This window comes from Canis lupus, chromosome 27, assembly GCF_011100685.1.
Source record: "Canis lupus familiaris isolate Mischka breed German Shepherd chromosome 27, alternate assembly UU_Cfam_GSD_1.0, whole genome shotgun sequence".
Classification (NCBI taxonomy): Eukaryota; Metazoa; Chordata; class Mammalia; order Carnivora; family Canidae; genus Canis; species Canis lupus.
This window is the reverse complement of record NC_049248.1, coordinates 9,202,636-9,309,094: the sequence shown is the minus strand read 5'-3', so window position 1 is coordinate 9,309,094 and position 106,459 is coordinate 9,202,636. Positions and strand designations below refer to the sequence as shown.

Below are 106,459 nucleotides of genomic sequence, written 5' to 3'. Positions count from 1 at the left end.
TTAGTATAACTAACCCACATACTTAAAGTGTACAATTTTTTAGAATTATATTTAAGTAATCTATACACTAAATGTGGGGCTTGAACTCACAACCCTGAAATCAAGAGTCACACGCTTCATCGACTCAGCCAGCCAAGTGCCCTTAAAGTGTACAATCTGATGAATTTTGACATATGTATCCAACCCTGAAATTATCACCACAATAGAGATAATGAACATATCCATTACTCCCAAAAGTTTTTTCATGCTAATTTGTAATTCATCTCTCCGTCCCTCTGGATAAGTATGTAAGTACTTCATATGAATATATTATTTTATCCTCATCACCACTTTTTGAATAAGGGACATATCCTGAGGGGATCATGTGCCATCTTGCAAGGTGGAAGCCTCTGCCTCATCTTTAAGCAAGAAATTCTAGCATTTAATAGGGAGGAGTGGGCCATTTTCCATTTTGAATTCATTTTGAATTTTGAAAATTCAGAAACATGAGTATATCTGGGACACCTGGGTGGCTCAGCGGTTGAGCATCTTAGAGTGACATCCCAGGTCGAGTTCCACATGGGGCTCCTGCAGGGAGCCTGCCTGCTTGTCCCTGTCTGTGTCTCTGCCTCTCTCTCTCTCTGTGTGTGTCTCATGAATAAATAAATAAAATATTTTTAAAAGTAATATTTTCTTTTTTTTTAAGATTTATTTATTTATTTATTCATAGAGACAGAGAGAGAGGCAGAGACACAGGCAGAGGGAGAAGCAGGCTCCATGCAGGGAGCCCAACACAGGACTCTATCCAGGGTCCCCAGGATCATGCCCCGGGCTGCAGGTGGCGCTAAACCGCTGCGCCACTGGGGCTGCCCAAGATTTTATTTTTCATGAGAGACAGAGAGAGAGGCAGAGACACAGGCAGAGGGAGGAGCAGGCTCCCTGCAAGAGCCCCATATGGGACTTGATCCAGGGACTCCAGGATAATGCTCTGGGCCAAAGGCAGACGCTTAACCGCTGAGCCACCCAGGCGTCCCTAAATAAAATCTTAAAAAACAAAACAAACAAACAAAAAAAACCCACGAGTGAATCAATTGTGACATCCCCATCCCAATATCTAGGGTCCAAGTCCTTCCCAAAGAGTGCTTTGACCTTGGCATAGCAGTCTGGCAATGTCTGAGAATTCAACTTTCTCTGGAGCTGTTCCTCTTATAGCAAAATGTTTTGCCTTGACTTCAGATTTTCCTGCACTGTGGCTGCAGAAGTTGACAATTTTTATATTTTGCCAAGAGGCCCTCTGCTTTCATATTTAGCATTTAATTGCTTGTTTTATTTATTTATTTTTTTTAGAGAGAGAGTGCATGAATTGGGGGGAGGGGCAGAGGAAGACAGAGAGAATCTTAAGCACAGTCCACAGTCAGCAAGAAGCCCAACTCCAGGAGCTGATCTCATAACCCTAAGATCATGACCTGAGCTGAAATCAAGAGTCAGATGCTCCCCCCACTGAGCCACCTAGGTGCCCCACATTTAATTGCTTATTAATTAAACCCTCAAGATGTAATTCTCTCCAAAGTATCTATGATCCTTGTCAAAAGTCATCCAATTCCATTGTCCTAATAAATACTATTATTTTAATACAGAACACTATTATAGTATTATATGTGGCACATATAGAATATATCAATTAATATATTAATTACTATTAATGATGATTGATATATTGATGTATGATTATATATTAATACATGATATAATGTGATATTATATAATATACAATTCTATGTTAATATGTTGTTATATTATACCACTATATTAAACTATACTGTTATAAATACTATTTTCCTTGTACTTCTCAAACACCTAACACAATGCCCAGTCTCCTGAATTTCCTTCTATAGATATGCCATTTCACTCCAATGCAGATGAAAATTTTAACAATTGTGCTGCCAGAGATGCCAGGGGCCGTGAATGCTCCACCTGCCTGCAGTGATGAGGTCCTCTTCAGCAGATGGTCCATTGATGATTCAGCAACAAAAGCACAATTTAGTCTTTTTTCCTGGACCAATTCTGGTAACACAGTTTCAAATCAGATTCTCTAGAAAGCAGACTTTGAGATGTAGGTTTGCATGTAGGAAATTTATTAGGAATGATCTCAAGACCAATGCCTGTTGTTGGTGAAGGGAGAAGCTGGGCTGCAATTAATTCTGTCACTACGAATCTCACGAGGAACCCTAGAGCTGAGATGGTTGTGAAGAGTGTTCCTGAATTGAGGCAAAAAGGTAGAATTTTTATTCCCCACACTGGCCAGTTATTGATTACGAGCTTGTCGCTGGGAAATGGGAGATCATAGCTGAGGGCAGTAATCCAGAAGGAACACCATGGTAAATTGCCAGCTGTTAACGCTTTCAGTAGCTGGAGGAAATAAGTACTTCTAACCTGAACAGGAATAGATATAGGTGGTATGCCACAGAGTCCACTGCACTGTTATATAGATAACAAGGTCTTGTATCTAAATAATCTAAAAGTCTAAGGAAAAGTCAAGACAATAAGTGGATTTAGAAAGGTCGCTGGATTCAAGTCCAAAGATAAAACAAATAGGAAATTTTTTTTTTTAATTTTTATTTATTTATGATAGTCACAGAGAGAGAGAGAGAAGCAGAGACATAGGTAGAGGGAGAAGCAGGCTCCATGCATCGGGAGCCCGATGTGGGATTCGATCCCAGGTCTCCAGGATCGCGCCCTGGGCCAAAGGCAGGTGCCAAACCACTGCGCCACCCAGGGATCCCAGGAAATTAAATTTAAAGACTGATACCATGGGATGGCTGGGTGGCTCAGTGGTTGAGCATCTGCCCTTGGCTCAGGGCGTGATCCTGGGGTCCTAGAATTGTGTCCTGCATCGGGATCTCCATGGAGAGCCTGCTTCCCCCTCTACCTATGTCTCTGCTCACACCCTGAGCCGAAGGCAGATGTCCAATCACTGAGCCACCCAGGCGTCCCAATAAATAAAATCTTTAAAAAAAAAAAAAAAGGTAAAGATCCAAGAAAAAAAAAAAAAAAAAAACCTATAGTAACAAAAAAAACCCCATCAAATACCTTGGAATAAACCTGACATAAGATGCACAACACCACTACATTGAAAACTATAAAATACTGATGAGAGAAATTAAAAACACCCTTAAATTGAGGGATAAAGCATATTTGTAAATTGAAAGATTATACTATAAAGATGTCAGTAATCTGCAAGTCTATAGCTTGAAGATAATTCTTCTAGGTTCCCAGCAGGTGTTCTGAAGAAATTAACAGGCTATTCATATAGAATATGGAATAGCCAAGGCTATCTTTTTTTTTTTTTAAGATTTTATTTATTCATTCACAAGAAACACTGAGAGAGAGGCAGAGACCCAAGCAGAAGAAGAAGCAGGCTCCACCCAGGAAGCCCAATGTGGGAATCGATCCCAGATCCTGTGATCACGACCTGAGCCAAAGGCAGGCGCCCAACCGCTGAACCACCCAGGCGTCCTAATAAATGGAATCTTAAAAAAAAAAAAAAAAAAGCCTAAGTGGGAGGCAGAATCTTTAAAATCTTTAACATCAATAAATTAATAAATGCATGTCTTGAGTACTATAAGTACTATAATAATGCCAAGTGTCACTTAATCCTTACAATCACCATGCTTCTCAGATATGCAGAAATGTTTATATTTCAGTAAGCTGAATAATGTAAATTTTTTAAAGATTTTATTTATTTGACAGAGAGAGAGAGAGAGAGAGCACGGGCACAAGCAGGTGGAACCACAGGCAGAGGGAGAGGGAGCAGGCTCCCTGCTCCCTTGTTGGGGCTCCATCCCAAGACCCCAGGATCATGACCTGAGCCAAAAGCAGATGGTTAACTGACTGAGCCACCCACATGTCCCAAACAATGTACATTTTTTCATTTATATCCTTCTATTAGTGTAGTTGATAATTTAAATTGTAAGAATATTCTTTTTCAATCTGAAGCCCAAAAGATACAATAGTTTCTGTATTTATTTAAAATATCCTATCCAGATACAACTTAAGTCTTGAGGATCACCATTCTCCTCCATTACAAAAAAGAGGATGCTCTGGTAGGAGCTACAGAGCCAATGCTACAGAGTGTAGAGTGTTCAGGAGTGGGAGGAGCATTCATAAGTGCCCTCTTTTCTTTAGAGTTCTCTCTATTCTCTTCCAGTTACGCCCAAAGAGTAAGGCAGGCTTGGAGATGACCTCCTTTGAACTTGTTCTCCATTTTCTCTTATTTTGGGAACTCCTAAGAGGCCCAGGGCAGAATCTAGGGTGGGGGAGACAGGGAACGAATAGTTTTTCAAGTATGGCCCAGGGCTTAGGAAAATATCTCTACATCATGGACTGACTTTCCCTTGACTCTTTTGGTCAAAATTTAAAATCTAGAGGAAAAAAAATAAAATAAAATAAAATCTAGAGGAAGAAGATCAGAGAGTGACTAACCTGGCTTAAAAGGCATGATTACCTAGATGATCTTCTCTGTTTAAATAGCATTCATCTAAAAAAAAAAAAAAAAGCATTCTCTTTCTTTCTTCTTTCTTTCTTTCTTTCTTTCTTTCTTTCTTTCTTTCTTTCTTTCTTTCTTTCTTTTCTTTCGATTTCATATATTTGACAGAGAAAGGGAGAGCACAAGTAGGTGGAGCAGCAGGTAGAGGGAAAGGGACTGAGAGGGAGCCTGATACAGGGCTTGATCCCAGCACCCTGGGATCATGACCTGAGGCAAAGGCAGAAGCTTACCAACTGAGCCACTCAGGCACCCCTCCAATCCTGTTTCTAAAACAAAAACATTGCCCAAGAAAGAGTACACAAAGATAGGTATCCCCTATAGAAAAAGCCTAGAGGAATCCTGAAGGAGAAAAGCAGAGATAGGGAATCCTGGCCAGCCACTCTTCTTGCTATCAATCACTGTGTTGCCCTACAGTGCTGGCTGGCTGAACAGTCAGCCCCTTAATTAGGGTTCTCTACTCTGACCCCTCTCTGAATCCGTAATATGATTCTCTGACATGTCTGGGTCAAAAGGAGAAATATTTTACTTATGTATTCACAAGAGACACAGAGAGGCAGAGACAGGAGAAGCAGGCTCCATGTAGGAGCCCAATGTGGGACTCAACCCTGGAACGCCGGGATTACATCCTGAGCCAAAGGCAGAGGCTCAACTGCTGAGCCACCCAGGCATTCCTGGGTCAAAAGGTTTAAAGAAGCCAAAATGTGAGTTTTGGTTAAGGGATGATCATCATCTTGAAATAGAATCTTTGGTATCCATAGAAATATGCACAAAGTCAAGGACACAGATTTTATTTTCAAAGAAAAAAACTTTTTAAATCTATTCCCAAAGCCCTAAATTATATCCTCTCTTAGATTTAACCTCCAAGAAGACATTTTTATCTTTCTTGGATCACCCTCTACCTCCATATCATCTCTGGAGAGTTCCCTACATGGCTAAACCACATCTCTCCCCGTGGTCTTTTCCATATAATTCCCCTCATCTCCTCCAGCCCTTTATTCTAGCACCTATGCATCTGTGAAGTAGTAGAAAGTAGCTGAGCTTCAAACCTGCTCAGCTGTTACTATCAATCAGAGAAATCATATTATTTGATTAAATGAGTTTTCCTTTAAGAGGCAGAAGAAGGCTGTCCAGTAATGTCACAAAGGATTAAATTGGTCTCTTTACAACTTCTATCCTGGGAGAGGAAAAAAAAAGAAGACATCATTACACTCAGGAAATCTTCACAAGTATAGAGGATCTTTTTCCTATCCATTTTTAAAAATATATTTTTTAAAATTTATCTCTGTACCAATGGTGAGGTTTAAACTCACAACCCTGACATCAAGATTCATATGCTCTCCCAACTGAGCCAGCTAGACATGTCCTCAGTTTTTTCCTATCTAGAAAAAATCTCACAGATGCATGATGAGATTATTAATAGTGTTCTCAGGGGAGTAGAATCAGATAATCTTTACTTTTCCCTTAGTATTTTTATAAAATAAAGATGTAGAATTTAAAAAAACAATTTTTAAAATTCATCAATTTCAATCAGAAAAAAATTACTGTTTTTTTGTTGTTGTTTTGTTTTGTTTTAAGAAAAAAATACTGTTTTTATTTATTTATTTTTTTAATTTTTATTTATTTATGATAGTCACACAGAGAGAAAGAGAGAGAGGCAGAGACACAGGCAGAGGGAGAAGCAGGCTCCACGCACCAGGAGCCCGATGTGGGATTCGATCCCGGGTCTCCAGGATCGCGCCCTGGGCCAAAGGCAGGCGCCAAACCGCTGCGCCACCCAGGGATCCCAAAAATACTGTTTTTAAAAAATCACATAGAGGGGTGCCTGGGTGGCTCAGTTGGTTAAGTGTCCAACTATTGATTTCAGCTCAGGTTATGATCTCAGGGTCAAGCCCTATCATCCAGGCTCCAGCTCAGCAGGGAGTCTGCTTCTCTCCCCATCTCTCTACCCTCTCCCCACTCATGCTCTATCTCTCTGCCTCTCTCTCTCTAAAATAATAAATAAATCTTTAAAAAAATAAAAATCACATAGAAGCCCTCAATCAGATGCCACTATTAACTTTTTCTGGTGTGAACTATGGAGATTATTATTCTTTCTTTCAGAGTTTGGGACAGAAAAGGGGGGTGCCTGGCTGGCTCAGTAGAGCATGTGACTTGATTTCAGGGTTGTGAGTTTGAGCCCTACATTGGGTGTAGAGTTTACTTAAAAAAAAAAAAAAAAGAAAGAAAAGTTTAAGACAAAAAAAGAAAGCCCACTTTCTATCAAAAATTAACTTCCAAAATACAATAATAGTAACTCAGAAGAAAATCTCCTTAACTATTAAATATGGTCAGCCTACCCTAAAGCTCACCCTTACCTCATTCACAGGGGTCAGAGTACTGAATTGTTGCCCGTTCATCTGTAAAATGAAATGACATGTATCAATCATTACATTATAAGCCTCATACATTCAAAGAGAAAATACTCCATGAAAACTACTGCTTTAGCCTTTTTCAGAGGATCCATTTAGGTTACAAGCATATTAAGAATTATAGGGGGGAAAAAAAGAATTATAGGAAACTTCCAAATGCTAATATTGTGGTAAATTATTAATCACAGAAAAAATATTCAGAATAGTCCTTAAAGAACTGTGGTCTGTATTGTTCTTTTGGTCTATAGACCTCATCTTATAAAATATCCCTAGCACAGAAGACTTAAGAATGACATAATTAAATTATGATGTTTTAGGAGATTGAATAATGTAATTATGTGCTACTTGGTTTAGGAAGGAGTATTTGTAAAATTAAGAGAGATGTCATGAAGAATGAGGCAGAAATATGTTGGGAGACACAAGTATATCTTCTTAGCCCTCACCTGGGAGGTAGTAGTCATAGACTGTGATGGTTGCTGGTTTCAGGTTAGTGACCAACACACTTTGGCTGATGGTAAAGGAATAGGTTCTGAGTCTTCTTGCTCAGCTGTGGAGAACAAAGACAAAATATCATATTAAAACTAAAGTGAGGGATCCCTGGGTGGCGCAGCAGTTTAGCGCCTGCCTTTGGCCCAGGGCGCGATCCTGGAGACCCGGGATCGAATCCCACATTGGGCTCCCGGTGCATGGAGCCTGCTTCTCCTTCTGCCTATGCCTCTGCCTCTCTCTCTCTCTCTGTGACTATCATAAATAAATAAAAATTAAGAAAAAAATAAAACTAAAGTGAAAATAACACTCTGTATAATGTGGAGGCTAAAAGACTTTTGTCTTCACATAAATTTTCTGAAACCCTTCTACCAACCCTTCTGCCCCATACCAGTCTTAGAGATACTGGCTTCTGCTGACTTCCTGGCTCTTTCTTCTTAGGATCTTATAGCTTTCTGGCCCTTCTATAAATTGGTTCTCTCCGTTCTTGGTCTACTCTAACCCTTGGTTAATTGAAGTGGCCAAAGAAACAAATTTTCATTTTATTTAAACAGTTCTATGCTCCCTTTTGGTTTTCTCTCTTCATTCCAGTCTCCTATCAGATAATATCTCCTCAGAGAGGCCTTCCCTGACCACCTTATCTTAAAATGGTCACATTCTAGCCTACACATTAAAAAAATATATATTTTGGGGCAACCTGGGTGGCTCAACGGTTTAGTGCCACCTTGGGCCAGGGTGTGATTCTGGAGACCCGGGATAGAGTCCCACATCGGGCTCCCTGCAAGAAGCCTGCTTCTCCCTTTACCTGTGTCTCTGCCCCTCTCTCTCTTTCTGTGTTTCTCATGAATAAATTTTAAAAATCTTAAAAATAAATAAATAAATAAATAAATAAATAAATAAATAAATATTTTATCTATTTATTTTTGAGAGAGAGCTAGAAAAAGCATGAGCTAGGGAAGAGGCAAATGGAGAGGGAGAGGCAGGCTCCCCACTGAGCAGATAGCCTGACATGGGTGGGGCTCTATCTCAGGACCCTGGGATCATGACCTGAGCCAAAGGCAGATGCATAACCAGCTAAGCCATCCAGGCACCCCTGGCCTACACATTTTTAAATGATATAGATAGTTCATATTACATATCTGTTAGACAGTACTGCACTGGAAGTGAATAAGAATATTTGATATAGTATACCAGCATGGAGGTAGAATTCATTTCATGGCTGTGGACCCATTCTCTTTTATCCCTGTGTATGTGACACTAGTATATAGAGTATATGTACTAACCTATTAATATTAGGAAGTTGCAAAGCTTCATAAGAAATTAAACTCTTCTCAGAAAAAAAAAAAAAAAGAAATTAAACTCTTAGGTTCACTTCTGAATACCTACCTCTTCCAAATAAATGTTCAGGATATCAGTTCCAGATTCCACCTTCTTCACCAGAGGTTGTTGGAGAAGCTGAATAAGAAAGGGAAAAATAAAAAAAAATAATAAAAATAAAAAATAAAAAATAAATAAAAAAAAAAGAAAGGGAAAAATAAAACAGACTAAGATCCAGAGCCTTCGTATCCCTTAGGGTAATATTCCAAAGCTCTGTCATGATCAAGGAGACAATATATACTGTGGAGAAAGTAAGAAAAAAGAACCACAACTATTCCAGTTTCCATTTTATGTATCTGATGCACTGTTGTAGCACACCAAAACAATACAATCATGAGTTGTATGTATATACCATAAAGCCCACTTCACCAGTTTTTTAGGGATAATGTTAGGTCCCCTTGGAGTTAGTTAAATGCAGAAAATAGAACAGACTTACTAACTGATTGGTACCCTCCTTGGGGCTGAACCCAGAAAGCATCTTCACTTCTACAATGGCCATATTGGAAGAACTGCGACTCCCCACGTAACTAAGGGCAGAAAGAAGCACATTAGTGTGAACCCATTATTTTCCCTCTCAGCATACTCTGTATCCCCAGCACACACATATACACACATGCACACAAATACACACACACAACTCTATGCTTCTATGATCCAGGTGCCCCCACCACCAGCTTTTCTTACCTGGTGTGTATGGTGAGCATCAAGGATCGAGGTGAAGTAGCTTGCTCACATCTAGCTTTTCCCATTTCCACACTAAGACTAAAGGTGTCCACAAACTTAGGAGGGGGAATATGGTATATCAGCACCATCTAGCAGGGGGAAATAGATAACCAAATCAGAACTGGGAAGAACTTTATCACACAGTCCAAACTATTCTCTTTATAAACGAGATAGAGTAAAGATTCTCCTGGTGGCAAAGATGCCCTTGGACTCTCCTTCCCAATGCATGTTTGTTCTCATGGATCTCTACTTACCTGCACATAGACACAGCCCTGGCCTGAGGCTTCCAAGGTGTACACTCCAGGGATACTGGGCAGAGTTTCCTGCTGAAGCACCAACCGGTTGGCAGCCTGAATGCTGAAAGTGTGCTGGAAATTCTTATTGGATTTTACAGCCAGGTTGACTTTTTCAGATGTTACATAGGCTACAGTGGCATATTTGGCAAGAGCTTGGAGAGCAACTACAGTATCCTAAAGAAGACAATCAAGCATATGCTTACATTTTGTGAGCCACTGGCATTAGCCTCAAACAACCCCATAACCTATATATATAGTTGTTGTTCATCAGCTTGGACAACACCTCTTCTAAGTATCTAAGAACCACATTCATTAATGCTGTGGAAGCTGACATAGAAACGATATCTTGCCTGTGTAGAAAATTGCCATCAAGCTAGTATTAAACTATACGCCTATAGGTCACTAGGCTAATCTCATATTCATATTCTTTTTTTTTTAAGATTTTATTTTTATTTATTCATGAGAGACACACAAAGAGAAAGGCAGAGACATAAGCAGAGGGAGAAGCAGGCTCAATGCAGGAAGCCTGACGTGGGACTTGATCCTGGGACCCCAGGATCACTCCCTGAGTCAAGGGCAGATGCTCAACTGCTGAGCCACCCAGGCATCCCTCATACTCATATTCAACCAAACGTAGCTTCAGAACGGGCTATAGTTATAAACAAGTGGATAACTGTTCAGTATGTATTTTGCAGTTTCCTTATTTAGAGAGGAAACAAGCAGTGATAGCCCTAAAAATTGCACATTCTTCAGTTGTTTAGCTGCGTAATGGTCTTCTATGGCACAGCTGGAGAGGGTATCAGTGGATCCTATCTTGCAAACCAAGGCTTCTTCACCACTGTGTCTTATGACAATCTTTTCATCATTCTGGTATAAGACAGATAAACTGCCACTAAGAGAGTATGGCATCATGTAGTTGGAACTTGTTTATTCTGAAAACATGATTTATATAAACTACAAGTAAAGAAAAAAGAGAGTGAAATGTTCAGAAAATTGTTATATTTTACTGCTACGAGTATGTCTATATGCTTGACACTTAGTGCAATATCTACAGAATAAAGGAACCCCACTTTCTTCCTAATCCAAGTTTAAAAGAACAGTTGTAGACATCACATGGTCATATAAAAATAGGAAGACAGGTCACCCACCCTGGGAAATCTGTGAATAAGTGATAGCTGTGCAGTTGACCATCTACAAACAACTTTTTGTCTACTCTCTGTGAACTGGATCCAAGGAGGTCCTTATTACTCAAATATGTGGAAACAATTCAAGAAATGAGACCTCGTTATTAGCTGGAAAACCAGTGTTAAGTGCTATATGACTTCTTGTAATAGCTAAGACTTTTATTCAAAAACAATTTTGACATATGTGTCACTGAGAGTTCTAAACATTTCACTCACTGCTTTCTAAAATTGTATGTCATAATTATTTAGGGCTCAGCAAGAAGTCCTTCCTGATCTTTGGCCTTGAAGTAAGGAAGTATATAGTACTATATAATTTTTTAAGATTTCAATTAAGTCTTTTTAAGATTTTATTTATTTATTCACGAGAGACAGAGAGAGAGAAAAGAGAGAGAGAGAGAGAGGCAGAGACACAGGCAGAGGGAGAAGCAGGCTCATGCAGGAAACCTGATGTGGGACTCGATCCTGGGATCCTAGGTCCAGGATCATGCCCTGAACCAAAGGCCGACACTCAACCACTGAGCCACCCAAGCGTCCCTCAATTAAGTCTTTACTATATTCAAGCTTAGTGCTCTTAACATCTTTACCAAACACTGTATCAATAAAAATCTATTCCTTTTCCAGGTCTAATGTACATGTTACATCTTCAGTGAATCTGGCCCTAATTTCAACAAGTCAGAATATAATCTTTACAAGGGTAAGCAAAATGTTTTCTTGATTATTTTGTATCCTTAGTGAATTGGACATGGTATGTATTTAATACCATTTGCGGGGATCCCTGGGTGGTGCAGCGGTTTAGCTCCTGCCTTTGGCCCAGGGTGCGATCCTGGAAACCCAGGATCGAATCCCACGTCGGGCTCTTGGTGCATGGAGCCTGCTTCTCCCTCTGCCTGTGTCTCTGCCTCTCTCTCTCTCTCTCTCTGTGTGACTATCATAAATAAATAAAAATTAAAAAAAAATTTGCAGAACAAATGAATTAATGACTACTCTCTTTATGATCATCTAAGACAATTTTTATGATGCTATTAGAATTTATCGTGCAATTCTATCCCTTTTTCCCTCACTGCCACCTAATTCAATTTTCTTACTCCTAACCTAGACAAATGAAATATTGTCCTTATCTCTTCAAATCCAGTGTCTTCCACCTCTAAACCACCCGCTATACAAATAACAGGTCAATCTTCCTGAAACAAAGTTTTAAAAAAATCAATATCTCCTCAAAATCTTGAGTCTGTTATGCAAGGGCCTCCTTCATAGTATAAAGCTGCCCTAACTTTCTAAACTGAAGTCCCTTTATGCTTTAGATAACCCAGTTTTCCCGAGAGTCATCCTATACTTTTGCAAACTGTTGTCTCTGCTCAAGCCATTTCCCCTTCCTTTCAATAGCTGCCTCCCAAAATCTTACAATCTTACATACCCTTTTATTTCATCTATCTATCTATCTATCTATCTATCTATCTATCTATCTATCTATCATCTATTTTTTTATCTATCTATCTATCTATCTATCTATCTATCTATCTATCATCTTTTAAGTAGGTTCTACACTCAATGTGGGGCTTGAACTCATGACCCCAGGAACAAAAGTCACATGCTCTACTGAATAAGTCAGCCAGGCACTGCTACATATTATTCTAGATCTACCTCAAATGTCATTCTCCTGAAGATTTTTCTTATCCTTCAAGTTGATGTAAGGTCTTGCTCCCTTTTGAAATGCATTATTTTGTATCTTTTGTATCTTATGTCATATAACCAAATCCTGCTCTGTAATTATTAGAACTTTTCCTACTTTTTTTTTTAAGATTTTATTTATTTATTCATGAGAGACAGAGGCAGAAATACAGGCAGAGGGAGAAGCAGGCTCCCTGCAGGGAGCCTGATGTGAGACTTGATCCGGGAACTCTAGGATCACACCCTGAGCCAAAGGCAGGTGCTAAACCACTGAGCCACCCAGGTGTCCCGCACTTTTCCTAACTTTACTTCTAGTTTGTTAACTTTTTTAGAGTAGAGATTATATATCTTACTAACCTCCCAGTAGTAGAAGGAAGTATACCCGTAAAACCTTGCTTTTATGCTTCCAACTCATTTCTAAGCTTTTAACATATAATTTCACCATAATTATATATGTCCTATTCACATGTAAAACACTGATCTCATGATGTTTCATACTCTAAAAAGAAAGAGAATTAAATGCATATTGTACTATTTATGTGTTCATATGATCCAATATTATTTTGCTTTTTCTCTCTATACAGAATTAGAAGTCCCTTGACCTAGAAGTCAAGGGCAATAGCTTTGTTGTTACCGTTTTGTTTTGTTTTTTTCTATTTCCACACAGGACCTAATCCTACCTGATGTGTGACAGTTGGAAAGGAGGCTATTTACCTGAGTAGAAGAGAAGCCCCCATATGCATTACGTTGCTTGGTTAACCAAGCCACTATGGCAGTGGCCTTGGCTATCTCCTTTTGAGTCAGGCTGGCTTTGCTAAGTTGGGCCAGTAATATATATGCTGTAAGTTCCACATCTACAGCCTCAGGCTGAGACCAAGGTCTGTCATCCAATGACGGAATAGGCTTTTGGCTCCAGTGAATAGACCCTCCTATGGAAAAAGAAGCAAAAATAGGAAATGGTTTCTCATATTCAATTTGTAAATGCTACACCCTAGAGCAGAGCAAGTACCAACCAAAAGTTAATCATGAGGTAAAAAAAAATATTTTTCAAATCTTTTGATATTTTGGCTATTATGTTTACACAGAGATGTGTGTGCGCATAAGTGTGTGTGTAGAGTCAGACGAAATTACCCATGGTGAAGCTGAGAATATCAGTAAATGCTTCCAGTAATTATATGAAAACCACTCTCATTAATTTATAAATTCTAATGCTAGTAGATACAGGTAAGTAGAAACTTACAATAATCTTATGTATTTTGGGGCATTTTTTTGACTTATGGAATTCCATTTTTAATTTTTCAGCCTTTATTTTATTTTATTTTTTTAAAGATTTCATTTATTTATTCATGAGAAACACAGAGAGAGAGGCAGAGACATAGGCAGAGGGAGAAGTGGGCTAGCACAATGTGGGACTCGATCTCGGGACTCCAGGATCACACCCTGAGCTGAAGGCAGACCTGAACCCAGGTGTCCCTCAGCTTTTATTTTATTTAATCAAAAGTTTAACTTTTTAAAAAAGATTATTTATTTATTTATTTATTCGAGAAACAGAGAGAGGCAGAGACACAGGAAGAGGGAGAAGCAGGCTCCATGCAGGGAGCCTGACGTGGGACTCAATCCAGGGTCTCCAGGATCACGCCCTGGGCTGAAGGCAGCGCTAAACCACTGAGCCACCCAGGCAGCCCAAGTTTAACATTTTTTTAAAAAAGATTTATTTACTTATTTGAGAGAGAGAGAGAGAGAGAGTGAGTGTGTGTGTGTGTACAAGTTGGGGGTGGGACAGAGAAAAGAAAGAATTCCAAGCAGACTCCCCACTGACCATGGAGCCTGACATAGGGCTGGATCTCACCACCCTGAGATCATTACCTGTTCTGAAACCAAGAGTGGGGCCCCACCAACTGGTAATGGAGCTTGCTTAAGATTCTCTCTCTCCCTCTCCCTCTGCCATTCCCTACCCCTCTCCTCCAAAAAAAGAAGAAATAAGAAAGAAATCTCTAAGTTTAACTTTTACCCCATCAACCTCAGTGATCTCATACATAGAATTGTTAAAGACCTTTATAAAAGGGAGATTCTATAATGCCCATAGGTCTTCTGATTAGCTTCTACCATCTCTTTCCTCTTCATGTCAAAAGTATAACAATGCCTTTAAAGACTTCCATGGGCTTTCTCACAAAACTCTCAACAATGATCTAATGACTTCACAACTTTTCCTAAAAGGAATCCTAGATATGATAGAATATATGTGGGACCATGGGGACTAGTGAAAACTATAGATAACTCACAACATATTTTCATAATTTCAAAGAACTCCTAACATGGCCAACATACCTGAGATGATAGCCTGCTGGTCTAACTTTTCAAGAAGAACGTTTCTGATGTCCATCTCCCCAGCCAGAGAGAAAGTATAAGCAAGGAGGCCCTGTGTGTAGAGGTTGGTAGTAGAGGAAACAGAGTCTCGGAGGCACTTCAGACCCTGACTCACCATTGGGTCCTGAAAAGTAAGATAAAGAACTGACTTAATAAGGCATTCCTGGGAAAATGGGAAGGGATAAGGAAATCATCACATCCTTTTTGTTTTGTTTTGTTAAGATTTTATTCATGAGAGACACAGAGAGAGGCAGAGAGAGAAGCGGGCTTGCCACAGGAAGCCCAATGTAGGACTGGATCCCAGGACCCCGGGATCATGGCCTGAGCCAAAGGCAGACACTCAACCACTGAGCCATCCAGGTGCCCTTCGTTGTATTCTTTTTGAGTTTATAAGGGTGAACAGGGATTAAAAGTAGTTGAATTCCTCTACAACTAGGCACAATAAGAAGGATATAAAGAGAAAAAGCTAGAGATACTTACATGTGCGGTCATTCCCATTTCCAGCAATGCAGCTGTGATGTATGCAGTCAGGGAAATCTCATCTTCAACACCGCCCTAGAGGGTACAAGGACCCCACGTCAGGGCAGCAGACAGCACAGCATATGCAAGAATTATGTGCAATTTGCAAAAAAGCATCCCCTCTTAATGGGTGGATTATTTAAACAAATAAGCAAACAAACACAGTGGAGGGGATAAGGAGAAAAATCTCTTATTCTCAGGTTCTTACTGAATCTGTGCCTCTTCAAATGGACATCCTCTCCAGAAGTAAAAGGCCCAGCCTCTTCTCCAGGAGAGATAAGGTGACACCTGCCCTGTTTAATCCCTTTCATGGAAAGATATTAGCAAGTTTTTAAAAACAGCTAATCTAAATTGTTATCCTCATCCTATAAGGAATTCCGTAAGAAAAAAAAAAAGATTAAACAGGTTGCTCGAGATTACACAGCTAATAAACAGGGACTAGGATTTGAACTCAGGGAGTTTAATTATGGAGCTTCCTGCACTACACCACTAAGCTTGCTATACTGGTGATGGGTTTCTTAATAGACTGGCTGGGTCTGGTAAAAGAGGAAAAGGGAAGACCTCTGGGATCTTGTTGGAGTCAAGCCCTGGTTTGTGCTACTTCCACATGTATTTCACACAGTATGTAAGAGGAGAGCACCTTGGGGGCACTAATAAAATCTTGCATAAGGAAAACTAATGAATCCTTTATAGAGACTTTTTTTTTAATGCTCAAGATTTGTAATCCAAGCCCTGGAACAGCAATGTAAATGATTTCTCTAGTAACATACATACAAATCTTTTCTTTCACTGGGCATACTCTGAATTGAACAAATTCTCCGGATGTATCGTAACACCTCATCCTGTGTTCAGGAGGGGTACCAGCAATGCAGTGAATGGGCAAGGGCAGTGCCTGTGGAGTTCTGAGGCCATGATTCAAATTACAGTCCTACCCTGCATTAGCATTCACCTTGGGCAGTTCACTTAATCTCTGCACCTAAATTTCTTCATCTGTAAAATGGGATTAATAATGGCATACCAGCAGCTAGCTCATTAATTTGTTGTAGACATTAAGTAATATCAAATAAACGAAGTGCTTAGAGCAGTGCCCGGCACAGAGTAAACCTCTTACAAAAAACACTAGGCTGTCTATCAGTCCTCACCAAAATGGCCTTGCTCCAGATTTAGGGAGATAGTATACAACTCAGTGAATGTCTCATCCAGTGGTTCTCATACTTTCACAAATGTCTGAACCACCTCCAGGGCTTGTTAAAAATACAAATTGCTGGCCCACATCCCCAGAGTTTCTCAGAGTAGGTCCAGGGTAGGACTAGAATTTGCATTTCAAACTCGTTCTCAGGAGCTGCTGATGTGAGAGCCATGCGTCAGTACATTTTCTAATTCTATAGATATGGAAGCTGAGGCTCAGATTGGTTAAGCATTTTGAGCAAGGTCACTTAGAGCTAGGACTCAGACCTAAAGAACACTGACTCCCAGGCTTATGCTCTTTTGATTCTGCTTAGTCAGAGGTGCAAATTCCTCCCAGACCTGACAGTGGGCTGAAGACCCTAGGGCAGATTTGCACCTTCATAGCTGTGTGAATGAGGTTTCCCACATTAGCATAGCAACCGTTGGGGAGCTGGTTTCCCCGCCATCCACTTGAGAGCATCCTGGATATTCTTGTCATCAATGAAGATAAATTCTTGAGCTTGGCCAAAGCATTTGGTGACAAACGCTGTCAGCCTATATGGGTAAAGACAGAAGTGTGGCATGAAGGGGGATTCCCCAGCAAGGGTACAATAGTTTTATATTTTATTTTGGTATATGGTTCCAGAAGAGGATTAAGAAAACATAAGGCTAAAAAAGGGAGATATTATTGGGCATTAATGGGGACAAGAATTGGAGAGTCACAAGGTCAGGGAGAAAGGTGAGGGGCTTGACCATACATGAGGCTGAAATAAACAATATTAAAGAGGTAGAGAAGATAGATATAAGAAGGAACGGGTTCACTGGAGGGGAGGGAGGTGAAGGGATAGGGTAACTGGGTGATGGACATTAAGGAGGGCGCGTAATATAATGAACACTGGGTGTTATATAAGACTGATGAATCACTGACCTCTACCTCTGAAACCAATAATACATTATACGTTAATTAATTGAATTTAAATAAAATTTAAAAAAGAAGAAGAAATAGGGTTAAGAGGAGAGATAGAGGAATTGTTCCTTAGACCCAGGAATTATGCTCTGGAGTACACTGAGAACTGGGCAATATTACCATGTGTTTCCATCTCCATCCTGCTCCCCAAAGGCACTGTATGAGCCGTTGCTGTGTTTGTACATTAGCTCCTTCTGGTACCCTGGGAAGCCAGATATGATGTTAGATCACAGGGACAACTTCAAAAAATATGCCTTTCAAGGCTTTCAAGGGTGCAGAACACTTCAGGGGGAACTCCCCTGTATCTTATTAACTTATCATGGGTCCTAGAGAATTTGTCCAAGAAGAAAGATTGAACCAACTCACCTATTTTCAGGAAACCCACTGCCTGAGACTTGATTTCTTCAGTCAGCAGCCTTGCCCTCTCCAGATACTGCAAGACGTAGATTATGGGAGCAAACAAGACCATGTTCTGCTCCCCACAGCCCCTTGGCATCTGCACCAGATTGTCTAGGTTCTGTAGGGCCGTGCCCATAATGTCTCCTGAGATCCAAAAGGAGAAAGTTGATGATAGAAGGAGCCCTTGTGAGTTACGTCTTTCATTTAACAAACATGTACCAGCTATCATTTAGTTGAGTACCTACACTGTGCCTAGGAGACAATAAGTCAAATACAGTCTTTACCTCAAAAGATCACAATCAGAGAGGTAAACATTGACAGAACATTATAAGTAGATTCGTTTTAAACAATTATAATATAGCACTATAATATCGGGTTCACACAAGGTACTGGAATACACAGAGAAGTACATAGGCTACCTAGGGGAATTCGGGGTTTTTAAGAGGACGTGTCACTGGGGCTGGTAGTGACATAACAAAACCCACAATACTTAGACTCAATTGCTAAGGTCCTCCACCACATATAAATACATTATCCTCCAAATTGCCATGTTCCCCTCAAGCACACACAATCCCGGCACCTTTTTCCAGTTATAGCTACTGACCTAGCCATATATTTATTTTATAAACCAGTAAGCCTGACATAAGTGACCCATTAATGCACTTTAGCCATTAAGTTCAATTCAAATCTAAACATGTACTAATGTCAATTATGTGGCAGGAAATGTACCAGAAATAGAAATTAAAAAGACATGGCTGTTGTCCTCAAGGAGCCCACAATGCAGTATGAAAGACAAGCCTAGAGAGTAAGCTATATACTACAATGAGTTCTATATGACAAGTATGAATCTAATACCTTCAAAGATAGAGAAATTTTAACCTGGAAAGTATTTTGGTAGGGATAAATATAAAGAAATAATCTAACACATCCAGGGCTCCTACTATATGCTAGATACATATGGAAATTTTATATATATATTTTTAAAGATTTATTTTTATTTATTTATGATAGACATAGAGAGAGAGAGAGAGAGGAAGAGAGGCAGAGACACAGGCAGAGGGAGAAGCAGGCTCCATGCTGGGAGCCCAACGCGGGACTTGATCCTGGGACCCCAGGATCGGCCCTGGGCCAAAGGCAGGCGCAAAACCACTGAGCTACCCAGGGATCCCTGGAAACTTTATATTATATTTAATTTTTATACCAATCTTAGAGGTAGGTTATCATCACTGTCTTACAGAGGGAAAAAAAGGATCAGGATTGTCCACTAATTTTTTCAAGGTCACATGGCCATTAAATAGTAGAACTAAGATCCCAACTCAGATATTATTTTCAAGCTCATGCTTTTCTACTCAATCCCTCTCCTTGCCCAGAGTGATGTGTCCCATCTGTGTAAATAGTTTTATCTTCCCTAAACTATACTCAAATAAAGTCTTCATTTTTTAAATGGCTGCTACAAACACTATGTCTCTTCTCTACTCAATTTATAGACCATGTTGGTGAACCTAAATACATATGAAGCTTCCTTGACCTTTAACTTCCTCTGTCCAGACTCCTTTCTGTTTTTAACTATCACATACATCTATCTAATCCCACGTGTACTGTTACTTATAGAGTGTATTTACCAACTATAAAATAAGCTCTCTGTCACTTCTAATCTAACATGCCTTCCTTCAGATAAGTCTACATGGCCAACCCCACTCCATGCTTTGGCAGATTTCAGTCTTTTTTTTTCTTTTGAACAAGGATCTCTGGCTATTTACCCAGAACTGTAACATAAGCCTTGGTTGAATCAGGAACAACATCCACAGGGAGCTCCAGGGAGATAGATTCTGAAGCCACTTGTCCTGTGAGAGGCAGAGAAAAGGAGAAACTATAGAAGGTAGAAGTATTGGGAGTTCAAGCCCAAACCATAGGAAAACTGTCTATAATCTAATGTTTTCTGTACCCAGTGTTTTCCATTGGATGGAGGCAATTTTTTTAACCTACTCATAGTGCTCTCTGCTGAAAATAAATCCCCCCAAAACACATAATTGTGTTGTACATTTTTTCTTCTTCATCGTGTCTCTCAGCTAATCCACCCTACTAGGGATAGCACTCCAGATTCTCCTATCTCTTCTAGTCCTGTATATTCCTTCCTTAGCCTACAAAAATCTCTTGTTGCCTAGGGAAATTCTCAGCACCAACCCCTCTCTGTATTCACCCACCTTTTGGGCATAGCAATGAGCTGTATGTCTTCTCCACAAGGACTCCCTCAGGCTGACATGAAGAGAGACATAGGGTAAAAACAATGAAGATGAATGTCTGGGCAGGTGGCAATGAAGGAACAGGAAGCAGAAGGGAAATGGGGAGAAGCCCTCCCTGTGCCTCCAGGGCTTCTTAGAATTGGAGAGAACAGAGTTTCTCTTTGAAACTCAGGAGAACTCTATTTCAATGCCGGGATGAGCCTATCAATAAAATTCTTTCTGAGAATGGGATAGAACTAAGGACAAGTTTAGAAAACTTCTAAGAGGGAGGACTGACAATGGTATTCATAATGGGATGAAAAAAGCAATTAATGATAATATTAGAGATTTTAATAAGAGAAACTGACATTTAGTGTGTCTCTATAATAAAGTACCAGGTACTGTATTAGGCACTTTCATAGAGCATTGGAATGGGTTAAGCAAATAATTAAGGGCAGAAAGGCACCACAGAAGAAGGAAGGTGAGCTACCTGATTGAAGTGGGAATGAGACACCTGTGAGGGACTCACAGTATAGCTAGACACACACACAACATCCCTGGGGTGACTGCTATCTCCACCTCCGAAGCTAGGCCTGCAGAAAACTCACCTTGACCAGAACTGGTTTGATAAGTGTGTCACTCTGGCCCTTTGCTGGAATGAACCCCTTTTCCCCCCTACAGAGTTCACTGCTGTCCAGAATCTTAGTAGTGATAGTAAAGTTTACATGACCTAGAAGAAAGAAGGAGAAAGGAAGGCATTAACCCTATTACGAGAGGTACCAAAGAGGTCTCTTCCCCTCTAGACCAATGCTTCTTAAACTTAATGGCATGCAAAGACCTGTGGATCTTTTAGAATACAAACTGACTCAGTACATCTGGGGCAAGACCTATACTGATATTTCTTTTCTTTTTCTTTTCTTTTTTTTTTTTTTTCATTTCTAACAAGCTTCCAGGTGAAGTCCAAATGGTGGTCCAGTGAGGCAGACAGCCTTTGAGGGCCCCCAGTGATCCCTGCATCCCGATATTTACACCTTGTGTAAATTCCTCTCAGAGCATGGGCTGGACTACGTGACTCACTTTTAATGAGGCGGATAGGGCAGGAGCAATGAGATGCCATTTCTGAGATTAAGTTATAAAAAAGAATATAGCTTTTGTCTCAGGTGCACTCTTTCTCTTGGGCCACTTGCTCTGCAGGAAGCCAGCTGTCCTGTCCTGAGGCAGCCCAGTGGAAAGATTCATGTGATGAGATACTGATGAGGCTACTGGCCCACAGCTGAGGCCAAGAATTGTGGCCTGTGAGGGACAGAGACTTTGGAAGGTGTGTGGAAATGGATCATCTCCTAGTCAAGTCTCCAGATAAGAACACAGCCCTGCTGACAGCTTGACTGGTATTTCATGACAGACCTTGAGCTAGAGGCACCCTGCTACATTCTGCACCTAGATTACTGGCCCATGGAAACTGGGTGATCATAAATGTTTGCTCTTTTAAGCCTTTAAATTATTGGGTTTTTTAAAGGATTTTATTTCTTTGAGAGACAATGACAGCATGAGCAGGGGGTGGCGGGAGCAGAGGGAGAGGGAGAAGCGGACTCCCCACTGAGCATGACTCTGGACCCTGAGATCATGACCTGAGCCAAAAGCAGATGCTTAACAGACTGAGCCACTCAGGCGCCCCAAGCCACTAAGTTTTAGGGTGATTTGTCAAGCCGTAGTAGATAGAATATTTATATTATAGATAGTTTTAGAAGTATAAATACTTCTGAAAACCAGGGTTTTAAATGAGTTACTACATGCCAAGCAGTTAGAATAGTGGTGGGCTCGTAGTAACTATTTGATTAGTAACATGACTATATATCCCTTGTCCTGGCATAAATATCAAAAGCTCCCCTTTTCCTTTCTTTTTTTAAGATTTTATTTATTTATTTGAGAGCAAGAGTGAGAGAGAGCACGAGCAAGAGGGAGAAGTTGAAGGAGAAGAAGACTCCCTGCTGAACCGGGAGCCCGATGCAGGACTCAATTCCAGGATCCTGGGATTATTACCTGAGCAGAAGGCAGATGCTTAACGGACAGAGCCATTCAGACACCCTAAAAGCTCCCCTTTCACACTCATAGTAATCTTGTTTGGATAATTTTTTCATGATCTATCAAAAAACATCTGCTTATTTATTTATAGCATAGACTTAGGAGGGAAAAAAATAGAGGTAAACAAAATGAGGAAGAAAGAACAAAGCAAATGCAGGACAGGAAAAGGTAAAGTTCTCAATCACTGAGCTTTTGCTGTATGCTTTCCTTTATTCCTCTACCACTTCCTTCTCTTACCCAATTTGATAGCTGTGATATTCCAGTGATACGTTTTTGCTTCATCAGCACAGAGACAGCTGGATCCCTGAGAATCTGTCCACGATTCCACCTGGTATTTATCTGATGTAGCCAGATTAGTCTGAACCTACAGATGTTTAAGAAATAAAGGGTCTGAGTACAGGAAACAACCCACAGAGGCTTAGGGAAATGTGGGGGTGAAGACACATCTCATCTCTTTTCCAGGGACATCTGCTTCCTGTATCCCCAGATCTTACCCTGATGCAGTCCTTTAGATAATTGAAGATGGTGGCAGTAAGGCGAAAGGATTCCCCACGAACTACTGAGTAAGGGAGAGTCAGGTCAACAAAGAATGGCTTGAAAGCAGTCAGTCCAACAGTAGGTGAAAGACCAAAGCCGCTGGACTGGGAGGTACAAAAAGTCATGGCCTTCCACTCAGTAATGGTATCAGGAACTGTAAGATGGACAGCCTCCTTCCCTGAGTCACTGTGAGGACACAAGAACCCAAGTGAGGTACATAGCAGGAGGAGAACATTGTGAATTAAGCTATAGATATTCACTGCCAAAGTCATTTTTTGTTGTTGCTGATGGTGGAGGAATATAAAAAGCCAACTGAACTGAGGAACATGCAAATCTCAGAGTGTGAACCTTCAAGTAGGTGGCTAGGAATATGGAGAAAGGGGGTACTTGAGTATGTGAGGGGGTGAGTGAGTAAAGGTGGGCACATGTGTGCAAACATATCTGAAAGAGGCCAGTGCCCTCTGAATCTGTGAGGTGATATCTCATTGGGGTTTTGAGTTGCTTATCTCTGATGATTAGTGATATTGAGCATCTTTTCATGGGGCTGCTGGACACATGTGCCTTGGGATGAGATGGGGCTTGTCATTATGTCATTCGTTCATGGATAATGAGCAGGTAAGGGGCGCCTGGGTGGCTCAGTGGTTGGGTGACTGCCTTCTGCTCAAAGTGTGATCCTTGAGTACTGGGATCAAGTCCTGCATTGGGTCCCCTGCAGGGAGTCTGCTTCTCCTTCTGACTATGTCTCTGCCTCTCTCTGTGTCTTCCATGAATAAGTAAATAAAATCTTCAAAAAAAAAAAAAGAGTCTGCCTTCAGCTTCAGTCATGATCCCAGGGTCCTGGGATAGAGCTCCACATCAGGCTCTCTGCTCAGTGGGGAGCCTGCTTCTCCCTCTCCCTCTGCCTGCTGCTCTGCCTATTTGTGCTCTTTCTCTCTCTGTCAAATAAATAAAATTGTAGAGAAAAAAAAATCAGGTAAGCAGTGAGCAGGAATTGATGTCAACATGTGCCTTTATATTTGTTGGACCTGGACTCAGAATGTGCTGTCTGCACTGTGTAAATGTGGAGACATGTGAGTTTGTTTTGAAGGATTGTCTATAATTCCCTAAGAATTCAGGGAAAGATTCAAAAAAAAAAAATTTTTTCAGAAAAAAAAAAAAAAAGAATTCAGGGAAAGAAGCAATTTCCCATATCACCATTAAACTTTCTTTGCTTGAGACTTAGATTCATTAGAAATGATCTGAGTGTGAGTTCTCTGCAGTACCTTTGAAGCATCACTTACCCAATAGGAAACAGATCCCAGAGCCAGGTCTCCGGGAAGTACTGGCGGACCTGAGAGTCCTCTGACTGAAGTGATGAAGAAGATGATGACTCAGAATTCACTGTACCAATATTATAATTTGCTAAGGAAAACAAAAATAAGGGAATTGGGGGGAAACGGAAGACTTCTGTTGTAAGATAACTTGAGTCCAAACTACTAGGAAGAAATTTAGAGGGAAACAGAGAACATCCAGTCAGAGATAAGAGGGAAGGACCTCTGAAGAACTCACTAGTCATAAGGCCATCAGGGGGAAGTGACAGATGAGGAGATTTGGCCAGGGGATGAAGAAGTAAGGAATTCAGGCTTCAAAAGCCTCTCCCCTGGGAGAGAGATCTCCCTACCTGCTTCTATGACCCACAGCCCATTGCTGTCCTGAAGCTAGAGGCTCAGTGCAGGGACAGAGTTTCAAGTGCCATGATTTAAACATCTCAGAGGATCCACAGGTCACACAGGTAGCTTACCTTCACCCATTGAAAAGCTGTATTCCAGAGGCTGGTGAATGCAATCTACTGGCTTCTTAATTTTGGCATTGGACAGTATTTTCAGGCCCATGCCCTGATAGGCACCAAAGAAACCAGAGTGAAGTGTTAAGGTGGTCCCTTCCCTTACCACTAGGGCAACTGCCTAGGAATTCCACTCCCTGAGGACTGATATTCTTTTCCTATTAATTGTGAGACTGGTGGTTAATACCCAATACTCAGCCACCAAGGTGTGTTCACTTCTGTCAGCTAATGTGAAAGGCTTTCAATTTTTTAAATATATACTTTGCAAAATGATCACCACAAAAAGTCTAGTTAACATCCATCACCATACATCGTTACAAAAAAAAATTTTTCTTGTGATGAGCACTTTGAAGATCTATTCTTTAGCAACTTTCAAATATGCAGTGCAATGTCAACCATGATGTCACCATGCTGTACATTACATCCCCAGGACTTATTTATTTTATAACTGGATGTCTGAACCTTTTGACAACCTTCACTCATTTTGCCCACCCCAGACCCCCTGCCTCTGGCAACCACCAAATTATTCTGTGTATCCATTAGCTTGGTTTTGCTGTTGTTGTCATTGATTTTTAGATTCCACATATAAGTGAGGTTGTATGGTATTTGTCTTTCTCTGACTTTTTTCACTTAGCAGAATACCCTCAGGATCTATCCATGTTGTCACAAATGGCAAGATTTCATTCCTTTTTATGGCTGAATTGTATTCCACTTATTTTATTGTCAAATATGTTTAATGCTTCTTCCAAATATTAGTCACTGTGTCCTTACTATTTAATTTAGACTGAACTTTCTGAGGGCAGGCGTCAAATCAGCTCAGCCAATTCAACAAAAATACATTGAGTGTTAGGAAGGGTCAGTCATTAGAGAGACTACAAAGCTGAACAAGACATGGTTCCTTCAGAGACTTCCTGATCAGCTTTGGGCCATAGATCCCCAACTTCTGCTCACACATAAAGGACTCAATTTCTACTCATGTAGTATTTTTTATAATAATGTTAAGAGACCCCTGGTCTACCTTTCCTCATTTTTCCTTCTTGATTGATCCCATGGAAATCAGTTTGCTTAGGGACAGAGAGAGGCTGAACACAGCCTCTCACAGTGGCTCTCTTCCAATGCAATTGCACAAATGGGACCCTAGTTCAAGCATAAGGACCAAGGGAAACTACTTCACACATCAGGAGTTTCTTCCAAGATTTTATCCTTCAGTGCCCACATGAGTCCCTCATTTTTTTTAGATATGGATTTTCCTTCCTCACCTCACCCCACCACCATTGTTTCTATAAGAACAATGGGTGAGAACATCTACCTGGAAAAGATGGAAAAGGTCCATGCCTTCAGAGAACCAAGGCCTCCACATAGCTGAGAGGGGCTGAGGAGCATACCAGGGGCCAGACACTGGACACTCATCATATTCAGCCACCTGATAGGGGTAGTGGCCATACCAGAATGAGAACATCCTATAGACCTGAAATACGAGAGGAAAAGGAAATAAACTACTGACAAAGTGAAATCAGTTGAAAAATTTCTCTCAGAGTCTCGTGCCATAGTTCACCGCTCTTGTAATATTTCTCTTCATTACTCCAGAATTCTTCCTGTATTTGTTCCACCATAATCCTTTCCTTACTTTTTTTTTTAAGTAGGCTCCACACCCAGCATGGAGTCCAAGGTGGAACTTGAACTCAAGACCCAAGACCAAGACCTGAGCTGACATCAAGAGTTGAACACTTAACCAACTAAGCCTCCCAGGCACCCTACCCCTTCCCTATCTTTTAAATTTTCATCTCTCTCTTACTTTTTTCTTTTTTTTTTTTTTTTTTTTTTTTTTAAAGATTATTTATTCATGATAGTCACAGAGAGAGAGAGAGAGAGAGGCAGAGACACAGGCAGAGGGAGAAGCAGGCTCCATGCACCGGGAGCCCGACGTGGGATTCGATCCCGGGTCTCCAGGATCGCGCCCTGGGCCAAAGGCAGGCGCCAAACCGCTGCGCCACCCAGGGATCCCCTCTCTCTTACTTTTTTCAATAATATTTCACCCTTATCCCCTATCACACCTTTTCTACCTCTATGTCCACATGAACCATGCCTTTCTCACTATTGTTTTACCTTCACTTCCACACCAGCTTTCCTACCACCTTACAGTGGTACACTATTTCCCTCAGATTTTGTTTCCCACTCCCTGAAATCCATCTTCTATTCTAATTCAATCAAACTGTCTTCTCTGCCAAATCCCTCTTCCCCATCCATTAGCAGACTGCTCACAGAGTTGTTGCTTAGCTCTCTCTCCGGCCTAAGCAGTGAGACACTCTCATCCACAGCCCGGACTGCACACAGCGATCCAGGAGCTGCCTGTAGCTGTAGTTCCACATCTGCTCCTGGAAGCTGCTTGGAAGGTGAGAAGCCAAGGGAAACCTGCAGAAAGGGAAATGATAACTTGTGGATCAGGTCAGCCTGGAGAGGAAGAGAAACCATGTAATCTGGATCATCAGCCAATATGCCCCAACTCCAGGTGTTCAAGACAATTCACTCACTTTTATACTGATTTTTTTTTTTTTTGTAAAGTCTAGCCCTTTTAGAACACACATCTTGTGGTATAATTGGAAAAAGTAAGCAGCATAGCACAGAATAATATAGAAAGTTTAAGAGACAAAAACTAGAAAGAAAGAATAGCCAAATAGAATATACAATTTCCCAGCAGGGACTTCTTCTTTTTTTTCTTTTAAATATTTTATTTATTCATGAGAGACACAGAGAGAGAGGCAGAGACACAGGCAGAGGGAGAAGCAGGCTCCATGCGGGGAGCCTGATGTAGGACTCGATCCCGGGACCCCGGGATCACGCCCTGAGCCAAAGGCAGATGCCCAACCTCTGAGCCACCCAGATGCCTCTCCCAGCAGGACTTCTTTTTTTTTTTTTTTCCCAGCAGGACTTCTTAAAAAGAAGCAGGAGATAGATTTCAGCAAAACATACTGAAAATATAAATACAATAATGACATTAACTTCAATATGATCTTATTTCCCTGCATCTGCCTGATTTCCAACCCCAGCATACACATCTCTATGCCCAGACCTTTTCTTCAGCTTCCTCAACTGCCATTTTACCTGATTGTCAAAACACATCTCTACTGAGAACTGAATTTTGTCAGCTATAATGCCTCCACTGGGAAAAATGGCATAGACCACTAGGGAAGGATCAGGGGCTAGTCTGGAATTGAAGGTCAGTGAGAGGGAGAAGGAGCCTTTCATTCCTGAAAAAGAAAAGAGAATACACAGAGATGAGAATGCACACTTGTCGACCAATAATCTCCAACCACATGCCTGCTCTTCTCATTGGGCCAGCTATAGGCCTTGTAGTACAAGTTACTTCCCATTTTCCTGTCCTCCTGTGGTTATCACTAGTGTCCTGTTCTTGTTGCTTCTTCTTTTGCTTCTAGTATAACAATATTTCCTGGAAGTTCAAAATATCCTTGGTCTTTCAACAGAAACATGAACACTCACCTTCCTTCTCAGAGTTCAGGTGTTTCTGTCCCTCCATCTCCAAGTGCCCTTTCCCTATTAACTAAAAAAAGAAGGGGGAAAAAAAAATCAACAGTACAGAAATGATAGGAGTTTAGACTTGACCCTACTCTGGAGTATCCCTGCCCTCTGTAAGGAGAGGTTCCTTTCATAGCTCCAGTGCCTGGGCCAATACTTCAGGCAGTGTCCATCAGTTTGTCAAATGTCAGATGGTGCCAAGAGTCCTGATGATTCTTCCTCCTGGAGGTCTGCCTGAGAACCACAGGGGTAGATGGGATGAGACAAAGGTCTTACTTAGTACCTTGGGCCCAAATAGAAGAGAAACCACTCTTCACAACAGATAGCTATCTACCAATTCTTGAAGGTCTTCAGGTTTTATTCTTTTGTAATTTTAATAACATTAAGTTACCTAAAATCCATCTTCATTACCTTTTTTCTTATGATCACTTAATTAAAAATTCAACGGAAATGAGTATCCTTTAAACTACCTTGAGCTCTCTGACATTTGAGTCTCTGGAGGAGAAATCCTCTGACTTTCCTTTTCCTTCCTGTTCACTCCCTTGAAACCAAATTCAGTGAAACTTTCTAAGCTGGGCTGTCACCTCAGACTGCTGTCAACAGCTTTATAGCCAGCTCCTCAGACTCCCAGCTGACACTCAGCCCTTTTATACTAATCAGCCTGGCTACTTCTTCTGGGCCTCACCACATCCCTGTCCTGGAAGGTATTGCATGTTCTATCACCCTGACTCCTCATTCTGTTGTGTCAGGCTGATTGTTTCAGCTTGATGAAGACACTGAAATGAGTCAATGGGGAGGAGAAAAATCCTTCAGAAACTTTGAGAGGATGATAAGAGAAGAGAGATTCTGTGCCATCAAACCCAGTATTTACACAAATCTAATTCCTTACTATCACCAAGGTGACCAATAAAGCTGCTTATCTTTACACATTTCCTTCAAGCTACAAGTTATAGCTTTCCACAACAAAGCTGCTATTCATATTAATTTTAACCTTTATCATCTATTTTAAAATATTGACCAATGAAACACCATGAAATTTATTCTGAGTCCCATACCTTCCTCCCTCTCTCCCTCCCTCACCCACCCAGCTCCCAATCAACCCTGGCCAGCAATGTTTTGTCCTTAATTCCTCATTTTATCTTCCCACACAATTTTCCTGTTTAAAATTTCTTTTTTCTCATCTCCCCTCATCCTTTGCACTTACACTGTGCAATATGCTAGCCACTAGCCACAAGTGACTGCTGGAGCCTTTGATATGTGGCTACTATAAAATACATTGAGTTTCAAAGACTTGAAACTCAGCTGAAACAAAAAATGTGAAATATCTATTAATAATTTTGATGTGGATTTCATGATCATATGTTAGGTATATATGATCATTGTTTACTTAAAAATTTTTTTTTAGTTTACTTACTTAAGGAATCTCCATACCCAATATAGGGCTTGAACTCATGACCCCAAGATCAAAAGCCACACATTCCCCCAAATGAGCCAGCCAGGTGCCCCTAAAATATATTTTTAAAATTAGTTTTACATAGGGGTGCCTGGCTGGCTCAGTCAATTAAGTGGCAGACTCTTTTTTTTTTTTTTTTTTTTTTTAAGTGGCAGACTCGTGATTTGGCTCAGATCATGATCTTGGGGTCCTGGGATGGAGTTCCAGGTCAGTCTCCATGCTCAGTGGAGAATCTGCTTGGGATTCTCTCTCTCCCTCTTCCTCTGCCCCTCCCCCTACTTGTGCATATGTCTTCTCACTTTCTCTCATAAATCAATAAATCTTTTTTTTTTTTTTTTTTTTTTTTTTTTTTTTTTTTTTTTTTTTTTTTTTTTTTTTTTCACCTGTATCTTTTCTTTTTTTAGAGATTTCCAAGGGAGGACAAGAAGGGGGGAGGGGAGGGAAACTTTTTGATAACAGTTGTGGTTTTATTTGTGTCCAACGCATCAATAAATGAGTTCAAGCCCGAGCCTGTCTATGCCCTATTTTGACTCGCCCAGCCCTGGGCTGCCTGCCCTGCTCACCTCTCCCATCTTGGGGAGAAGGGGCGGGTACTAGAGGTCACCTGGCTCTAGTGTCTCATCTACGCTGGGTGTGCACATTAGAAGCATGAAGTGGACACGGGAAGTTGTGGGTGACAAGCTCACTTTATAGCATGTTGAAAGTGTAACCACCCTTCTGAGCCCCGACAGATCTGTCAGCTCTGAGAAGCTGCTACTGGTTTGCCTTGTTCTGTTCAGGCATCTGAGGTAAGGAAAGGCTAGAGGAGCACCGTGTCCAGCCTTCACCATGGCAGCAGGCATAGAAACACAGGTAATTTATAAATAGAAGTCCACCTATTAGCTGAAAACAACCACAGGAAGGGGTGAAGACCAGGCCCCACCAGTGTGAGGTCCACTGATTGGACACTGGGTGGGCACTCCTGCCCCCTGGTGGTTGTGGGGAGCAGTGTTTCAGCCTCCAGCGCCCGTAGGCATAGCACCTTGAAGAGGGAGACGCCGAGGGAACAGGAACAGCCAGCCCGAAGCTGCAGGCAGGATCAAATCAGAGGGCTGGAGAGGATCCAGAGAGATCCGGTTTAAACAACTCCCATCACATTACAGATGAGAAAACTGAAACCCAGAGAGGGGGAAAGGCCTTGCAGGGTCCCAAAGCCAGTGGGTGAAGCCCAGCCATCATTCCATCCCATCTCGCCAATGAGGGGGCCAAGGGCTGTGTGCTCCCTGAGCAGGAAGAGGAAGTAAAACAACTGGGACGTTGGGGGTGGGGAAGAGTTAAAGCCCAAAATTACACTTCCCAGGAGGCTGGCTTCTTCCAGCCAAGGAGAGGACAAAAGATCAGGGTGTTGGAGTTGGACTCCAGCACGCATACACATGCGCATGTGTACGTATCTACACGCACATACGTGATGCCCGGACACCTTTCTCTGGAGTCCAGGCTGGTGCCATAAGTGTGAGTGTGTGAGGCTGTGTCTGTCCGTCACTGGCCAGGAAGCCCACAAGTGGGGGACCCCTGTGACAGGAATCAGAGCCTGGACTGGGTACTTCTGCAGGGCAGCTCTGCTTCCTATCCAGGGCAGGTGGTAGGGGACATTGATCCACAACTGCCCCAGATGGCAGCAGGGTAGGTAAGATGAAAGCTGGAAGGGAGGGAGGATTTGGGGGCACTAGCCTAGATTATCGGCACTTCCCAGAGTTGGGAGGGAACAAAAAGTGACCTGAGCCTGGGGCAGCCCAGCTGCCTGGCCTGGGAAGGATAGCTTGCTTAACCCCACCCCTGGAGAACATCTTCCAGAGCCCCAGAAGCCAGAATGAGGCTAGGAAGGTAGAGAAGGGATGGCAGCTCTTCAGCCATCCAAGGAGCCGCTGCCCTTGTTCTTGCGGCTGAGAGGGAAAGCAGACTTGCTCTGAGGTTGGGTCATCTTGCTGGCCAGGTAGACGAAGGGCTCCAGCAGAGAGCGGCGGTCGGCCACAGACACCTCCCACAGCTTCACCTTCTCGGACTTGGCCCAGTGCTGAGCCACGTCTGGGTCTACACGCCGCTGCTCCTGTAGGTCACACTTGTTGCCAAGGACCACGATGGTGACCTCCTTCTTGTCCTTGGACTTGTCGATCTCCTTCTTGAGCAGCTCCACACGCTGAAAGGACTCTCGGCTGTCCGTACTGTAGACCAGGACATAGCCGTCAGTGCAGGAGAAGCAGTGCCGAGGCAGCTCAGCCCCATCTCGGAGCCCCCGGGTGTCATAGAAACGCACTTGCTCCCGCACCCCCCGGTCGGTCTCAATGGAGCCCACGTAGATGTCTTCCTGGGTCTCAATCATCTCAGAACCTACTACATGGTTCCCATACAGAAGCTGCTCCAGGATGGAAGTTTTACCCACAGATGCTTGGCCACACACGACCACCTTGCAGCTCTTCCCCATGCTTAGCCTTCAGCCTCCCGGAGCCCTCGCAGCTCCCGGGCCGGGCCCCGCCAGGCGCACCGGGACCAGGGAGGCGCCGCACAGCCACAAGCGCTCGGCCGCTCCCGGGTCCTTCCAGGCTCCGACTGGCCCCGCCCCAATAAATCTTTTTAAATAAATAGATTAAATTAGTTTTACCTATTCTTTTAATTTTTTAAATATGGCTTCTAAGCATTTTGAAATTACCTATGTGACTTGCATTACATCTCTAGACAGTCTATTCACCCTCTCCAGCTCACTCTCCTCATTTCCTTTCCTTCCCTAGTGCAATTTCACCAGCCCTCATTTCCCTGTCTCACATAGTAGGAGAAGATGATTTCCTGGTCAGGGTTTGCATCAGCTGGATCAATGTAATAGTCCACCAGCACTTCCTGGGGCTGGCTACATGCCAAGAGTCCACTTAGCGGGTGGATGCCAAGGAAGCTCTGAGTTGTGTTGTAGAAGGCCTGCAGGTGCAGATAATCATTTTGGTAGTAATGAGGCCTCTCTCCTGGATTATATACCAAATCTTCCATTTGGAATCTGGCCTAAGAAAAGAGAGATAGAAAAAGGCTTTTAACATATACCCCAACCATATTAAGCCCATGGACTTGTTATGGTTTTTAAACAGATCCCTCTCAATCAAATCTTCATTGCCTAAGAATGGCATGTAGATATTTTACAATAGGTCCAACCAAGGATGGTTGAGAAACTCCTCACGGCAGCATTTTGGTATATAGTGGAGTGACATAAGGGCTGAATTATAGCTATGAAGTAAGGGGCAATTATGGATGATAAACCTTCATGGACTGATGCAGAGGATATAGATAAGCATGGCTAAGATTACACAGAAATTAAAGAATACAACCTATGGATAATAAAACTAGGCATAAAAGACAACAAGATTATTATAACTTAGAGGTAGTTATTTCTAAGTAGAGTGAGAGCCTCGTGTAAAGAACTAAATTAGCCACAACACAAATTGTATGTGTTTGCTTAAGTAGTATGGCTGAATGATGGCATTAACAGCACAATTCCTCCCTCCTTGGATTAATGTCCTTTATCATATAATCTTACAATGAATGCCCTGTTAGCCTACCTGCCAGCCCACCACGTGACTTGCTGGGAATGGGATGTGAGCATAAGCAAGCTAAGTAGAGGCCTAGAAAAACCCTTGGGGAGTACACTTTTACTCCTATATCTCACTGTTGCCATAAGAATATACTCAGGACAGGGATGCCTGGGTAGCTCAGTGGTTGAGTATCTGCCTTCAGCTCAGGGCATGATCCCTGGTCCTGGGATCGAGTCCTACATCAGGTTCCCTGCAAAAAGCCTGCTTCTCCCTCTGCCAATGTCTGCCTCTCTCTCTCTCTCTCTGTTCTCATGAATAAATATATAAATAAAATCTTTAAAATACATATATATATATACACCCAGGACAGCTTGCCAGAGCATGGGAGACTGGCCTTCAGTCAGTTGATCCACACACATGTAAGAAAGCCCACCAAGATAAGCAGAGTGGCCTGACTACCCCAGATGCATGAGCAATAAATGCTTGTTGTATCATACTAAAGTTTTGTAGTTGTTTGTTGAGCAGCATTGTGTCACAGTCAATAACCGATGTTAGTAGCCTTCCCTATAAGTTGTCCAAAACCTAGAGTTTTCTTCTTTGTCATTTTTTTTAAGATTTATTTTTTTTATTTTTTTATTTTATTTATTTATGATAGTCACAGAGAGAGAGAGAGAGAGGCAGAGACACAGGCAGAGGGAGAAGCAGGCTCCATGCACCGGGAGCCCGATGTGGGATTCGATCCTGGGTCTCCAGGATCGCACCCTGGGCCAAAGGCAGGCGCCGAACCACTGCGCCACCCAGAGATCCCTAAGATTTATTTATTTATTGATGAGAGACACACAGAAAGAGAGGCAGAGGCATAGGCAGAGGGAGAAGCAGGCTCCTCACAGGGAGCCCGATGTGGGACTTGACCCAGGATCATGCCCTCAGCCAAAGGCAGATGCTCAACTGATGAGCCACCCAGGCATCCCTTTTTTGTCATAGTTATGAGTAATAGACTGGGGCAGGTGGGCGGAGGAAGATAGAAGGAGGAAAATGACTTTGAATTATTTTTCCCTCCTTACTCTGATTTTAAATATAGGATCAAATAGATGGGGATATGTTGTAAGATAAGTTAGTAGAAATAACAATTTTTATCTGAAGGGTCATTTATTAGATTGACATTAAAAAAAAAAAAAACCTGGGCACCCTGGTGGCTCAGTCGGTTGTGCACACCGACTTGGTTTTGGCTCAGGTCAGGATCTTGAGGTACTGGAATTGTGCCTGGTGTTGGGCTCTGTGCTCTGTGCTCCATCCTCAGCGGGTAATCTGCTTGAGACTCTCTCTCCCTCTCCCTCTGCCCTTCCCCGTCTCATAAATAAATAAATAAAATAAAATAACACATAAATAAACAAATCCTTTTGTCAGCTGGGAAGCAGGACTGGTAAGTGATGGAGATGAAATTACAAAAGAGGGAGGAGGGGAGAGAAACAAGAAACGTCTGAAGTTTTCCCTAAGGAAAGCCTTACCTCCAGAGAAATATCTCTCCCATTCCAATTTACTGTATCCAGCTTGAAGGGAGCAAGGCCATCATTGTCAGTTGTTAGGGTCTGGTTGATGGTTCCATTTATGCCATTAATCACCAAAAATACTGGATGATTCTTGAGAAGGGAGCCATCATGGCCCCTAACTCTTACCTGGGCATAAAGATTATCAGGGCATTAGAGAGTTAGATTTGGAGTAGGTGCAAGTATAAAGTAAAGTGAGGTGATAAAAGAAACTCAAAGAATACATTTCAGGAAAGAGCCCAGAAACAGGTAAATGTGATTCAAACATTGGAAACTAACATCTATGAAGAAGGGAGAACAAATAGAAATAGCTCAGCCTGGATATTTGCCATGTAGCTAATGAAACTCTAGGACCCTTGATTTACACAGGCCCCTTCCAAGGCTCTCTGTACATTATTTTGCTTTAATTTTTTAAAACAGAGTCCCCTTTTACTCCCAAATTGTATAATCCTTAGGCCCTAAGAAAATGTGGATCACTCTTGGTCTAGAGAAAAAATGACTAAGGATGGATCTAAATGTATCTAAAAATATACAAGGTTATTCTGTGGAGCAGTTATTTGGAAGTTAAAAAATATAAGCTGAAGAGAGGGATAGATTTTTTAAGTATCAGAAAGAAGACAGGCGAGGCACCTGGCTGGCTCAGTCAGTAGAGCATGCACCTCATCTGGGGGTCATGAGTTCAAGCCCTACATTGGGCATAGAGATTACTTAAATAAATGTTTTTTTAAAAAGAAAGAAAGAAGACACTAAAAAAATTTTAAGTCTCTGAAAAAACAGTTTAAGGAGCTGTAAATGGTGGGTGCCTAGGTGGCTCAGTCAATTAAGCGTCTGTTTTTGACTCAGGTCATGATCTTGGAGCCCTGGTATCAAGCCCCATGTGGGGTTTCCTGTTAAGCAGGGAGTCTGCTTTGCCCTCCCCCTCTACCCTTCCCCCATCCCCACTCATTTTCTTTCTCTCTCTCTCTCTGTCTCAAATAAATAAATAAATTTTTTTAAATGGAGCTATAAATGGCTCTCTGTTGAGGAAAATTTAACATTAATCTTGCTTAGATGAGGAGCCACACTAGATGGATAGATACCTTCCTTGCAGGTCTAAAATTCAGATTGATTGGTTGATTGATTTTTAAGATTTTATTTATTCCTGAGACACACAGAGAGAGGCAGAGACATAGGCAGAGGGAGAAGCGGACTCCTCGCAGGAGCCTGATGTGAGACTCAAACCTGGGACTCCGGAATCACACCCTGATCCAAAGGCAGACACTCAACCACTGAGGCACCCAGGAGTCCCAAATTCAAAAACTTAAACATTAGAATATGAGCCCCTGGCATTGGGAAAGGCAATAACGTCACATTAATATTCAAAACACATCTCATGAGATTAAGGGCAGCACAGCCTAAGGAATTTAGAGTATATACTCTGTATGCAAGCTGCCTGGGTTTGATCTTAATTGCCACTTACCAGCTGTATAACTTCTGGAAAATCACTTAACTTCTCTGTGCCTCAGTCTCTTCATCTGTAAAATGAGGCTAATAGTAGTGTCTACCTCATTGGATTCTATTTTTTTTTAATTATTTATTTATTTATGATAGTCACACAGAGAGAGAGAGAGAGAGGCAGAGACACAGGCAGAGGGAGAAGCAGGCTCCATGCACCGGGAGCCCAACGCGGGATTCAATCCCAGGTCTCCAGGATTGCGCCCTGGGCCAAAGGCAGGCGCCAAACCGCTGCGCCACTCAGGGATCCCTACCTCATTGGATTCTAATAAAGATTAAATAAGTAAATGTGTAAAGTACTAAAAACAATGCTAAATTAGACATTATTATATGTCTACAGGAAGAAGGCAACAGTGGATGGTAAAGCATTTTTTTGTGTAGACCAAATTTTAACATACCTTCCCACTGAAGGGAAAATTGGGGTAATAAAAATTTTTGGTGTCTTCAAAGGTTATTGATCCCATTTGTGAAGAAATGTAGATATCCCGAGTAGTATTGGCCTCTACTCCTGCAGAGGGAAACAGACATAGACAACCTAAATACCTGATATCCTCATCTTCATGTTTAACATAAAATCCCTGAAAGGATGGTGCTACTGGAAATATAAAGCTGAACATATTTCTGGCCAAAGATCCAAACAAACTCCTCCTCCTCAAACTTTTGGGGAAATAGGTAATGGATGACAGATTGGAATCTAGCATTTTCCTTTGACTATGAACTATGAACAGTCATTTCCAAACACTAATGAGGGTAAGTCTTAAATCCTCTGAGTAAGTCTGGAATAGCCCTTCTCCTTTCTCTTTTCTTAATGAACCAAGGAATATCCCACTTACCTGTTCCTTCTTCCACCACAATAGCCACAATATTGATGCTGTGGCTGTACATATACCCAGTGAGGTTGAAGGTAGACATGTCCACAGAAGCTGAGAAGCATCCTGCTTTGTCAGTCTAGAGACGCAATCAGGGAGAGAGAAAGAGGATGAATAACCTAACTTTTACTCTCATTTCATAATGTACCATAGAAATTCTCCCCCCCCCCCAAAGATCTTATTTATTCATGAGAGACATTGAGAGAGGCAAAGACATGGGCAGATGGAGTGGTGGGCTCCTTGCAGGGAGCCCGAAGTTGGATTCGATCCCAGGACCCCGGGATCATGACCTGGGTTGAAGGCAGACGCTCAACCACTGACCACCCAGGCATCCCTAAGAAAGAAATTCTTATCTCCATGCTCTAGTCTCTCCACCTTTAAAACAGAAAAACTCAACTATAACATAGTCTACAACTGCATATATACAATCATGAATAACTTTGAAGGTCCAAGATATGAAAGGGGGCAAAGAACCAACTGCAGGGAAGGAAAATCGTACCTTCCAAGGATTTAGGTTAATTTCTTGAGTCTGTGATAGAATTCTAAAAAAATTCATCTGTTTAGAATAAAGAAGACTTCTCTGTTCTTTGGAACTAGGGCAATAAGGGGCACCTGGTTGACTCAGTGGTTGAGCGTCTGCTTTTGGCTCAGGTCATGATCTCAGGGTCCTGGGACTAAGTCCCACATCCGGCTCCCTGCAGGGAGCCTGCTTCTCCCTCTGCCTATGTCTCTGCCTCTCTGTGTCTCTCATGAATGAATAAATAAAATCTTTAAAAAGAAAAAAAAAAGGAAAAAGGAACTAGGGCAATAATTGTGTGAAATGATTTCTACTTTGGGTTTTTTACCACCTTTTTTTTTTTTTACCATTTTTTAATTCTTTTTTCTTTTTAAAATTTTTATTTAAATTCCTGTTAGTTAACATATTAGTTTCAGTAGTAGAATTTTGTGATTCATCACTTATATATAACATCCAGTGCTCATCACGAGTGCCTTCCTTAATGCCCACCACCCAGTTACTCCATTCCCCCACTCCTCTTCCAGCAACCGTCAGTTTGTTCTCTAGAGTTAAAAGCTTCTCTTTTTACCCCCATGTTCATCTGTTTCATTTCTTAAATTCCTTTCTTGATTTTTTTATACAAGTGCTTAGCTACCCATTAGGACATACGAATAAGCTTCTTTTCCACAACCCATTTACTCACCTGTCCAGAAAGGTTTGTGCATCTGTCAGGTAGCTGTTGCTGTTCTGGCTCTGGAAAATGGTAGCTATATGGCTTTTGACACACTGATACCTGTGCTGTCCCTAGCATGGGCTTTCCGTAGGTGTACCTAACCCAGAAAAGCATGAGAAGTCAGAGTTGGGAGATTCCACTTAAGATCCAACCCTCCTTTTCCTAACCACCACTTTCCCTTCTTTTCTATACCCTAACTTCTGAAAGAAATGACAGTCCTTCACTAGTCTTGCTCACATCCCTGCCTCACTCAAAGCCTTACGATATTGCCACTACACAATAAGTACCATCTGAAGGACAGAGATAGTGTCTTTCTTTCTCCTTACTACTATTTCTCCATAGGATTCAATATTGTGTTCTGCATAAGGTAGACACTAAGTCAATAATGCTGACTGAGCGAGCAGGGGACAGTAAGAGCAGACAGGGGGTCCCTGGGTGGCTCAGTCGGTTAGGCATCTGCCTTGGCTCAAGTCAAGATCCCAGGGTCCTGGGATGGAGCCCTGTGTCCAGCTCCCTGCTCCATGGGGAGCCTGCTTCTCCCTCTCCTTCTGCCACTCCCCCTGCTTGTGTTTGCTCTCTGTCAAATAAATAAAATCTTAAAAAAAAAAAAAAAAAAGTAAGTAAGTAAGGGCAGAAACACAATTAGAAAATGTATTCTTGGAGAAGTCATGATTCTGGACCACATAAAATATCTCAAGTCTTAACCACTGCACCCATAATCTCTTTCCTCAAAACATTGCCTTGTCACTCTTCTCAATAAAGCTTTAATCTCCACCAGAGCCAGAGCTTTACTCTTACCTACAACAAATCTTGACTAAGAAGGATTCTTCCACTGTTGATAACTGCTTGGGCTCCACCACATCCACCTTAAACTTAGGCAACACTAGAGAGGGTGGAAACCGAAATGGGAAAGAAATAGGAAGAGGATTTGACCATATAGGGACTGGGCAGAGGGATATAAAAACAGTCAAAATTAAATTAATTAAATTAAGGGGGGATTATTAAGGTAAAATGCTCCTACTAAAGTTATTAGCTGGTTTAGCATGGATTCAATATGAATTAAAAAATCCCTCCCATAGTAGATTTATTTTACCTCTGCTGATTTGGGGACAAGATTATGTCCCACCTTTTGACCTGCTAATTCTCCCACCTACCATATTCTTCCACACTGAAGGTGCCAAAGGCCATGCCCCCAGCCACTGCTACCATATAGGTTCCCAGCATTGCCTCTGGTGCCAGTTGGAAGGATAGGTCTGCAATGCCTTGCTGAGGTACCACTTCCAGCCACTGTGCAATCCTGTTGCTATTTGGATCCTGTGGTCATTAGAAAGAAACTCATGATGTACCTGCCTGTTTCTCACTCTGCACTGCAAAACGCAGGTAAAGATGCAAAGCACAGGTAAAGAATCCCACTCCGTGTTCATGCCCCCCATGGTTTGTGCCCAGGAAGAGCTCCCTGTTGCATTTATAATTTATTACTAAATGAGGGCAGCCCCAGTGGCTCAGCCATTTAGTGCCGCCTTCAGCCCAGGGTATGATCCTGGAAATCCAGGATCAAGTCCCACGTCAGGCTCCCTGCAGGGAGTCTGCTTCTCCCTCTGCCTGTGTCTCTGCCTCTCTCTCTCTCTCTGTGTGCCTCTCATGAATAAATAAATAAAATCTTTAAAAAAATTATTTATTACTAAAGGAAATAAATTTTCCTATAGTTCCGATCCCATTTGGGACAAAAAGCATCCTTGTATTCAAATAATCAGACGGAGTCCTCAAAGGTGTTATTGTCAATTTCAGAAAGTGAGCTTTAGGATGTCCTTTACAAAGAGTATTTGTTTTTCCTACCTATTTAGGGGCAATGCTGAGGGAGTTTATTGTATCTAAGATACTTGAAAGATGGTTTAATAGAACAGGGGAGAGGTTGCTGTGGCCTATTCACCCTTCTAGTCCCTCTCCTTCTTAGCACTTCCTACAGGTATTCCTGCCCTATTCAACTGTTGAGTGTCTATGACAATAGCTCTTAGAATAAGAGGAGTACTGAACCAAGCCTGGTATTCTTATCTCAGCAGTTCAGGACTGAGAGGGTGGGGGGCACACAGGCAGGAAAACAGGCATGGCTTGGGTACAACTCCGGGTGCTTTGTACTGGGGCAGAGTCTTGGGCTCTGGGCCAAGATCTCAGAGCTGTTTCTGGCTTCAAGGTTTAGCACCAAATTCATTTCCCCTTTTCCACAACTGACAGGGAAAAAAAAGGAAACTTCTACTTACCTGCAGTTCCACCATGGAGTACTGAAAAGGAAAATCAGATAAGGTGAGTTAAAGCTGGGGCAGTGTTAAGAATAAGCTGAAAGCAAAAAGTTCACAAGGGCCTCTTTCTTTTCTTTTTTTTTAATTAATTAATTAATTAATTTATGATAGTCACAGAGAGAGAAAGAGGCAGAGACATAGGCAGAGGGAGAAGCAGGCTCCATGCACCGGGAGCCCGACGATGTGGGACTCAATCCCGGGTCTCCAGGATCGCGCCCTGGGCCAAAGGCAGGCGCCAAACCGCTGCGCCACCCAGGGATCCCCCAAGGGTCTCTTTCTTTCTCTGTTATTCACTTCTTTCTTCCTAAATGACTCTTTTGTGCCCTCATACAGGTAACATTGGAACAAACGTTTATTAGCTAAGGGAGGAGGGGGAAGAGATTTCCTCAAAGGGATTGCCAGTCTCCAGAAAATATGAAGAAATGAGGCTTCCGACCCTTCAGCATCTTTTAGTGCTCCAGGACCGAGCTCTACCACAACATGCCTTAAAAGAAAGTATTAACATCTGGAGGCTTCCCGACGTTTAAACCTCTTCTTGGGAGCCAACTATTTCCTTGTCTCCTCCTCTGCTATCTGAATGCCACTGGTAGCATCATAAATTTAATTTCTAAAAAAAAATTTGTTTAAAAGAGTTCCATCAAAGGACTTCAAGTAGATGGATGCTAAAACCACACAGTTAGTGGTGAATAGGTTATTGGGCTAGGTGCCAAAGTGTCACCAAAATTACTTGCTAATTAGAAAAAAAGAAGACAGGAGTACCCGGCTGGCTCAGTCAGTAGAGCATGTGACTCTTGATCTCGAGGTTGTGAGTCCAAGCCCCATGTTGGGCATAGAACTAAAAAATGTTTAAAAAGGGATCCCTGGGTGGCGCAGCGGTTTGGCGCCTGCCTTTGGCCCAGGGTGCTATCCTGGAGACCCGGGATCGAATCCCACGTCGGGCTCCCGGTGCATGGAGCCTGCTTCTCCCTCTGCCTGTGTCTCTGCCTCTCTCTCTCTCTCTCTCTGTGTGTGACTATCATAAAAAAAAAATAATAAATAAAAAAAAAATGTTTAAAAAGAAGACATTCGGGGCAGCCTGGGTGGCTCAGCGATTTAGCGCCTCCCTCAGTCCAGGTAGTGATCCTGGAGCCCCTGGATCGAATCCCACGTCAGGCTCCCCACAAGGAGCCTGCTTCTCCCTCTGCCTATGTCTCTGTCTCTCTCTCTCTGTGTCTCTCATGAATAAATAAATAAAATCTTAAAAGAAGAAGAAGAAGAAGAAGAAGAAGAAGAAGAAGAAGAAGAAGAAGAAGAAGAAGAAGAAGAAGAAGAAGAAGAAGACATTCCTTTACACTGGAGAAATTAGGCTGTCACCACCTTGAGCAAGTAATCAAACTCACCATCACTAATAATGGGACAACCTGACATTATGGGTCTCTTGAAGAATACATTGGAGGTTCACAGCATTACCTAATAAATATTTTTGCTGAATATGTTTAGCTTAAATCTAATTAAGACCTCAGAACTACTTCCAGAAGATAGGAGAACAAGTTCAACTACACAAGAAAGTAATAAATCAGACAAATCAACAATGTTGAATATAAGACAACTAGGCTTCCTCAAAAGTCTACAAGTCATTTAGCCTGATCACTTTCTCTCCCTCTCTCTCTCTTTAAAAAAAGAGAAGTAAATAATGAGAAAATAAGATTACTTTAAATTAAGAGAAATTTAAAAGACCTAATCAAATGTAATGCATGAATTTGGGCAGATCCTAGTTTGAAAAAAAAAAAAAAAACTGTAAAAAAAAAGAAAAAACTGTAAAGTCATTTTTAAAAATGATTTAAGGCTAGGTATTAAATGATGTTAAATGATTATTTTTAATTTTCTTAGGTTTGAAAATGATATCATGATTATTTAAGATGTATTTGTTTAAGACTTTAATTTTAAGTAATCTCTACACCCATCATATAGCTCAAACTCACACTCCTGAGATCAAGATCATACCCTCCACCCACTGAGCCACAGGCATCCCTAAGATGTACTTTTAAAAAGATTCAGGCTGGGATCCCTGGGTGGTGAGCGGTTTAGCGCCTGCTTTTGGCCCAGGGTGCAATCCTGGAGACCTGGGATCGAATCCCACGTCAGGCTCCCAGTGCATGGAGCCTGCTTCTCCCTTTGCCTATGTCTCTGCCTCTCTCTCTCTCTCTCTGTGTGACTATCATAAAAAAAAAAAAAAAAAAAAAAAGATTCATGCTAAAATGTTCAGGAGTAACATGTAAAGATGTCTGCAACTTACTTTTATTTTTTTTATATGTGTTATTTATTTGAGAGAGAGAGAGAGAGAGAGCACAGCAGGGAAAGGGGCAGAAAAAGAGGGAGGAAATCTCAAGCAGACTCCACGCTAAGCATGGAGCCCAAAGCAGGGCTCGATATCACAACCCTGAGACCTGACCTGAGCCAAAATCAAGAGTCAGACACTTAACCCACTGGGTGGCTCAGTTAAGGGAGAGGCAAAAAAAATTTCTTGTGTATTCTGGCTCTTGATTGCCTCCAGCTCAAAATAATCCACATGGCAAAGTTGTGCATTTTGGGCTGGCACATTCTGCTGCCTTTTAGGATCAAGGGGGAGACAAAACTTTCACAAACTGGAGATATACTGACAATAAGGAGACAGAAATAAGACCACTATGGATTGCTAAAAGTTACAGAAAAAGAACACTTCTCAGATGACAAAGTACTCTTCTCACAGAGTCAAGAAGCAGGGGAGGACACCAATTACCCAGAAGTAGGCTCTGGAAAAAAACAAGAGTTCAACAATGCTAGGAAGAGAGCATTTTCAACTGTAAGCAGGCTGAGATTTCTGAGTAAATGGTTGTAGCAACCAAATTAGATGGGCTCAGTTAATCTAACATGTATTTCAGTTGCCTAAGGATAAAATATTGTGTTCTGTAACCTCACAATTTTTCTCCTCGGTTCCTTAGTAAAATTCCTTTAGTTTATTTCAGGATTTCAAATTGGAATTTCAAATTTTCAGTGTTTTAAATTGGAACTTGGAGTGGGTGCTGGCTAAAGAAGTGGCATGAGGAGAAAGGAGTAATTTTACAACAGAAATAGAGAATAATGATGGAAATCAGAACAATCATCAGTAATGGGGTCTAATTTGAGCAGAGGAAAAATAGTGTAACAAGGGTAACTAATGAGATCCACGTTCAGGGAGCAGTAGTCTAAAATAACACTAAACTGTGGTCATGCTCCGCCCTAGTGCTTCCTCCTTTCAGCTCTGGGATTAACAGTCTGTTGAGAAATAAGTAGGCAATAGTAAACCAGATTGATAAAGAAAGCACACAGGTGATAGGAAGGAGCAACTAAAAAGAATTCTAAATTGGGGAAGAAGGTAGTGGTGGAGGAAGCTACTAATCAATAAGCTGATCGCTTCACTGTCTGTAGGGAAAGGAAAGAGCTCTGAGAACATGGAGATGGAAATAAAAATAATGCTTGCCCTATCATTATCTTTAAAAGCTTCATGACACAGCATGTATCACGGGCTGTGACCCAAAGAGAAAGAAGGAAACAGGGATCTCCGAGAGGTAAGTATTTCATAAAAGTAAAAATGACACAAACCCTAAACTGAGATTAAACGTATTGTAATGCTTATGATCCTAGGGATTGAGTTATTCAAGGAACATTTAAGTAATTGCCAAACGTTACCACATTTTTACCTTTGGCACATAATGTAGTCTTAAGAGAATTGCCTACTTTATCAAACACCTTGCCTTGTAGTAAAAAAAAAAGATGGGTCAGGGAGAGGTGCCTGTGTGGCTCAGTCAGTTAAACATCTGCTTTCTGCTCAGGTCATGATCCCAGGGTCTTGGGATCAAGCCCTGCATCCTGCTCCCTGCTCTACTGCTCTGGGAGAGCCTGTTTCTCCCTCTTCCTCTGCTGCCATTCCCCCTGCTTGTTCTCTCCCTCTCTCTCTGTCAAATAAATTTTAAGAAGGAAAAAAAGATGGTAGGGATGGATATTCTTATTTCTTCTTCTTCTTTTTTTTTTTTTTTAAGATTTATTTATTCATGAGAGACACAGAGGGAGGGGGCAGAGACACAGGCAGAGGGAGAAGCAGGCTCCATGCAGGGAGCCCCACTCGGAATTCGAACCCAGGTCTCCAGGTTCACACCCTGGACTGAAGGCGGCGCTAAACTGCTGAACCACCCGGGCTGCCCTTATTTCTTCTTTTTGTTAAACATACTCCTGAATTATTTCTAGTATCTGAACTGCAAAGCCATGTGGTGTCATTCCTGGAGAGAAAGCCTTCAAGTTTGTAAAAATCCTTTTAATAAAACAACAGTGGAGGGGCACCTGGGCGGCTCTGTCAGTTAAGCATCTGTCTTGGGCTCAGGTCATGATCCAGGGTCCTGGGACTGAGTCCCTAATTGCACTCCCTGCCCTGCGGGGACTCTGCTTTTCCTTCTTCCCCTGCCTGTGTGTGCACGTGCTCTCTCTCTCTCTCTCTCTCTCTGTCAAGTAAATAAATAAAATATTTTTTAAAATAAATAAAATGACAATGGATATGAGCATCTCTCAGGAATGTTAACCTAATTGATGTTCTCAGCTATCAACCTGAGAACTGGACACCTCTGTCTGTTTTTAGGAGCAAGGACAAGGAGGGTTTAGACTTTACCCTGAGGCTAGCACAAACATTCTGCATCTCAGAGGACTTTACCTCATCACACTGTTAAAAGAATCTCTTCTTTTGCCTACTCTAGTACTCTCAGGCTGTCCTAGTCCTCTCTCTTTCACTCTTCCCAACTTAATTCTTACCTTGTCATTCACTGGAACAAAGCTGCTGTTCAGGGTGACAATGCGGAAGTGCACTAGGACAGAACAGACATCATTAACAAAGGGGATTTCCCCCTCTCCGAATCTTTCTTCCACCCTTTTCTACTTCCCCACACACACTTCTGAGTCAGCAAAACCCCATCAGGCTTAACTTTAAAAAAAAAAAAAAACTTAGTCTGAAAGAGAGATCAAAGCCCCCAAAGGGTCTCTCTTCAAGGCTCCTGACTTGGAAATGTTAGAATGGAATGCCCTTCTAATAAGGAAGAAGGCACAAAGTACAAATAAGAGGGGCTCAAGCCACATGCCCTTGATGCTTTCATATTCATATACAAGCAGCTTGCTCTAAGACCAGCAGCCCAGTTAAACTTGCCAAATTCCAGCCCAGGAAAAATGTGTACTTTTGTTTCGGATACACACACACTAGCAACTCTACCCACTAACTCCTGCTTATGTAACACAGCGTGTATACAACATCTGTGACCCTTCATCCTTGCAGACCTTTGTCCCTGCTGCCTGTCCCGTAGACCTACCACCAAACCACAAAGCTCCTCTTTCTGAATATGTGCAGTGGTTTGCCTTGTCTTGTCTAATCCCATATGTGTGTCTCTTACCTTCCTGCCCTGGGCTGTAGATAGGTTTGTCCGTTTGTATAAAGATGCCATTCCCCTCCCTCTCAATTAGAACTGTTTTCTTCTCCTCAAAGCTGATATTATTTCCAGTCCCGGACACCCAGACTGTAGCAACTTCTTCTGTGCCACCAGCAGGAGGTGGTACCTGGACAAGAGAAGGGAGCTCTGTAGATTAGGATATTGAGAATGGAATCAACTGAGTTAGATGGGAGTCGCAAGGGTAGGGCCATAAAACAAATTGCCAGGAAGAAGAAGGGAAACAGTATTTAGAGGTTAAAGTCAAAAGCTAAAAAAAGAAATCCAAGGTCAAGGAAATCGTGAATAAATTATAGCCAGGAGTTGAGTTTAAGTTTAGGGGAGACAGGTTTAAAAACCGTGGCAGAAGTAAAATAATGGAAATCATACTTAAAGTTAGATTGCCTATGTCCCTAGGAAGGAGGATAAGAAGGAAGGAAGCAGAGCTGGGGTTGAATGTGTGCTTACCGGAAAGGAAGTGCAGCGTAAGAGCCTCTTCTTCAATCCAGAGGTTTCTAGCAACTTCTGAGTCTTATCCTTGGTCTCCAGGGTAATAGTGAATTTTAAATCATGGGACCCAGGGCTCAGATCCAAACAAACTTTCTGGGTAGAGGGGAAGTTAAGCCTGGCTGGTAATGTCACCAGGTAGTTTCTATTAAGGACGCAAAAGAATTTCAGGGCAATAATGATTCATTCAATGAAAAGTTAAGCCTTCTCCTAAGCACTCAGCATATAGCAGTGAATTAAACAGACTGCTTCTGCCTCTGTGAACCTTATTTTCTATAATGGAGAAACAGACAAATAACAAATAACTCAGTATACATACAGCCTTAAACCAACCATATTTAGGAGGCCATCACTGAGAACCTACACCTAGGGACCAAAAAGGAAATTAATTCTGTTACAGAGACCAGAGTATGAGGAGTCTACTATATTTTAACGTTATCTTTTTTTTTTTTTTTTTTAACATTATCTTTCTTAAAGCTTCCTTTTGGTACCTCTGCTTTTCTCTCTGGATAAAGGAGAAATGGATCCAAAGAAGGTACAGATGAGGAGGAAATTAAATCAGAGGTTATCAGTTCTCTCCCATATTTACACTTGAGAAAAATAGACAAAGAAACCACCTGCCCTGGGCAGCCTGGGTGGCTCAGCGGTTTGGTGCAGCCTTTAGCCCAGGGTGTGATCCTGGAGACCCGGGATTGAGTCCCATGTCGGGCTCCCTGCATGGAGCCTGCTTCTCCCTCTGCCTGTGTCTCTGCCCCCCCCCCCTCTCTCTCTCTGTGTCTCTCATGAATAAATAAGTAAAATCTGAAAGAAAAAAAAAAAAAAAGAAGGCCACCTGCCCTCTGCCTTCAGTCAACTCTGATACCAAACACTTACGGGAGATATTTTTCTGCAATGGCTGGTGATAGGGTCAATATTCCTAGAAGGAGTTGAGCCCACATCCTTGTGGGTGAACTTCCTCAAGAGCAGGAACCAGAAGTCTGCATCCATGCTATAACATATATACAACCCCACAGGAGCTTTGATTAAAGCTACAGCCAATCACCTATTAGAGCCTCAGGCTAGGGTGGTAACCCTAGGTAGGACTTCTGTTCACTTCCTCAAATTTATTTCTCCCTGATACATTCATACTGGCTCAGCCAGTCCTTAATACCTATTCTGGGGAAAACTCAGGGCTGAGTATTCACAGTGGAAATCTCTCAGAACAAATTTTGGACTCCTCCCTTTTTTTCTGGTTTCATTCCAAATTTCCATCCACACTTGATCTTTGTTCTCTTTTTATTATTCTATTAAGACATACTTGGGAACACAGATATAGGAACAGTATCAATAGAAAAGCAGTATATATCTAGTTGGGAATTTAAAAAATTAATAATACTCAGTATTTGAGTGACTATATAGAAATAAGGGACATATATACTCCTTACAAAAGTATAAATGGAAAACTTTTCTGAAGGCAATTTCACACACGTCAAAACCCTTTTCAATTTCTATGACCCAGCAACTCCTGTTTTGGAAATGTTTCTTAATGGGGAGAGAGAGCCTGAATATATGCAAAAGATCTATCTACTCTAAGCTTCTTCACTGTATTCTTTATAATGGCAAGACTTGAATGCTACCTTCAATATGAATTTGTGAGGATACTTTCTGGAACAATAATCAACCCAAATCAAACCAACTTAAACAAAAAAGAATTTTTGGTAACTAGGTGGATCAGACATGAAGAATTGAAGGAACCAGAGAAAATGGAAATGTTATGGCCTGAAATTAGGCATTGACACTGCCAAGACTCATTTCTCTCAATCTTTCAGTCCCCTTGCACACAGGATTTCCATCAAGTAGTGGAGGAGAGGGAGCTGGGAATCCTTCCAGCTCTATGATCCCAAGAGACAGAAATTTCTTATCCAACTCAGAGAAATGTCTGAGAAGGATTTTGTTCCTCCTTTACTCACATGTTCACTTCTGAATTGATCATTGTAGCCAAGATACTACAACAGAGAGGACCTGGGTCATTCTTATCACCCAGAGGCCAGTACAATAAAGTCCTACGTTTGGCAACCCCAAAAAGACACATGAATTGGACATGGGGGTTCTCTAAAGGAAGGAGTCCACTGCTATAGTAAGTATATTGGGATAAAATTCTGAGAAAATCAAATGTTAGGTCTGTTACAATGCCCAATAATATAAATTTGGTTGAAGATTTTGCTATATTAATATCAAGCAATAATACACAGCCATTAAAAATAATATTTCCATGACAAGGGGAATTGTTTGCAATACTAATTGAATGGCAGGGTGGGAAAGAGGGAATATGATACAAAACAATATGTAGGGAAAAAACAAAACAAAACAATATGTAGGAAGTTCCACTTCCACTTAGGATGTAAAAAAAAAACTGGAAAGAGCATTTTTCCATCCCTGATAGTGAGAAAAAGATAGATAAGCTGCAAAATTGTAACTCTTTTTTTTAAGGTTTTATTTATTTATTTATTCATGAAAGACACAGAGAGCCATGCAGAGACATAGGCAGAGGGAGAAGTAGGCTCCCTGTGGGGAACCTGATGTGGAGTTCAATCCCAGGACCCTGGGATCATCACCTGAGCCAAAGGCAGATGCTCAATCACTGAGCCACCCAGGCATCACTATAACTTTTCTTGAACCAAAAAGTTGAAAGGTGCAGGTTAACTCAAGTAGCCTGAAATCCAAGAAGGCACAGTTCCTTCTAAGAAGAGACTGAGTGTTGAATCGTCTCATCTGTGCCAGAACATGGGAGGTATTTAAGCCATCATAGAACCAAGTAAGAACATAGCTAAATTTTTAATGAATTACTAAAGGTCTAGTGTGAGCTAGAGTAACTACAAAAAAATCTCTGTGTGCCACATGGGAAGCTTGTACTTATTTACAGGATGTCTTCTAAGACCTTTATCAAGTGCTCATAAGAAAGACTGCAAAAGGGATGCCTGGGTGGCTCAGCGTTTGAGCGTCTGCCTTCAGCTCAGGGTGTGATCCCGGGTCCAGGGATCAAGTGTCACATCGGGCTCCTACGAGGAGCCTGCTTCTCCCTCTGCCTATGTCTCTGCTTCTCTCTCTGTGTATCTCATGAATAAATAAATAAAACCTTAAAAAAAAAAAAAAAAAGACTGCAAAAGAATGAGACTAAAAAGAGCCTCCCATAGTAGTGCAGACATAGAGGGCAGTATTATCTATCCTGTAGGAAAGGCCTCAGCTGCTCAGACTCCTTCCAAAGGCTTAAAGTTCTGGGGAGTAGCAGTAAATACTGTTGCCCCATTGTTGCACAGGTAAAGACCCACTGTTGCCAAGGGAAGGATAAAGAAGAAAAAAAAAAAATATATATATATATATACATGTATCCCACAGGGAGGGAAAAGAAATAGATCTCAGCCTAGAATTCTATACCCATACTTTTTTTTTTTTTTTTTCATTTTATGGGATTCTTTTTTTTTTTTCAACAAAAAAATGAAGCTAGGAGAAAAAAGCAACTGTAATTTAAAGTACCTTAATGAGATTCTCGTCACAAGCGTTTGTGTTTTTGGAGACTAAACATTGTGGCAGCCCCTCCCCAGCACCCCGGGAAGGGGCAGCCACCCCCCAGAGGCCGGCCAAGAGCTCTCAGCAGAGCTCATTGTAATACTATGATCACTTCTTGGTCTTCAAGGAAACGGCAGGAACTGCGTTACTCCCCAGATATGGTGAGGCTGCGGCGCCTTGATGCAGTCAGTTCTCAGAAGTGAGCCGCACAGTCCTGTGGGACTCCGTGCATGGAGGGTGGCCAGCCCACAACTGCACCTCGGGGATTTGGGCCCGTTCAAGCACATCTTCAGTAAGCCTGGAGCCACAGCTGTCGGGGCCACAGGAAGGGGGGCTTTTAGGAAGCGCCAGGGGGCCGAGGTGCGCAGGGCAGGTGGCAGGTGGGGTGGGCTCAGAACTCCTCGTGCACATTTCTAAGATTGAAGGAAGGGCAGAGGTTTTCTAAGATTGAAGGAAGGGCAGAAAAATCTTTCCCACATAAGACCTGCCACACACACACAAGGCAGAGTTTGATTGGGAGTAGAGGCAGGAATCCTAAGAAAATCTTATCCTCCAAGCCTAGGCATATCAACTGGTGAAAAGGACAAGAGAGACTGAAGGTGAAGAGGACAAGAGAGAACTGAAGGTGAAAAGGACAAGAGAGAACTACTACACCCTCTCATAAGCACCCTAGCAAAACACAACAAGTAGCAGCAGTTCACCCCTGGCAGAGCAAGAATATAGAGAGAGACCATCTCTGTGGTGCCTATATTGTATATAGAGAAGGTTGAGAGCTGAAAGTGGAAAACAAACATTGAGAAAACCCCCCAGCATTCCAGACCCTATCCTAAGTATAAAGCACCATAAGAATTTGAAGCCTATGGTGCACTGAAAGAGCAAACCCTAAATCCACCTCATCTTTTAACTAGAATGACTCCCATCTATCATGCTAAACTGCCTGAGAAGACATGTGTCCCTTTTCAGACATAAAGGCTACTTAACCTAAATTTCCCATTTTACATAAGATGTCTGGCATTCAATCAAAAATTATATGATGAGGTGCCTGGCTGGCTCAGTCAGTAGAGCATGCAACTCCTGATCTCAGGATTGTGAGTTTAAGCCCCATGTTGGGTGTAGAGCTCTATTTAAAAAGAAAAAAATTATTATGACTTACAAAAAGATGCTGATGCTGATGATGACAAAGACAACAATGGTGACAACACCCTTTGAAGATACAAAGCAACTGACAGAACCAGACTCAGGGATAATATAGGTGTAAGATCTACCTAAATGAGACTTTAAAGTGGCTAGAAGAGAGGCTCCTGGCTGGCTCAGTCAGTAGAGCATGTGACTCTTGATCTTAGGGTCGTAAGTTTGAGCCTCTTATTGGATGTAGAAACTACTTTAAAACAAAATCTTTAAAATAAATAAATAAATAAAATGACTAGAAGTAATATGTTAAGAAATGTGATGAAAAAGGTGGACGACATCCATAAACAGATGGGAAACTTCAGCAGAAGGATGGAAGTGACAAAGTCAATTAGAAGTGCTAAAAATTAAAAAAAATAAAGTATCGGGATCCCTGGGTGGCGCAGCGGTTTGGCGCCTGCCTTTGGCCCAGGGCACGATCCTGGAGACCCGGGATCGAATCCCACATCGGGCTCCCGGTGCATGGAGCCTGCTTCTCCCTCTGCCTGTGTCTCTGCCTCTCTCTCTCTCTGTGACTATCATGAATAAATAAATAAAATCTTTAAAAAAATAAAATAAAATAAAATAAATAAATAAATAAAGTATCAAGAATAAGCAGTTCCTTCTTCAGGCTCATAAGTAAACTTGACACAGTTCAGAAAATAAGCAATATCTATCTTATAGATAGCTCAATAGAAATTATCCAATTAAAAAACAAAGAAAAAAAGTGGAAAAAAAATTTAATCTCCTCAAAAAGGGAAGAGGTAACAAATACTAGCTGATATGTGGAGAAAAGAGAACACTTGTGAGCTGTTGATGAGATTATAAATTGGTGCAGCAACCATGGTAAACAGTATGGAGGATTTTCAAAACTTAAAAAAAGAACTATCATATGATATCACAGTTCCACTCCTGGGACTATATACAAAGGAAATGAAACACCAACTTGAAAAGATATCTGCACCCCCATGTTCACAGCAATATTATTTAGACAATACATGAAAATAACCTAAGTGTCCACTGATGGATGAAAGGATAAAGAAATTGTGATATATATGAATACACACACACACAACACACACACACACACACACACACATTGGAATATTTTTTAGCCAAAAAAAAGAAGAACTCCTACAATTTACTACATGGATGGACCCTAAGGGCCTTATGCTAAGCAAAATAAGTCAGAAAAAGTCAAATACTATATGATCTCATTTTTATGTGGGAATCTAAAAAACAAAACAGGTGCCTGGGTGTCTCAGTCAATTATGCATCCAACTCTTGATTTCTGCTCAGGTCATGATCTCAGGATTGGGAAATCAAGCCCCACATCAGGCTCCATGCTGAACATGGAGCCTGCTTCAGATTGTCTCTCTCCCTCTCCCTCTGTCCCTCGCCCCTACTCTACTTCCACACCACATGCACACTCATTCTGTCTCAAACAAACAAACAAGCAAACAAACAAATCTTATAGAAAGAAAGATCAGACTTGTGGTTACCAAAGATAGAGGGGAAGGGGAGTTGAAGGATGGTGGTCAAAGGTACAAGCATCCAGCTATATAATAAATACATACTAGTGATGACTCTAGCAAACACTGCTGTAGGATTTATAGGAAAGTTATATTTTAAATTTATTTTATTTTTATTTTAAGTAAGCTTCATGCCTAAGAGAGGGCTTGAACTCATGACCCTGAGATAAAAAAATCACATCCTTCACTAAATGAGCCAACCAGGCTCCCCAATTAGGAAAGAGTTCTTTTTCATCAGAGGAGAATTTTTTTCTTTCTTTTTTTCCTTTTTATTGTATCTATATAAGAAGATGAATGCTAGCTGAACCTATTATGGTAATCATTTCACAATATTGTAAATCAAACTATCATGCTGTATGCCTTAAACTTATGCAGGGATGTATGTCAATTATTTCTCAGTAAAACTGGAAAAAAAATCAAATAGCATATCCAAGAGCTACAGGAACATATCAACTGGTTTAAAATATATGTCATGGGCAGTCCCGGTTGCTCAGCGGTTTGGTGCCACCTTCAGCCCAAGGCATGATCCTGGAGACCCGGGATCAAGTCCCACATCACGTACCCTGCATGGAGCCTGCTTCTCCCTCTTCCTGGGTCTCTGCCATTCTCTCTTCTGTGTCTCTCATGAATAAATAAATAAAATCTTTATAAATAAATAAATAAATAAATAAATAAATAAATAAATAAATAAATAAAATATATGTCATTAGAATCCTAGAAAGAGGGGCAGCCCCGGTGGCCCAGCAGTTTAGCACTGCCTTCAGCCCAGGGCCTGATCCTGGAGATCCAAGATCGAGTCCCACATCAAGTTCCCTGCACAGAGCCTGCTTCTCCCTCTGCCTGTGTCCCTGCTCCTCTCTCTCTCTCTCTCTCTCTCTCTCTCTCTGTGTCTCTCATAAATAAATAAAATATTTTTTAAAAAAAAAATCCTAGAGGGCAGCCCCAGTGGCTCAGCGGTTTAGTGCCGCCTTCAGCCCAGGGTGTGATCCTGGAGACCCAGGATCGAGTCCCACATCGGGCTTCCTGCATGGAGCCTGCTTCTCCCTCTGCCTGTGTCTCTGCTTCTCTCTCTCCTCTCTGTGTATTCTCATGAATAAATAAATAAAATCTTAAAAAAAAAATCCTAGAAAGAGAAGAGAGAGAGAACAAGTAGAAGAAATGTTTGAAGAGATAAGAGGTAAGAAATTTCCAAAAATAATAAAAGACCTCTAAAAACAGAATAAAAAATCATAGAAATTCCAAGCAGGATAAATGCCAAAATAAAACACACCTAGAGGGATGGGTCCCTGGGTGGCGCAGCGGTTTGGCACCTGCCTTTGGCCCAGGGCGCGATCCTGGAGACCCGGGATCGAATCCCATGTCGGGCTCCCGGTGCATGGAGCCTGCTTCTCCCACTGCCTATGTCTCTGCCTCTCTCTCTCTCTGTGACTATCAAAAATAAATTAAAAAATAAAAATAAAAATAAAAAAAATAAATAAAACACACCTAGAGGAGGGAAAATAAAACAAAACAAAACAAAACACACCTAGGAGCACCTGGGTGGCTCAGTTGCTTAAGCGTCCAACTCTTGATCTCAGCTCAGGTCTTGATGTTAGGGTTGTGAGTTCAAGCCCCACACTGGGCTCCACTCTAGGTGTCGAGCCTACTTAAAAATAAAAACACACAATCTAATCACCTTATTTTCAACCTGCTGGAAATTAGAGATAAAGAAGAAGTCTTGAATATGGTCAGAGGAAAAAACTACATTATATATGGAAAAACTGCATTATATATAGAATTATACTAAACTTCTCATGAGAAACAATGTTAACCAAAAGATAATGGATTGACATCTTCAAAATACTGAAGGAAAAAACCCCCAATTCAGCATTCTGTAGCCAACAAAAATATCTTTCAATAATGAAGGGAAAAAAGACTTTCTCAGAGAAACCAAAGCTGAGAAAATGTATTGCCATATCTGTGCTACAAGGAATATTAAAGGGAGTTCTTGAGGCACCTGGGTGGCTCAGTTGGTTAAACATCTGCCTTTGGCTCAGGTCATGATCTCGGGGTCCTGGGATCAAGCCCTGCATTGGGTTCCCTGTTTAGCAAAGAGCCTGCCTCTCCCTCTCCTTCTGCCCCTCCCTCTGCTCGTGCACATGCTGTCTCTCTCTCATTAATTAATTAATTAAATCTTTTTTAAAAATTAAAATTAAAAAATAAAGGAAGTTCTTAAGGCCGCAGATATGACAGGGAGAGGTAAACTATAGCCTGCAGGTTAAATCCAGCCTCCTACAAGTTTTGTAAATAAAGTTTTATTTGAGCACAGTAATACTCATTTGCCTTTGTGTTATCCTGGTGGACTTGAGGGATTAAAGAGACCATTTGGCATGCAAAGCCTCATTATTTACTATCTGATCATTTACAGAAAGTTAGCTAACTCCCCTCAAGATACCAGACAGAAATTGCACAAATAAATGAAGATCTCTGGAAATTATATCAAATAAAATAAACATAAAATCCATTCAAATCCAATTTTAGGGACTCCTGGATGGCTCAGTGGTTGAGCGTCTGCCTTTGGCCCAGGGCGTGACCCTGGAAGTCCAGGATCAAGTCCCCTATCGGGGTCTTTGCAGGGAGCCTGCTTCTCCCTCTGCTTCTCTCTCTCTCTCTCTCTCTCTGTGTCTCATGAATAAATAAATAAAATCTTTTTTTTAATCCATTTTTAATCACTCTAAAAGATAAATGACTGCCTAAAGCAAAAAATAGTTCATTCTGGGCTACATCATAGGGATGAGGCATTTTTTACATGTCAAGACAAAGGGAATGAAAAAAGAAGAAACACTGAGGAACCTACTCTGCATAATTTCTTTGGCACCTTTTCCTTTTCTCATATTTTGAATTTCCTGATGAATTTTTTCTCCTCTTCCCTTTGTAACTTTTTCAGGGCCCACTGCTACTCATGTCTACTTCTCTCAGCTTTTCCAAAAGCCCATAAAGACACCTTAATTCAGAATACCTGGGTGGCTCTGTGGTTGAGCCTCTGCCTTTGACTCAGGTCATGACCCCAGGGTCCTGGGATCAAGTCCCACATCAGGCTTCCCTCTGAGAGCCTGCTTCTTCCTCTGCCTATGTCTCTGCCTCTCTCTGTGTGTCTCTCATGAATAGATAAATAAAATCTTAAAAAACAAAGAGAGAAAGAAACCTTAATTCTCTTTAGCCATTAGTCTTTTATCCTGGCCCTTTGATTCTAGCAGATAAGATTGATTAACTTTGGGATAGTATTGAATATTTTCCAATCCTGTGGATCTAAAAGAGAAGCTAGGACAGATATAGGAATGGTTCTAGTTGGGATACTTGGGTGGCTTGGCAGTTGGGTGCCTGCCTTTGGCTCGGGGCGTGATCCTGGAGTCCCAGATCGAGTTCCGCATCAGGCTCCCTGCATGGAGCCTGCTTCTCCTTCTGCCTGTGTTTCTGCCTCTCTCTCTGTGTGTCTCTCATGAATAAATAAATAAAATCTTTTTTAAAAAAAAAAAGGAATGGTTCTAGTTATGGGAGCTATCTGTGCATCCAGTAATATAGTAATCATGGAATGAAAAAATAGTATTCCCTGAGTTAGAAAGGGTGCTTAGTTACATCAAATGTATTTGCTTGAATTTCTAGGAAGTTAACCTCACTGCAAAGGGAGATTTAAAACAGCTATTTGCTGCCCTGGCAACCGGAACATACCAGTCTTGCAGAAGAAAGACAATGGTGCAAAGCATCTGTATACTGAATGCCATTTGTTAGCTGTGTGACTCTTGACAAGGTATTAACCTCTCTGTGCTTTGGTTTCTTCATCTACAAAATGAGAATAATAATAGCACAAATCTTACAAAGTTGGTGTAAGAATCAAATGATCTGATTCATGGAAAGTATATAGAATAGTGCCTGACACATACTTAGCTTCCTACAAATGTTAGCTTTAATATTATTAAAGATTATGGTGGGGATCCCTGGGTGGCGCAGCGGTTTAGCGCCTGCCTTTGGCCCGGGGCACGATCCTGGAGACCCGGGATCGAATCCCATGTCAGGCTCCCTGCATGGAGCCTGCTTCTCCCTCTGCCTATGTCTCTGCCTCTCTCTCTCTGTCTCTCTCTGTGACTATCATGGATAAATAAAAAAATTAAAAAAAAAAAAAAAGATTATGGTGGAACAGATTTCTCAGGGTTAGCAACTTTCATGCAATCAGCATTTTAAAGAATGATATAAGCAAGATTTGGAGAATTGTTACACAACAATGTGAATATGATTAACCCTCCTTAACTGTATACTTAACACTGATTAAAAGGGTAAATTTTATATCATTTTTTTTACCATAATTAAAAATGAAAATAGGGGCACCTGGGTGCTTCAGTTAGTACAGCATGTGATTCTTGATCTTGGGATTGTGAGTTTGAGCCCATGTTGTGTACAGAGCCTACTTAAATAAACTATCTTTTACAAATGTTTTAAATAATAATAATAAAAAGATCTGGAGATTAGGAAAAAAACAACAAAAGTAAATTTGTTTCAGTATTTTTTTAAAAAGACTTACTTATTTATTTGACAGAGAGAGAGAGAGAGAGAGAGAGAGAGCACGAGCATGGGGGAGGGCCAGAGGGAGAGGCAGGCTCCCCACTGAGCAGGGAGCCCAATGAGGGCCTCAGTCAGAGGATCTGGAGATCATGATCTGAGCACAAGGCAGATGCTTAACCAACTGAGCCACCCAGGTACCCCTAGTTTCAGTGTTTTTTAAACTGAAAAACTTGCAACTTTCATTAAAAAGAGAAATATTGGGCACGTGGGTCCTAGGCTGGAGTCCTGTATCAGGATCCCTGCAGTGAGCCTGCTTCTATTGTCTCTGCCTCTATTTCTGTGTTCCTCATGGATAAATAAATAAAATCTTTTTAAAAATTAAATAAATAAATAGAGAAAGATCTGTAGATAGATGTTTACTTTTGTATGGCTACACTGAGGGTTCCACATGATCAGCAGAAGAGAGAGACAAAGAGAGACATAGCAAGGCAGACAGGAAAAGACTTTATTATATGTGTAGCTTTCATCTGTGCTATTCCCTTTGCCTGGATTGCCTTTTCTCCTCCTCTACCTGGAGAATCTCTCATCATCCTTCCAGATTTAGCTAATACTTCCATGAGGGCATTTCTACCCTACCTCATAGTTTCCACTGCTCCAGATAGAACTAACTTCTCTTTTTCCTGTGCCTCCAAACCTGGGTACCTAGTGAGGTTGACCATAGCACCAACCATCTTGTCTTCTCGCTCTTTACTTCTTTACTTCTTCTTTCTCAACCCATTCTGTGAGATGCTTTAGAGAGTCAGAGCTTATGCTAATTCTTCCCCTAGTCTAGATACTCATTGTGAATGCATAAATAAGGAGCAAAAGGCAAAGATTATCCCACATCTTATCCATCTCTTAATTACTTCAAATTAATTTCCTCTGCTCCTGCTCTTCACACTCTTTCAATGTTCTTCCCTGTGTGTAGCTCCTGGTTGGTATGATTTTATGATTAGTGGAATTAGTGGCACCATTAATTAATTGTTCTTTCCTGCAGCTAATTTCACATACTAGGAAGAAGGATCTATCTTTTCTTTTTTGTTTTGTTTTTTTTTTTTGAGTAGGCTCCACATTCAGGGTGGGGCTTGAACTCACAACATTAAGATCAAGAGTTACACACTCTACCAATTGAGGCAGCCAGGTGCCCTCAAAGAATCTATCTTTTGTTTCAATTGATTTATTCATAAGAGAGACATGATAAAAATGTTTGTTGAAATAGCTTTTGTTGGGCCCCTGTCCCAGAGTTTCTGAGTCATTGATCTGTGGCAGGGCCTGAGAATTTGCATTTTGAACAAATTCTCAGGGAGATGCAGGCTCCTGGTCCAGGGACCATAGTTTGAGGATAGCTGCTGTAATGCTAGGTCTAAGAGTAGTTTCCTGGAGTTAGAGCAAGGCTCTGATAATAGAAGTGCAGAAACTCAACTCTCTTCTGCACTTCCCACACCAATGTCCAATAGAAAGAGGTAATGAAATTGTCTGCCTTTCCCTCTTTGTTCTCTTTCTCTTGTAGTCAGTTTTTCCCAGCACTTCTCTGAACTTATCATCAGCAATTATAGTTTGGTACTCTGCTACATGGAATAAAATGGACCTGGTAACCATATAAGGTCAAAGAAATAAGATGCCAACACTAATGAGCTCTCGGTGGAATGAATCCAGATCAATTCTCCCTTGATGAGAAAGGAGAGCTATTCAGAAAATATGAAGGGCTGCCTCTGTGTTTTATTGTTTATCATTTTCTTTAATATATACCCATAAAACAGTAACATGTAAGTAAAACAGTGAATGTTAATCTACACCATGGCATAGTTAGTTAGCATTCAAAGGCCCAGAATATAAGACACATGTCTACATTCATTTGGAAACCTCTCTGGTGTGCACAGACTCTAACCTCTGAGGACAGGAACTCCATTTTGCTAATTATTTTATCTCTGCATTTAATATAGTACCTGCCACCTAGGAAGCTTTCAGTCAAACAGTGAACACTGGTGAGTACTAACAAGATCATGATTAGACCTTCCATAAATATCCCATCAGAGCCTTGTTGGAAATACACTAGGAAACTTGTTTCTACAGTTTAAGATAATTCCTGCATGTTTCTGTCATTCCCATGACAAACATACACAATAGGTACACATATACATATACACAGCAAAGCTCCCTTCTCTAGGTATGCAAACCTTTGTGGTTGACTCTGGGGGGTCCGACTGATATGGATACAAGGGAAAACCAGTATGTCCAATTTTAATTTTAGTCTGCATCAAATAAATTCCTTTTTTTTAATAAATTTATTTTTTATTGGTGTTCAATTTGCCAATAAATTCTTTAAAAAAAAAAAAAAAATTCTGGGGCAGCCCTGGTGGCTCAGTAGGTTTAGCACCGCCTTCAGCCCAGGGTGTGATCCTGGAGACCCGGGATCCAGTCTCATGTTGGGCTCCCTGCATGGAGCCTGCTTCTCCCTCTGCCTGTGTCTCTGCCTCATTATTCTCATGAATAAATAAATAAAATCTTAAAAAAAAATTCTTTGTTTAAAAAAAGATTTTATTTATTTATTCTTGAGAGACATAGAGAGAGAGGCAAAGACATAGGCAGAGGGGAAGCAGGTTCCCTGAGGGGAGCTTGATGTAGGACTTGATCTGAGTCCTGAGATCATGACCTGAGCCAAAGGCAGACGTTCAACCACTGGGCCACCCAGGTGCCCCTACATCAAATAAATTCTTAAGTAAATAATCAATTTTAGGGGCACCTGGGTGGCTCAGTGGTTAATCATTTGCTTTTGGCTCAGTGTGTGATCCTGGAGTCCCAAGATCGAGTCCCACATCAGGCTCCCTGCATGGAGCCTTCTTCTCCCTCTGCCCCTGATTTTTTAAAAATCAATTTTATTATACTGTGTATTCACAGTCTATAGAAAGGTTATATAAAAATGAACACAAATTTAGATAACATGAAATCCAGAATTTTGAAATATTCTAAATTATATTCCATTTTCTTTCTATTATTAATAACTACTCAACTTTATTATTTTTTATTTTTTTACTACTTGTTTTTATTTATTTATTTTTTAGATTTTATTTATCTATTCCTAAGAGACACACGGAGAGAGACAGAGACATAGGCAGAGAGAGAAGCAGGCTCCATGCAGGGAGCTCAACCCTGGAACTCCAGGATCACTCCCTGGGCCAAAGGCAGACGCTCAACCGCTGAGCCACCCAGGCATCCCTACTACTTGTTTTTAAATACATGGTTCGGGGATCCCTGGGTGGCGCAGCGGTTTGGCGCCTGCCTTTGGCCCAGGGCGCGATTCTGGAGACCCGGGATCGAATCCCACATCGGGCTCCCGGTGCATGGAGCCTGCTTCTCCCTCTGCCTATGTCTCTGCCTCTCTCTCTCTCTCTGTGACTATCATAAATAAATAAATATTTAATAAATAAATAAATAAATACATGGTTCTATCCTATATTATCCCTCTCCTTTCTATCTGTCTCTCCCTGAAGTGACCATGAAGAGTGTCAGGTAGCTTTCAACTACTGGTAAGCCAGTCTTACCTTATAGTCTTACCTTATAGATACTTCAAACAATAAACTATCTGAAAAAGAAACTTGTAAAAATCCCATTTACAATAACATTAAAACCAATAATATACTTAGGAATAAATTTAACTGAGGAGGTAAAAGATCTGTACATGTGGAAACTATAAGACATTAATGAAAAAAATGAAGACAACACAAATACATAGAAAGATATCTCAAGTTTATGGGTCATAATATTTTCAAAATGTCCATACTATCCAAGGTAATCTATAAACTCAATGCAATCCTTATCAAAAAACCAATGACGGGAGTCCTGGGTGACTCAGCAGTTGAGCGTCTGCCTTTGACTCAAAGAATGATCCTGGGGTCCTGGGATCAAGTCCCCCATCAGGTTCCCTGCGAGAAGCCTGATTCTCCCTCTGCCTGTGTCTCTGCCTCTCTCTCTGTTCTCTCATGAATAAATAAATAATGAAATCATTTTTTTAAAAATCCAATGGCTTTTTTTTTTTCACAGAAATAGAAAACTAAACACTAAAATTCATATGAAACCACAAAAGTCCAAATAGCCAAAGCAATCTTGTGAATAATAAAGCTGGATCATTACACTTCTTATGTAAAACTATATTAGAAATCTATAGTAATCTAAATAGTATGGTGCTAGAATTGGAGAGGAAGACGATGGTGGAGTAGGACAACTCTAGGTTTACTTGATTCCATGAATAGAATTAGATAACTATCAAATCATCCTATATACCCCAGAAATTGATCTGAAGACTGACAGAACAAATCCACAACTAAAGGTAGAGAAGAGGGGATCCCTGGGTGGCGCAGCGGTTTGGCGCCTGCCTTTGGCCCAGGGCGCGATCCTGGAGACCCGGGATTGAATCCCACGTCGGGCTCTCGGTGCATGGAGCCTGCTTCTCCCTCTGCCTGTGTCTCTGCCTCTCTCTCTGTGTGTGTGACCATCATAAATAAATAAAAATTAAAAAAAAAAAAAAGAAAGAAACAGGCACAGAGACTTAGACAAAATGTGAAGACTGGAACACCTGGGTGGCTCAGCAGTTGAGCGTCTGCCTTTGGCTCAGGGCATGATTCTGGAGTCCGAGGATCAAGTCCCACATCGGGCTCCCTGCATGGAGCCTGCTTCTATCTCTGCCTGTATCTCTGCCTCTCTCTCCGTGTGTGTGTCTCATGAATAAATAAATAAAATCTTAAAAAAAAAAACACAATGAGATATCATATCACACCTGTCAGAATGGCTACAATCAAAAACACAAGAAATAGTAAGTATTGGTAAGGATGTAGAGAAAAAAGAACTCTCACATACTGTTGATAGGAATGTAAATTGGTAGAGCCATGATGGAAAGCAGTATGGAAGTTCCTCAAAAGATTAAAAATAGAAGTACCATATGATCTAATAATTCTACTACTGGGTATTTACCCAAAGAAAACAAACACTAACTCAAGAAAATATATGCATCCCTATGTTTATTGCAGCATTATTTACAGTAGCTAAGATATGGAAGCAACTGAAGAATCCACTGATAGACAAATGAATGGATAAAAAGATGTTGTGTGTACATAAACATATACACACATTTGTGTACAATGTGATTTTACACAACTGTGTACATTGTGCACACTTGTATATTACATAGCCATAAAAAAGGGATGAGATCTTGCCATTTGCTACAACATGGATGGACCTACAGTACCTATGATAACATACTAAGTAAAATAAGTCAGACTGAGAAAGATAAATACCATACGATTTCACTCATATATAAATCTAAAAAATAAAACAAATGAATAAACACCAAAAAGCAGAATCAGACTTGTAAATATAGAGAACAAACTGATGGTTGCCAGAGGAAAAGAAGGTAGGGAGATAGACAAAATGGATGAAGAGGAGTGGGAGGTACAGACTTCCAGTTATGGAATGAATAAGTCATGGGGATAAGAGACACAGCATAGGGAAATACAGTCAGCGATATTGTAATAGCCTTGTATGGTGACAGATGGTAGTTATACTTGTGATGAGCATAGCACATAGTATATAGAGATGTTGAATCACCATGTGTACATCGAAACTAACAACACTGTATGTCAACTGTACTAAAAAATAAAAATCAAACCACAGTGAGATAGATAGCATCGCACACCTGTTAGAATTGCTATTATTAAAAAGAAAAAAGATAACAAATGTTGGTGCAGATGAAGAGAAGCAGGAACTCTTGTGCTCTGTTAGTGGGTTGTAAACTGGGGCAGCCACTATGAAAAATAGTATAGAAGTTCTTCAAGAATTAAAAATATAATGACCATATATGATCCAGTAATTCCACTTTTGGGTATATATCCAAAGGAAATGAAATCTCTATATCGAAGATATAGCTGCATCCTCATGTTCATTGTAGCATTATTCACAATTACCAAGACATGGAAGCAATCTTGTTGTCAATGGATAAATAAAGAAAGTATGGTATGTACACACACATGTGCGCACATGCGTGCGCGCACACACACACTCACACTGGAATACTATTCAACCATAAAAAAGACGGAAATCCTACTATCTACTATTTTCATCCTACATCATGGGTGAAACTCGAGGGCAGAAAAAGACAAATACGATATGATCTTGCTTATATGTGGAATCTAAAAAACTTGAACTCATAGAAACATAGTAGAATGGTGGTTACCAGGGGCTGACGGAGGGAGAAATGGGGAGATGTGGTCAAAGTGTATAAACTTTCAGTTATGGGGATCCCTGGGTGGCTCAGTGGTTTAGCTCCTGCCTTCTGCCCAGGGCATGATCCTGGAGTCCCAGGATTGAGTCCCACACTGGGCTTCCTGCAGGGAGCCTGCTTCTCCCTCTGCCTGTGTCTCTGCCTCTCATTCAGTCTCTCATGAATAAATAAATAAAATCTTTATTAAAAAAACTTTCAGTTATAATAAGTTCAGGGATTCAAATGTGCATCATAGGTGACTGTAGTTAACAATACTGTATTGTATACTTGAAATTTGCAAAGATGGTAGATCTTAAATGTTCTTAGTACACATACAAAGATTATAACTCTATGAAGAGATAGATGTAGTTACTAACCTTAATATGGAAATCATTTCACAACATATACATATATCAAATCACCGTGTTTTAGCCTTAAACTAACACAGTGTTATTTGTGGATTATATCTCAAGAAATCCTGCAGCAGGGGGAAGATATTTCAAACATGCTTCACTAGTTAAGTATTATATTTACACTAATTTAGTCCAAATACATTCCTACCAATTATACTTACTGATCTATCTAATACCTATTTTGATTTAGAATCAGGAAATCTCTCCATGTCTGCTCTCAACTTAAACTGCTTTTGAAATAAACTCCAGAGCATGAACACTCCTTGAGGCCCCCAAGAATGTGATTTGCCCATAACATTGGCATGTTATAAGAATATGATATAAGCTTGATTTTGGCCAGTCTTATCTCTCCTTTGTCCCATCATCCTGTTTCTTTTCTTTTTTTTTTTTTAAGATTTTATGTATTTATTCATGAGAGACACAGAGAGAGAGAGAGACTGAGAGAGGCAGAGACAGGGCAGAGGGAGAGAAACTGAGAGAGGCAGACAGGGCAGAGGGGATTGAGCTGGACTCAATCCCAGAATCCCAGGATCATGCCCTGAGCTGAAGGCAGCGCTCAACGCTCAACGGCTAAGCCACCCAGGTGTCTCATCATCCTGTTTCTGCTTTCTATATAAGGAGAATCACCTAGCTCTAGTATTACCAATTCCTCTGTGGGAGGCTAGCTGACCTTACATTAGGAGTTGTTTACTTCTCTTTACTATCCTTTCAGTCAAATATTTTTATCTTTTCTGATACATTTAAAAATCTATTTTTTAAAGATTATTTATTTATTTATTTATTCACGAGAGATACACACAGAGAGAGAGGCAGAGACATAGGCAGAGGGAGAAGCAGACTCCATGCAGGGAGCCCGAAATGGGACTCAATCCCAGGACTCCAGGATCACGCCCTGGGCCAAAGGCAGGCTCTAAACCGCTGAGCCACCCAGGCATCCCTAAAAATCTATTTAATGCAGTTATCAGTCTGATAATCTGCCTGGAATTTGGTGGGGAAAAATATTCAGGGTTTAACAATCTCCAAATTTTAGGCTGCATAAAATCCTATTGCTGGCACATCACATGGCACATACAGAGGAAATAGCCATGTTAATAATTATTCTGTAAAGAGTTAGCCTGCTTAGTTTTGTTCTAGGTATCAGAATCCTGACTTGAGAGTTTTGTTTTGTTTTTTAAGATTTTATTCATTTATTCATGACAGACACAGAGAGAGGACAGAGACATAGGCCCAGAGAAGCAGTCTCCCTGAGGGGAGCCCGATGTGGGACTTGATCCCAGGATCATAGGTTCATGACCTGAGTCAAAGGCAGACGCTCAACCACTGAGCCACTCAGGTGTCCCCTGACTTGAGGGTTTAACCCTGAATAAACACCATAATATATTACTTGAAAGGGTTCTTGCACGTGGACCTTTATTGTAAATAATAAAAGTATTTCTGGAATAACAATTATATGTATTACATATTATCTTATTGTTATCATCTTATCCTAATAGGTTATTATTTTATGCATAACTAAGTTAACTATATTATAGTTATATAATGTATAAAATATTTATTTGAGGGTACTCATAAAATTCCCATTCATACACACCAAAAACTTCCTGGTGATAAGGACTCAGTACAGCTAAGGAAAAAAAAAAGTTGTTTTGGTGTGCTTGGAATGCTTCTTTATTTGTAGTATCCCAACTTTTTTGATCCTTTTAAAAATATATTTTATATTTATTTATTTTTTTTTAATTTTTATTTATTTATGATAGTCACAGAGAGAGAGAGAGAGAGGCAGAGACACAGGCAGAGGGAGAAGCAGGCTCCATGCACCGGGAGCCTGACGTGGGATTCGATCCCGGGTCTCCAGGATCGATGTTCTTTTTTCAAGTCCAGATTATTCCTACTTTTTCATAAACAGTCTTTAGTCTTCCACTTGCTAACATTTCCTGTGAATACTTTGTTCTCCAAAAGCCACTGGCTCACCTTATTTAGTAATCTCTTACAAGGCATCTTGAATACTATCCCTTAAGGAATAGTATTCTTAGCAAGCCAGCTTTCTGTTCTCATTCCAGAGGAGGCCAGAATACAAGGGCCTATTTTCATCACACTCCAGAACTACTGATTTGAGACTCTACTACTAGAAAGTCAGGAGCTAAGAAAATCAAGTTATAATTTGGGGAAATGGAAAGGATGAACCAGCTGAAGTTAGGGACACACCTTGCTTGCCTCTGTGTCTTCTCCACCCTTCTCTACTAATTATAGGCTTCACTATTTCTTCTTCAAATCCATTTGAGGAAACTACACCATGTGTCAAAGTTCAAACATGAATGCATGTGGTTGGGTGGCAAATGAAATTACCACCCAACCACACCCAAACTCAGACAGCAACTGAACCATCATGCTATATCCTCAGTCCATTTAGAACAGTGTCTACCTATGGTAGGCATTTAATAAATATGAATGAATATTTATTTATTTTTAAAATTATTGTTAACTTATTTTTTAGTGGGGGAAGGAGCAAAAGGAAAGGGAAAGAGAAAATCTTAAGCACGCTCTGTGCTGGGCATGAATTTCCTGACTCTGAGATCATGACCTGAGCTGAAATCAAGAATCAGATACTTAACTGACTTAGCCACCCAGACTCTGCTGAATGAATTTTTAAAATGAGAGCAAAAGGTTGAATTGGAGTGATTTTAGCAAAAAAACATGCAGTAAGGATCTCTAAAAACAACAAAAATCCTGGCAAAATCATTAGGATCAGCTTTAGAACCTCGAAATCAACTAAAGGTTTGCAGCATCCAGAGAACATTTAAGAAAAACATCTGAATCCTGGTAAGAGCAGTGAACTTTGACATTTCCTCTCCTTAGTCCATTCCTCACTCCCCAGTACCACAGTAAACTTGAAAAATAGCATGCTTTTCTAATAATGGGGGTAGGGGGGAATGTGGAAAGAATCTCATTCCCCAAAAAAATGTCATTATTTGACCATTTGCTAATGGTTCCCTGGAAGACTACTGGAAAGTCTTTTCTTTATGCAACCTCACACAAATTTGCCTACTGCTAAACACCCCAGAGAAATGGAGAAAGAGCTTTTGTTGAATATTTTAACATTATAGTTGCCTTAGATGATGGCATAAATAATAGACTAACCAAAATGCTTTAAAAAAAAAAACACTGAGGAATGAGAGATCCATAGACACATTGAAAAATTCTATGGAATTAGTTCAGAAGTCTCTGGACAAACAAAAATACAACTATAAAAAGCAGCAACAATAGTAAATCTTGAAAAAGCAGAAGAATTTGATTTCTGGAGATGCTATATTATATTATTTGAAATGTTGTTTTCAACAAAAAAATACTAGAAGCAAGAAAATTTGACCTATTCACAGGGGGGAAAAATCAATAGAAATAGTCCCTAAAGTCCTGGAACATACTAGACAAAGACTTTATTTATTTTTTTTTTTAAGATTTTATTTATTTATTAGAGACACAGAGAGAATGGCAGAGACACAGGCAGAGGGAGAAGCAGGATCCATGCTGGGAGCCCTACGTGGGACTCGGTCCTGGGACTCGGTCCTGGGACTCGGTCCTGGGACTCCAGGATCACGCCCTGGGCTGAAGGCGGCGCTAAACCATTAAGCCACCGGTGCTGCCCTATACAAAGACTTTAAATCAATTATTTTAATTAGGTTTAAATTACTAAAGAAAACAATGTCTAAAAACTTATAAAAAGTATGGGAACAATATTTCACTAAATAAAGACCATCAATAGAGAGATAGCAATTTATAAAAGTGGAAACAGAGCAGCCCAGGTGGCTCAGCGGTTTAGCGCCAACTTTAGCTCAGGGCCTGATCCTGGAGGCCCAGGATAAGTTCCACATCGGGCTCCTCACAGGGAGCCTACTTCTCTGCCTATGTCTCCGCCTCTCTCTCTCTCTGTGCCTCTCATGAATAAATAAGTAAAATATTTAAAAAATAAAAGTGGAAACAAGTAGAAACTCTGGGGTTGAAAAATAAAAGAACTGAAATGAAAAATTCACTACAGGGGCTCAACACCAAATTTGAGCAGGCAGTAAAAAAAAAAAAAAAAAAAGCAAAGAAGAAGAAAGAAAAGAAATCAGTGAATTTAAAGACGTGTCCATTGAGATTACCTAGCATGAGGAACAGAAAAAGAATGAAGGAAAATAAACAGAGCCCTAAAAACCTGTGAGACCATCAAGCATGCCAACATACTCATTATGCAAGTGGTGAAAGGGAGAGGAGCAGAAAAAAACATTCTTTTTTTAAGATTTTAATTTATTACACAGGCAGAGGGAGAAGCAGGCTCCGTGCAGGGAGCCCGACATGGGACTCGAACCCTGGACTCCAGGATCACCACCTAGGCCGAAAGCAGGCGCTAAACCACTGAGCCAACCAGGGATCCCAGAAAAAAACATTTAAAGAAATAATTGTCTAAAATTCCCCAAATTTCATTTTTTTAAAGATATTATTTATTTATTCATGATAGAGAGAGAGGCAGAGACACAGGCAGAGGGAGAAGCAGACGCCATGCCAGGAGCCTGACGCGGGACTCGATACCAGGACTCCAGGATCACGCCCTGGGCCAAAGGCAAGCGCTAAACTGCTGAGCCATCCAGGGATCCCCCAAATTTGATTTTTAAAAAACACGTTAATCTACACAACTAAGTGCAATGAACTCCACACCCAGTTGTATTACAACTCTGAAAAGAGGAGAGAATCTTGAAAACAGCAAGAGAGAACAATTCATTATGAATAAGAAATCTTCCATAAGATTAACAGGTGATTGCTCAGAAACCATGTAGATCAGAGGTGCCTGGCTGGTTCAGTTGCTAGATGAGCAACTCTTGATCTCAGGGTTGTAGGTCTGAGCCCCTTGTTGGGTGTAGAGATTACTTAAAAAATAAAATCTTTATAAAGCAAAAAAGAAGCTATGGAGACCAAAATAGATGATATATTTAAAGTACTGAAAGAAAAAAACAACTGTCATTCAAGAATTCTTGAATTCTTTTCTTTTCTTTTCTTTTTTTAAGATTTTATTTATTTATTCATGAGAGACACAGAGAGAGGCAGAGACATAGGCAGAGGGAGAAGCGGGCTCCCTCCTAGGAGCCTAATGCGGGACTCGACCAGAACTCCGGAATCACACCCTGAGCCAAAGGCAGATGCTCAACCACTGGCAATCCCAATTAATATTTATTGAAGGCCTACTATGAGAAAGCATAAGGCTGAACTTTGAAGGGGAACAATGATGCACATTGTAATTCTTTAAGGAATTCATTTTTGTTTAAAGCTTCAAAAATAGATAATGAGATGACAATATGAAAGAATTAAATGTCAATGAAAGACAAATCTTAAATTACAGAATCAGGGGTGCCTGGGTGGCTCAGTCCATTGTGGGTGGTCATGGAATCCCGCGCCCCCCCCCCCCCGCCCCCCATCCCTCTCCTTCTGCTCCTCCCCACACTCTCTGTCTCTGTCTCTCTCTTTCAAATAAATAAATAATCTTAAAAAAATAAAAATTATAGAATCATAGTATCTCAGAGTTGGAGGAATCTTAGTGTATATCTAGCCTTATGCTTCTCGAAATGACATGCATATTTGGAGATATTCCTAAGTATGAGTGCATGACAGGATATCAGGGAGCAGATTAAAACTATAGGATAAATATGTCATGCTATCCTAGAACACAAAAGGTTTCCAAAGATTAGGGGGAAATAGCATTTTTATTTTATGTATTTACTTATTTATTTTTTACATTCTTTCCACTTAGGAAAGAATGTAACAAACATACTTTGTGCTTTTTTTTAAGCAAATGACCTAGTTTACCAGCTTTACTTTTTTAAACCGAAGCTTAATATTACATATTTATTTATTTTATTTATTTATTCATGAGAGACACACAAAGAGAGGTAGAGACATAGAGGGAGGAAGCCAGCTCCTCACAGGAAGCCCGATTCGATTCGGGACCGGATCCCCAGACCGGGACCACGCCCTGGACCAGAGGCTTAACTGCTGAGCCACCCAGGCGTCCCTCGTTCAAGAATTCTATATCCAAAAAAAAAAAAAAAAAAGAATTCTATATCCAGCAAAAATATCTTCCAAAATGGTGAAATTAAAAGACATTTCCAGATAAACAAGAACTTCAAGGTTTCCTTAGTAACAGACCTGCTTACAGATTTCTGCTTACAAGAAATCCTATAGGGAATCCTTCAGGTTAAAATAAAAGGACATTATTATTATTATTATTATTATTTAAGATTTCACTTATTTACTCATGAAAGACACAGAGAGAGAGGCAGAGACACAGGCAGAGGCAGAGGCAGAAGCAGACTCCATGCAGGGAGCTTGATTTGGGACTTGACCCCAGGACTCCAGGATCATGCCCTGGGCTGAAGGCAGACACTTAACCACTCAGCCACCCAGGCATCTCGAAATAGGACTTTAGACAGTAATTGAATCCTCATTTTTTTTTTTTTTAAGTAAGATCTCCACCTAGTGTGCGGCTTAAACTCATAGCCCCAAGATCAAGAGTCACATGGTCTACCAACTGAGCCAGTCAGGCGCCCCTTAAAGCCTCATGAATAAAATAAAGAGTACAAGTAAAGGCAATTATGAAGATAAATGTAAAAATAGAGTATAAATGTACAACGTGTTTGGAGATGGGATGGCTCAGTCCGTTGTTAGCCTTTGGCTCAGATCATGATCTCCAGGTCCTGGGATCTAGCTCCGTATCAGGTTCCCTGCTCAGCAGAGTCTTCTTCTCCCTTTGCCTCTGCCCCTCCCCCTGCTCTTGTGCCCCATGCTTGTGCTCTCTCATTCTCTCTCTCTCAAATAAATAAATTAAATCTTTTTTAAAAAAGAAACTGCATAATGCAATAATTACAAATCTAAATTGTTAGGCATATATGTATAAAGATGTAATTTTCAACAATAACAGCATGGTAGGGGGCACAGCTACATAAGAATAGAATTTTATGTACTCTTGAAGTTAGATTGGCATTAATCCAAACTAGACTGTTATAAATTAAGATATTAATGGTAACCCTAGGAAAACCACTAAGAAAAAAAAGTCTAATTATAAATTTAGCATTGACCTATTATCAAATATCAATTAGACATTTGCATGGAACTTATCTTGAATTTATTCTACTTCTCCAATAACTGAAAAATTAACAGTAGAGACTTATATTCAGAGACTTGTCTAACAAGTAGGCATAATAGGATTCTATAAGAATTCCAAAAGCATCCTAAAAATGACTTCTAAAAATGCCTTTGCTTCTGTCTGACCTTGTCAAGGTCTTTGGACAGATTTGGTGGGAATTTGAAGGGGTAAGATGAAAGATTAAGATGTTTATATTTTTAAGATTTTATTTGTTTATTCATGAGAGATGCAGAGATAGAGAGAGAGAGAGGCAGAGACACAGGCAGAGGGAGAAGCAGGCTTCATGCAGGGAGCCTGACATGGGACTCAATTCTGGGTCTCCAGGATCAGGCCCTGGGCTGAAGGTGGCACTAAACCACTGAGCCACCTGGGCTGCCCCAAGATGTTTATTTTTTAAAACATGATTTTTAAAAAGATTTTATTTATTTGACACAGAAAGACAGAGAGAGCAGAAGCAGGGAGAGTGGCAGGCAGAGGGAAAGGGAGAAGCAGGCTCTCTGCTGAGCAAGAAGCCCCTGGGATCCCAGGACCCTGGAATCATGATCTGAGCCAATGGCAGACCCTTAACCGACTGAGCCACCCAGACGCCCCAAGATTAAGATATTTAAAAATCCAAAGAATGTCACCAAGTTCCTAAAAGAGATGTCTGTTTCCATCAATAACAAGTTCCATATTCACAGCAGTAAAATAAAGTGGACTGATGGTGAAATCCATTGTAATTTCTGGCTCCAACCAGTAGATGGAATCAGAGTACAAGGGACCCATTCAAGGGAGCGAGGGCTTTAGACTAGGACAAACCAATTATTTTATTTTTTAAAACGATTTTATTTATTTATTCATGAGAGACACAGAGAGAGGCAGACATAGGCAGAAGGAAAGGCAGGCTCTTCACGGGGATCCTGACATGTTACTTAATCCCAGGATCCTGGGATCACGACCTGAGTCAAAGGCAGATGCTCAATCACTAAACCACCTAGGTGCCCCTAAAGCCCCTTTTATTTTAAAAGGCATGAACAAAAAAAAAAAAATAAAAAAAAAAAAATAAAAGGCATGAACAGAAATAGACAGTCATATTAGCACATGCCCCTTTTATTTTAAAAGGCATGAACAGAAATAGACAGTCATATTAGCACAGACAGTAGGAAACATACTTTCAGACAGATTGTTATCTTTGGGCTAGATGGCTAAAGGGAGGTAACAATCTTTGTGAAAGAAGTTTTAAGAAACTAAGCTAAAATGTAATTGGCCCACATTGTTTAAACATGAACTTAACTCATGGCAGAAGGATGACCGAAGTGACTTATTCAGATTCTTTTCATTTCTCTAATTGTTTAAAAATTAATCTCTACACTCAATGTGGGTCTTGAACTCACAATCCCGAGATAGAGTCCCATGCTCCACTGACTGATCCAGCCAGGCGCCCCTCATTTCACTGATTTTATTCAATCTTTTTATATATCTCCTACATCTCTAATCTTCTCAATGATTGACCAGTGTTTCAAACACACCCAGTCTCCTAAGAAGTAATTGAAGGGCAATTAAGAAATTTTAAATGTTTTCAGAGAAAACTCTAGTAGAGATTTTGAAATTTTGGTTAAGTATACTTGTTTCTCTACCAGCTGGGGAGTTTTAAGATTGGGCCAAGTTAGGGATGCCTGAGTGGCTCTGCGGTTGAGCCTCTGCCGTCAGTTCACAGCGTGATTCCGGGTTCCTGGGATTGAGTCCCACATCAGGCTCCTCACATCTGCCTGTGTTTCTGCCTCTCCTCTTGTCTCTTATGAATAAATGAATAAAATCTTTAGGGGAAAAAGAAAAAGACTCGGCCAAGTTAACTAATGAGGCAAGTACAAAATACTAAGAACATCCTAGTGACATCAAAAAGATGAGGAAATATTATAAACAATGTTATGACAACACATTTGACAACTGAGATAAATGGAGAAATTTTTTGAAAATACAGACTACAAAGCTCTTTCAAGAAAAAATAATGTAACTAGTCCTATTTACATTAAAGAAATCAAATTTATATTTGAAAACCTTCCCACAAAGAAAACTCTAGGCTCATATGGTATTCCCTGATGAATTCTACAAATATTTAGAGGATGATAGTAATTCTCCACCAGCTTTTCCAGAAAATAGAAGGAATAGGTGACAGTGTACATGGAATTCTATTCAACAATAAAAAGAAATGAACTATTGCTACATGCAAGGTGAGAGAGAACATCTTTGCCCTGATCCTGGCCTAAAAGGAAAGCATATGATTTCTCCTTGTTAATTATGATGTTAGCTATAAGTTTTTGGGGCAGATATTCTTTGTCAAGTTGGGAGTTTCCCTCTCTTTCTAGTTTGTTTAGTTGTGGGGTTTTGTTTTATTTTTAAAATTTTTAATCAAAAATGGGGGATGGATTTTGCCTTTTCTACATCTATTGATATATTTTGATATGATGGATGTGATGGATTATACTAATGTTTGAATTGACTCAACCTCGCCAGATGTCCTTTGTCCAATCAAAGGAGTTTCCTTCTATTCCTAATTTATTTATCATGTAAGGGTATTGGATTTTGTCAAAAACTTTTTCTGCCACTCATAATGAGATATTCATGTGGTTTTGACCTTTATTCTATTGATAATGGCATATTACATTATTTCACTGATTCTGGATGATAAACTAACTTTGCATTCCTAAGATAAATCTTCCTTGGCCATGGCATACAGTCCTTTTTAATTTTTATTTATTTATGATAGTCACACAGAGAGAGAGAGAGAGAGGCAGAGACACAGGCAGAGGGAGAAGCAGGCTCCATGCACCGGGAGCCCGACGTGGGATTCGATCCCGGGTCTCCAGGATCGCACCCTGGGCCAAAGGCAGGCGCCAAACCGCTGCGCCACCCAGGGATCCCAGTCCTTTTTATATAAAAAGCTACATTCACTTTGCTAGTGTTTGGTGAGGATTTTTTCATCTATATTCATGATTTATGAATTCTGATTTTAAGATTCTGATAGTTTCTGATTTGTCAAGTTTCGGTATCATGGTAATACTGGCTTTACAGAGTGAATTGAGTAGTATTTCTTACTCTTCTAGTTTTTGGAAGAGTTCATGAAGAATTGGTATTAATTCTTAAGCATTTAGTAGGATTTATTAGTAAAGCTCCCTGGGCAGGGTTTTTCTTTGTAAGAATTTTTTTTTTTAAAGATTTTATTTATTCATGAGAGAGAGAGAGAGGCAGACTTTGTAAGAAATTTTTATTACTAACTCAATATCTTTAATTTTTATGTATCTATTTCAGATTTTCTATATTACCTTGAGTCCGTTTTGGTAGTTTGTGTTTTTCTAGTAATTTGTCTTTTTTCCAGATATCTAATTTGTTGAAATACAGTTGTTCATAATACTGCCTTATAACCTTTTTATCTCAGTAAAGTCAATAGTAATATCCCCTATTTCATTCATAGTTTCAATAATTTGAGTATTCTCTCCACATCACTCCCACCTTGGTCAGTTTAGCTAATGGTCTATCAATTTTGTTGTTCATTTTATTTTATTTTTTTAAAGATGTTATCTATTCATGAAAGACACACAGAGAGAAGCAAAGACATAGGCAGAAGGAGAAGCAGGCTCCCTGTGGAGGTGGGGAGTAGCAGCCTGATGCGGGACTTGATCCCAGGATAATGTCATGAGCCAAAGGCAGATGCTGAACCACTGAGCCATCCAGGCGCCCCTATTTTCTTATTTTTTAAAACATTTTATTTGAGAGACTGAACAGAGAGAGGAAGAGGGAAAAGCAGACTCCATGCTGAGCAGGGAGCTTAATGTGGGACTCAATCTCAGGACCCCAAGATCATGACCTGAGCCAAAGGCAGACACTTAACCACCTGAGGCCACCCAGGCACTTCTTGTTCATTTTAAAGAACCACCTTTTTTTTAAATTTTCTGGATTGCTTTTGTATTCTCTATTTCATTAATTTCTACTCTAGTATTTATTATTTCCTTCCTTCCACTTGTTTTGTGTTTACTTTGCTCTTCTCTTCTCAGTTCCTAAGGTAGAAGTTCAGGTAAATGATTGGAGTTCTTTCTTCTTTTCTTAATATAGGTTTTTACAATATAAATTTACCTCTAAAAAAAAAAAAATAAAATAAAATAAAATAAAATAAAATAAATTTACCTCTAACCATTGCTTTCATTGTATCCTATACATTTCTGTGTATTGCATCTTTATTTTTATTATCCCAAATTATTTCCCCATTTCCTTGTGATTTCTTCTTTGGTCCATTGATTACTTAGGTGTTGTCTAATTTCCACATAGCTGTGAATTCTCCTAATTTCTTTCTGTTATTGGTTTGTAATTTCTTCCATTGTGGTTAGAGAATATAACTTGTATAATCTCAATCCTTTTAAATTTGTTGAAGTTTTTTTTATGGTATAGCATATGTTGTATACTGGAGAATGTTTTGTATGTGCTAGAGAGAAATACATCTTTTGCTGCTGTTGGGTATTGAAGTATTCCATAGCTATTAGGTATACTTGGTTTTTACTGCTGTTTAAGCTCCTATTTACTTGTTACTCTTCTGCCTGATTTTATTATCAAAAGTTGGTATTTTTTCTCCTCCTGTCAATTTTGTCCTTTTATTTTTTTATTTTTTATTTTTTTATTTTTATTTTTGCTTCATGCTTTTTGATTTTTTTAAAAAGATTTTCTTTTTTATTTGGTAGAGAGCACAAGTAGGTAGAGCAGCAGGTAGAGAAAGAGGAGAAGCAGGCTCCCCCACAGAGTAGGGAACCTGATGTGGGCTCCATCCCAGGGATCTGAGATCATGGCCTGAGCCCAAGGCAGAAGCTTAACCCACTGAGTCACAGAGGCACCCTGCTTTTTGAGTTTCTGTTATTAGGTGTATATATGTTATTTCTTCTTGATAGACTAACCTTTATTATTATGTCCTTTTTTTTCTCTCTTGTAACAATTTTTTGCCTTAAAATCCATATTTTCTGATATTAGTACAGTACTCAAGTTTTCTTTTGGCTACTATTTCATTGCATATATTTTACCATCCTTTTATTGTAAACCTTCTCTTTCTTTGAATCTAAAATAGCAACATAAAATTGAGTATTTTTTTCCTTTTATATAGTCATATGCCAATTTCTGCTGTTTGAGAATTTAACCTGCTTACATTTAATGTTAACAGATAAAGGAGGATAGATGTCTGCCATTTTGCCATTTACTATATGGCTTATCATTTCTCAGTTCTTTCATTCCTGCATCCTTTTCTGCTAAATAGATGATCCTATGGTATTATTTTCATTTCCTTATCGTATTACTATATATTTTAAAATTATTTTCTTAGTGGTTGCTCTGTGGATTAACATCTTAATTGATAGCACTCTAACTTCGATTAATACAAATTTAATTTTGATAGTTTACAAAAACTGTATATTTATTTATGGCTTCACACCTCCTCCCATTTTATGTTGTCAATCTTAATTGACCTATCCTCAAGTTTGCTGATTCTTAATTATTCTTGCTCAAAGCTCCTTTAGTGTTTATTTCATTTCAGATATAGTATATTTCAACTCCAAAAATTTTATCTGGATCCTTTTCATACTTTTTATCAATACTTAATTTGATGAGACATTGTTCTCAAACTTTAATTCTTTAGATCTAGTTTTCTTTTAGTTCTTTGAACATATTTTAAATAGCTGATTTAAAATATTTGTCTAGTAAATCATTTGCTCTTCCTCAGGTACAGTTTCTACTGAATGCTTTCTTTCCTTTTATGTATAGACCATACTTTCCTGTTTCTTTGCATATGTGCTTATTTTTGTTGAAAATGGGGCATTTCAAATAATATAATTAAACAACTCTGGAAATCAGATTCTCTCCCCTTCCCAGGGTTTGTTGTTGCTACTTGTAGTTGTTTGTTCAGTGACTCTTCTGGATTGATTCTGTAAATTCTCTATTTGTGTGTGTGTGTGTGTGTGTGCGCGTGCACGTGCGCACACGTGCGTATGCCCCTCCTCAGCTCAATGGTCAGTTAATAATTGGAGAGAAATTTCCTTAGATCCTAAAGCCAGTAAATCTCCATCTTTGTGGAGAGGTCTTTGTACATGTTGGAGCACATCTTCTACATTGACCCAGGCAGTTTACACTTTATCTTAGCTTTTATTTTCTGCTTCTGTACTCACAAGGCCAGTCAAAAGTAAGAGCTTAGGACCTTCTCAGATCTTTCCTGAACATGTGTACAGCCCTACTCATGCATGTGGCCCCTTAGATCCCAGGAATATGTTGGAGTTTGCAAAGTCTATCTGCCCATCTCATTCCTCACCTTTTCCTTTTAAAGAATTTTTAATCTAATCTATTGTCTGCCCCAACTGTGATGGAGGCTTTCTTTTAAGCCTGTTAGGTATGATGGAGCAGCCTTTAGTCTAGGGCAATTTTTTCCCCCGACGCCTGAAGCAATACCCTTCAGAGTTCTCGACTTTTCGCCCCATGATCTACTTAGTTTTTCCACTCTGGCTGGTGGGAGTACTATTCCAAATCTCTTGTGAGCCCCAGGGACTGTTCCCACTAGTGATTTCAGGCAGTTCTTTTTCTGTCCTTACATAGTGTCTTCATACACATGTGCTGAACAGTACTCATCCAAAAACTCAGGGAGATATTCTGCAAACTCTGTACTCATCTATGCAGCCCTTTCCTCTCTGGGACTCTGCTCTGAGAATTCCCACTGTGCTGGTTTTCTACTTCTCAACTCCGTATCTTCAACTCAGTAAGTCTACAAGGCCCCTGTCTGCCTTTCCCCGCACTGTGATGAGGAAAATCTCCATGTAGTATGCAGGCAATCACAGGGCTCACCTGAGTTGTTTTCCCTCTCTATAGGAATCATTATCTTCTGCTGACATTCAATATTTGTTTTATATATTATGTCCTGTTTTTTTAGTTTTTTCAGATGGCAGGGCAAATTTAGTCTCTGTTGGGATGCAAATTAGTCTCTGTTAGTTCAGGGGTTGAGTGTCTGCCTTTGGCTCAAGGCATGATTCTGGAGTCCTAGGAATGAGTCCCACATCAGGCTCCTTGCAGGGAGCCTGCTTCTCCCTCTGTCTCTGCCTCTCTCTGTGTCTCTCATGAATGAATAAATAAAATCTTTAAAAAAAATTTAGTCTCTGTTACCCCATATTGGCAAGAAGTAGAAATCCTCTTGCTTATATTATTTCCATAGTCTCCCTGTTTCTACCTGTGATTGTCCAGAGTCTATTATCAACAGTGTAGCTAAAAGGAGTCTTATTGAGTCTTTTAAAATATAGATTATATTACTTTTCTTTTTTCCTAAAGATTTTATTTGACAGAGAGAGAGAGCACAAGCAGGGTGAGGAGCAGAGGGAGAGGGAAAAGCAGGCACCTTGCTCAGCAGGGCTCCATCCCAGGTCCCTGGGGTCATGACCTGGGCCAAAGGAAGAGGTTTAACCAACTGAACCACCCAGGTGCCCCATCCTATTACTTTTCTGTTAAAAAGTATGCAGTGCCTTTCAATTTCCCTCAAATTAAAACAATGTCTACAGTTATCCTGTCTCTTCATTACCTCTCTGACCTACTACTGCTCTGTCCATCCATATTCACTGCTGTTCCTCAAACATTCCAGGAATATTTTCAGCTTAATCACATTTATAATTTACTGTTTCCTCTACTGTACTAAAAAGTAAATAATGGCGAGGCTTTTTTTGTTTTTCCTTATTCTAACCTAAGCAGCTAAAATAGTGCACAGTACACACTTTAAGTATGAAAGTCATAGAGAATTAGGATACTAGGAAGGTTACAAATATAGGTATCCACCTATAGGAGACAAAAACAGAAATTCAATTACCAAAAATGTAATATATCAGAGTGTGTCTTGCCAATAACAAAGGTTATTTGATGCTAAGTGTTATTGTTGAACAAGAGATATTTAATGTGTTTTATTTATTTTTTATATTTATTTATTTATTTATTTAATTTTTTAATGTGTTTTACTAATGATCAGAAATTAACCCAAAATCTGGCTGAGATGAGAATAAAGGGACTCAGACTCTGGAAAGAGGATCTGAGGGTGCCTGGGTGGCTCAGTGGTTGAGCATCTGCCTTTGGTTCAGGTCATGGTCCCAGATTACTGGGATCATGTCCCACATAGGGCTCCCTGCATGGAGCCTGCTACTCCCTCTGCCTATGTCTCTGCCTCTCTCTGTGTCTGTCATGAATAAATAAAATCTTAAAAAAAAAAAAAAAGAAGATCTGATATTAAGCTCAACTTGAAATGCCTCATAAACATAATTTCAAAGGGCAAAATGTCTAATATTCCTATTAGAATTCATTGAAGACTTATGATACAGTATCACCATCTTTTTAAAATTTGTCAACATTTTTTTCTTTTTTTTCATTTTCTCAACATTTTTGATGCTGATAGAAATGTGGTAAAATGAGCACCTTAGAAATTAATGGCAGAATTGTGTTCCAAACATTTTTTAAAAAATGGTGGTGAAACATACATAAAATTTACCCTTTTAATCATTTTTAAGTGTTCAACGGCATTAAGTACATTCACATTGTTGTACAACTATCACCACGAACCAGTCTAATTCCTTCCTTTTCCAGATGAGGGAACTGAAGCTCCCCCAAATTAAATGATTTATCTAGGGTTACTCATGGCTAAACTAGTACACAATACTATTTCCTGTCTCTCAGTTCAGCACTCTCTCCATCACATAATGCTATTGCCCTAAATCATTTAATATACTAGATCCCTATGGCTGTGAACCTATAAGCTACCCACCATCAGACAACACAGCACAAATCTGCCAGTCTACATACTATGTTTTATAGTATAAAACATATTTATATATTTATGTAATGTATAATACATGTACATAAAAATATTAAATGTTTATTTTATAAATATTTTTACTATAAAGATAGTTACGTTAGGTTTCCATTGCTGTATAACAAACTACCACAAGTTTTTGTGGTTTGAAACATATATTTATTATCTTAGCGTTATCATGAGTCAGGAATCTGGACACAAGTCTCAGTTCTTACCTAAGCTGCAATTTCATGAGGCTCCAAGTTGACTAGCTGTTGGTAGAGTTCAGTTCCTCGTGATTGTGGGACCAAAGGATTGGCTGGTTGGTGGTGATAGTTTAGGCTTGACTCTCACTTTTCCTTGCCATATGGACCTCTCCATATGGCAGTTTGTTTCTTTAAGGCCAACAAGTCTCTGCTGCTTGAAATCAGAAATCAAATCTGATTTCTCCTATCCCTGTCCTCTAGATCTTCTTTTTAATTGGCTCACCTAATTAGGTAGGACCTACCAAGACCCACCTTTTGATTAACTTAAAGTAAATTGATTAGAGGCCTAAATTCTAATAGCAAAATCCCTTTACCTGTGCCATATAAGATAACCTAATCACAGGAATATCTCATCATATTCAAAGATTCCATTCAAGGAGAGGGAACTATATAGGGCATGTACACTGGGAGATGGGAATCTTGAGGGCTGTTTTAGAATTTTGCCTACTGCAATACTTAGTGGAAGATATTTCATTCTTACTTCCTGAGTATCCGGAACTATTCCAACTAATTTTCCTTTACCAGGTCATTATAAAACAGACCAAAATTGGGATCCCTGGGTGGTGCAGCGGTTTAGCGCCTGCCTTTGGCCCAGGGCGCTATCCTGGAGACCCGGGATCGAATCCCACATCGGGCTCCCGGTGTATGGAGCCTGCTTCTCCCTCTGCCTATGTCTCTGCCTCTCTCTCTCTCTCTCTCTCTCTGTGACTATCATAAATAAATTTTAAAAAATTAAAAAAAAAAAACAGACCAAAATCCTTGAAATCCCTACTCTGATAGTAGTGACTATGAGTTAACAAAAGGCTAGTGGTTTTTCTTTTTTTAAAGATTTATTTATTTACTCAGAGAGAGAGAAAGGCAGAGACACAGGCAGAGACAGAAGCAGACTCCATGCAGGAAGCCCAATGTGGGACTCGATCCCGGGTCTCCAGGATCACACCCCAGACTGCAAGGGGCGCCAAACCGCTGCACCACCAGGGCTGCCCAAGGCTCGTATTTCTGTATCTTGGGTTTGTTAGTATGTGATCATTAAAAAGTACTTAATTTCTCCAAATCTATGCCTTAATCTTTCAATTATTATTTTTCTCCATTAAGATGATACTGTCTTTTAAAGAAAATTTTATTTAGAGAGTGTGGGTAGAAGGGCAGAGGGAAAGATTCTTAAGCAGATTCCCCACTGATTGGGGAGCCCCTGCAGGGATTGATCTCACAATTGAGATCATGACCTGAGCTGAAAACAAGAGTTGGATGCTCTACCAATTGGGTGACCCAGGAGCCCCAAGACAAGTCTATATTAACATTCCTCAACCATTTTCGTTTCCTTCTTCACCTCCTGTCTTCTGTGAAAGAAAACTGCCACTCCCTTTTATTGTTGTGGGAAACTATGTGTATCAGGAGGGGCTGACCTATCTTGCCAACACTTGTTATTAGTTATCCGGTTAAGAGTTAAGATGATGTCACATAGTCTGATTTGCACTTCGTTAATGTTACTTAGGTTACTTCGCTCATTACTAATGTTGGGCGTCTTTTTCATGTGCTTATTGGCCATTTGCACATCTTTGGAGATATGTCTGCCTGTTTTTTTTGTTTTGTTTTTAAATTTATGATAGTCACAGCGAGAGAGAGAGAGAGAGAGAGAGAGAGAGAGAGAGAGAGAGGCAGAGACACAGGCAGAGGGAGAAGCAGGCTCCATGCACCGGGAGCCCGATGTGGGATTCGATCCCGGGTCTCCAGGATCGCGCCCTGGGCCAAAGGCAGGGGCCAAACCGCTGCGCCACCCAGGGATCCCTCTGCCTGTTTTTAAATTTGATTGTTTTTCCTATTGCTGAGTTTTCTCTAAATATTCTGGATATTAATTTCTTTTTTTTTTTTTTTGGATATTAATTTCTTATCAGGTACGGGATTTGCAAACATTCTTGCATTCTGTTGTTTGTTTTGCTATTATGCAAATGTGTTTTCTTAAGATTTTGTTTATTCATGAGACAGAGAGAGGCAGAGCCATAGACAGAGGGACAGGCAGGGAGCCCAATGCAGAACCGATCTCTGGACCCAGGATCATGCCCTGAGCGGAAGGCAGATGCTCACACCAGGTGTCCCCACGTAAATGTTTTTAATTGTTTACAGGTATTTCCTTTTCTTCATATCCCAGCAGAATTCTGGCTCACGGAAGACCTACATTATCCCGTATCTTTGTTGATTGTTCAGTGCAAAGGGGAGAAATTCTAGGAGAGCCATTTCTTTAATATCAATTATGTACCAAATGTTATTAGGATTACTTCCAAATAAAGGAAAACTGATTATCTCTTGCAGATAAAAAAATTGCATAGAAAAGTTTAATTTGTCCACAAACTAGTATGTGGAGCAGGTGAAATTTAGAGTCTTTTCTAACTTCTTTGCTCACTATGCATGATACTTGTCAAATGATTAGGCTAGGGTTATTAGATACTATTGGCATGTAATGAACTTGATTATTCTTATTAGTTGACTTCATTGCAAACTCCATGAACTGGGAAACCTTATAGATCTACACTTAGGTATGTATAATGCATTTATGATATCAAGTCAGGCCTCTTTAACCCACACTAGGCCTACTATATACTATTTCAGGCTCTTTGGCACAGATGCTTCACATAAAGTGGTCTAGAATTATGCTAATTCCTCTGCTTATAAAATGAATGTACAATGTTTATTACTTGCCCAACAAATATGTACTGTTTTTTTTTAAAGATTTTATTTATTTTATTTATTCATGAAAGACTGAGAGACAGAGCCAGAGACACAGGCAGAGGGAGAAGCAGGCTCCATACACCGGGAGCCCGACGTGGGATTCGATCCCGGGTCTCCAGGATCGCGCCCTGGGCCAAAGGCAGGCGCCAAACCGCTGCGCCACCCAGGGATCCCCTGTACTGTTTCTGTCTAGTCATGTTTTCACTCAAATGGATTTTTCCTGTAGATTTAGAGATGGAGTATATATGAAAATAAAATTGAGGACTATAAAAATTGTTTTGGAAATATTGGATTGGCAGCTTTTCTTTTCTTTTTGCTTTATGATCCTCTACCCTAATTAGGCCAAATATGGATTTTGAATATATCCCCTGAGTGTGTGTTTAAATACTCAATTGATTTTATTGAAATGGTAGAAATGGCTTCACTATTCCTGCTGGCACTGCATAGTCCCTAGATGTTAATTAGACCTGGCAATTCTTTAATCCTACTACATCCCTGTTATGGTCCCGCTATCCTCCATTAGACCTAGTGCCACTCAGGTCAGTATAATAAACCTTCTGGATTACAGAATTAAGTCAGTTTTTGTTTTGTTACAGCAAACAAATGCAAAGCTCAATTTCTTTTCAAACAATTTTCAGTTGGTTATTCTAAGAAATTTTGTCAAAGTTTATTTTCTATTTTTCTCATTCTCTTTTCTTGTATTAGACTTGTTTGGTGGCATATAATAGAAAAACATTTTTTAATAGAAAAAAATTTTTAAGAAGAGAAATTTCATCTAAAAACTGGAGGGATGCCAGTTTTAGATTTCATCTAAAAACTGTGGCTCAGCAGTTGAGTATCTGCCTTAGGCTCAGGGCGTGATCCCAGGTCTGGGTATTGAGTCCTGCATGGGGGTTCCTGCAGCGAGCCCACCTCCCTCTGCCTGTGTCTCTGCTTCTGTCTCTCGTGAATAAATAAAATCTTTTAAAAAAATACTGGATATTTCATGTAACTAAGACATGGAAATAAATTGACAAAAGCAAATAAAATTGTATGTAGCTGCTTAAACTGAGGTAGCAGTATACCTATTTGTATTGCAAGATACTTAAAGTATTGTTGTGAAGTTATGGGACGCTTTATATCATGGTCCCATTGGGTTTAAGGGGGAAAAAATGCATGCCTTTTTTTTTTTTTTTTTGCAAGAAAATGTTAACAATAATTCCCTCCAGGGAGTAAGATCAGGAGGGGTGGGGATACTGGTGGATCTTTCCAGTTTCCTTTCTTCTTGAGACTCATCTGTTTACCACAGCCAATGAGGTTTACCAATCAGATCTCTCCTAAAGTGCTGTGAAAAATGTAGTTGACTGGCCAGTCTCCAGCTGTTCCTCTTTCGGATCCACTTCAGCATTCAAGCCGACTGTCTTCTTCGCTTACTCCTAGCCAATGACTGCACACAGCAGTGCTATTAGATCTCAGGTGCCTAATATACAGCCATTGATCTGGTAAATAAAAAAAAAAAATTCTATCTTGAACAGAAGAGGACCAAAAATAGTTTGTACCTACATAGAATAGAAAATATTCATAGTTTTGCTCCAGGGATGTTAACCATTGCACCTTTGATGAATTAATCTACATTACAGGTCATATGGACATTCCACAGAACATCACATCAATGACATCATGCTGATTAGACAAGAAAAGCGAAAGTTTACCACATTGAAGGCCTTGTGGAGATACATGTTTCAAAGGGTGGGAGGTAAACTTTATAAGATCTGAGGGTCTACTATTCTTATGAAGTTTTTAGAAGACCCAGTGGTAAAGGGCATGCTGGAACACCCCTACAAAGTTAAACCTTGCTACACTTGCATCACCTGTTTCATGACAGGAAGCACAATACCTGGTGGCTCTCTCTGGATTATGGAGTTAACACATTCCACCTAGAAACAGCATTCCAACCCACAAACTGGAGGACATAAAAGGTTAATAAGTTTGAGTAGGACCTGGATCAGAAAAGGGATCTGTAGAAGACTCAGGCTGGGGTGCAAGCAACCCTGCAACTTGGGCCATATGATCCACCAAATCTATAGTATGATGTGTGTCAGTGGTGAGAGAAGATAGGATACAGCTTTTATGTAAGGGATTCATGGAACTATAAAGGAGCTGCTCCCCAAAAGTATGTGGAACAAATCTGTGCAGCGTAAGGGGTGAAATGGAGTTGCCACAGAGGTGTGCTCTCAAATCCCTTAAAAAAAACCTGATGCAGAACATGAGACTCCTAACTCTGGGAAATGAACTAGGGGTGGTGGAAGGGGAGGTGGGTGGGGGGCAGGGGTGACTGGGTGACGGGCACTGAGGGGGGGGCACTTGATGGGATGAGCACTGGGTGTTATTCTATATGTTGGCAAATTGAACATCAATAAAAAATAAATCTATAAAAAAAATAAAATGTAGTGTAAAAAAAAAACCTGATGCAAAGAACAAAGCTAGAGACCTCATACTTTTTGATTTCAAACTATGTAACAAAGCTATAATAATACAGTATGACATTGACATACAAATAGACACATAAATCAACTGAACAGAATACGAGCCTACAAATAAACCCACACCTATATGCCCAATTAATTAAAAATGTAGCCAACAATATACAATGAGTAAAGGATACTATAATATAAACGGTGTTAGAAAACTGGACAGCCACATGCAAAAAGAATGAAAATGAACCTTACCATAAGACATATATAAGAATTAACTCAAAATAAATGAAAGACAAAAAATAAATCAAAGACTTGAACATTAGGGTTTAAACCATAAAAGTCCTAGAAGAAAACAGAGGGTAAGTTCCTTGTCAATGACCTTGGCAATAGTTTTTTTGGATTGACACCAAAAGCAAAGGCAAACAAAACCAAAAGGACTACATCAAACTAAAAAGCTTTTACAGAGTGAAGGAAACCATGAAGAGGCCATCTATGGAATGGTAGAAAATATGTGCAAATTATATATCTGAAAATAGTTAATAAAAATGGAGGACCTGAATAGAAAATTTTCCAAATAGGAGATATAAGTGGCCAATAGGCACATGAAAAAGCAACATCACAAATCAGAAAAATGCAAATCAAAACCACAATGAGCTATCACTTCACACCTATTAGAATGGCTATTATCAAAAAGACAAGAGAGAAAAAAAAAAAAAGAAATATGCTGGCAAGGATGTGGAGTAAAGGAAAATCTTGTACACTGCTGGTAGGAATGTAAATTGGGACAGCCACCATGAAAAACATTATGGAGACCCCTCAAAAGAGTAAAAATAGTACTATGTGATCCAGTATCTGCAACCCCATGTTCACTAAGCTTTACAATAGCCAATAGCCATGGTATGGAAACAACTTAAAGTGTCCATCAATGAATGACTGGATAAAAATAATGTATCTAGATGCAAACTAGATGCAATGGGGTATTATTCAGCTATAAAAAAGGAAGTCTTGCCATCTGTGACAACATGGATGGAACTTGGAGGCATTATACCAAGTGAAATAAGTCTGACAGAAAAAGACAAATATTGTAATGAGCTCATATGTGGAATCTAAAAAACAAAACCTCATATGAAAAAAAGATCAGATTTGTCAGAGGTGGATTTGCAGAAAGGACCAGGATAATAAGTATAGGTGGCCAAAAGGTACAAACCTCCCGTTATAAGAGATCTGGGTGGTATAATATACAGCATGTGGACCACAGGTAAGAATGCTATGTCAAGTATTTTAAAGTTCCTAAGAAAGTAGATCTTTAAAAGTCTCATAATAAGAAAAAACATTTATAACTGTGGTAATGGATGTTAACTAAACTCACTGTAATAATTTTGCGGTATATATACATAGCAAATCATTGCTATACACTTTAAATTAATACAATGTTACATTTCAATTATATCTTAGTCAAGCTGGGGAAAAAAGAAAACTTGATGCAAGCAGCCTCCAGCTTCAACTCCTGATCTGTCACAGCATTTGTATGGAGGCCATGATTTCTTCTAAGGCTACTCCTAACATACTAGCCAGGCCAGTTCTGCCCAATACAGAACTGCCATAATGGGTAATCTGGTCTAACATTCTATCAGCTTGGCAGAGGCTTTCTCAGAGCAGCTTAGGTCTGATGCTTTTTCCATTCAATATTTTTCTCTTCTGTCATAGGTGTCATATACTGTTCCCTCTCTCTTAATAACCTTCACTTACATCGTCTTCAAAACACCTTCAGCAAATTTAACTCCATCTTAGTGTCTGCCTGTTGGAGGATCCAAAGTGACACTAGCATAGATGCTTTAAATAATAAACTTTTAGTTTTTAAAGACTGTATTTGTTGGAGCACCTGGGTGGTTCAATGGTTGAGCATCTACCTTTGGCTCAGGTTGTAATCCCAGGGTCCTGGGATTGAGCCCCACTTCTCCCTCTGCCTATGTCTCTGCCTCTCTGTGTCTCTCATGAATAAATAGATTATTAAAAACAAAAACAAAAAACTAATGAGGAAACTAAGGCACAGAAAGGTTAAGTAACTTGTCCAAAATGTCACAGCTCCTAAGTAGCAGGGTCAGGATTCAAATCAAGCAGTCTGATTTGAGCCGAAGAAATCAAGAGTCAGCCGACCAACCAACTGAGCCATTGAGGTGCCCCTGTAATTATCTTATTCCACTCTTTGCCAATTTTGTTCCACCTCTAAGCAAATGTATAAGACCTGATAGTATGCATTTGCATGATGTTAACCCTTGTTTCACCGTATTTTTGCCCTTTATTTTGGCTTCTCCATTTGTTTTAGTACATCTCTGTTTTAAGTCATTTCAAATTATTTTTAGGAAAACAAGTCATATTATCCTAAATTATTCCTTATGGTGCATGGTATGCATATTCCTCACTTGTTTTGTTCTGCTGATTTATAAGAAAAAGTATTTTTGTTATGAGCTGACAGGGAAAAACTGGAGAAAATAGAGAAGATAAAAGGTTTCTTATATAAAATTCCTCAGTCAATGAGGTGTGGAGATAAGGAACAATCAGTCTAGATTAGGAGAAATGCCAGAAATGTGTACATGCACATACATATGCATACACAATGTTCCAACCATGAAATCTTATGAAAGGAACTTAAATAGGAAAACCAAAAAGTAATAAAGAAAGAAAATCTTATGGACTCCAAATGAAAAGATTCAGTAGCTCTTGAAAAAGATATCCATACCCAAAATTGATAGAATTAAAGATCAGCATTTATTATTCAAACATGTGCTAAGCACTACACATGTGTTATAGCAAAACTGTACTTACACATGAATCTAGTAATGTAGGTACATTCATTTCCAATTTTTACAAATACTCCCTTGTGGTTTGAAGAGGGTGATTCGTCCAAAGTCCATGTAACCAGTAAATAATGGAATTAGGATTTGTATCAATATCTGACTACAAAGAATATCAGTATTTTTTGTCCTAAGTACTAGGATTGCCTCTGTATACACATGTATGTATCAGATCTTCTATAGTTCAAATATAGTGGGTCAGATATGGCCTCTAGTCACAAGAAGATTAAAATATAATGAGTGATGCTGTGATAAGCATATGCCAGAGCCCTGTCAGAGTGAAACAGAAAAAAGGCTGCATTTCTTCAGAAATTAAAAAACACAGAAACAGTTACTCAGCATGGACAGATAAAATGGGATGGAGAGAGGCAGGGGTAAATCCATGTAATACATATTTACATGTAAAATTATACGTATTTTAGGGCCTATGTTCTAAGAGGAGAAGTAATCATTTCAGAATATATATTATAGAAAAATTAGTATGTCAAGAACCAAAGGAGTTCACAAAGTGGAGAAAAGAAAAGAATAAAGAGAATGATACATGTGGAACTAGAGTTCAAGTCTAGCCATACAGTCTAAAGTGAATTCATATATGATGGAGTGGGCAGGAATAACTGCCAAAGGAACAAATCATACTCCATACTATTTAATTCCCAGTTCTGGTATTTTTATTTTAGGAAACACATTGAATCAAACAGGTTAGAGCTACTGCTTCCTTGTTCTGGGTATTTCTATCCTCCATTTCAAAAGACATACAGTCAAATCTATCTTCGTCCATTCTGTGAATGAAGTAATAAGCAAAAACGATCACTGGTTACTTCAAAAGAACCTAGAGGGGAAAAACACACACAGCTCACTTAAATCAGATTTAAACAGTCTTTATAATTAAGATGAGAAAAAAGAAAAAGAAAATATTGAAAACAAATGTGACAATAAAATATTACAACTGTCTAGATTATCAAAAAAATTTACAACTAGTTTGTGATTATCACGCTTTACCTTTGGGATCTCAGCTGCAAAAGGTATACAAAGTATACTAAGGTATAGTCTGTTATTTTGACATATAAATATGCATCTGCAATATTAGTATAGACAACTGTGATTTTAGTTAGAAATAACTGTACTAAGAGGAAAACCTTAAGGCAAAAATAATCCTTGCAGAATATCACACAAAACATAAAATAAAACATAAATTATACCAAAATGCCTAAACAAACAAAATTATATTTAGATGTTATGTTCTTACTCTATTACCCTAGGTTACATTTTTTTCTTAATTTTTATTTTAAGTAGGCTCTATGTCCAATGTATGGCTTGAACTCACAACCCTAAGATCAGGAGTCACATGCTCTACAGACAGAACCAGCCAGGCATCCCTAGGTTACCTTTTCAGTAAGATACACAATAAACAATAAATTTTGCTTCAGATAAAAATTCAAGTTGGTCATCTTCCTTCAGTTCTAAAGCACTGACATTTATAAACGAACCAGAATTTGTGATAAAGACAAAACTGTTAGAAAAGATCGCTTCATGTTACTATTCATCCATGATATACTAGATCTAAGGAATCCAATCCTCTTCTCCCTTAACTAGAAATTGCAAAGAGCCTGAAGGCCTCTTGTGTCTTAACACAGGACACCTTTTCATTTACCAAACCCTGTAAATGATGTACTCTTTAATTTTACATATAAGTCATCTAAAATAGTCACCCACAGCTTGCCTTAATATCCTTTATTTGAATAGACTCCCCACCCTATATTAGATAACCATTGCTAACTTCTTACTGGTATATCACAGCTCTTATTACAGAGCATTCCATTTCTTCAGTTCCTACAATATATTTTCAAAGATATGTGATATATAATGCAATGAGCACTCTATTAGCATGTAGGAGACAGGTCCGTGCTCTGGTTCTATAATCTTGGGAAAGTTACTAACTTCTCTGAACCTTAGTTTCCTTACTAGCATATTCAAGATTATTATATATAGCCTCTAAGTTTTCCAGCTTAAAAATTCTAAACTTCTATGGAGGGCACCTGTATGCTGGTAGTTCAATCTGTTACTACATATATTAATAGGAATCAGCATTCCTTTTCTTTAAATACTAATTTGTCCTCTGGATATCCTGTTTTTAATTTCTATAAAATTTGAAAGCAGGGATGCCTGGGTGGCTCAGCAGTTGAATGTCTGCCTTTGGCTCAGGGCATGATCCCAGGATCCAGGACTGAGTCCCACATCGGGCTCCTTGCATGAAGCCTGCTTCTCCCTCTGCCTGGGTCTCTGCCTCTCTCTCTCTCTCTGTCTCTCATGAATGAATAAATAAATAAATAAAATCTTAAAACAACAACAACAACAAAAAACAACCTGACCTATAAAAAAAATTTGAAAACAATTACTTGTGTGCTACTTTAAGGAAGCTAATTAACAGTTCTAAAATGTTCACATGTGTATTCTAGAAAAGACTTATTATTAGCTTACTTTTATCTGAAAGACTAAAAGTTTACTTTCTCTCCAGTTATAAAATACCTGTCATAATGCTGTACTGCTTATTTATTTATTTATTTATTTATTTATTTATTTATTTATTTATTTAATTTTATTTTTTTTGTGATAGTCACACAGAGAGAGAGAGAGAGGCAGAGACATAGGCAGAGGGAGAAGCAGGCTCCATGCACTGGGAGCCCGACATGGGATTCGATCCCGGGTCTCCAGGATCGCGCCCTGGGCCAAAGGCAGGCGCTAAACCGCTGCGCCATCCAGGGATCCCGTACTATTTAAAAGTTAGTGAGAGTAGATCCTTTAAAGTCCTCATTATAAGAAAAAAAAATTTTCTAATTATGTATAATGATGCATACTACCTAAACTTACTATAGTGATAATTTCCCAATGTCTATAAATAATAAATCATTGTGTTGTACATCTAAAGCTTAGAGTATATGCCAAATAGCTCAATAAAAATTTTATTTTCTCTAGTAAAAATCTATAAAATAATAACTGCTCTGCTCATTTTCTGATTTCATTAGAAACTTTAAAAATAAAAAAAAAAAAGGGAATCCCTGGGTGGCTCAGTGGCTTAGTGCCTGCCTTTGGCCCAGAGCATCATGATCCTGGAGTCCTGGGATGGAGTCCCATGCCGGGCTTCTGTGTGGAGCCTGCTTCTCCCTCTGCCTGTGTCTCTGCCTCTCTCTCTCTCTCTGCCTATCTCTCTCTCTCTCTCTGTCTCTCATGAATAAATAAATAAAATCTTAAAAAATAAAAATAAAAAAAAGAAACTTTAAAAATCACGGATGCTCCTAGAGGCCTGCTGTGCTTCTGGGAACTGGGGCAGTGATATCTGACTGAATCAATTTGAAGTTAAAAGTCTAGATGAGGGCAGCCTGGGTGGCTCAGCGGTTTAGCGCCTGCCTTTGGCCTAGGGCGTGATCCTGGAGTCCAGGGATCAAGTCCCACATCGGGCTCCCTGCATGGAGCCTGCTTCTCCCTCTGCCTGTGCCTGTGCCTGTCTCTCTCTCTCATAAATAAATAAAATCTTTAAATAAACAAATTAATTAATTAATTACAATTCTGAAATTTAATCTTAACTTCAGGGACTTAAAAAAAAAAACAATTTCTTCTATTCAGCCTCACCAAATTCTGTTTTATTTTTTTTATTTTTTATTTTTCTCACCAAATTCTAAAATAGATAATCAAAATGTTGATACTCTGATTAAAATGTCTTAAGGCAGTTGTTGATGCAAAGAAAATGAAACGGTTTACCCTGGCAGTTTCAGATAAAGAGAATGCAAATGAAAAGGGGGAGACAAAAAAAAAAGTGTGTGGGGGAGAGACGCACACAGTAAAAATGGAAGGCAGAGGTGAAAAATGGCAACACTGGAAAAGTTAATTTCTGAGGTAATGAACTGAGAGGCATACAAAGAGACCAAGGTGAGGAAGAGATACAAAGACAGGGAGACAAAAACACAACTAAAGAAAATGGAAGAAAGTGAGCAGAGACAGATAAGCAACAAAGAGAAGTGAACAGAATGGAACTGATGGGCAGACACAATGATAAGAAAAAGGACTAGGTAAGAGACAGTTGAAGAAAAAAAAATCATTTTCACCCCATAAGTTTTCCCAATTACCTACTTTTTTGTTGCTATCCCCCCAGTGCTGCCAATGAAACGGACACAGACTTTTATTTCTTCCAAATAGTTAGACAATGTATATTTCATTTATCTTGCAGATTTTTAAAACTCAGATTTACTATGAGAAGCATAATTTTTGTCATCATTGAGATTCACATATTGGATGTTACAGAATAGCTTGTGTGGGGGGATTCTTTTATAATGTATACACCTATCAAATCATATTGTACACTTTAAATATCTTATAATTATAAATTGTATCTCAATAAAGCTGGAAAAAGGTTCATATATATCAACATACTGGGGAAAGATCCCTAATTTTACATATTGATTTTTTTTTTCCAAATTAAAAAATGATAGTACCCTAGTTAGGCTAAATTCATCCTAATGCAAGAACTTACAGAACCATTTGTGATTTAATATCACAATGGCATATAACACCACTATCAGACTGATAACAGACTCTTAGTTGAAAATAACTTACCATTTAGTCAAAATCCAAAAATTTTAGTCCTGTTTCCACTTTATGCCCCCTTTGCTTGACTTGATATGTTATGCTCTATCTCTTCTCCTATGTAGATCCTTTCAGTAGCCATCAATCTGAAGAATTCCTTCTTCTGCTGCCACCTACCAGTTTATCTCTCTGCTGCAGCAGAAGGGTATATAGAAAAAGTTCTTGCTTATTATTCAGATTAAATGGAAAAATTCCTAAAACATTTCATACTTTCACATGTGTATGAGCTTTCTCACTGATTTTCCAAGACCTCCCCGCCAAAGTCAAAACAACAAAAATCCCAATCACAGAAAACCAAACAATGTATGATCAATATTCATGCTAAGCTGGCAATTTCCTTTTTTAACTGGAAAGATTTAGACACTCAGCAGTTGCCATCGCAGGGAGCCATTTCTTTTGTTACACTTTCCTTTTTCACCTATCCCTACAATCTTATAAGTGTGCAACTTAAAATTTTAATGAGGTAGTCCACAACTCCTGCAAATTTTAAGTTCAGAGACTATTAAAGAATTGTGGAAGATGCAGCAATAAAGGAGTTTTTAAAAGTAAATCTAGAAACTAAAGGTGTTAGATGCTTTACCTGCATGAGTTTTCAATGTTCTGGACTGCTTATTGCCCAATGGCTCTGAATACATTAAAACACGAACACATACGCCACCTACATTTAAAATAGGGTAGCATTTGTATGCCCATATAAGCATTGGGTATATCTTTCGCAAGAGTAATAAAGTCATTAAGTCCTTTTAAAAGGACTGATCACAAATGCACATTTCCTCAAACTATATACATACACAAAAAAATTAGGGTGAAAAAGGGAGACAGAGGCACAAATGTAATAGCAGTTGTAGAACTGGAAACTAACATAAATGTTTTCTGTTTGTTAAAGTCCTGAGATTCATTTCTATTCCCATTCTCTTTGTCATTGAAGGTCTAAGTTTCAAGTTTATTCCATAGTAGTTTCTAAAGAATAGTATCCAATAATGAACTAGTAATGATAGTAATGGCTTGTTTTTGTTCCACCCTCCCATTAACTTTACCCCAAAATACGTATTTTGCCAACATAAAAAATAAAACAAACACTGACATAAGCACCAAAGGCTAGTCAACAGTGGCACTGCAGTGACATTGTTTCTACTTTCTCATTCCTTCCCCCGATCTCAAACCCCACCCTTTGACCTCTGTATATGGGATGAGCCTGAGCAGGAGAGTTGGTGATGTCAGGACTGCGCCGTTCCCACGGATGCTTCTAGAGGCCTGCTGTGCTTCTGGGAACTGGGGCACAGTGATGTCTGTCTGACTGAAACCTAAAACAACAACAATTCACCCCACCCCTCATGTTCCCAAACCCAACAATTGCAGCCAGGTATATATGCTATATAAGGCCCAGCTAGTAAGTTTGAATATGGTGAAATCTGAAAGCAAGGTCATTCTTAACAAGTCAGTAATCTTCATGGGGACAGCAGAATGGAGACTGTTAAATCCTCCATGTCCCATGCAATCGCATAGTCCACACATGCTAATGCTGGTCACTCTTAGCAAGAGGACAAGTTTCTCTGGTTCAAGTCTTTTTTAGTATAAGTTATAAATTCCTGCAGGAGGCAGTTGGGATTCCTCTGTTAGTAAATTTTAGCTCAACACATAAATATTTTTGTCTTAAGATGTTTAGGGGAAAGACTGGCCCCATCTTAAACAAGTGAACTGAAGCACAAGAAAGGTTAAAGAATTATGTTATGCCTTCAGCTATAAAATGCATTACAAACAAGGATATCCTATTAGCTAACTAGTGAACTTAAAGCCACTTTGGAGAGGACATCTAAAGCCAACGAATAAAATTATGCAGAAGTATATCTTGAAGTGGTCCTGACCACTGTCACTAAAATTCTACCTAGCAGAAAAAGGATATCTTCCCATTGATAAGTCATATTAGAACTAAAACTTTAGGAAAGACAGAAGAGAGGAGGAAAGGGCAGGTGGACTAGGATAGACAGAGTAGAGGATACTACATTAACTAACTAATGGAAAGGCTATTACAATGGACAAGTTGTATTCCTCATTCCTGCCACTGACTTTTATATTTTATAGCCTTGGTTAACGTGCTTACTGATTTGTGCTTCAGAAATGCCCTCCAATCTGTTCAAACCTGTAATTTTTTAATGCTTAAACCATTATGATAACCTCATACTTTTCTGTTAGATCTAGTATCTTAGAAATGCTAAAATGATTAGTTCTGAAATCATACTGTTCCTAAAATAACTGAAATGCTTTCTATTATCTTTGTCTCATCATTCCTTTTCACTTTTATAATTATGTCAAGGAGAAGCACTAAGATCAACTCAACACTATGGTGAGTTTTTACCATATATATATCCTAGAACCTAATTTTACCTTTTCAAAACTCTAGTTTTCCATACCTGTCAACTCCTAATTGATGTCTTTATACTGTGAGCTCACTGTGTATTCGGAACACCAACCCCTGAAAAAGCTTAAGCCAGAGTAGCACAATGGAAGAAACAAACAAACCCAAAACGAAAACAAAGCCAAAAAAAGTCACACTCTGAAATACTTAATTATAGACATATATGCAAGGAATGGAGTTATCTAAATGGCTAAAGTAAATCCCCAAAGAAAGTTCTGAGTTCATCCCAACCAATTCAAACTTTAACCCCAAAAGTTCTTCTTTAATCAAATTATGTTAGATTTAGTTATGCGTTATTTTTTAAACAAGAGTTTTTACAAACCCATGGTTGCCTTTAAAGTACATAAAGAAAGAAAATTTTTAAAAAAGAAAGTTAGCCTTGCGATGCAAAGAAAGGAGAGTCAAATTACCTGCAAGCAGGCTGGGGCTGTGCCTGAATCCAAACCGCTGCATTTACCATTCATTATACAGCTGCATTATTGGGGGAAGGGGAGTTTAGAAGGGCACTGACCCCGAAAGTTCTCAATACTTCTCACTCATCATCAGGAAGGGGGAAGAAGGAAAGTTTTTTCTCTGGGTATTTTTTTGTTTGTTTGTTTTTGTTTTTTTGGCTCCTGAAAAGGCTGGCAAAGAACAGTAACAGTGCAAGCAGTTAGAATATTTCTTTAAAAAACAATTGTAAAAAATGCAAAACATTAAGGAATTTAAAACACCAAACTTTCGTTAATATAGAAGAATTTTCACTAGAGTTAGGCAGCCACCCCAAAACAGCATGGCAAAAGGGCACTGATATAAAGGAAATAAAATACCACACGAAAATCCAAAACAAAACTAAAAACATTTCAAATTAAACCTGGAAGACTAGAAGATTCCAACAGCAGATTTCTGTCCACTACTGAAACATTCCAAAATCCAAGCTTCAAAGGCGCCTAAATGTATCTTAAATGAAACTTTGTTTTTTTTTTTTTAAGAAAAAAAAGAAAGAAAGAAAGAAAGCAGTGAACCTGGTTATAAATCCTGCAATATATTACATTAAAGAATATCCTAGTATAACAAAACAAATTTTGAAATGAAATTAAACAAACAAACAAACAAATAAAAACAGTAGCAGCAGAGGTTACCTGTCTGAGCACCTACATTTTCTTAGGAGGGGATCGTGTCTCACCAGCCATATAGCCCATAAACCTTCTCAAAAAGAGTGAGCCAGGAGAAAAATGTAACACAAGATTTGATTTCACAATGTCTCTAAGCTCCCCAGACCCAAACTGAGGATTCACTGAATGAAGAGAATTTGTTTTCCATTGTTTTCTTCTTGAGAAAAAGATGATTTTGAAAGTCAATTCTCTCAATGCCTTCGATACCTTCTCAAAAGTCTGATAAAGTGCTTGATGAAATCAAGTCTCTTGGTGGTTTTTCTAATGTTCCAGCATATTTTCTTATTGATAGCATGTACAGAAAGATTTCAAAGTTCAGTGGAGCAAAAGCCAGCAGAAATGACCAATCAATTATTAGGCACCAAAAAAAGAAAAAAACTATTAAAAATTTTAAATTGAATAGTGTGTGTGTGTGTGTGTGTGTGTGTGTGTAGTCCAATTTTCATCATAGGTAACATAAAAACAATAGCAGAAAGAATTACTTTTAAAATACAATTAAGAATTACAATTTTAACAATATACAATTTTACAATAATTCAGATTTGGGCATGATAGAAATTATACATATTTAATAAATACATTTTTACCTCTCATAATAGCAATGAAGATTATACAAAAGTTATTCAACAATATGAAAATATATTTAACTTTCACTTAAATATCTGGGATGTTTCATTTGGGTTCTTCCAGAATGATTTGTTCATATTCTTTACCTTAATTTTTGAGGGAGTTCAAGAAGATATTCATGTTTTAAACCCTAAGATGACCATTCCTACCCTTCTCATTCTAACATGTGAGTGCAAATCCAGAAATAGGTTCGTAAAGCTATGTTTTAATATAGTGTGAATACACAAAAGATGGATCAGTAGTGAATAAAACTAAAGGTGAAATAGTCTCCAATAATTCTTATATTTGGTTAGTCTGATAAAATGTTTTCAAAGGCTATCTACATTTTTCCTGACACCTTATCCCACCCAACAGAAACCCTGAGTTTTTCATCAGTGTATGTGTTCTATTTGTTTTAAAAATTGGTAAATCTATATGCATGTAATATGCAAGTAATGTATCATTATGCAACAACCAGATGGTTTCTACACAAACATATGAATGACTTAATTAAGCACTTCTTTCTCCCTCATTTATTTCTCTATCCCAAATATTATGCATCCTCCTATGATCATTCAGTGAAAGAAGTACCAAGTGTTTCTTTCTGTTAATGAGTCAGAGGTACTTTTATATGTATATATATATATACACATACATATGTGTGTATATATATATACACACACACAGTAAGGCCCACAATAACCCTATGCAAGTCAAATTCTTTAAATGAGATTAGAATATCTTAAAATAAATTAGAAAATCCTCTTATCATCTTTTTCTGAGGTGAAATGAGACACTGCACGGATTAGAGGTACTATTCTATTTGCCAGCAATCAACCTTTCACTCAATTTTAATATTATTTAATTCTATGGAAAAAAACAAATTTTATTACATTCCTTTTTAAAACGGGGGAAAACTGTACAAGCATGATCAAACCTCTGTTAGAGCTGGTTAATACTGCTCTTTTATTATTGCCTTGAAGTCTCTCTAGTAGTGTCCAAGAAATTATGCTTAAGGTCCATCTGAAGGAAAAAAGCACTGGAGAGGCAAGAAAGGACTCGAGTAAAAGCTTCAGAGGATTGTAGTGAGATGGAACTTGCTGTTTAAAAAATTACGTTGAGCTCTGGAGCATCTCCATTTCTTAACACACCTTCTAAACCATTATTCAAATAGATTTACCCATGTTCTAAAGGCTCGTGTTATATGCCAATCTGGGGCTTTTATAACTTCAGAAATTAAAGGAATATAAAGAGTGGACAGTATTGAAGGCTTCAGAGTTGGGCTATAAGAGACTTAATACTGCAAATAAGTCCCCAAACAAAAACATCCAGTCCACCCCCCTAAAACCTACGTGTAATAGAAAATGCACAGCCAGAAGCAGAGAAAAGCATGTAGCCTTGAATAAATCATACACTGAACAGTCTAGAACCAAAGAAAAAAAACAAACAACATACATATACATAAAAAACCCTAAGAAGCATCTATTCTATGTCTTTAGTGAGTACGTCTACCCCAGTGTAGTTATTAAAACAAGTTATTTGTTATTTAAAGTAAAACTGTTTCCCCATCATGCTCCATTTTCTAGAATCTATCCTTTTTGATCGGTTGGTGTAAACAAAAAGCAAAACACATACACATGCATGCGTGCACACACACACATATATACTCCCTCCTAAAATGTGAAAAATGCAAATATATAACGCTGGTATTATAAATCACTTCAATTTTATGCTTAAGAACTTATAGGCCCTTGATCTGCTCCCCAAAAATATTTTTCCGTGTCCTTATACTTTAAATGCCCCACCACCAAAAGAAAAAAGGAAAAAGGAAAAGGCTTTAAATGCACATGTTTCAAGTCAGTGTCTTGTTAACAAAAAAGGTAGCACTTTCTTCACTTTGGCCATTGTTAAAGATGCAGGCATAGTTCAGGGAATGTTAGACTAGCATGTATTAAAAAAAATTTGCAACATTAACAGAGCATATATCTTTCAAAAAGATTAAAACACTAACAAATACAAGTCAATGCACATATTTTAAACTAGTGTAATTTTATCTACATTGGAGTAAATGTCATTTTGTGTACCAGACATTGCAATACTGTTCATTTCCCCATCATGCAAAAATGCCAGTTTTGTCATTAAAAGACCTTTATTGGGTCATATTAATGTTGCCCTCCCACCCAAATTAAGGGAAAACCAAAAACCAAAAATCATAAATCCCAGTAAAAGAGCTCAAGATTTCATAAACTATGAACATAAAGTTGCTAGTTAATATGGTAAAGTCAGAATTTTCAGATTTGCATGTAAAAATTTCTGTAATTTAGGTAGATGTTTTTCTCACTCGTTACATCTTTGCAACACAATGTGAGTTATGCTATGCTAAAATTTGTAGGAACTGTACAAAAGCAAAAGCAAGGGACCATGAAAAAAAACTGTGTTTTTCATGGCCTGAGAGCTACATATTTTTGATTAATTTAAAAGGGTAACTATGGGGGGGGGGGTTAACTATAAGAGCCTGACGTTTTTCTGAATCTCACCTCTTCTGCCTTTCTATCTGTAGTATCTGTAAATGGAAGTCAGTAACAACAGTAGAGGTCTAGTCTATTTCCCCTTTCTTCTCTCCTAACTAATTCTAATCAATTTTCTCTCATCTTCCTGAGTACCTTCCATGAACAGCATTGCAAGTTGGTTAAAAAAAAAAAAAAGAAAGAAAGAAAAAAAAAAGAAGAAAAAGAAAGTGAGTTTTACAAGGGTTTTGTTGGTTAATTATTTACCGGTGGAGTCACTCCACCAGGAGTTTGATTTCATTGGCTATCAGCTGGTTCATGTTGAATACGCCCCCTGGGAGCTTGGTGAGTAGCTCTCGCTCCGTGCTTTCAGGGTCGCTGTCAACAGAGCTGGAACTTGCGCTCATGTTGTCGACAGCAGTGCTGGCTGGGGGACCCAGCTCCGGCTCACTAGTCTCACTGGCCGTGGACACCACGGAGAGCAGGGACATACGCCGGGTGAGCCGGCCAGAGGGCAGGAGGGAGGCGGCATAGTCCGCTATGATACCAGCTACATCTAGATTACAAGCCTTATCAAAGGCGATGAAACCTACATTTGCATTGGCCTCGCAGACACAGAAGGAGCCGTCATCTTTCATCAATAGGTCAATGCCACACACATCCATCCCTAGGATATTAGACACCTGGATAGCTAGCTGCTTTCCTTGTTCACTCAACGAGCACATCATCCCCACACCACCTGGCAAAAAAGAAACAAGATAAGTTACCGAAATGATAAATTTCTGAAGTAAAACTAAAGCTTGCCTCTAACGTTAACTCTTAAATCAGTAATGATAACAAAGGTGCCATTCTGGTGTAAAATTGTGGCTTTTGAAGTCTAAGTTTTCTTCATTAGAGAATCCTTGTCCAATTCAAAGAAATAACTTAGTACTTTTTCAAAATGCTATTTTTTTTCTGAACATGGCATTAAACTTTCATAGATACCTATCTTACTTGCAATAATATGGATCGAGGGGAAGTTATCCTGAAGAGTTCATAGTTTTATAAAGGAAGGAGAGTAGAAAAGAGTATCAGGGAAAACTGTTACCTTTCCAAATAATAGGAAGAAATATGTCTGATTGGAGCATAGGAAAGAGGTTAGCCATTAACGGAATGTTAAAACATGAATGAGCATGCAGATTGACAGGAGTTTGGGAAAAGGGATGGAAATGGAATTAACGGTACCTTACAAACCACCAAACATTAGAAAAAAGAAAAAAAGAGGAAGAAACAATTTAAATAATACACACAAGATAAAACTGAAGGAATAAAATGAATTGTATTGGCAATTACACTAAAAACAAAACTCAAATTTCCCATGGAAAAGGTGGAAACTGATCAGATTGGTATGAAAGACAAAGTTTATCTATATGCTGTACTAAATGGAAAAAATTTTGAAAACTAAAGGGATGGGCAAAGAGATAAGGGACGAAGTCAAAAATAAACTTCACTTTATAGCCTTACATCTCTTGAATTAGTATATATTCATATATATTTTTTCTTTTATCAAATATTGACAGTAATCAATCATGCATTGGCCCAAAACAAACAAAACATTAATTTTTCTTTCTTTTTTTTGACAAAGAAAGAGCTTGTATGCGGGAGCTGGACAGACTGAAGGGACAGAAAGAATCCCAAGCAGGCTCCACAATCAGCTCACTGTGGGACCTCACAACCCTGAGATCATGACCCAAGCTGAAATCAAGAGTTAGACACTCAAGCCGAGTGGAGGGAGAAAACAGGCTCCATGCAGGCAGCCTGATGTGGGACTCAATCCGGATCTCCAGGATCAGGCCCTGGGCTGAAGGCGGTGCTAAACCACTGAGCCACCCGGGCTGCCCCAAGAATTTCAGAAATTATAAATTAATGATTTAAGTAACCAAAAGATTATTAAGGACTCAAATTGCAACACTGATCCCCTAAAGGAAAATGAAACCCACCTGTAAAAACACTTCATACCAAAACTTTTACTTTGAAATAAGAAATTAAGTACTCTTAGAAAAAGGAACTGAGAAGAAAGATTTAATAAAGACAAAAAGTTGAATGACTAGAATAGAAAAAATAGAACAAAAGAAATCCAAATGCTACTTTGACAAGATTATGAATGATATCAAAGACAGAACTGCAGGGCAGCCCTGGTGGCTCAGCGGTTTAGCGCCACCTTCAGCCCAGGGCAGGATCCTGGAGACCCAGGATCGAGTCCCACGTCAGGCTCCCTGCATGAAGCCTGCTTCTCCCTCTCCCTGTGTCTCTGCCTCTCTCTCTCCCTCTGTCTCCCATGAATAAATAAATAAAATATTTAAAAAAAAAAAAAAAAAAAAAAAAAAAAAGACAGAACTGCAGACAAAGCAGAGGTTCAAATAAGCGTAAGCAATTATCTCAAACTGGTATCAAAACCTGAAACCTGAAACAAATGGTTGATTTCTAAGCAAATGAGAGATTATCAATATCAACATTGATCCAAGAAGCAGCAAACTTTAAAGAGGCCAACTGTTATTACAGAAGAGACTGGAAAGGTGATAAAAGAAGTACTTCTACAAAAAGAATCAGGACCAAATGGGTTCAAAGTGGAGTTTTGTTTAGCTATCCTTTATTCCAATGTTACTTTACCTATAAAATGCCCTAGGAAAAGAATAAAAATTCCCCCCAATACAGTCAAAGAACGAATGTTATATAACTTTGATATAAAAAATGATCAAGATGCTTTTAAAAACACTATGGGCCAATCTTTAATTATTAAAATAGATGTAAATATTTACATGAAATACTAAAGGAATTCCAGTCAAAAATATGCTATTACCATTTAAAGAAGGTTTATTCTACAATTGCAAGGGTAGTTCAAAAACTGTTTTTAGGGATCCCTGGGTGGCGCAGCAGTTTGGCGCCTGCCTTTGGCCCAGGGCGCGATCCTGGAGACCCGGGATCGAATCCCACGTCGGGCTCCCGGTGCATGGAGCCTGCTTCTCCCTCTGCCTGTGTCTCTGCCTCTCTCTCTCTCTGTGACTATCATAAATAAATAAAAAAACTTAAAAAAAATAAACTTTTTCAAAACTGTTTTAAATCTAAAATTTATCAACAAAATGCAATACATAAAGAAATTAAAGGTGGAAAAACACACTAATGATCTTATCAATACAAGGACGCCAAAGGCACTAGATAAAATTCATTCCTACTAAAAAAAAACAAAAAACAAAACAAAACAAAACAAAACAAAACAAACTCTAGTAAAGGTACTTAAATATCCGAAATAGCAAATCATTAAATCCATTTAATTGCTATTTTTTTATTTTTTAAATATTTCATTCAAATTCAATTTGGCAACATATAGTATGACATATATAACACCAAGTGCTCATCCCATCATCCCACGGGCCTTCCTTAGTGCCCGTCACCCAGTTACCCCATCTCCACCCTCCTCCCCTTCTGCAATCCTTTGTTTCCCAGTTAGGAGTCTCATGGTTTGTCTTCCTCTTAATTTATCCACACTTAGTCTCCTCCCTTTCCTTATAATCCCTTTCACTATTTCTTATATTCCACATATGAGTGAAACCACATGATAACTGTCTTTCCCTGATTGACTTATTGCACTCAGCATCCCTCCAGTTCTATCCATATTGAAGTAATGGTAAGCATTCATCCTTTCTGATGGCTAAGTAATATTCCACTGTAAAAATAGGAACATTTCATAAATTTGCATGACAACCTTGTGTAGGGGCCATGCTAATCTTCTCTGTATTGTTTATATGCTGCCAAAGTGAGCTTTAATTTTCATTAAAGCAAGTTCAATGAAAATCAGAAACTTAGATACTTGCAATCATTACACAAACACTGTACTGGAGATTCTAAAGCAGTGATTCTCAACTGGTAAGAATTTAGAAACTGAATAGTGGCATTTTGGGCTGTTTAACTGAGGATAGCTGCTCTATAGGTAGCATTTTATTGGTTATTATAGGTCAGAAATGTTGAACAAAAATGACAAACTACCTAACTGAAAAGAGGACAAATATAATAAAAGTAATTCATATATAAATACACATAAATTATCAACAAGCTATGAAAAGATACTCCCATCATTAACAGAGAAATAAACTGAAAGAAACAGTGAGATAGCATTTAACTCCCGTTAGATTGGCAAAAACCTGAAAAAGAAAAAAGTAACACTAGTGCTTGTGGGCTGGAGGAAAAAAGGTATTTAATATGTCAGAAGTAGAAATACACATATAGTTTTCTGGGAAATTAACTTGCCCACATCTATAAAAATTAAAAGTAAATACATTTTGATCCAGCAATAGTCAATAAAGCACTTACTACAGTACCGGTGCTAAAGAGATGGTAATTGCCATTACTGTAAATATTGAATATAAGAAAATTCCTATTTTCAGAGGTCTTTTTTAGGCCTCTGAACAACCTGCTGCCAGAGTGGGAGGGATGGGGTATAATAGGTGAAGGAGGTGATTAAGAGGTACAGACTTCCAGTAATAAGTCATGGGGGCACCTGGGAGGGTATAGTTTGTTTATCAAGACAGAAGTACTGAAAAGCACTTTTAAGGGAAAGAGAAACAAATTCAGAACTTGGGGAGGAAAAGGAAAAATAACCATGGTGGGGGGGGTAAACAGAGAACTTAATTCAATTGATAACTTATTTCTCAAGCTGGTTATGGTACATACTTTCCTAGGAAAAGCCTCAGTTACTTCAAAATTTTAAAAGTATCACTTCTTAATGTAAAATTAACTTACCTTTTTAATTTCTTTGCTTAAAGTATAAAAAGTAATTGTTAATTAAAGTCTCACAGTAGAAACGTAAGAAAGTAAAAGTGTCCCAGAAGGGAATCCCGGGGTGGCTCAGTGGTTTAGCGCCGCCTTCAGCCCAGGGCGTGCGTGATCCTGGAGTCCCAGGATCGAGTCCCACATCAGGCTCTCTGCATGGAGCGCTGCTTCTCCCTCTGCCTGTGTCACTGCCTCTTTCTCTCTCTGTCTCTCATGAATAAATAAATAAAATCTTAAAGAAAAAAAAAAAAGTGTCCCAAAAATGAAAAGATGCCATTCAGCTCTGTAGCGGCAAATAAGTATATTATGATGGGATGAAAAATGGAAAATGGGATATGAAGAACTAATGCCAGGAGGCAGAAATCATTTTTTTTGCTTTTATTTTTTTTTCCAGAAATCATTTTTTAGAGTAGAAAAGAGGCTATTACCACTGTTAGCTTTCAAATCCCCTGTGCTCCTATTCTATGCCCCTATACTGAATTTCAAATTTATCAATATATATGTGTATATATACACCACACACGCAAATATATACAAATATACATATATATATATCTTTAAGATTTTATTTATTCATTCATGAGATACACAGAGAGAGGCAGAGACACAGGCAAAGGAGAAGTGGGCTACCTGCAGGAGCCTGATTGCGGGACTCATTCCAGTTCCACAGGATCACGACCTGAGCCAAGGCAGACGCTCAACCACTGAGGCACCCAGGCACCTCCCAGTATATTTTTTTTATAGTTTACTGCATAAATTTATATTCCCAGCAAACTACTATAGATTTTTGCATATATTTATATTTTATATAAATAGAATCATACAACATGTACTCTCTTAGGTGACTTTAATTTTTTCTCAACATTATGTTTCTGAGATTTATCCCTGTGTTTGTATTTCTTAGAGGTAACACGGGCAAATAATGCAGGGTCTGTTAGTCTACTGTAAGACTATAGACTAGTGTACTTTGAATGAAACAGGGAACCACTGGAGGATTTTAAACAAAGCTTGACTTGATTGCACTTGTATTTTAAAAAGATCACATCGCTGCTGTATTAGGAAGACACTGTAGGAGACTAAGGATGGAAGCAAGATGACCAATCAGGGGATACAACAAGTAATCCAAATAAGGTAAGACAATGTTACTGGCAGAGATAATGAGAAACTGTCAGATTTGGATACGTTTAGAGAGCAGAAATATAAAGAAATTGAAATCTGACAGTTTTGATACGTGGTGTAAGATTCAGATGACTCAGGCAGCCCCAGTGGTGCAGCGGTTTAGCGCCGCCTGCAGCCCGGGGCGTGATCCTGGAGACCCGGGATGGAATCCTACGTCAGGCCCCCTGCATGGAGCCCGCTTCTCCCTCTACTTCTCTCTCTCTCTCTCTGTCTCTATGAATAAATAAATAAAATCTTAAAAAAAAAAAAAAAAAAGATTCAGATGGCTCTACAAGAGTCTCAACAAGAGACTCAACAAGAATTGCCATTAAATGATAAGGAGAATATGAGGTGAAACACACTAAGAGGGGGAATTAGATTGGAAGTCCAGTTTTGGAGAGGATTAAAATATCTGTTAGACAACTACTTGGACATACTGAGTGGACAGTTATTTATATGTACTTGGAGTTCAAGGAGAAAGCCTAAAATGGAGATATAAACTTGAAAATAAAAACATAGGGATCCCTGGGTGGCGCAGCGGTTTGGCGCCTGCCTTTGGCCCAGGGCGTGATCCCGGAGACCCGGGATCGAATCCCACATCGGGCTCCCGGTGCATGGAGCCTGCTTCTCCCTCTGCCTGTGTCTCTGCCTCCCTCTCTCTCTCTCTGTAACTATCATAAATAAATAAAAATTTAAAAAAAAAAAA

General features: G+C 39.5%; 3 protein-coding genes and 1 non-coding gene across 9 annotated transcripts; all 4 read right to left on the bottom strand.

The window, feature by feature from the left end:
* Positions 1–5,189: 5,189 nt before the first annotated feature.
* A2ML1 (alpha-2-macroglobulin like 1) lies at positions 5,190–58,201 on the bottom strand. Its single transcript, XM_038577899.1, is given in 38 exon segments — positions 5,190–5,699; positions 6,880–6,921; positions 7,377–7,480; positions 8,806–8,874; positions 9,233–9,323; positions 9,481–9,608; positions 9,774–9,989; positions 13,382–13,596; positions 14,996–15,158; positions 15,515–15,589; positions 17,118–17,180; positions 17,182–17,275; positions 17,808–17,889; positions 18,054–18,230; positions 19,847–19,930; positions 20,291–20,342; positions 20,917–21,038; positions 22,628–22,754; positions 22,885–23,113; positions 24,208–24,328; positions 24,708–24,801; positions 26,059–26,217; positions 27,012–27,161; positions 27,852–27,997; positions 28,248–28,308; positions 32,536–32,763; positions 34,796–34,963; positions 36,727–36,836; positions 37,162–37,276; positions 37,697–37,753; positions 38,397–38,523; positions 39,225–39,309; positions 39,581–39,740; positions 40,685–40,705; positions 45,521–45,573; positions 46,150–46,312; positions 46,651–46,834; positions 58,107–58,201. Coding segments are annotated over 36 exon segments (4,344 nt in total). The 3' UTR covers positions 5,190–5,699; positions 6,880–6,921; positions 7,377–7,420.
* Positions 30,183–32,327, bottom strand: LOC119877641 (NF-kappa-B inhibitor-interacting Ras-like protein 2). Its single transcript, XM_038576730.1, has one exon. It carries the CDS (start codon positions 32,195–32,197, stop codon positions 31,622–31,624), a length of 576 nt encoding a protein of 191 aa, XP_038432658.1. The 5' UTR covers positions 32,198–32,327; the 3' UTR covers positions 30,183–31,621.
* A 30,912-nt stretch (positions 58,202–89,113) lies between the features above and the next one.
* On the bottom strand, positions 89,114–102,667 carry LOC119869241 (beta-citrylglutamate synthase B-like). 6 transcript variants are annotated; one of them, XR_005379816.1, is made up of 6 exons: positions 102,629–102,643; positions 100,383–100,528; positions 95,933–96,145; positions 93,687–93,764; positions 93,077–93,238; positions 89,114–89,297 (listed from the first exon to the last, which is right to left on the bottom strand). XR_005379816.1 is itself a non-coding variant. In XM_038576729.1 (2 exons), the coding sequence occupies exon 2, from the start codon at positions 100,515–100,517 to the stop codon at positions 100,065–100,067; it is 453 nt and encodes a 150-aa protein (XP_038432657.1). In that variant the 5' UTR covers positions 100,518–100,528; positions 102,629–102,667; the 3' UTR covers positions 99,129–100,064. The 6 variants fall into 6 exon arrangements, 1 of the variants encoding a protein (XP_038432657.1); XR_005379820.1 differs by lacking the exon at positions 93,687–93,764; XR_005379818.1 differs by lacking the exons at positions 100,383–100,528; positions 102,629–102,643 and adding an exon at positions 96,660–96,775.
* Positions 102,668–103,495: 828 nt separating this feature from the next.
* On the bottom strand, positions 103,496–103,599 carry LOC119869242. The gene has a single exon (XR_005380230.1). It is a non-coding gene; the product is annotated as a U6 spliceosomal RNA (small nuclear RNA).
* Between the last annotated feature and the right edge of the window lie 2,860 nt (positions 103,600–106,459).

What these genes read in the sequence shown, in the direction of transcription:
- LOC119869241 (XM_038576729.1), bottom strand. Translation starts at nt 100,517, where the DNA reads ATGATGTGCTCGTTGAGTGAACAAGGAAAGCAGCTAGCTATCCAGGTG.
- LOC119877641 (XM_038576730.1), bottom strand. Translation starts at nt 32,197, where the DNA reads ATGGGGAAGAGCTGCAAGGTGGTCGTGTGTGGCCAAGCATCTGTGGGT.